A 129323-nucleotide genomic window follows, 5' to 3' on the forward strand; every position below is an offset into this window, starting at 1 on the left:
ACAGTTCCTTACTCTCAGGATGTAGCAATAGCTCTCTGAAAAACCTACAGTTGATCGAAAATGCTGCAAAGAGAGTACTGACGGGAGTTAGCAAGAGCGATCATATTTCTGCTATACTGGCTTCTCTTCATTGACTTCCTGTGAAATCTAGAATAGAATTTAAAAGCTCCCAGTTTGGGTTCAGAAGGCAGACACCCTCTCTCTTTTTAAGACCAGGCTTAAAACCTTTCTTTTTGACAGATCTTATAGACCCCGAGAGGGTCACTTGGAGTCTGCATGTATGGGGCACAACTGGTTTCTTCTTTTTTTTTTTTCTTCAACATCCCTTAGTTATATCCCTTGATATACTGTTATAGGCCAAGGCTGCTGGGGGACCTCTCTTGATGCACTGAGCCCTTCTCTCATTATCTATGTACACAACAAAAATATAAACACAACACTTTTGTTTTTGCTCTCATTTTTTTGAGATGAGCTCAAAGATTTCAAACTTTTTCCACATACACAATATCACCATTTCTCTCAAATATTGTTCACAAATCTGTCTAAATCTGTGATAGTGAGCACTTCTCCATCCCACCTCACAGGTGTGCCATATCAAGATGCTGATTAGACACCATGATTAGTGCACAGGTGTGCCTTAGACTGCCCACAGTAAAAGGCCACTCTGAAATGTGCAGTTTTAATCACACAGCACAATGCCACAGATGTGGCAAGATTTGAGGGAGTGTGCAGTTGGCATGCTGACAGCAGGACTGTCAACCAGAGCTGTTGCTCGTGTATTGAATGTTCATTTCTCGACCATAAGCCGTCTCCAAAGGCGTTTCAGAGAATTTGGCAGTACGTACATCCAACCAGCCTTACAACCACAGACCACGTGTAACCACACCAGCCCAGGACCTCCACGTCCAGCATGTTCACCTCCAAGATGGTCTGAGACCAGCCACTCGGACAGCTGCTGAAACAATCGGTTTGCATAACCAAAGAATTTCTGCACAAACTGTCAGAAACCGTCTCAAGGAAGCTCATCTGCATGCTCATTGTCCTCATCAGGGTCTCCACCTGACTCCAGTTCGTCATAGTAACCGACTTGACTTGAGTGGCGTCTGGCACATTGAAGAGGTGTTCTCTTCACGGATGAATCCTGGTTTACATTGTTCAGGGCAGATGGCAGACAGCGTGTGTGACGTCGTGTGGGTGAGCGGTTTTCTGATGTCAATGTTGTGGATGGAGTGGCCCATGGTGGCGGTGGTGTTATGGTATGGGCAGGCATCTGTTATGGATGAAGAACACAGGTGCATTTTATTGATGACAATTTGAATGCACAGAGATATCGTGACGAGGTCCTGAGGCCCATTGTTGTGCCATACACCCAAGAACATCACCTCATGTTGCAGCAGGATAATGCACGGCCCCATGTTGCAAGGATCTGTACACAATTCTTGGAAGCTGAAAACGTCCCAGTTCTTGCATGGCCAGCATACTCACCGGACATGTCACCCATTGAGCATGTTTGGGATGCTTTGGATCGGCGTATACGACAGCGTGTACCAGTTCCCGCCAATATCCAGCAACTTCACTCAGCCATTGAAGAGGAGTGGACCCCCCCCACCCCTCCAATAAAACAAAACTGCATCTTTCAGAGTGGCCTTTTATTGTGGACAGTCTAAGGCACACCTGTGCACTAATTATGGTGTCTAATCAGCATCTTGATATGGCACACCTGTGAGGTGGGATGGATTACCTCAGCAAAGGAGAAGTGCTCACTATCACAGATTTAGACAGATTTGTGAACAATATTTGAGAGAAATGGTGATATTGTGTATGTGGAAAAAGTTTTAGATCTTTGAGTTCATCTCATAAAAAATGGGAGCATAAACAAAAGTGTTGCGTTTATATTTTTGTATATTTTGAGTGTAAATAAATTCCTAGCTCAGCTGCTCCCTCTCTCTCTCTCTCTCTCTCTCTCTCTCTCTCAGTCTCCCTTCTCTCCCTCTCAGTCCCTCTCTCTCTACTGAGACTGTTGGTACTCAGTGTCTGCCTCATAAAGGTCAGGTTAGGTTACACACACCTGCAAGTGATACCACCTCATAGATATCTTGCTCCTCATGAATTATTACAGATCTTGCAAGTTGTAGTGAGCATGTGTATCGAGTCTGGCTGCTGGCAGGTAAAGCAGTCAGTAAGCAACAGAGTTAGGATGGACATCTCTGTTCTGCCCAACAACAACCACCCAGAGAAGTTCCTCCAGCTGGATGTTGGGATGTTGCCGGCCACATATGGCATGTTCCAAGTCGGCACACTCATGTCCAGCCAGCGACAATGGCAGAACAGGGTCTACTCACAGGTATGAATCACTCTTCTGTATTCTCATCTTACTTTGTGTTTCGGATCAAAATTAGCTCAGAAAGTTAAACCTATGAAAAAATGACTATCTTAAAGTATTACACAGGTTTACAGTTAAGAACATCAGCAAGCAAATTGTAGTCTGTATCTATAGTGGTTTGAGGAAAATAGGATGTTTAAACCAGGCTCAAGTACAAACTAAGATAAAACTGGAAGACATGACGTGTCAACTGAGTTCATGTATACACTGAACAATCCTGTGTAAACTGCAACTCAACAGAAACCCATACAGTCCTGGCCGAAATTATTGGCACCCCTGGAATTTTCCAGAAAATACACCATTTCTCCCAGAAATTGTTGCAATTACAAATGTTTTTGATATACATGTGTTTATCTCCTTGATGTGCATTGGAAAAGCCCCAAAAAGCAGAAGAAAAAAGCCAAAATTGACCTTATTTTACACAAAACTCAAAAAATGAGCCCCCATTTTGACACAGTATGGGTAGACTGAGTGTGCGACACAGATGGTGCTTGTTGTACTTACAGAACAGGACTTCCAGGGAGTGTTCCAAATGTGGCAGGAACACTGGGAGTGGTGTATTGCTGCACAAGAAGACTAGTTTAAAGATGATAGCAGTCACACTTTCGGTGCAGTTTTGGAACTTTTTGATCAGATTTCAGATATCTGTCTCCAGTATCTTCTCTCTGTTTTAGAAAGTGTTGAAGGCTAAAGCTGAATGTAGTGAGAATTCAAATCTTTCTCCACAGAAGGAGCAAAGGGGAAAGACTGAAGTGAGATCTCCACCGTCCCCAGAGGGCAGTCCTGTGATGTTTGTAGACAGATATCTGGAGAAGCACATCACTCCAGTCACTCTGAAGTCTAACATTAAAAGGAACCCACTGTATACAGACATAAAATCAATGGATGCTGTGAACAATGAAAAGTCCAAGCCTTCGTGGACTGTCAAGGAGTATGACACACAAACAATCCATGGCAACTTGGCAGATTATTTAAAGGTAATTTGTAGAGAAGAAAAGGTGCATGTTTAAGACCCTCGTTGGAAGTGTGAGAAAACAATGAGCCTCTTCCTGCTTTTCATCCAGTGTTGTCCTACTTGTGCAAGCACAAAAAAAGGCCCCAGAAGTTGTATAGTCTGCAAGGATGCTGTTTTGACTATCAGCTAAGGACAATAAGTAACTTGTGTCCTACTAACCTTGACTGTATAAAACTGTTTTGTATATTTTCCTATCTTCACTCAATCAACTCAGCTCATGCAGCTATATCACAGTATATCAAAATTGTCGTTCTAATGTATTTTTGTTGTTTGAGAGAGACAGTTCACTCAGCTGATTTACAAACAAACTGATATGATGCTGATTTACATGAAAATTCATGTAAAACTGAGGTTGAACCACAGAGATCCCATACAGCAATAGATTACCCTCTCAGAAAAAATATTGGAGACTGTGCGCAAACTACTACTACTACTACTAATAATAATAATAATAATAATAATACATTTATTTTGCTTAGCGCTTTTCAAAATACTCAGAGACACTTAACATAGTTATATTATAAAATCAGCAAACATTAAAACAGAGAAACATCTTGAAATAAGTCAGAAAACACATCATAAAATAATTTAGTTTTATATGTTACAGTTTTTCTCAATCATTTTGGTACATTTCTCGAATCAAATTTGGCATTTGCAAAACAGTAAGTGCATTTCTCAGAACAATTTGTACAAATAGCAAAACACCATGGATTACCTGCAAAGTCAGTCTCTTCCTCAAAATCCTAAGTTCATCTCTCAAAAGTAAATATCTGTGTCAATGAACATGTCAGTGCCATCAGAATGACTTGTCCTTGTGTCATTGTGTATGGATAAGATAGTCAAATTGTTTAGTCATGTTGTCATTATAACAGTGTATTCTGGAGGGATGTTCTGATGTAAACTATGACTAAAGTTTTGATGACAGTTATTGTAAATTGCAAGTTACACCTTAGTGTATGTGGGAGATTGATCGCAAGACTGGACAAGATTCACATTTACGCTTTTACTGTTTGTGCTGTAATTTGTTGACAGACCACATCATTGCAAAACAGAAAGGAAAACAGTGCTACACAGCACTAAGAAAAAACAAAAAAAACAAAAGTAGAAATGTGAACATAGGACAATGTCCTTAGGGAAAACTGTACATGCAGTGCCGTAGGAATTACACTGCAGTCTTCCTACACACTGTCTGTTGGGCCACAAATTCTCATCCACATCATGATGAGATGATGTGGATTACTATTGCAACAACACATCATCAGTAAGGTAAAACTAACCTGTCTCACAACGGTCTAGCACCCGATCATGTTCCCTATTAGTGGGTGAACAATCCAACGCTTGGTGAATTCTGCTTCACAATGATAGGAAGAGCCAACATCGAAGGATCAAAAAGTGTCTTGGAGCGACTTCAGAAACCCCTAACCCTTCACACATTTCCCTTCATTAGAGAAAGTCAAGATTCACCTGGGAGCAATTTACCAATTCAGGACAGATTTAGAAAAAAAGTCTAATGGAAGTGTATAGAAATATCCTTGACATATTGTGACAACTTGTTCAACCATTTTGCATGTAAAGACTTCTGCGATGAACTAATGTCTAAATGTTGTGGTGGGTGAGACTATTCAACAGAGACCCATTATAATACATTTTGATCAACATAACATAAGCCACTGATAATGTAGGAAACAGCGGAGAATTGTAATTATTTGCATGGATGTACCAAAGCATTTGCAACTTGTTCAAAGAAATGAAAAACTGCTTTTTTGATGAGCACAAGTGACACGATGATGTGAAGATTGAACAAGTAGTTTTGAGAATTTCAATTCTGATCTGAGAAATGTACCAAAGCGACTGAGAAGAACTATTGAAGCAGTTCTGGACAGGTGGGTCTTGATGAGTGATTTGAAAATGGTCATGGATGTGTTGGGGTAGGGAGTTCCAGAGTGTGGTGGGAAATATGGAGAAGGCTTTGTCACCCCAAGTTCAATGCTTGGTTCTGAGCAAGGAGAAGAGAAGGTTTGCACTGGAGACACGAAGGCTGCGAGAAGGAGTGTGATAGACAATATGTGTATATATACACTCACCGGCCACTTTATTTGGTACACTTGACCTGTTAACACTAGTAGCTAATCAGCCAATCACATGGCCATAACTCAGTGCATTTAGGCATGTAGGCATAGTCAAGACAACTTGCTGAACTTCAAACTAGGGATCAGAATGGGGAAGAAAGGTGGTTTAAGTGACCTTGAACGTGGCATGGTTGTTGGTGCCAGACTGTCTGAGTATTTCAGAAACCACTGATCTACTGGGATTTTCACACACAACCATCTCCAGGGTTTACAGAGAATGGTTCGAAAAAGAAAAAATATCCAATGAGCAGCAGTTGTGTGGAAGAAAATGCCTTGTTGATGTGAGAGGTCAGAGGAGAATGTGCAGACTGGTTGGAGATGACAGAAAGGCAACCATAACTCAAATGATCCCTCCTTGCAGTTTGGTGGGACCAGTTTTTACTTCTACCATGTCTTTTTTGTATCTCAAGCCACATGTTGACTGCACAGTTCACTTAGGATACCTATTCATACTCCCTGAACTCTGATCTTTATAGTTGGAATTCACTGAGCTCCTGAGAGCAACCCATTCTTTCACAAATGTTTGTAAATGCAGTCTGCATGCCCCGGTGCTTGATTTTATACACCTGTGCCCATGGAAGTGATTGGAACACCTGATTCTCATTATTTGGATGGGTGAGCGAATACTTTTGGCAATATAGTGTATATTTAGGTAGACACAGGACATTTAATTGTATGAGGGATCTTTGTTCCTCAGTCTATGTTCTAGCAATTATATGTCCTCATGCACTTCCAGATAATATGTGTCCACAAGTGAACAATTCAATTTTAGTCTAGATGGCTTTTCATATCAGGCAGCCTAGGTCTACCACTGGGAACAGAGAGGTTATAACACATGTCAGTGTATACACAGTATAACATGAAGAATTACATTTTGTGTTGTTTTTAATGTGGTGATGTTTCATTTTATTCTCCTTTTCTTTGGAGGAGGAAGAGAAGACTCCCAAAGATCTGGAATTTTGGACTGAAGATCTCTACACACCAGGATTTGACTCTTTACTGAAAAGGAAAGAAGCAGAACATAAAAGAAAAAGACTTAAAATTCTTTCCCTAGTAATTCTGTCTGTTTGCTCTATTCTGATTCTTATCATTGTGCCAGTTGTGGTTCTACAAAAGAAAGATTAACAAATGAGGACACTGCTGTTGTAAAGTTCATCTTAAAGAACCTACTTTCTTCTTAGGTGGTGACTGTACTCTTTATTTTGATAGAGAGTTGATAACTGGCCAGAGACAACAACATACAAGTATATTGGACAGTCACATAGGACTACTGAAGAAAGAACATTTAACACCACCAATCTGCTCCAACAGCAGAATTTATTCACGACTTAGCTAAATAATCGCCCCAATGTTATTATTAGGTGTCATTAATGTAAGTGTGAATAGTACTGGGAAATGAAGTGTGGCAGGTAAGTCATTTATCAGTGTGACAGCTGTGACTGAAACAAAAGATGGTAAGTAAGGCACTGGTTATGCCAGTAAGGTGAGCTTCAGGCCTACTGAAAAGGAGGCAGTACCAGAATTAGCCATTGTGCCATCTGCGTTTGCCAAATTGCAGGCTTTGTTGCAGAATATGATGTAGAAAATAACTCCGTCTAGTGGCACATTGTTGAATCTGTGACAAATCTGACTAACAGAAAGATATGTGTCTTGTTTGACCTGAAGACAAATATGAAAATAAAATTAAGTTTCAGAGATGCATTTGACCGTTTTTCTTCACGGTTTACAGAGCGAATCTAGCCAAGTTGGAGCTGTAGACAGTGCACTGATCTTTACTTTTCTATAACTACCAGCAGGACTGTGATCATCAAGCACTTAATTTCCTGATTCGGTAAATTTGCACCAATGTGCACCTTTCAATATAGATTATAAGTATAGTTCTCTGAACAGTAATAGTATAGTCAACACAGACAATGACAACATTTTTATAATTTTGCCTCTTAATACCATCGCAATGGATTTAAAAAGTCAAGATGTGACTGCATCTTCGGTGCTTTTAACCCAACCTTCTGCTTGCTTCTGTCTCGGTTTAACCAAAACATTTTCTCTCTCTTTTTTTTTTTTTGGTAATTGTACAAATTAACATAATTGTAAATATAAGTATTATTTTTAATACTTTGATGTAAATTCTGTAGTGTGGGGTGTGTAAACTTCACACCCTGTGGGAAATAAAATTTCTCCTGAGTCCTTCATACAGAATCAGTCTGAAGGCTGTTATGGGCAATCAAAGTCTGGACAGTCCTGTACCAAGAGGTTATGAACGTGCCTGTGCACGAAGAGAGGGCTGAGATAAATGCATTTCTGCACCATCTGTTTTTGACCAATAACATTGTAGCACATTTCATAAATACACTCTATTTACTGTAAATTTCATCCATTGCTGGGAAGATGTCAACAGATTAACATTTTAAGAATAGTCATGGTGTTAAGAACAGGTGATGTGAACCCAAGCAGCAGGTGAAACAGGCAGGCAGGTGAAATAATTATGAGTTTAATGAGTATAAAAAAAAACAGAAAACACTTCAAGTGGGAGGCACAGGAAAATAACAAGACAGGGGCAAACTAAGAGCGGCGGCCTGGGGCCGCGATAAGAACTAAACTAAACTAAAGAGGGAGAGGAAACTCACATAGTGTCCGGGGGGAAATCGGGAGACGAGGAGGGGAGCGGAGCTGAGGGAGTTGGTGGCAGAGATGTGGTGGGGACTGAGAAGCAGGCAGACCGGCAGTAGACGGAGGAGGGGTGCAGAGTGGGCGAGGGATTCCAGGGTGAAGAGGGAAGATGGAGCCAGCAAGTTAATCCAGAGAGAACTGAGTCCAAACAGTGATGTGCGTATGACGGGGTACAGCATTTAACAGGGTTGATGAGCAGGCAAGGTAATCCATGAATCCAGAGAGTGTTGGGGCCAGCATTTGAGTTGTGGCAGAGCAAGGCTTTTATCAGCCGCTGATTGCCAATTATGAGCAGCTGGGCTCGTCCACAGCTGTCTGTAATCAGCGGAGCCAGAGCACCGGAGAGGGAGAGGGCGTGACACATGGTCCTTGATATCAAGCTGCTTAGCATTGCAGAGTAAACAACTGTAACAGAAGTTGCTTGTCTTCTATCTCAAAACAAACACACTCAACATTACTCGCTTCCAGGCGCGAATTGAGTTTACAAAATGAACGGGCAAAAGTCAGACATAATGTCAGTCTCCTAGGGTTGTTCCCATCTTGACAGTACTTCCATTTAAGTGCCTACTAATTAGGGTAAAATATCTGGGTATAAAGTTGACAACAGGCTATTAGAAGATGATTACAATTAATATACACTGCCAGTCAAAAGTTTGGACACACTTTCTTATTCAAATGAATGAGAATAGATTGATAAAATGTTAAGACTAGACTTCTCAAATGGCAAATTTATCTTTGCGAGGGAAAATAAATGCTGTTAAAATGATATCTTCAAAAGTTAACTACACCTATATGGGGCTTCCAATTTACCTGTGTCCATGCTTAAACAGTATAATGAGGTATAAATGGGTCATTACCTCCCATTGTGCACTTACTCATGCTCTGTCTGAAAAGTCATCATAGTCCCATCTGAAAGGGTTTAACACTGAACACACAAAGCTCAACAAATGGAGCATTGCAGCTGAGAGCTCCCCATTCTGGTCTCTGCAGACATGAGTAATCAGTGGATCGCTGATGTGAATCAAATATCCTGATAACATCTAGGCTTACTGATGCATTTATAACAGCTTAAAAGTCTTTTCAGTCCTTTTTTTACTACAAGCATTATACCCTCTTTTACTAGACCCTTTTTATGCTGCTTTTTATATCGAAGGGTATTTATAATTCAGTTCAATTTATACATGAATTTCCCCTGTTTCTATTGCTTACTTGTAAAACCACCAGCTTCTGAATCAAGTCAATCTATCACACAGTCTCCTTCAAAATTAGATGTCATCCAAACATCACATTCCTAAACTCTGTGTTCCAATTACCTAGACTGTGTTTTGAAGGTGATCACTACTGTCCACATTGTCACTAGATTAACTTGTCTTTAATGGTATGAGTTGGTTGGCAAGCTGCTAAGGCATCTCATTTGCATGTGCAGAACTATACCATGATGGTGTCCCAAGTTGGTCATAGATGAAAAAATTAGGGGGTTGTCTTTCTCTTCTTGGTAATTTACATCCTAGTTTTCTATCACCATTACCAAGACCTGAATATGGGGATTCTGTAATCTCATCCTGAGCTCTTTCAACTACTGGTTGTTCATCTTGACTGTGATTACTATCCACCTGCAGCACATCTTCATCCTGCTGTGCTTATTTGTGAACCTTTCTTCAACTGGTGACCTGTTAACACTCAACACTGTCATGTCGTGGCCACTGTCCTCTTGCATGTCAGCAGACTTAATAGTCCTTTCCACCATAGGCACTTGAGGCTGTCCTACTGGTCTCTACTTGTACACACTTTCATCTTCATTTTCTTCCTCTGCAGCAGTTTTTACTCTGCCAAGGAATGGCGGAGTTGCGTGACGATCAGCGTATGTTTGTATGTGAATTTGTCTGTGTGCAACATTACTGAAAAACGGACCAACAGATTTGGATGGAAGGTCAGAAATGACACAAAGACCATCTGATTAGATTTTCACAGTGATGCGGTTTATAGTCTGGATCCACGGCTTTGTTAAAGATTTCCCATTGCAAGATATAGCTGTTGGCACGATGTTGCTGTAACCATTACGTGAACTCTGTCAGTTACCTGCTGATGATCACATGATTGCAATCCCACTACAAATTGACCATTATCAGTTGGAAATCATACAAGGAACAAATGATTAAACTGTGGAGGTGTTTCCAAGTCCCATCAATTCCTGGTGCCTGCTACATATTTAGGCCATGCAACGTAGCAAACCCCAGTCAGAAAATGGTGAAGCTACTGATGTTTCACAAAGCCTTTACGTTCAGCCGTCAGCCTTATTTTGAACACAAATTTACCTTTCTGCCCTTCACTCCTTTCTTCAGGAACACAGTAAGAGCTTGTCCCCATTCCAGTTAGGTGTTTATAAGTTTAGACCAGGGGTCGGCAACCTTCAACACTCAAAGAGCCATTTCGACCCGTTTCCCACAGAAAAGAAAACACCGGGAGCCGCAAAATCCTTTTGGCGTTTAAAATGAAGACAACACTGCATATATCACTTTTTTTTTTTTTTTTTACCTCTATGCCCTTGTTAATCAGTCATGATTAATTAATTACAAAGCCTCTGGTTAGATAGATTCATTTTTTAATTGTGTCCTACCACTAATATTTATCTTACTTGGTTAATGTCAGTTTTGCTCCTGGACCTCATATGTTACGTAATGTTAGCTGGAACTCAATATTTTGCGAATGTCTATTTAACTTGTAAAATCTATTTATCTTAAGCTAATAACTTTTCTCCGGTAAGTCGCTGCCCTATTTTCCAAGACGACACTCCTCTGACTCTCTGACCTGCTGCCTGGATGTGACATCGAGCCGTGTTCTTGCGAGTAACGTATATTACCCTATCATGAGTACTTTTGACTCAAAGACAAGACGTGTCTTTCTTGGAGTGGAGCTTTAATATACAGGCTTGCCATTCTTGAGTACAAAACGATGTGAAACTACAGGCGTTGCTTCTCCAGGAGTAAAATTTTAAAAAGGCATGAAACGTGTGGGAATCAGAAGCTCCGTGTTGTCCCTCTGCATCAGCTTTGCGCTCTCATGTCACAGACACAGCACATCCGGTGGAGTGACACGTCAAAGTAAGAGCGGTAATTTCAGAATAAAATTCTCTATATTAAAATGCATTGAAAGGCAGAACAATGTATTTTCCAAAGTTACAGGGAGCCACAACAGAGGGATAAAAGAGCCGCATGCGGCTCCGGAGCCGCGGGTTGCCGACCCCTGGTTTAGACCCATCCTTTGCTAGACAGCAACAGCGCGTAACCGTTTTCTTTCATCTTTATGTCAATTTTCTGTCTTTTCGGCAGCGTCTTCGTCATGTCAAGAAACCGCTTTTTCGATAAACACTTCCTGTGCCGCTGGAATGGTGAAAAAAAGCCTGTAACATTAAAAATACACCTTCAAAAAAAAAAAAGCATGGAGGGAACATTTACTTTAACACTTGCGAAACAAAAGCTTGCAAACAGCGATGAACTGATCAACAGACCTTTACAAGAGTAATTTACATGCAATTCGGTATTCGTACATCGCACGCACATCCATAACACATGCCTGTGCTCAGCGCAAGATAATTTTTTATTAAAGATTTCATCAGTCGGAAATAATGCATCAACTGAGCAGCCTTAGCGGAGTTCTGTGCTCTCCGAGTGCTTTTCTTGTTGAAACTCTAGGTGTCAGATTTTTGATAAGAAAATGATCACTAGGATACAAGACAGAGCTTCTTACTACTTACTATGTCATACGCGTCCTGCATTTCATGTTTCCATTCCTCCATGTTTGTTTGATGATCTGTTTTCACTGTCTCAGTGGTGAGACCAAACAAGAGATCAATGGGTAACCTTGGAGACTTTCCAAAAACAGGCAAAATTGGGAGAAACCTGTTTTTGTTGATCCTGTACAGTTCAATGCATAGATCAACTTGTTCAATGATTCTTTGCTGTTTGTCTGTTGTCAGTCAGCCTTTTTGCATTTAACACAATGTGTAATTAAAGCGCTAAACTTGCCCATTTCCTTGGAGCTGATAAGGTGTTGTTCATGATCCCAGTACAGTTCTGTTCAGCTGAGCCAATAACTGGTACTCAAATTTTCTTTTGCTTGCGGTCTTTCAGAATACCATTTTCATCAACATAATGTCACAGAACTAGGTGGGTAAACCCAAGCAGCAGGCAGACCGACAGGTGGGTGATTTATGAAAAGGTTTAATAATGCTGAACAGGGAATAATCAAACGGGAGGCACGGGAAATAACTGAACGGGGAAACTAAACTAAAGACGGCGGCCTAGGGCCGCGATGAAAGCTAAACTAAACTAAAGCTGGGGAGAGAGGTGACTCACAGAGTGTCCAGGGGTTCGGGAGACGAGGTGGCGGGCATGTGGCGAGGACTGAGGAGCAGACGCACCAGGAGCAGACGGAGGGGGGGTGCAGAGCGGACGAGGGATTCCGGGATGAGGAGGGGAAGACAGAGCAGGCAAGGTAATCCATAGAGTCTAGAGTGCCTATATAATGAAAGTGGCAACAACTGGGGATTTGAAGCCATTTTGTTTCCATTCACTCAATATGGGACGCGCAGCGCGAGGTGCCCATTCACGAAAACTATGGATTGTTTACTGATTTCAAGACATGTTTTGGACAAAATAATTTACTGGCTTGTTTTGTCTGGATGTCCAAGGTTGGATTATGGCCGTTTTGTGGAATATTTTCATCTGTGACTCATTTTGAGCCTTCAAAGGTGAGTTCTGCTGTTTACGTTATTTGCTGTTTGTTGGACAAATGTGTTTATATTACCCGCTGTGGTAATCACATCTGAAAGTGGTTTATACCGGCGGATTCATGAGAATCTAAGCTTTCCATGGGTGTATAATGTTTCTATCATCGAGCTTGCAGCTTCGGTCAATTTAGTAAAATACGTTTTCCCGTCCGACTGTACGGTGCTGCAGCTGTAAGCATATGGCTAACAGCATCCTCATGCTAACGGCGGCTAACAGCCCAGAAACAGGTGAACAACATGGAGCCTGTTCGGGTCATATGAGGCTGATAAGTGACTGCAGGTTGGACGGAAAACAGAAAATAGGAAACAGAAAACTGTCAGCTGTTTGTTGAATTGGAAATCATGTGAAAGAACAGGGAGGCTGTTGTCGAAGCTCAGATGGGCCGTGAAGTTTAACGGGTTACCCCGTTAAACTTCAGCTGCCCGTATTTCATGCATCTCCATGCATGAAAATGGTCAAAGTCAAAATAACCACAACTGCCTAAAATCACATCAAACTTTTCTATCTGTCATTCACCCATACATCATAACATGAAAGTACATACATGGGACTAACCTGGCACAAAAATCATGATGAAGTCGGTTTCCATCCCACTCTCTGGACTTTATTTTCCCACAGTTTCCTTCTTTCACTACTACTCCTGGGAAATCTAAACATGTGTAATCCCTTCTCCGATCGATTTGTGCACCCAAAGGCACAACAGCCCGTCATTTTTCAGGTATTTATGAAGCCAAAAAAGTCCTAGAATTACTCTCTGCGTTGTAAACAACGTTAACAGGCATAACCGGCGTTCATGAATAGGAAACAAAATGGCTCCTATAGATCACGTGACCAAAATTTTTTGGACCCGTCATGTCGCCACTCTCATTATATAGGCACTCTAATAGAGTCCAGGTCGCGACGTGCTCATGGCGGAATGCAACATGTAATGACCCAGCAATGGAGGAGTGGAGAGAGCCAGGCTTTATATGCTGCTGATTGAAGATCACGCTCAGCTGCACTCTTCCGCAGCCGCTTCTGATGAGTAAGAGAGCAGAGCAGAGCAGGAGAGGGAGGGGCCATGACACATGAAGTCTTTCCCATTCAAATAGGAATACTTTGCATCCTGGTGGCATTAAATTCATGTTCAATTGTTTTTGTGTCTCAAAATTTACACCGCATTACTGGACCAATGGCACTGTGATCTTGCTGTGCATGTCGGATCTCAGTAACAAAAAATGACTTATGTAGAGTATTTACAAGGCAGATACACGTGGACATTCATTCCATACTTTTCACTTCCATGCTTCACTTCATAGCAACAACAACGGAGCGCATGCGTGACCCAGCAACCTGGTCTCTACAGTGTTCACTGTAGTACAAAAAGATTCTGTGCCCATAACATCACCTGATTGTTGTGTGGTCAACACACTACAGTTTTGTGTCTCACCACTGGCTGCTGTACACTGGAGAGAGCTATCTTCTGGACAACCTTGTGGTGGTCTTGATTCTTGTGCCTTAACAGCTTCAGTTATCACTGTCACACAGTCTGATGCTAACTATTCAGTACACTGACACATCATCCATGCATTCTCTATACACCGCTTTAACCTCACTAGGGTCGCGGGGGGGGCTGGAGCCTATCCCAGTTGATTCGGGCGAAGGCAGGGAACACCCTGGACAGGTCGCCAGTCTGTCGCAGGGCTACATATACAGACAAACAACCACACTCACATTCACACCTACGGACAATTTTGAATAGCCAATTAACCTCAGCATAATTTTGGACTGTTGGAGGAAGCCGGAGTAAACCCATGCATGCACAGGGAGAACATGCAAACTCCATGCAGAAAGATCTCAGGCCCAAGCCGGGACTTGAACCGGGAACCTTCTTGCTGCAAGGCAAAAGTGCTAACCACTACCCCACTGTGCAGCCTACTGACACATCAACTCCTCAATATTTAGAGCCATTATTGATAGACTCTCAGCATCCACATTCTCTTTACCAGGCCAATATCGAATGGTAAAGTGGAAGTCTGCAAGCTCAGCTACGTGGATTATTATCAGTGAACACAGTAAAGGTAGATGCATACTACAGGTAATCTCTGAATTCCTCAGTGATCGCTCACTTTAAACCAAGAAATTTCAATTTCTCTGAGTGGAGATGGTAGTGTAGTGGTCCCCTGGCAGCTTCCAAACAGCTGGGAAGCCAGGGAATCTGGGTGATAGCGGGAAAACGTAGTCCTGAGTTCAAGCCTTCTGCCCTGGTTCACCATCAACTGCTTCATGTTTCTAATCTTTTTTCCCCACTCAGCGACATACCCACTAAGAAACCAATTCTGATTATTGGCAGATCCACAGTCAGAAATGTGAAATTAGTGGCACCAGTGACCATAGTCAAATGCCTCTGAGGGCCCAGAGTGAGCGACATCGAATCAAATTTAAAACTACCGGCTAAGGATAAACATAAATACAGTAAGATTATAATTCATGTCAGCAGTAATGTCACCCAGTTACTCCAAATTAGGGTGGAACTGGTGTGTAACTTTGCCAAAATCATGTCGGACTCAGTAGATTTCTCTGAACCCCTGCCTGATCTGACCAGTGACAATATGTTTAGCCACATGTCGTCGTTGTACTACTGGCTGTTGAGATGATGTCCGGCAAACGACATGGGCTTCATAAACAATTGGAGCTTTTTCTGGGGAAAACCTGGTCTGATTAGGAGAGACGGCATCCATCTCACAATGGATGGTGCAGCTCTCACCTACAGGATTATGGCGGATTTTATCAGTACTCCTAAAGCATGACAACCCAGAATTAAGACAAGGATGCAGAGTTACAGTATTACACACCTTTTTGCAGTGTTCTTAGAGCTGTCACCCTTGGAAGTTGTCACTCTTGCAATATAAAGAAAAAAATGGGCCTCATTGAATTTGAAAAGATATTTTCAAAATATATATTTTCCAGTGTTTCACATATGTCTGTTGCATTTTTCTGCAGTGTACTGCAGAAGATTATCCAAGATTAACCCTAACCTCCAAAAGCAGTGTGTAGTAACTGCAATTTTAAAAATGAAATTCCCTCAGTTTGTAAATCAGCTTTTATTCTCCCTTTATTAAAAGGGGGTGACCCAGTGATTGTAGCTGATTATACACCAATATCTAATCTGTCAGTGCGGGCCAAAGTTCTTGAGGCTCTTGTAAGTGAGCAAGTAAAGACATTCTTAAATTCCAATGCTGTTTCATCAAAATATCAATCAGGCTTCAGAAAAAAAACCATATAGCACCATCACAACTGCAATGAAGGTGGTAAATAACATTATTGTTGCACTTGACAAGAAACAGCATTGTGCATCACTTTTTATCTATCTATTGACCATGATATTTTAAAACTTAGACTCCTTCATTCGAGACTCTTGAAGCACGCAGTCACTTGGTTTGCAAACTATCGCAGTAACAGGACTCAGTGCATTAAATGTGATGATCTATATTCTGAAATTGTTACTGTACGCAAGGGGGTGCCGCAGGGTTCTGTATTAGGTCCCCTTTTATTCATTATTTATATCAATAATCTGGATCTAAATGTGTCACATGCTAATTTGCATTCTTATGCTGATGACACAGCTATTTACTGCTGTGGATCAACTCTTGTTCAGGTTACTGAATCCCTGCAGAAAGACTGTTGCTGTCCAGCACTCATCTGAAACTTGTTCTCAATGCAGACAAGACTACGTTAATGCTGTGCTCCAATTCTAGGAAATGGCCACAAATTACTTCCTCAGTGTCCACACTTGAGGGAGAAATAGAGATGGTTGACGTGCAAATACCTGGGTGTCTGGATTGATGACTCCCTCACTTTTAAGAAACTCAGCACCTTTTGCATGGAATATGTTGCAGAAAAATTGGGAATTAACTGAGTCAATTTCACTGAGTGCTTTTAAATCTAAACTGAGTTCTTGAGGCCGACTCCACAACATGCACTTGTTTTTTTGTTTAATAACGTGCTTGTAAATTAAATTTATTTCTTCGTGCTTTTATCAAGTTTTAACTGTGTAATTTTGTAACTGTGTTTTGCATTTGCTGCTGCCTATCTTGGTCAGGACTCCCTTGCAAATCTCAATCGGATTTCTCCTGGTTATATAAAGATTAATAAATAAATAATTCAACTTGTGTGCTTTCTGTGGCAAAAGCTGTTTTGGTAAAAAATAATCAGTCTAAAGAAAGCAAACTGAAAGCATAACTGCTGGAAACCTTCCCTTCAGTGCTTCTGTAGTTTCTGTTTGTAGGATGTCATTGCTAAAACTCGGGGTAAAAAAAAAAAAAAAAACTTTCCTGAAAATAATTTCAGTGATTTTATTGACTGACTCCAGCAGCTTAACTGCTCCCTATGTTGCAGTGATGTACAGAACATTTGAGCTTACAGTCTATCTGCTTATCCAACAGTTAATTGTATTGTTTAAAAATGAATTTTCTGCTTTTAAAATCTGTATTTTCAAGACAAATTATCATGATTTGTTGTCAATTGTAGTTTAAACATATTTTAACATTCTATCTTACTGATTTAGTAACAATATGAAGCAAAAAAGGACACTGCCAATGTAACTGATTTCATTTGATTTATTTATTGCAATATAGATGTACAAAGTACTGGTAATCATAAATGTTAAAATGTTAGAAAAAGCATATCTGTGACTTAACAGTACAGCATATCAAAACATTACTGCTTCAACCAGCTGGTTGATTCCATCCACATTCGTGTGAAAGCAGGAGAAAATTGGTTTAAACTGTTTGTTGTCAAGTCTTTTCTTCAAAGGCTTTGAAAAGACAGAAATACATAGACTCAAAGAACAAAAAGATTTGTTTCTAAAATCAAAAGGCAAAAAACTAATGAAAAAAAGATCAATATGCAAAGTAATTTATACCCAAAACCAAAATATTAAAGAAATAAAGCAGAGAAAATTCTGAACTAAAATAAATATCTTCCTCCATGCTAAAATCTGTTACTATTACATATGAATCCACTCCCTTACTTTATGCCATTAAGCTAAGACATTTATTTACAGGTTAGATTATGTTTGTAGTGGAGACCAAAGTCAACCACTGTGACATATTAGGACCAGTTTCTAATTTTTTTTTTTTAAACATGATTATCCATCATCATGGCTCGACACATGAGAGGTGGGGACTGGAGAAAGGGTGGGGTGGGGACTGGAGAAAGGGTGGGGTGGGGGGGCGGCTTTGGCAAAAAAAAGAAAGAAAAAGAAACATACAATGATTAGGAGTTGTCCAATGATACCTTGGTACAGATGACATTTGATTTGTTGAGTACAACACAGTACTATTGTCAGACAGACTTTAGTTAAAATCTATTTATCAAGACAAATGAAAAAACAACACACACAAATGCTATTATTTGGTTGTAAAAAGTTGACAGGAGGTTTTTTCTTGCTTGTTTCATTTAGTGTGACATTTTAAAGACAAAGAACCCCTGCAGGTCAGACTGATACATTTACATATGCGTGTGTGTATATATATATATGTGTGTGTGTGTGTGATTGTGTGTATACATATATTTATATATATGCATGCATGCATATATATATATAATTCCTTTAATATACAAATACAGAGTAACCCGTGTTCTGGTTTGTAATGTTGCCATCCAGTAACATCAAGGGACAGTGAATGCTTCACAGCAGAACAATGAACAAAGATTAAACATACATACCTTCATGTTGTTCCAGTACATAACAGTGCCCCCTAGTGTCAAATCTCCTTGTCACACTGATATTTTAAGCTGCATGTTACCCAAAACGCATACAAAGACCAATTTTGACAAAAAAAAGTAGATTCCTCTATATAGAATTGTAGTATATGATTGTAGTGTTTAGTATACGAAGTAACAATACAAATTACAATTTGGGGATTTTTTGGGGGTGCAAACTTGTGCTGTTACTTAATCTAGGACTGTTTGACTGTGCCTTCAGATTTAAAATGCTATATACACACACACACACACACACACACACACCTGTAAATATGTATGCATGTGTGTGTCTATATATATATAGACACACACATATATGTGTGTGTGTGTGTGTGTGTGTGTGTGTGTGTGTGTGTGTGTGTGTGTGTGTGTGTGTGTGTGTGTGTGTGTATACAAACAGACATATACACAAAAGTCACACTGATGAGTGATGCAGGTGGGACGCAGTTGTATGAATGCTAACAGCACAATGAAGTATGCATACGGTTCACTGCTCTATGGTGTGCTAATTGAAAAATGAGAATGGAAAACAAAGCAGAACATGAAGACTATGCATGCTAACTCCTTGCAATAGTGTTCATCATTAAAGAGTACATTCAACTAAGCATTGTGGCACATTCCTCTTCTGAATTTGCATACAGGGAAAGACAGAATACATGGATGTAACAAGGTAAATGTTAAAACTGCTTGTTTCTGGGGAAAAAGACAGAAAAGGAAGTACATTACAAAAAATACCCTGTTTTATTCCATTAGGTTTGTGGCAGTTTTCACATCACCAACCATAATCTCTAGCAGTCATAATAGACCTTCTTTTATTCTGAATTGCATTGTAGTTTGAAACCAAGTTGTTGAAAATAGAAAAAAGTAGAACATCAGCAATGACCTGTGCAGATATTTTATGACAAACTGCACTGTTAGCAACACATTATCCTGCTTACACAATGACTGGTCACATCATCTGTAATTCAAATGCAATCACTCATTTCTTCTGGGTGCTGCACTCATTTATGCAGGTACAACTTAAGCCATCCTTAAGGTACATTCAGACTGAACAAATATTTTACCTTCATGTTATCTAGAAAAGTTTGACTGCTGTAGTCGCGGTTTAGTCACCTTTGATGACTTTGCTGTAAGCTTTGCTCTTCAAAAAAAAGACTTACCACTAACTTTGGTTTCCTGACCTACTTCTACAAAGTCTCTCTTAAATTTCTGTGTCATTGTTTTAATAAGTTCAGATTTGGGGTAAGGGTGATTTTTCTCCATGTGTAGATGCAGCTTTGCCTTTGAAATTTTCACTGTACTGGGTAGTTTCGTTCACCAGGTGGCATTCAGTCTGAACATACCTTCAAAATCAATGTAACTTTAGACTTCAATAAGTAATGGTTATACTGTACTGTGACTTTGTAACAGCAGTAACCAGTTATAATATAGAATAGCAACCTCAGACCAATATTCTCTAAGGTCATGGTAGAACAAGGAACACTTGACCTATTTAGAACATGAGTATCTGATTGTGAGTTGGTCTATATATGGGTATTTCTGGAGTCAAGGTACGCTAAAAAAGGCTAAAAGTCAGTGATAGTAATAATTACAGTAAAGGAGAGGGATGTGCCTAAAGTGCTCCCGCTGAACTGAGGCGAGCAGATCCTCATATGATGGAGCAGTGGACTTCTATTATAAGTACATGCAACACAAGCTCATATGGATAGAGGTATATCTTCACTCAGCCTTGACACATTCTTCTGCCCGAAAATCTTCCAGTATGAAGCTTGCATGTTGTTCATCTCTCAGCCCATCTAGGCTTTGTGGGAATGGGAGACCAGCAGTCCTTCATACACCCACACAGCAAATAAGCAGCCAGCCAAGTCTGCCTGAGCGCATATGTCAAGTCTACAGCGGTGCCAACACTGGAAATGTGGAATTTATGTTACGATATTAACCACTTCACCAGCAGCACACAGACCTACAGCAAGCACTGTAACAGACTAAGGCAGGTGGACTACAGGAAGATAATGAAGATGCATATACAGCACAGAAGACAAGTGTGCTGAAACTTCCAACATATTAGTACTGGATCGCTATCTGCATTTACTCACAAACCATTCAGCCAGTATGGCTTATAAGAGAAAAGGAAAAGGATTCATGACAATCGTTAGTTCTAGTATTAAGGCAAGGTTTGAACTAGCTTGTTGGATAGAGGAGTTTCTTTACAGGGGAAGAAATCTACATGTGGACATAGAAACACAAAATGTTGTTGAAAGAAACTATTTAGTCGATCAGCAGCTACATGGGAGAGATAGTCTTTCCACCTGACGAGGTTAACGAAAAACTAGATTCACATCTTTTCTGACAGACAGTGAGATCTTAAATTTAAGACCATGTGCACTTTTTTCTAGGCACTGTGCCCAAAAGATAAATTGTGTCTTGTGTTGAGTAGTTGAGGCTACTATAAATAGACAACCTCTTTATAAAGGAAGACTCAAAAGTGAAGAAATAAAACAAAAACAAATCTGTCGCAACATAAACATGCTGATTAAGGTAAAATGGAGAGAGAGAATTAACTGAGAAAATGTTCATGCAATCGAGTGGACACCTTTGTTAAATTGTTGCAATCCACTCACATAAATACAGTGCTCCAAATAAGAAGGAATCACATTAAAAAACAAACAAAAAGAAAAACCAACAACTAACTATTATCCAGCAGTATAATAGGTCATATTGTCAATCTGGATAGAGATTACAAATATTTATTCTGATTCAACTGGAAGGCACATCCATAAGGCTTAAGAGGGTGTTGCAAAGCGTTCTGTATGGTCCTCTCCCAATATTTCAAGAAAACAACAGGGTGATTATTGCTGCAACAAACACAACAACTGGTCTAAAGAACTCAACAGGTAGGACATCAAGATATTTCATAACTTGAGAACAACACCATTAACATTGTGCACTACTGGTTTGGAGCCTGAGAAAAATTAACTTTAACAAAAGTGGCAGCTTTTTATGAGGAAATTAGAAGAACCTGGAGCTACATGAGAAAAAACACAGACATCTTGGAATAAAAAGAAAGAACGAAGCAGAGTGGGCAGCCATACAACCAGCTCCCACCCTAATCCTGACATTCTTTCATCACATGTAGCGCTTCAACATGTCTCAAACGATATCACTTCTTAATCATATTACCAGCATGGTTTCCATCAGTGGCTGTGTTTTCTACCGTCTTTGGAGTGTATGTGGTGCACCTTTAGGTTTGGACTGGAACTGGGATGTGTAGGTGGATGTGCCCCAGAGGCAAAAGTGGATGTAAGACTTAAAAACATTGGTTTTCTTTCTGGCGGTGTGAGTTTAAGAGTAGAAAGTGAGGACACTCTGGTGGTTGCCGCGCACCAGGAGTATGGGCGGCAGGTCCTTGGACAACGCCTCCAACCAGGCCATGTACAGAGCGCTGGACACTGCACCCTTCCTGGCTAATGGCAGGCTCCTGCACAGAGGAAGAGGATGCACAAAAAGAAAGCAGTTGTTACTAGGGCATGCTTATGTTAACATTTTTGATGTAACACCAGAGTTTCAGTGCTAAACACATACTGACACAGACAACATACTGTTGGGTCAGTACTTGGACAGTGACATGTTTTGTCTCTGTACACCACAATGGAGTTGAAATGAATTAATCAAGAAGTGACTGAAGTGTAGACTTTCAGCTGAAATTCAAGGGGTCTTGCAAAAATGTTACATTTACCATTTAGGAATTATAGCCATTGTTTTCACAGTCTTCTAAAACTGTGCTTGTACAGACTAGAAGGGAAATGAACAAATCAACATATCCTACTTAGAAATAGTTTTGAATACTTGGCTGCAGATCTTTGTAGTTAATGACTGTCTCAAGTCTAGAACTCTTAGACATCACCAAATTCAGAGTTTCCTCCTTTGAGATGCTCTGCTAAGATTTACAACAGGAACCTTCATCTGCTGCTTGTGGGTCTTTCCACTCTCGATTTTGTCTTAAGTGACTGAAAAGGAGCTGAAGTGGATTGCGGGCAGGTCATTTAGGAACATTTGACTTCTTCGTCTTAAGTAGTCCTTGGGTCACAGTGCGCTGAGGTTATTATCTATGTTCTTTCATAACAATTTTCTCAATAAGCATACTTCTTTGTAAAAATAAAAAAATAAATTAAAAAAATACCCTAACAATTAAGAGTTTAACATGCTTAATCTTTATGTGTCAACAGGTATAAACTGGCCTAGGCCAGAGTACACACCAGGGTGAACTTTGGATAAAGCCAGTTTATACCTGGGTATACTTTGGCTGGGAGATAATGTGTCCTGTTTGACTGGTTCCATCTGTCCTAGCAATCTTGTTCCAGAACTGGACAGGATTTTACAGATGCCTTCTAGAAAGATCCAATTTAATCTTTCTGTTGCTTAAAGTTACCACTGATTCGCATCTTGAGGTAAAGCCTCTGTATTTAAATTCATAAAAATGTCTACTGATTGTGGACTTGTGGATGATCCTCTTTCAAAGTATTCATGACCTAGATGTTGTGAAGGAGGTATTTTAACCAAAGAAACAATTCTAGAATCCATTTACTTGGCTGTCTCCCCTTGTCTTCCAGGCATTTTGGTGTTGCTCAGCTTCAACAATGTAGTTTTGCATTTTGTTTTTTGGTTCCTTCCCAACATTGCTGACCACTTGCTTACAGGGGATCCAAAGGCAACTCTGGATTGCTAGGTTCAAAGTTTAAAAGGTCTTCATCTTACAATGTGAAGCGCTGTGCGATGACGTATGCTGTGAACTGGTGCTATACAAATAAAATTGAATTTAATTCCTTTTAAGACAGGCCAATTCATTTAAAACCCGTCGTGGTAGCACACAGAAAAAAAATGACAAAAATTATGTCCCTGTCCAAAAAAGTATGGGCCAGTCTGTACGTCTTAAGTTACCGTTTAGCTTATCACTCAGTGATATCATGTCAGTGACATGTGCTTGAGAAGGCACTGCCTCAAAGTAAACCAATTTATCGGACTGTTTTCTTAATACCACTGGAATTCTGGTCATTACCACCTGCTCCTGCAATGTGCATGTGCATGTCCAGTTCTGCCTGCAACCTCAGACCTTCATGTCTGCAAAATGCAGCATTCCACTGAGTTGTGTGTTCCTCTGGTCCATAGGGAAAACATATTACTGTGCACTATTAATAAAAGGCATACTTTTATAGAACAACATAGCAAACTGACAACTACATTCATAAGAATTTGTTACTCTGAGACAGTATGCACACATTATATATATATATATATATGCGGAATGCTGTCAGCGCACACTAAAATAATGACAGACCACTTTATTCTCCTAGTGAGCAAATACAACAGTCAGCTTGCATTATATGGATGTATATTTTACTGTACTTAAACATCCAATCATCACAATGCCACCTACTTTCTTGTGGACTCAACTGTGCAAAGAAACACTGAACTCTAATACCTTTCATAGCATTTCTGCCAGACTGGAGAAACAGAGTGGTTTCTTGTTACCGTTATTATTGTGTTGTTGTGTTTGTTTGTTTAAGAATGTCTTTTTTGTTGAAGTGCTTCCATTCAAAGCGGAGCACTTTGTCCATCTTTTGTACTGTTTCTTATGTATTTCACAATAAAAATGCTCGAAAGGAATTAGACTGTTGCCTTGCAGTCTGTCATATAATTGTCACTAGACTGATTACATGACACAGACATTCTGGACATCATCCGTTCGATGAGATTACACAATTTACATTTGTACTGTAAATTAGTGTCTCTTCCCTGCAGGATAGGACAAGACATAAAATCAATGTGAGGCTGACTGCTTTGTGGAGCAGGAAGGGGAAAACATGGTTATTGCAGCAGGAGTAATGGTGAGAATTTCAGTATGGGCAAGATAAGAAAAAAAAAACAATGAGAAGTTTGAGAGAGTAGTCAGGAGGAGGCTGCCACTGAAAGCAAGGTAATCAACGGAGTTTATTAAATTACAAAGATGTGAATCTTGGTAATTCATGCGTATATCTAAATTGCCCCTTTCAGACATGCACTCTGGCTAACATGCCTGCGCCATGTCTGAATTTGTACCCTTGTCATGCTTACGTAAAGGATGTGTCAGCTTTCTTTCGAGGTTGGACAAGTAACATTTCTGTATCACTTTTATCATGGTACAAGTTTGAACCAAGCCATCACAAAAATGGATAGGCACACACAAGCAAAGGTACTATGAGTTGTGTGATGTAGTTAGGGAAAGGATCTTTCCACATTACTCCACTAGTCTGAATGACTAGAATGCTGTCACAAAGCCAGCAATGTTCCATGTCCCATGTTGCAATGGGCTTAGGATAAATCAAGTTTCTTCATCCCTTAGGCTGAATTTTCCACTTCCAGGAAAAAACAGCCTGCTTACACTGTTTCCATTTACTGTTACAGAAACTATTACACAAACGCTATGCTTCTGAGGACATTACTTGACATTAAGCATTCCTGTTCCCTTTACCCTAATATCAACCTAATTCTAACTTGAACAATAAATCAACTCAGCTGCTCTTTTAGTGTGTGGGGAAAATGGCAGGACCAGCCAATAAAGGTTCTCACTTTACCAAAATGTCCTCATTTTAAAGATCTAAAACTCAAACTGACACATGCATGCACACATGGTAACAGACAGACAGAAGCAACCTACATTACAATGAGGTTGGCCGTGCTTGAGTGCTCTTTCAGCAGCTCGTTGAGTCTGATCTGACGATTGGTCTGAAGAACAAAACAAACACAAACATGAGTTCAAACATTCTGGTATCAACAAAACAGATAATTATCACAAGCTGTAACACAGACTCAAAGCCACAGAGCATGCTTAACCTCAACTGTTTCCACTCTGTTAACAGACCGGTTAAAACCAGGCAGAAGGTTAGCAAACCATTCACTCTCTTGACATTTTCTTGTGTTGTAAAGGCTTTAAAACACTTAGTGATGTGGAACTTGTTGAAGACCAACTTAAATATATTAGACTTGTGAAATTAAAATACACAGAAGAATACAGTACACAGTGAACTAGAATAAATACAGTGTGTACAGACCTTGGCACGGTACAGCTCCAGCTCATTATCGGTGATTCTCCATGGTTCACTGTTCTTCAGCCTCTCAGCTGCCTCTTGTTCCATGTCGTCTTCTTTCAGGCGATATGGCTCAATCATCTCCTCAAAGGCTGCCACACTGCGTAACAACATCAACTTCATGATTAACCCACTTAGAAAGCCAGGAAACAACATCAAAACATTCTTTAAGTTTTCAGTTGTGTTCACTCAACTTCATGAAAATGTGAAAACTGTAACCAGAGATGTGATCAAGGAGAGACTTAAAAAGTATATTTCAACATGAACTTTGTTCCATATTTTTTGCCTTGGTTGCTATCAATTACTAGAGCAATATTAATAAAAGTTACCTGCCATAAAAAAGAAAACCACACAGACCAGATCAGATCTGTCTGGTCTAACAATTAAGGAAACAGACAAAGAAAGAGATTTATTAGACTAACTTAAGCTGATTTATTTGGAGGTCAAAGTCAAAGCAAGGATGGTAATAATCCCTCATTGTGAGAAACTAAATGTTCACACAATGTCGTATAGCAGGTGAAAGTTGAAGCAGGCAGTGTGCCTTCAAACTTTGAGAGAGAACATGAAGGAGAACAGAAAATTCTGACTCAACATATCTGCTGTAAATATTTACTGAATAAGTTTGACTAACTTCAAGAAATGTTTCTAATCTGTCAGATTGTTTGGTTTGGATTTCTTTTAACAAATGTCACTGTGTTTGCAGATCTCAGACATGAACTTTGTGAATACTATGGTATTATTGAAATCAGTGGTGGATACGTAGAACACAAATCAGTAGTGCAGTTTTCCACTCATCAGTCCAAAGCAAACTAAAATGCTCTCAAGCCTATTTGTCAGCGTGCCACCTTCTCCAGCCCATTTACTACTGATGTTACACAAAGAGACCACACGAGGGCAAAAATGATTCGCTCATTCACTAGTTCCACTCACCTGTGATCACTATATATTCATCTAAGCTGATGATAGAGGTGAAACATTGTGCTTCAATGATGATATATAAAGGCAGACGTCTTGCATGAACATCATCAATGCATTTCTATTTCAATTTATGCAAATTATTTTACCTTTTAAAGTGTTGAGCTACAACATCAAGATGCAGAATGTTATATTTAATTCTGAGACATATACAGATGTTTTTCAAAAATAAATGAGTTTCTGTGTAGTTCCACTGACTCACACATATTTCACTGACCAACTTGCAGATACCTGGGAGAAAGGGTGAGCGTGCCGGGCACAGCTTCACAACAGAGTGCACAGCGCTACCTCCAGGTTCAAGTCTGACCTGACATACATAATGTAAATATGTTTTAAATTTTACAGAGTGATAAAGGATGGTAATAGGAATTTAAACTGTGTTTGATTTACTTTTCACCTAATAACCATCTGAACATTTCTGTTTCTGGGCGTTTTGTTGCTCCTGTCACATGTTCCTAACTCTGGGCTACTGCAATATAAAGTCCTGCTCCTCTAAGTATTTAAAATAGTAAAAAGACTAAAGTAAATTAGCTCAACTTTCCCTCTTCTTAGATTATTGTAAAAATTTTCTCTTATCATACAGATATACCGTCTTCATTTAATATATATTTTCACCCACTTCTTTCTTTTTCTTTTTTGGTAACACAGGTCAATAACAGTGATTCGTCTTAAAATGATCAGCTTTTACTGGAGAAGTGACGTTTAGTGTTGTGTGTCCTATTGGAGCCCGAATGTCTGTAATAAGTTTTTGTAATATGAGAGGGATGATGGTCAAAATTGAAAACTGGATTGAGCTGATAGAAACCTTGCTTTTTCAGCTTTATTGAAGAGGACTTACTGCTCCTTTTTGGGCTTGGTGTTGATGTCTCCCAGCACAGTGATGTCCGAGAAATCTATCCTGAATTTACTCAGCAGAGTGGCCATTCTACAAAGAAACAACAAAGACAAAGAGCTTTGGGGTAAATACTGGAAACCAGCAGCACATATTTAAAAGTAAAAGAAACAGTGGACAGAGATAGTGGCACTGATTCATCCTGAATGCCAGGAGAAGCTGCCTTAAATAACTCTGTTTGAACATAGAGCTGGGAGGGTGGAAACAGGTAGAAGAGGGTTTACTGGGAGCATTCTGTGTCTCAGAGTCATTTCCTTCAGCCTCAACTTCAAAGAAGTGATACGGTTTATATCTCTTCTGCATGGGTGTGGCAAAATGATTCAATAGTAACTACGGCAGAACTTCAAAGCTAAAGCCCCCACATTATATTTGACCTACATATGCAAAATTTGACAGGCACAATATCATATAAAGACTTACAACAAAACCTAGTAGAGCCACATCAAGTCAGCCATTTTGAATTTACCGAGCCATTTTTGCACTTTTGTTACAATCTGCAGTCTGTATATTTTACAGGACTCCTCCGAGGGATTTAACCAGAGTGAATTCAATAATCTGCGCCACTGAACAACCTTAAGTTATTAAAATTGTGACTTTTCATTGACTGCCGTTGCTGTGGTGATGCAGTGAATTTCAATCTATATTACGTGTAATAAGCTTACACACACTGCAATCCTTCTGTAACTGGAAAAAATACTGTTGTGCAAATGCGTGCAACAGGCATTGCAGTCATTGACAGGAAAACACTGATGCATTAGAGATCCGTTGAAATGGACAATTTGTAGTTTTGCAGTAAACAGACACAAATGGGATTTCAAAGTGCACTGGCACTGATAAAAAGCTCCAGTGCTAGCACCATGCTAATTTTATCCAACAAAAGGAGGTAGGAGGCAGCTGTAGCAGACAATAACAGAAAGGCAGAGAGACTGGAGAAGAGACTATGTGTGTGTGTGTGTGTGTGTGTGTGTGTGTGTGTGTGTGTGTGTGTGTGTGTGTGTGTGTGTGTGTGTGTGTGTGTGTGTGTGTGTGTGTGTGTGTGTGTGTGGTAACAGAGCAGCAGAGCTAATTTTGTGCGGAAAAATGATTCTGTCATGAAGGTTCAGCCAGATAAAGACAACATTGGAAATGCTAAAACCTTAAAGGAACAGTTCAACATTTTATTTGCTTAACTTACCATAAACACAACCAGTGCCTCTAAAGCTCCTGGATTAACATAGTGCATTTTATTGGTCTAATGTCTACAGAAATGTAAAATTTAGGGAGTTTTATGGTATGTGGTATCATTACAGTGAGGTCGTCAATTTTGGCACCATTGTGTTTGTACTTTGCAGTAAGTAAAGCAAACATTGGGTGGATGGAAAAACTGTCCTTTAACAACACAATTCTAGCACAAGACACCACCTAAAGCCACAAATTGTTTAAATTTATGGTCATTCTTAGATTACACAAACAACACAACATTGCTAATTAGTGAGCTTCAAAGGTGTTGGTATCTTTCTGTTAGAGCTTTGTAAAAATATCGGTTTTGGTCTTTATGTTAAGTTAGGCTTGTTTAATAATTTATCTAAAAAAATAAACAAATTCTTAAAAAGAATAAAATGTCAATGAAAAAAAACAAGTCATTTCAAAAATATTTTTATAATACTCAGTCCACCCAACCCCACCCCATATCAGTCACTAATGAAGTTAAAAAAGATTGCTATCCTTAAAAAAAGAAGAAAAAAGCCATGATTTCCCTGTACCACCTGGTGCCAGAAGCTGATTTTGACTCATCACATCCTGACTACAGCTCTATATTTAATACACAGACAAAAGACCTATAAAAATCCCAGCTCAGAAGGAAAGCCATGTCTAAAATCACTGAGCTTTTCCTTCCATATTAACCTATCAGTTGATTTCTGGTGATGCTAAGAGGATTGTCAACTGAATGTGTATGTCCACTTTCCAGGCCTTTCTGCCAACACATTTACATTACAAACAAACAGAAATTATATTTGATGAGAAAAAAGCATCTCCCACAGTAAGAAGTACTTTAGCATTTCCGGTCTGACACTAACGGTTCTGATGAAGCCGTAACCCAGGAGGCACACAAGCACAGGGCAGATGAGGACTGCTGTAGTTTTAAACACTGTGGCCTTCTGTAAAGACACATCCTGGTGGTGTCTGCTCACTAACTATAATTCACCATAATGAGGACCAAAAAAATCATTGTGCTATACATCGATTTCCATTGTCCCAAGCAAATTTGAGAATGTCATAAGAGGGTTTTTAAAAACAAATCATGCAATCGCCTACATGACAATAGCAGCTACAATACAAAAAAAATTAAAGTCTCCACATCTTGTGATCTCCTCAGCACAAAACTTAACATGAGGACCTTTTCTTGTCAAATTGCCATTTCCAAGGCTAACAACAAACCTTCAAGCTCACTCAGAGTTATTACTTGTATTAAAGTTTCTCCATCTATGGTATAGATGGATCGATAGATAAATATAAAATGCTGTTACAATTTCAAATGTACAAATTTGACACATATTTTGACAGTGTGTGTTGTCTCAGTTGTACATTATTACCACATTAAAACTATGTGTTGTCTCAGCGGTACATTGTTTTGCAAACAGCTGTTTTCTAGCTTCATCCTACTCTCATTAAATGTCATATATACGGTACTACAATATAAAAAATATCATATACATTATAAATAAATATCATGCTCAATATTAAAAATAAATGACAGCAGACAGTGAGAATGTGCAGTACTTACGCTCGGCGATCATGATCAATCCTGTTGATTTTGCCTCCAATAAAGACACGGATCTTGCAGTCCTTCCACCTTTTCTTGTTGGTCAGCAGGTACGGGATCAGCAAGGTCAGTCCTAAATGGGGAGAAAATACATGGCTGCTCAACTTACACCTTCTGTGATGTAATCATTAAATATATGCTGCCTCTCAGGTGGTGGGCCCTCAAGTCAAGACCATAGAGCTTTGAAGGCGTTTTTTACTTGAGCAAATAAGATTCACCAGATTTAGTCCCCTCGATACAAGCTCCCTGACCAACCATTGGCAACCACTGCTGATGCAGGAACATAAACAGCAAATTTTGAAAGAACATTTCAAAAACATTGCAGTATTTAAAAGAAAAATTACACAAAAGGATCTGGATGACCTTAAAGCTCTTAAGAATCGTCTGTCATCAAACAGTGTATCAAATCAAGCTGACAAACATAAACTAGCAACGTCATACACCGATCAGGCATAACATTATGACCACCTGCCTAATATTATGTTAGTCTCTCTTTTGCTACCAAAACAGCCATGACCTGTTGAGGCATGGACTCTGCTAGACCCCTGAAGGTGTGCTGAGGTATCTGGCACCAAGATGTTAGCAGCAGATCCTTCAAGTCCTGTAAGTCGTGAGGTGGGGCCTCCATGGATCGGACTTGTTTGTCCAGCACATCCCACAGATGCTTGATTGGACTGAGATCTGAGGAATCTGGAGGCCAAGTCAACACCTCAAACTCACTGTGCTCCTCAAACCATTCCTGAACCCTTACTGCTTTGTGGCATGGTGCATTATTAAAGAAGTTTCACAAGTATTTTAAGTTGAATTCAGTACATTGTAGATGCTCCACTGGTAGCAGTTAGAGCTTCAAGTCTGCTTGGCTACATCTCAACAGACTTCATACACCTGAATTTGGGCCGTTTATTCCATTTCTCCAAGCAGATTTCACAGGTTTTGGCCAATTAGATGGGAAGTGTCTGTGAAGTGCCATCTACAGGTTTCTCCACATGTTTTTCAGTCCGGAGTTTGGCTGAGTGACTAAAGCATATTTAGAGATATCAACTTTATTATCTTAAAGTAAAATGTACAACTAAGTATGCAAAAGTTAAGGGGCCTGCATACTTTATTATATATACTTTAGTCAGTTTTTAGCAGCAGTTCACAACTAAGCCACAAGTGATAGTGTTACAGTCCAGACAAGGCTTTGCTTGCACCCAGGAGTGTCAGTGTGTCTACTGTAAAAAGTGAAGAGGCTCACATGGTGATTAAACTCCATATATGAAGTGACACTGGTCACAGTGCTATAAGTCATGAGTCATGTCTCTAGCAACATCTTTTTACACCCAACTGAGCTGACAGAGACCTTAAATCATTCTATCAAATATAGTATGAGTCATATTGTCTCTGTCAGGTCACATGATCAACACATAACAGAGATTTGTTCTTTTTACACATATGGATGTAACTACATTTTTAGTACCTGCATTTAATTCCTTCTGCCTCTACATTGCTCTGCTGACAACCAATAATTTATGACAAGCTGTAGAGGTGGTTCTTATCTTATTGTAAACACTTTTTGGTATACCAAATCTGTACTCTGTAACCTGACCACAAAAATCAAAGACAGTTCACAGTATAAACATTGACTAACCACCAATAAATTTGTTATCTTTTCATAGCAATTGAGGTGATGTCTGGTTCTCAGTCTGAAAAATATTTCTAAAACATTCAGATCTTACCATTAACAGGCATTATCTGTTTTTTTTGTTTTTTTTTGTTATTTGCTTTTTAGTGGTCCTCACAAAATTAAAATTAGTGCACTGCCATTCTATTATTCATCTACTGGTTATTAACCGTTTTTCTCAGACTCACCTCCATCATCAAACAGCCACCAGACATCCACCGTTCCTTTCCCCTGTTTTTTCTGGAACTGCTGGCTGGCTTCCAGCAGCCTCTGGTCAGACATATTCAGGGGTACTGTTGGGCTTTTCTTGTCTGTAGAAATGGTTAGAGACATGCACACACACACATACACACACACACACAGACGCACACACCAAATCAGCTGAACTGAACTGAGTAATGATGAGTTTTACTGCTTATAATTTTAACTTGTTACTTTATAAATGGAAGTGTGAGTTGTATTTTACAGTTACACTTTATAGCTGTGATACAGATGAGTTCTACTGTCTACATAGGAGAAACAATTTTAATTCTGAGGAGCAAACGAAGAGATAGAAGCTGTGACAGGCTGGAAACATGAAAACAGGAGAACAGTTTTCATCCTGAAAAGAAAGCTGCAGACATACTGTCAACTCCAGGGGGAGAAGAAGCAGCAAGTGAGAGACTAAAGACAGTCTGGAAGAAACTGAAATGTTGGCACACGTTCACAAACAGTAACTGCAGATTTGGATCAAGTAGAAGCACTATCAAATACAGTAGAGCTTCAGAGACTGGGCTTGAGCTAGAAGCTGGGCACTGTTATAGGGAGAGCAGGAGAAAGAGGAAAAAACAAAATGTTATTTCCAAAAGCCACATAGCTAGCTAGTCACAAACATGAGACAGATACAGAGAAATACAAGACAGTGACAGCTGAGTGCAGGACAGTATGTTAGCACAAGAAGAATTCAAAACATACTGTTAAAAATTAAGCGACAGAAAGAGTCAGCATTTGAAAAGGAAAAAAAGACTTAAGAAGAAACGAGCACACAACAGAGAACAAAAGGAGCCTAAGACAGAAAAACCAAGCAGAAAGAGAAAACAAAAGGTTAATGGCAACCAAAAGAAGATCTCCTGCCTTTTTTTAACAGGGGCTGAGTTGTAGCTTTGCCATCATCATCATCATCTGGAAATATGAAACAAAGGAGAAAAAAAAGTCACAGTTGAGGTGAACTGTTGATTTGATGTGACATCGACTTACAACTGAGGTTTCTTGGTGAAGAGGCAAGATGAAGTTAACTGTACACTTATAAAACATATCCAAAGAAGAGGAAAGTAGATAGCATGGTTTCAAGAGAACAGTAAGCTTCATGTTAACAGACTGCCACTGAGGGCCATGGAATAACAGGAACCGCTGCTAAAATTATTACACTGGCAGCAGTTTGAACAAGGAGCTCAGTTTTTCCCTCTGATTTCTGGAAATTTCCTTGGCATCACCTGAACAATAAAACCAGCTGCTGTAAGCCAGGACTGGCTAAATCAAACTGGCTTACACAGAACATTGGTAAACAATTTTCATGGACAAAAATTTGGTTATAAAAATGGCTGAGACTAGCAGGATGACCTAAACCACGGCATTTATGTTCACTTTGCTACCTCTTATACCCTCACTGAACTAATGTGTGTTGCCCTCTTAATTTGGGTAGAATATAATTACTACTAGTACTAATACTATTAATATTCTGAAAGGATCATAAAAACATATCTATCTCTATGTTACAATGTAGCTATTCATTGATATACTCTTTAATGACGTGTGTCCCAAATAAAGATACTTTAAAAGCACTGCGTATGATGGCTCAAATTGTAAACTTGCCACTTAAACATTGACTTAATAGCATCAGTGCAGTTACAAAGTCATTTACTACTTGCCATTTTGACGTTGTCCTTTTTAACAAACACTGCTTCAATTTTCTGTTACATTCACTCCTATGTTGCTTTCTCCTCTCGTGCTGCTGAGTTACTGTCAGTGATACTAAACAGTACCTACCAATGTTTAGGGAAGAACATTTAACAGGCTGTACATTATGTTTAAAACAGCAACGGGAAGTATTGAGTTGTGCCATCTTAATAATGAAAAGTGCAATAAAGCAGACTGAAATGAAATCAATCAGACAACCATTTCTGAAAAAAAAAGAAAAAGAAATTTGCGCTGTAGAAACATCCGCAAAACATATAAATTTCCAGAAAACATGCAATGGTAGAGAGGGTTTGAATATAAATATCAACACAAATCCCATACCAACCTTCATGAATCCACACTGCAGGATCCTGGCGGTCAGGCTGAAGTTGAGAATGTTTAGTACTACAGTTCCCACAATCTGGGAACAGTTTCTTTGTTTGCTTGCTTTAGTTATGTGCGTGGCACTTACACACTACACTGATGGTGACCTCTCACACATAAACATAAACACAAACACACAGTGTGGCCACAAGACATCTGTGGACTAACAATCTAGGCCCAGTGGGACAACTGAGGTCATGGGTCTCTGGGGCAACTTCCTGTCAGCGTATGTGTATGTAGGCATGATAAGGGAAGCCATAGGAGAGAACAGTGTTACACATATTTCCTGGATGCAAACATTTCCCTGTCATGACTTGAACTTTTGCTTGAACATCATGAACGCACACAGTGTAAATGATCATAGCAATGCTGAGTAATGCAAAAATAAAAATATGGCATGAATGTTTTCTAATGGCTTGACTTTGCAAAAATGCAGGGTTTCCCTTACATTTAGAGGGCTTAGGTGCTGCCTGGGTTCTGGGAGACGTCCTGCATAATGGTGCTTACAGTTAAAGGTCTTCATTTCACCAAATACTTTATTTGGTGAAATGACTGACATATCAGTAATCCGTGCAAAGATGAACATTTATACAGTTAGGTGGAACAAATGCTAAAATTCAGCAAGATATCAGAGTTTCCACAAGGCCCCAGTGTTACCCACTCTGTAAACAACATTTGGAAAACTGAAGTTTAGATCCACTTTATGGCCGATTGCTGAGACCTGATCACCTCTGTTGTCAAACACTTCATAGTGGTAACATTACTTCTTTTACACACACTGACAGAGAAAGAGTCACTCACTTTCCAAAACAAGAGCTCACTGGAAATAGGTTAGCCACATGGCCCCCTTCCTAAAGAGGGAGGCTCAGTCTCAAACACATAACCTAAAATAACCTAGAAGAACTTAGAGAACAGGCTAGTTTTTCTAGCTTGATTTGTTCTTCCTATGTATGAAAGTTTAAGTCACCCCATATAGTTGTATTAAATCTAAACCATGTTATTTGTTGAAAGTAAGACCTTTAACTGCAAGCATACAACTTGTGTTTGCATTTACCTACTGCCATGTTAGTACTCTCACTTGGGCATCACTTTAAACAACAACTTTCTTCTGTAGTTTACCTGGTAGACAAGATAAAGAGGGAATGCGAAAGTAAATACAGTGACTGTAGAGACAGTGATATTGGGGCTGGCTGACCTTTCTGTATAGCTGGACTGTTCTGGAGGCTGGTGGCCTTGGAGGATGGCTTGGATGAGTCAGCATCAGAATCTTTGCTGGTGTCTATTGACACGATCACATCCTTCATTCCTGACGTCTTCTCCTGGAAAGACAGCAACTCATCTAACAGAAAATGGAATGACAGGACAGAAGAAGAGGAGAAAATAAGGCATAAAAAGGTAAAACAATAGAATGAAAGTTGGAAATAATTACAAGAAATAAAGAAAATCAATCACAGCTACAAAGTTAGGCAGTCTTCACACAGACACACTAAAATGGGTTGGATTAAAGTGGTATTCAGATAAAACTAAACATTGGATTTCTGTGCCCCAACTGCCATAACCATGATCGTATCAACCGAAGATGCTCGCAAGTTGTAGTATGGGAAATGTAGGACAGATGATTTTTGGAGCTTGACCCATACTACCCATACTACCCATACTCGTGACTAAATAATATGATATTGCAAGGTCTGCAGTTTGTATTTTTGACAAGAGCTCAAAAGTCAAGCAATCAATCACTCTACAGGAAATTACCAAATAAAAAAAAAATTAAAATGCTTTTCTTCATCACATGTCTTTGGATTTCTGATTGGTAATCAGAACATCTAGGTGAAAACTTGATGCTGGGATGCAACTCTGAAGTTGAGTAAGTCTAGTAAAAACTTCTGTGGAACCATGTTGTGTGTCTATGCACCGATACCTTGTCCTTGAATATGTGACACATCCAGTCCTTCCTTTAGTCGCAGAATGACAGCACCAAACTGGAAGTCAAAGGCATCGCTGAAAGAAAATGACAAACAAAAGGGTCACATCAGCAGTGGACGTGTAAAGCACTTTGTGGTCAACTAATACAAGACTCAAGTCAGAAACACATGGAACATTTAAAAGAAAGATAAACACTGCTGAGAGATATTCACACAATAAATGTCAGGTTCAAGCATCTCTCTCGCTGCTACAGGTGGAAACTCAAAGTATGTACACTGCCAGAGTGGCACACTAGATTGAAAGTAATGGGCGCATTACTGAGCGTATTAACTGTGATTTTAATAATGTGGGGCTGAGCAATCTTTGACCTTCAGCTCTAAAACCATAATCCCCACATTCTACAATCAGGGAACCCATTCAGCTTAAGTGCCTTACACAGTCTCACATGACCGGTTTACGGTTCAGCAGGGAAACAGATTTCACATGGACTGCTGTCTTTTTATTTTTTTTTATAATTATTTTTATTGAACATTTTGTGGAAAGCAGAGCATTACAAAACGCACACAAAAAATGGTGGATATTAATTAATTTGAAGATTCCTTTGGCCAAGCCAAGGACAATAAGCCAGTTCGCAATCTTTGTGCCGAGGAGAAGTCCAAATAGTCCAAGAAAGGGTCCCAAGTCCTATAAAATGTATATGGCTTGTCCTTTAACAGAGTGGAAAAAGCTTCCATTGGTATAATGGCAATAACAGCTTGGAGCCACTGATGTTGGGAGGGTGCATTGTCCGAAATCCATTGCACCATTATACACTTCCGAGCGCAGTGTAGTAGAATGTGCAAGAGGTCTTTCTTTACGAATTGTACCGGCAATTCGTCCTCAGGGCCGAGAAGGCAAGTCCGAGCTCCCAAACTCAATTGACACTTAAATATAGTACAGAGCTTTGATGTCCAAAATTGCAGAATAGGTGGGCAATCCCACAGACAGTGGAAGAGGGTACCAACAACAGAATGACATTTGTTACATGTATCAGATATTGATGAATACATCTTGTGCCTCTTCTCGGGAGTTATGAAGAGCCTGTGCAGAATCTTAAATTGTCTCTCCCAGATGGAATTAGAAACAAGAGATTTAAAAGGATGGTTACATAGGTCATCCCAGGATTCGGCTGTAATAGGTCCTAAATCCGCTTCCCACTGCCTTTTAACTTTAACTGAATTGTCCCTATTATGTTCGGATAAGATGCTGTAAACTGATTTCGAAAAGGATTTAAGTTTTGTTGTTTTTAGAATCAAAGATTCCATAGGGGAGATGGACAGTTGCCCATCACATTCCTTTAATCTACTGAGTATAAAATGTTTCACCTGCATATACCTGAGAACATCTCCACTACCAATATCATATTTGTCTCTCACTTGCTGAAATGACATAATTGTATCTCCATCAACCAAGTCACCAACTGTTTCAATTCCCCTGCGAAACCACTCAACAAACCCTGCATTGAGGCCTGGGATAAAATCAGGATTTTGATGAATAGTGGTGAGTAATGACAGATGATTTTTTAACCTCCCAAGCTTCTAACCTTGTGCCAAATAATTAGCATGTTTTTTAGCAACAAATTGTCCTTTGTAAAAATTGAGGATTTCGAAGGGGAAATGTAAAGCAGGTTCCACAAAGAGATATCTTTTAGAGAAGCAGACTCAGCACCTAAATAGATTGATCTTTGATCCGATCTGTACCATTCCAAAAGAAATTTCAACTGAGCGGACCAAAGGTAGGGTGGTAGCGACGGAGCTGCGAGTCCACCCATACGTATTGGAAGGCAGAGGTAACTGTATCTTAATCTGGGTCTTTTTCTATTCCAAATAAATGAAATTACAGAACCGTTTAACTTTGATAAAATTCTTTTAGATAGAACAAGGGGCAACATGGCTCAGTGGGTAGAGTGGCCGTCTTGCAATCGGAGGGTTGCCGGTTCGATCCTCGGCCTGTCGTGCTCATGTCAAGGTGTCCCTGAACAAGATACCGTAAGACCTCTAATTGCTCCTGATGGGTCGTGGTTAGCTGCCTTGCATGGCAGCTTCCACGACCATTAGTTATGACCATTAGTGATCACTGCAGAGAGAGGTGATGCATATAAGATTTGGATCCAGTTAATAAATCCATCACTCAAACCAAATTTTTTGAGAGTAAAAAAGAGAACGGGCCATTCAAGCTGATCAAAGGCCTTCTCTGCATCAAGAGAAATAACCAAGGCATCAGAATTGAACGCGGAGGAGTGCTGGATGAGATTAAGTAGACGTCTTACATTGTGTGTAGAGTATCGTCCCTTAATGAAACCTGTTTGGTCATCATTAATAATACTTGGCAAGACCACTTCTAAGCGTGAGGCCAGTATGTTTGCAAGAATTTTCAAATCAATGTTTAAGACTGATATGGGTCTATAAGAGGAACACTCTTCTGGGGGTTTATCCTTCTTCAGAACCAATGAAATATTGGCCTCCATTAGGGAGGGAGGTAAAGCACCACTTGCAAATGAAGAATCAAACATTTCAGACAGAGGAGAAAGTAAGGTTTGGCTGAATTTCTTATAAAATTCCCCACTGAATCCATCCGGTCCTGGAGCCTTATTATTTGGTAACTGCTGAATTACCTTTAGAATTTCACTGCGAGTAATTAGTTTAGACAGTTCCTCTCTCTGAAATCCTGTAATTTGGGGCAAGTCAAGGTTCTGAAAAAAGGAAAACATATCTTGATAATAGGATGATTTGAGTTAAGAAGTATATAATTGCTTATAAAATGTCTTAAATGCATCATTAATCACTGTGTTATCGCAGCTAAGCACACCAGAGGAATCCTTAATGACAGAAATATTTCGAGATGATCCCTTATTTCTAAGAAGCTTGGCAAGGTAACGATTAGGTTTGTTTGCAAATTCTTATAGCCTCTGCTTCATAAAAAATACAGATTTCTCAGCCTTTTTTGTCAGTAACCCCTCTAAAGCGGTCTTAGTCACCTGAATATTGCCTCTTAACTGTGCAGAAGGAGAAATGTTGTATTTGATCTGTAATTCATGCAACTTTAATTCTAGTTTTCTTTGTTCCGTTTGAGTTCTCTTTTTGAGCCCAGCAGAATAAGATACAACCAGACCACGCCTGTAGGCTTTTAAAGTGTCCCAGAGTAACCCGGGGGATACATCCGGGGTCTTATTATCCTGTATAAAATGATTTAAATGGTCATTCAGGAACTTTTCAAACTTTGGATCATGGATAAGGAAATTATTAAATCTCCAATTGAAATTTCGGAAATTTGCATTTAAATCATGTAATTCAACAAAAACAGGTGCATGGTCTGATATAATTATGTCACCAATTCTACAATTAACAATGTTGCCCAGTGAAATCTTAGGGGTAAACACAAACTCAATCCTAGAACTTGTTTTATGTACTCCTGAAAAAAATGTAAATTTCTTATCTTTAGGGTGTAGTACCCACCAGGTATCAACCAATTCAAGCTCTGTACAGGTGTCCAAAAGAGCCCTGGCCGTTTTTGATATTGTAACCTGTCTTGCGGGAGATTTATCCATAGATGACGAAAAGAAGCAGCTACAGTCACCAGCTATGATCGAATTGTCACAAATCCAGTCAAAAAAGGAGGAAAAAGCAAGTGTGATAAAGTCAAGTGACTGAACAGGGGAAAATAGATATTTAAAAATGAAATGGGTTTACTATGCAATGTGCCCTTGAGTAATAAGTATCTACCAGATTTATCACTAACCGAGTGCATATTTATCAGAGGCAGATGTTTATGTATTAGAATGGACTGCTGTCTTAATACAAGTACATGAAGAGTGCGTGTGGCAGTGCCAGATTTTACTGTGCATCTGCAAGAAATACTTTGAGTCCCAGACTATCAGAATGAGTTTGAGCAAAGTGAAGATATCATGGCAATGATTGGCCATAGTCTCTGAGCCTGGGCCCCTGACAGTAACTGAGACTGAAGACTCCATGTTCACTAAATATGTGTTTGTTAATAATGAATGCACAAAGCCTATAAAAAATTTAAATAAGAGAGGTCTGAAGGGAACACATGCATTACTGTTTCACATAGACGCCCAAATTGTACTGTTTAAATGTGAAATACATTCTTGGCTATTTAAGGTACCACAAACTACCTGTTACCTCAGGGCCACTAAACAGGTTAATCTGGTCCTATGTCAGTGACATCACACACATGCTTTAGGAAAAAAATGTTTTAAGATCATTCAGAGTGATAAGCTGAGGCTTCCATAAATCATAAAAACATACTCCTAATGACTGTCTAACAATTCTGTATATCGATGAATTGTCCATTTCCATTTTTCAAACAAAAACTTTAAATGTCTTCTGGTTGAGCTTCTGGAATTTCTACCATAAGTCTGAGTATCTTTGGGTGTTGGTTAGTTATTCAGACACTGAAAGGCATCTCTCAGGTCAGCTCTGACATGGAGTTTTGGTAGTCATATTACAGAACAATGGATCTTAAGCTACGGGTACCAGGGATGACTAAAGGTTGGGGGAAGGGTGCTAAAACAATGCATTAGGAAATAAAATGCCTGTTGGCTCAACCCTGTTCTGAGTGACTTTTTGTCTCCATCAATCTGTGACAAACACAGACAGAAGAGACTGAGAGAGGCATGACGTTTTATCAGACTTATTGAACAAGCAAAACATAAACTTGCAATAATATGATGTTCTGTCTGCAGCCAACTCGCTGTCCCCTCCTTACCGCTAAACCAGTGTTGCTATGCTAATGTGAACAAATTGTTCAAACACTAAATGTGTTGAGTCTACAAGGAGCCATGCAGGAGGCTGGTGGTGGTGTTTGCAAAACCCTTTGTCACCCTAAAAAGAAGAGTCTCACTGCAAAATAGGTTTAGAGCCACTGTTACAGACTAAACAATTACCATTGGATATTGAAAACGATAAACATCAGTACATAATGAAAATGATCTTGAGCAATACCTCAACTTCAAATGTTGTATTCAGTGTTTTGGTCATTGTAATGGCAGCAGTTTTAATAGTACTCTTTCAAGACTATGAAAACTGAACTGACAACATACAGTATGAGTATGCATTACTATAAACGAGCTGGACCTCTACTTTACACTCCTACGCACAAATCTAGGTGTTATTATCAGAAAACAGTCTTCATTCAGAGTATCTGATGCCTTTGAGGTATTACTTGGCACAATGCCTTCTGTGCCTGTGCTGTATGTCATCTGCATGTTTGTACGTGTCTATGTTTCATCTTTAGCACCTTGATGTCTGTGAGGGAAATGTTGTTTATGTTCTTATGTTTGTAATTGTAATCTTAAAATTAAATAAAAATATTTATTTAAAAAAAGACAACAGTCTTCATAATGTTCTGGCCCAAATATTACACATCTCTGATTGTAAGAGGATATTTTGCTTTGTAACACCTGGCACTCAGACACTCAAACTTCCAGATGAAAAAACAGACAAACAATAAAAACAAACAAACAAACACTACATTCACCATGATTCTACGTGTAACTTGGCTGGGTTTGTAGAGTATCAGCAGATGTTACTGGGACAACCAGAAATGACTGAACCTGCTCTACTTACTGGATCATACTGATGTAAGTCTCCACGTTCATCATGTCGCCGTCCCTCCAGTCGTTCTTAAAGCCCATCACCAGGGTGTTTGGCTTGAGGCGACCGAGACCAGCAGCCTTGAGAGGAACAAGAATGAAAATCACAAATCAGTCACGTTAAAGGCTGCCCACTTTTGTAACAATCACTGGCACTGTCATTCTGGAACAGGAAATTAAGAATATAAACAGTGGGTGAGTGCAGCGATCAGCCTGATGCTTGCATTATGGGGCCAATTCCACTAACACATTATTCACTCTCAGGCAAGTGATCTCTTCCAGCCTCAACAGTTTAGATGAAAATGTTGGCAGCACTAGGTATGACTCATCTCTGTGAGCACTACTTCATTTTTTACTTGCCTGCTGCTTTTATTTCCCACCAGGAGCACACTGGGATATCAGAAAATGCTTCAGTGTACTACAACTCAAGATGGTAAACACCATTTTTAGGATAAGGATCATAGGACATTATTCCAAGCTATGGATGTCTGTATCTCTCTCGGTGTCTTTCTCTCTCACACATAAATCCATGCTTTAAAATCCATTTAAAGAAGCATCTCTTTTGTATTTTAACAGTCATCATGAAACTGACTGCACTCTTTCACAGTTTCGTTTCCTCCTTTATAATTGTTTTCTGACCAGTGCTGTTGGATATTTATGATTAAATCTGAACATTCTATGATTGCAGCCATACACTCATTATCATTTGTTTTAGAAGAATTATTTTGACAATTGTTTTAAGATGTAAGTCTTCAGTGAGCTTGGAGCAGAGAGTCAGAAGTTTTTGGTCTTTCAATGGGATTTTGATGACACATTCCTGTTAATGAATCTCAACACACATACAATTATTAGTTTTTGTACCGTTTACATTGAGCTTTTTTTCTACCTGGAGTAAGTACTGAGAGCCCTGTCTCAGGTCCTCAGCAAACACTGGTGTGTAAAAGCCCTTGGTGTCATTCTTCAGCAGCCAACGCTGATAGCGGGCCTGGTCCGTGGCAAGATCTTTGAAGTTTGGCCTTCTGTAGCCCTATAGGAAGACACACAAAAACAATTAGCTCCTCTGCCTTTCTGAAATTAAAGATCACATTAACAAATCTGTAAATAAAACCTGTAGTACAAAGCCCTACTCAAAATATCTTTTGTTTTTTGCTTTATCCTCTTTGTGCATTCATTGTCAGGACCTTTCTGCTCGCATTTGACTCCAAAGTCACACGTTTATGATCTCAGATTCAGATTCAGATTACTTTGTTGTCATCCAGGCAAATAACATCAGAGATGCTCTGCAGAACAACACGACGATGCAGGGCCAGTGATGAAAAACACACATAATAAAAAATACCTGAGGCAAAATGAAACAAGTTATAACTATTGGTACAATAGTGCAGTGAATGAAAATAAATAAGTGAAACCAGAGAATAAGTAAGAAGCTATTGCACATGTCCCAAGGTAATTGCACTTGTGAAAGGCAGTTGAAAGTGTCTATGTTGATATTTACAGTCCTCTGTCTAAAAGACGGATGGCGGTGGGAAAGAAACTATTTTTAAACCTAACAGTTCTACATCTCAGGCTGTGCTACCTCCTGTCTGAGGGTAGGAGAGGAAACAGTCCACAGGCAGGGTGAGTGGGGTCCTTGGTGATCCTCAATGCCCTTCACAGGCAACATTCTTCTGCCAAGTCCCTTACAGGTGCCATCTGAGGTTATTGACTAAACCAGCCTGCCCAGTATTTAGCATTCCAGAGACTATTATTGTTGTAAGCAAGGTAATCAACATCTATCTAATCTTTATTTGTCTGAACAAAAGAACTCAAAACTAGTATTGCTGTTGTTGTTGTTGAGAACATTGAGTGTAAACTCCCCAAAGAATGGTGTATGCCCAATGCATTTTCTTATTTTTTGGTGGCATCAACACAGTTATAGCTCTCCAAGCGCTCTACTAGCCAGATTGGCTCCATGCAAGTCCTTCCCATTCCCCAAAATTATAGAATGGCAGAAGTGCTATGAGCGATGCATTGCTACACAGGAAGAATAATTTGAAAAGGATAGTGACAAATTTTAATCTGGTGCAATTTTTCCTTTTAATAGCTGCAGTCTCTGTACTCTTTGACTGAACTCTCATAGGTGCAGGAGCACCTACTCGTACATTTGGCTCATGGGGTACAAGAACATCAAATGTTTTTCTGCTTCTCTACTTTGCATTCTGTTTTGTCCAGGCGTGAACTAACCGTGACGTCACCCATTGGTTTCAACGCCGAGAAAATGAAGCCCGGATTTTGCTACTTCCTGGTCTCCATTTTGGATTTTTTGGAGCCAGTGACGTAAAAAGCGTCATCAAACAGGCTGGACCGGAGAGCAACTAGGGGCAGGACCAGCCAATGGGTGGGCCAGACTGAGAGCTGAAGACTCTCTTATCCCACCCACATTTTACCGCAGAGGCTTCTGTTGCTGTCAATCATTCCAGACAAGCCTGTCTATCAAGTATAGCCACGCCCCCTGGCTCCGCCAACTTTAACGATTTATTTAAAATTCAGTATTGATTTATTTTAAGATCGGCCACCTGATCTCTCATTTTGACCAGGAAAACTAACGGAAAAAAAATCCTGAGCTGTAGAAAATCAGTCTATCAAATTTTATTTTTTCCGGTGATGAACTGGGGTCTATGGAGCAAAAGCTTTTTGGAGCCAACCCTAGCGGACGGCGTGATATTGCAAGTTTTTGACACTTCCGGGTGGGCTTCATTTTTGGAGCCAGATGCTACGTCCATCTTTATATACAGTCTATGGTTTTGTCCAAATTTTTCAGGAGCTTGCCATTTCAATTACTGCTCGTTCTTCTGCTCAGAGCCTTTCGTACACCCTCTGATGATAAAATTATGTCACAAGATCTCAAAACAAAGTGGGATTTTGGCAATAATTTAATTCATACCAACACACCTGATAATAACTTTGAATAATGTTGTCTGTGTGACATCACACACTCTGAATATAAGCCTCTTTAAAACGTGCAACATTTCATTGGATGCCGTCATCAATAGCATAATAGTTGTCCTGAGTTGAGAATTTCATGAATCTCTGAGGTAAATTAAAACCATTTATAGGCCTTTGACACATCTTTATGAAAACCATAAAAGGGAAACAAAACACCAACAACAGAGTAGACGCTCACCGTGCGAATATGGCCACAGATCATCAGTCCTACGTTCTTGGTGAAGCTATGGACCAGATCCAGAAGAGCAGGACGAGAATTGGGGTAACCAGTCATCACTAAACACTGGGGTCTACAGTGAGACACATTCAAGAGAAAATAAAAAAACATCAACATGTCAGTATCCTATTTCACTGTATAAATAATTTAATGGACATTATTTATTGCTGTGACAACATTACAAACCTCACAGTGGCCTGTATTCTTCTACACACACACACACGCACGCACACATGCGTGCACGCACACGCCCGCACACACACAGAGTAGCGCACATCAAAGCAAATATGTTAAGCACCATGGGATTTAATGGAAGCACTGAGAGGATAGAAGTAGGAGTTCAGAGGAACACAAGTCTTTCTGATAACACCATCAGATGTCTTTTAATCTCCTGCTTGGTTTGCTGCCTTGGGAACAGTCCAAAGGCACATTGTCAGTAATACATCCTCAAAAACATCAAACCAAGCCTTCGGTGAAAAACACATGTAACATAAGTGTGTGTGTGTGTGTGTGTGTGTGTGTGTGTGTGTGTGTGTGTGTGTGTGTGTGTGTGTGTGTGTGTGTGTGTGGGGGGGGGGGCATAGAAAAGTAAAGTAAATAACATTTGCTTTTTATGGTTAAATAACACAACCAGCATTAGGGACATTTAGGGTCAGTTGAAATACATCAGTAAGTATCATCTGACAATCAGTCACTGGTCTGCCAGTCATTTTTAAGGTGTATCCTACTCCTATTAATAGCCTGTGTGAATAAACCTTTAATGTTGTCTTTCTTTGAATTCCTGGTTGTCTTCCTGCATCTCTACACATTTACTACATTTTCCGTGTGCATGTGAAACCTGTACAAATTCTCCATGAAGTAACCACGCAGCTTTTGGCCACAAATAGGGCTGATTGATTCAATAATCAACCTATAGGGGAGTCATACTGTCGACACACGATCATACAACGTATCATGTTTTGCTGTACATACCTGTAATAACAATGAATGATTCTGAGCATGCTTGGATTGAAATTAACAATATAACTAAATGTAGTTAAATTAAGCTTTGAGGCTTTGGGCTTCTGAGATGTGTAACAGTGAAGCATTGCTTGGAGTATATGGTCTTAGTTACTAAGCAAACTGGTGTATTTATACAACATCAGTGTTTCTTGATGTGACTGAAATTTTCACTGTTTGAGAGCTGACTGAAATGTGCCCATAATATCAAGTAATGGAAGCTGCAAAGTACAGAGAACAGGTTTGGTCTTCAGCTTGCTTACTTTGAGCAGATATGGTCCGATCTACAATCAAAAAGGTTTAAACCATTTTATTCAATCAACAGTCAATACTTGCTTTTGATGCAGTGAGCAGCTGACTTGTTCTCTTATCCTGCAAGGGCTACATTATGCACCTGCTCTATAACCCCATCAGGGTTGTTGAGAAACACAAAACAGCTTCACCATAGTCATGCTAGCTGACCATGCTAACGACACTCGCTACACATGGCCACCAAGTCTGGTAGCACAAGCACTACTCACCTCACTAGCTAGGTCACTGTAGCCTGCCATAGCCGCTCGACCCAAAATTAATAGCGTTAGCCATCTCGCCTGACCAACCTAGCTAACACCAGACTGAATCTGAAATGGCAGAAAACAAATTGCCATCTGGAATGTGTCCCTGTGGCTACAAGATTTCAGGATTAGACATCCGTGAGGTGTGCATGACCACAACACGCCCAAGTAGCAACATCCACACTGGACTCATGTTAACACTGGACCTACTCCACCTCACTAATCCTTTTGAAGGTGTTTCGGAACAGCTTGTGTCGGACAAGAAAAAAAATAAGTCCCCTTTACCCCTCTGGTCAAGTCTTTCCAGCAGAGATATGTGGGGCTGAAGGAGAAAATGCCCATGCTGACAGCTCATGCTATAAGGGCAAAAAGCTTCCCCAGGCAAAACGCACCATCGAAAAGGTTTTGTCCAGTTTCCCTGAGTGCATAGAGGAGGTCACATGCTGGGAGAAAACCCTTTTCATCCTCCAGTCCAGTCCAGGGAGCAGCAGCGTTTCATTGCCTGCAGATAAAAGATAAAGGCCTCTACCCGCTTACTTGACGCACGTTCACGCAAGTTGTGTGTCATCCACCTGGACCACCGACTTTTAGAATCCACACGCCCTCCAGCTCCTCTAATAACAGTAACAGTCACACTGGGGATCACAGAATCCAAAGAGTCAGCAGCCCAGGAAAAACAATCCACTTAATGCTGCCTGGAGTGATCAACCAGCCCCATCTATACCCAAGCATTTGGACCACAAGAAGAAGCGGACCACTCATCATCCCCACAGGAGAAATTGTAGCCTTCCAGCTTTTGCTTCAAGCTCACTACATGGTTCAGTTCAAAAGCAGACCCAGAGAGATAAGTTCAGCCTCTTTGACTTGGCGTTCTGGGCCCAAGCTGGATCCCGCCAAGTGTATTCTATTGAAGAGACGACGAGTCAGTCAGGAGTGTCACAGTCTCACAAACACACATATTCCAATAATATTCCAATCAGTGCATCCAGACATGTTGCTGAGGGTGTAGAAGTGTGTGACATAAAGAAAAATTGTGTTGAAAAACACAATATCCTCACATCTGCATACACTGCCAGAGGCAATCATCTCATAGGCTGGCTGCAAAAGTGGGTAAATAAAAAAAGAGAAAAAAAAGGGGAAAACTGAATAGTTTAGTAAATGGAGAAAGTCCAAGAAATATGCACCTGCATAGGTATGTACGGCCCTTTAAGAAATTGTCAGCGGAGAGAAAAAGGCACAACAGTATTTGACAATAGGTTGCTTCTAGTCGTCAGTGGACATAGCTATATAAACAGGTATGGTATGAAACAGAACCTGGCAGTATCAGTTAAACAGCATTCCTTAATGTAACTGTTATAACAATAAACATACGATGCAAACTGCATCAGCCAAACCGACTCTCAGTAACAAGTCCCAGTTCACCTATAGAACCAACAGGAAGCACCTTGTAGGATACGTATAACAATAAATGGTACCTGGTCGGGCTTCCATATATACACACTTTCCATGCTTTCAATGTAGCGGGCGAGACCGGGTGGTACATACGTCCCCAGTGCTATTAACACAGCGGGGCCAGCTGATGCAGTCCTCAGTCCTCAGCTCCAGCTCCGGTCGGCGCATCAGGCTGGACTGGTGATTCCCGTCGGTAGGAGACCACAAACTCAGAGGCATCCGCAGGGGAGGAAAAGCTTTTCCAGGATCCATCTTCCATTGTAATCATTAGCCTTGCTGGGAATAGTAGTGATGGCTTCAGCCCCAGGTTGTACAGGCTGGACATGACTTCACGGTACTTGGAGCGCTGCTCGAGGACCTCAGGACTGTAGTCCTCAAAGACGTGGATGGGCTTCCCTTGGTACTGAAGTTTACCGCGCTGTTTGAGGGCCTCCCGGACGACCAGCTCCCACGTCTGAAAGCGGTGAAAGCGGATGATGACAGCCCGTGGTTTTGCTCAAGGAGGTAGTCTGGCTGTGAGCGCGTGGTGCGCTTGGTCCAGTTCGGGGGGAGACTGTAGGATCTGTCTGCCAAACACCTCCAAGAGTAGATCCGAAAAGAAGGCCGAGGGTCGGGGACCCTCAATGGACTATGGCAAGCCGATGATTTGAATATTTTTTCTACGACTTCTGCTTTCCAGATCTGAAGTCTTGGCTGCTAGCTTGGTGTTGTTATCGGCTAGTGCTGCGCACTGTTGCTCCAGCGAGCGTATCTTCTCCTCCAATGCAGTAATACTGGTCACCACTGAGGTGATATGTTGACCGTGGTCTGCAACTGTAGCCTCTGTTTGGGTCAGTTTTTCCTCCAGTGACGTGAAGGCCGCTTTAATATCTGCTGAAAGTGCAGCACGGTGCTCCTATAGCTGGCTACCAATGCTAGCTGCACATGAGCTGCTGCATGCAGCACGACTTTCATCCTTTTTAGCGTTGTCTTTTTTCTGTTGTTTGCTCGTTTTCGAGGCCATTTTAGCAAAGATTTCTCTTGCCTGTCGACCTGGAGTATTTTTAAGTTTTGGGGTGTTGAAAAGTTAAAGTTGTCTTTGAAAAGTAGGGGAGAGCGAGACTCGTGCTGCCACTACATTCCGGGTCTCTCCGGAACTCCCATATTCTGACATATCTGTCAGTGGCTTAAAAAGTTAATTTCACATCCTGGCACACACGTGTTCACACACACACGCTCATGGCTTGTCACGTCAACTAACAAGAACAGCACAGAGAGTGCAGTCCTCCACCAAGACAGGTTTGTGTTCTGCATGTGTACGTACCGAATCGCGTGACCTAAATACAGGGTGACCCAAAATTTTGGAAACAAATGAAAAGTCTATAATCCAAATAATATAATGCTATTTCAATAAATCAGTACCACAGATATATTCAGAAGAGTAACAGATTAGTGTAAAACAAACATATTTCGACATGTTCATGTTTGTTTCTTATACAAAGTTGTGAACATTTCCACCAAGTGGTTACACTGGTATATGAAGAGATATTAGTATCGCACATGTCTGCATCTTCAAACCATAAACAAGGAAGTGATTTCGGTGACGTATGTGCATTAGGTTTTCGCTGGGGACAACTATGATTGGTGGAACCCATGGAAGGTGGGCCAAAATTGCGGGAAAGTTGCGGTAATTGGACAAAATTGCAAGGCCGCACAAAATTTTGCGAATTCCTAGAGGGACTGGTCTAAACCAGGCGCAATCATTTTTTATAGGGGTGTTGTACATGTTCAATGAATCGTCAGTAAATCATACGTAAAAACTGAATTTTTTCTTTCATGGGCTATCTCTGTCTAATAATAAATAAATAGAAATATTCATTTCTACAATTCTACAATTTCATTTAGCAGACGCTTTTGTCCAAAGCGACGTACAACACAAGCAAGAATTCAGACATAAGGAAAAACCTGTAGTAAGTGCAAAAAGTGCTTCAAGTACGATTGGTCAAAGGTGTTGCAGAAGAATTGCCAAACCCCCCCCCCCCCCCTTTTTTAAATCTTTGTCAGCGCTAAATAAATGCTGACTTATTCTACCCCTAAGGTGGAGTCAGATTAAGTGCCAAGGTGTTCTCTAAACAATTGAGTCTTCAATTGTCTTTTAAAAGTACAAAGGGACTCAGCAGAATGCACAGAGTTTGGTAATTTGATCATTTGATGATCTGGAACATTTAAGTATGAGAAATATGCAAAAATAGAAGCCATCAGGATGGGGACAAATACTTTTTCACAGCACTGTAGCTACTTGTACATGTGTCAAAATTTCAGTTTATGGATAATTGTTTAGCATAAAAAGAAAAGATCTTATCAGTATGGTAATATACTGTATCTATGGTTAATTGTTTGTGTTCTTGGCCATAACTGAGACCATCTTCATTTCAGGGGTCACAAGATTGCTGGATTTCAGCTCTAATCGTAGTAACTACAGGCCTGTTCGTGTTCGGTACCTGAAGTTCTTGATGTGGTCCTCCACCCCACTGAGGTGGAGAGTGTGGGTCAGGGCCTGGTGGTAGGTCAAGGCCTGGGTTGATGAGCCCCAGTTCACATCTGGAAGGGAGGACGCATGCAGGCAAAAACACACAGTGGAGTTAGCGAGTGTGTTTATGGGTCAGATAGCAGGGTAAAAGGATGTCTGATCCATGTGGTGTTAGAGTCAGTGACAAGGCCTCCTATGTGTGTGTAGCTGCATGTCAAACTGAGTGTGCACACAGGTGTGCGTTCAGAGCTGTAAGATCAGACTTGTGTTTGAAGAGGTGCAACAATGTGTGTTGAGGAGGATGGAACAACAGCTCAGTATTATGTAGCAGATTGTTGATGAATTTGTAATGTTTAAAACATATTTCTTCATCTGATTACAATTGATCTCGTAGGTAAAGGACAGACCGACATTTTAAAAAAAAAATGCATAGACAGGTGCTAGTCCTGGAGACAGGGGAAACAGACTCCAAATTCCAGGACTGTCTGTTTAATTTGTCCTAGTGTATATGTTTTACATGTGTTCTCTATGTACAGTACCACATGTAGCAACTGAATAATAAGAATAAGATGGTCTCACTTCTTGAGTTCTTTCATGTGTGAGAGCTAACTAATGACAATCACTTGTGCCTGAAATTAATAATAATACTAAGCTAATTTCAGTGAGCCCATTTGGCTCTTTATGTTAAAGTTTTTGCTAATCTACATTTCCCATCTTTTGCTATACTTTACTGACATTTGGTTCTGAAAACTAAAATGGTACAAAGTTAGGATAACATTTTTGGGAAGTAGGTTGTCTTAATTGAGTAATGTTTGTTTAAAACATATTCAACATTCAGCTCATGATTCAAATATTTCAGAGCACATTCTCTGTCTATGATGTTGACATTTTAATTTATCTATAGCAGCTGCCTTTTCAAACTGTTTTTCCAACAAAATGTACTCGTTCACCTGTTATATAAGGAATTTACACTAATCAGACATTTATATGTGTGTATGTCACAATGAAACAAAATAACTGAAACAGAGAGGACTGAAAATCATCAGCATCACGCATTATATCAATATCATGCAGTGTCCTATGAAAGCCAGTGGGTACATTTTTAAAACTATTCTGAAGGAATAGGTGTCTAGTTCGTGCCAACATCTTAAATGTTTTAACACTGAAATCAGTGCTACAAACAAGAAATGTTGTCATGAACTTATTGCCCTCATTCTCATTGCCCAAAAGTGTGCTTGGTGACTGACCTGGCTTCTTGTAACTGACGTAGATATAAAGACCCAGAACGATGACGTTGGTAAGGAGGGCAGCTGCCCAGTTGATGACAAACATCACCACGCAGCACAGTACGGCTCCAGCAAGGGAGACCCACATGTTGTAGTATTTGAAGCTGGGGCGCCACCCTGTAGTACCAATGACAATGAATCTCGACATGGCAACAAAATGCAAGTGAATTTAGAATATGTATACAATGCACAGAGTGATAATCGCATAATGTATGTGTGGAATAGAGCTTGCGAAAATATTAATTTGGGTAAACTGAGTAAATACAGTTCCTATGTAAAATGCAGTAGAAGTTGTATTTGTCCGGAGATTACTTAAAGGGGAACTTCGGTTTTTATCAACCTGGGGTCTGTTTTCATATGTCTTTTCATACATGTGAGTGATGGAGAAATGAATTTTTGACATAGCTCCAGTATTTAGCCAGGCAGGCAGCTTCGCAGCTCAGCTAGCGAAAAGTACGCCCCCCCTTGCCCTCCCGCATCAAAGTCCGCCCCAACGTGCTTTTGTCCCCACACTGACCGGCTCAGATAGTCTCAACGAGTGTCCCACAACATACTAGAGATGAGAAGTGAACGAAAACCTCCACATTACTTGGCAATCGCTATTTGTTGTGGTCTCTATCCAAATCTCAGGACGCTAGAAAGCAAATCTTGTTCCGAAATCACACCAAAACCGGTGAGCTATGTCGAAAATTCATTTCTCCATCACTCACATGTATGAAAACACATACGAAAACAGACCCCAGGTTGAAAAAAACCGAAGTTCCCCTTTAACCGTAACCATATTACATCTAACCTGCAAGTTGAAAGACTAAATATCAGGAGACGCTGTGGTCATCCTCCCTGAAAGGAAACTTTTCCAATTATTTTTATCATAAACCTGGTCTTAAGACAGTAAATGCTGCTGTTAAATGGGTACGTTAAAGTTTGAGTTGGACATGTGCTTGGGTTAAAGAATGGGGGTTAGCAGCCTGTTAGACTGATTACCAGAAGGTTATACCAGCTATTAAGGACCATATTTATTTACTGGGTAGCACAGAAACTAGACTAGGGGGATTTTAGTGATGGGATACAATTGGAGTGTGCGGTTACACAATGACAGAGTCTATAACAAACCACAGGACATAAAGGGTACATTGTTCCTCTTAGCCCCTTGGAAAAAGGCTTTTATGTCCCAGAGAGCAGGGACAAAGTGGGCCTGAAGAGACCTGAACATTAATTTGGTTTACAGTTTGTGGTTCCAAAGGTATTAAAATCCATTGCTCCATTATATTGTCTGTATTACTGTTGGCCTCAAAATGAGCCATGTACCATTTAAGTCCATGTAATTATGACCTGCTGGAGGAATTTGAAGCAGACAGAGAATCTGTACCTGCAGTTCTGCAAGAGCTTTGGTATTGAGGGGAAAAAAGCACATTACTCAATATAAAAGATCAACTACATATTTCATTCAGCCATTCATCAGTTTACAAATGTGTCACTTCACCAAAATTCATTTCAAAAATGTTCTCACTTACCAATAGCTGCATCTATAAATGCAAATAGTCAAGGTGAACCTAAGCGACTCAATATATAATTAACTAAAACTCAAAGACTTAGCGTACATCTGTAATCATGTTGTGTTAACTGAAGCCTAAACAGTTCTGAGTGATAGTCTCAATTTTATCAGTTACCTGACATACTGAAACACTAACCTTATTTTTCACCAATATTTGTAAAGTATTAATTTATAGTCTATATGTATCATTTTTTAAGTCTTTATGAATCAAAGTCAAAACTCTATTGTACTGGATTGGGAGTAAAGCCAGGCATCTAAACAACCAAATAAACAAACCAAAACCCTGTAGATACGGATCCCACTGGACGTAACTGAATGCTGTTCCTAAATGGATCATTGAGAATAAACAAGGGAGAAACACTGTACATGGCATAGTATTTTTCTATTTTATATCACATTTCCTATGAAATATTCAGATATTTTTATGTAGGTTTACGTGAGCAGAAATTCAAAAATATAAAACTATGTTAGGAATTTCAATGTTGTGGAACAAACCAAAGAGACGATGTATTGCAGATGATGTACTGGAAACCTAGTGTTTTACTATCTTTTTAAAAATTCTTTCTCAAACAAATTGTTTTTTTAAGAAGACACACACACAAATCTTATTCTCTTGACTTTACTGCCCTTTGAGGTAACACGTTACCAGAGATTTATCACAGCCTAGCATCACACACACTAACTACAGTAAATAGCTAGTTCACCAACTCCTGGCTTGTAGATTTATTGCAACTGAAAAGCGCAAGCATGTTTCCAGTTGGCTAGATGATTTCTATAAGCAGTCATTGTATCACCAAGCTTTTGGTGTTATCAAGCCAAGACAGTTCAAACTTTGCTACTTTGCTAAATGAAACATGCCTCCCTCAACAATTGTGGCTATTGGTCTGATTGTTATTTTCTTTCTTTGTATCGTATTATTCGCTTGGGTAGTCTATTTCCAACTATTTCTAACCCTTGGCTTAGTTGTCTTTTTTTTACCTGCTTTCTCTTTTCTTGTTCATAGCCTCAGAACAAGAATTAAAATGTAGCCATTCAGCCAACAGTGGCATGCTGATTGATGTCCCTGGTAAACCATCATGTAAATTATCACCTGCTTGCTACTGCAGTACACCTAACCTCTGTTAGTTTTTCCACTGGCAGTCTTATTGGCCGGTCCTGTGAGCTGTCAAGTAGTTGGGCAGTAAGCTCTTTGAAGCACTTTATAGTTCAGGATATTTATGTGCGTCAAGTAATTCCTTTTGAAACACTGTCGTTTCCCATCATAATCACTGCTAAACACCATATAACTCGTGATTTTGCTATGTTGGCAGAAGAGTTGTCTGCTTTTTTTTTTTATAAGCCAAGTACCTGGTATGTCTTACTGCTTATTTCTTCATGTGCCCTGGTATTGATCTTACCTGGTGAGTTAGCCAATGAGGCGTGGAACACAGAGAAGTTGATCAAGGCATAGGACGCCAAGAAAAAGTTGGAGATGATGGGGGCAATTGTGTTCAGCTCAGCTGTAAGATGAAAACACCAAACAGTCAACTCAGAATGGGCTAGAACTTCCAGCAGTAACAAGATGTCCTCCAGTGTGTCCAGCTAGAGAAACTAAATGCTAAAAAATTTCTAATATGATTCGACTGAGTGACAGTACAAAGAGACACAGACTACTCTGGCTCCCCCTCAGATTAAATCCCAATGCCTCATGGTGATGCCATCAAGTGGTGTGGAAAGAATGTCATGGGGGCCACATTTAACCCATCAGACCATGCTCTTTTAAAACATAAAAATGGTTTGTTTTAAAGATCTGTGAAAATACTTTTCTGAAAGGTTTTCAGGAAAGACTGATGCCACTTTCTAGCTTTTAAGCTTAACAGGAATATCCACAAAATAAATGCTCCATTTAAACATACATGTTCATTTGTTCTTAATTTATTATAGAACCCTAGGTATACCAAGTTAAAATTATTAAGAGTAATTATATATGCACCAAATAGCACTTTCCTTATTTTGCAAATTGAGTTAGTGTTTTCAGGAATTTGGAAAATTATTGCGAAATTTCTGATCTGTTATCATAAAATGACAATGCTACTTTTAATTCACAACAAATCTTTTTACATAGTATATAGTCCAAGGAATACCACTGACTCCAGGTTTCTAAGCTTACAGCAAATAGGAAATGATAACTGTGATCACATTTAATAATAACGTCTAATTGTGAGTGTATGCAGACGTACCAATGAGGATGAAGGCCAAGGCGATACCAAAGGTCAGGATGTACCCTCGGAGTGGCTCATTGTTCTTGCCATAGCCTTTGGCAAACATTTGCAGTCCAGGGTAGATGTTGTCCTTACATAAAGCCTGTGGAAAAGAAAAACATGACATTTTTTGATAGTTTTTTAGTCGTTTAGTATCATAAGCTTAAAAATTCTAAAGTATAACTGTTTTTTCATTGGCTATTACTGTAATCCATTAGATACCTGGTCTTACCTGGAAAACTTTAGGTGCACTGACTAAAGAGGCCAGAGCTGAAGACAGAGTGGCAGAGAATATTCCAGCTGTGATGATGGGCCCAAAACCAGAAACGAGGCTCATTACCTGGATGGAATATTAAGTGCAAATTCAACTTTTTGACATTTGCATAAAAACAACAAAAAATGCGATTTTAACCTCTATATCACAAAAGTACTTAATGTTCATCTTCTGATAGAGCTGCTGCATACCTGGAAGTCATTATGAAGCCCATAGCGGCAGCCATCTTTTTCATTCTTGCAGGTAGAGAAGTCATAGCCAAATCTGCAGGCAGCATCAGTGCAGTTCATCGCGAACTGAGAACTGGCTGTGTCATTCATATTTCCACTAGCGTCTCTCACAATACAAGAGCCTAGTGGTAGAAAAATAATAGGCAAAAATTAAACTTTTCTGTTAAGGAATGTGATAAACTTGCAGAAGTGCACACAAATCTGAGGGATATCTCTACCTGTTGAAATAGCAACACCCAGGTAGACTATTCCTGTGATCAATATGGCTAGGAGAGTTCCTCGGGGAATGGCCAACTGTGGGTCCTGCAAAAAACAACCAGAAAAACAGATGTAAAACATAGAGAAAAAAGATCAAACAAGAAATATATTAGTATGCAAGCCTTTTAATCTTTGATAATAAAGATCATTTAGAAGATCTCTCCAATCATCTGTCTAGTACAGTGAGGATCATGAGCTCACTTACTGTTTTAGTGTTACTCGTTTCATGAATTGCAACAGTCATATTCACCACTAGATAACAATAGGTTTGCTTGGTTTGACAGCTACAGTCAAGAAGTTGATAAAGCCACTGAATCTCTTTTTCTAGAGAGATTTGTTCAAAATTACAAGTGACTTACAGCAAGATCTCCTGAAATGTTGGCTCCAGCTAGAATACCGGTGGCAGCAGGGAAGAATATGGCGAATACAGAGAAGAATGTCTCGCCTCGAAAGTCCGGACCCATGTTCTCCCACATGATTGAACCTGTCAGGAAAAAAAAGTGGCAAAATCAGTTGACAAAGTTTTCATTGCCAAAACACATAGAATTAACCTCAGCTCTCAGGGTCATGGAAAGAGAAAGTTGTTAATTCTGCCTTGAATTGAAATACGTATCAGTGTGCCTTCGACTTCAAACATAATCTAAGAGCATGAAAAAAAAATCCTCCATACAGCTACAAATACTGTTTATTACTAAACCCTTTGATGCACAGTGCGAGTCAGGAGATACCCTTTTTCCATTAGTTTTGGGTCACATTTGACCCATGCTGCGCTTCCAAGAGCAGAAGAAACCCAGAACAATCCTAGGTTCTCATTTCTAGCATTTGTTCTGATGTCTCACTAGGGGATATGCCTTCCTGTTTATAACCGCGAAAAAAACTGATTTCATGACGGCAATCTTGAATGGCTGGTGATCATGATACCTGCATCTTATAGAGCCACCTTGTAGTGACTGCTGTCAGAATTCCAACACCTCCCACATTCATTCAGGGTTGTCTCAGTTGCAACACACAATTATCCAATTATCCAATCACAACTTTCCACATGGCTCACGCAGTTTGACACCCAGCTCCAGGAAAACCCATTGGCGTAAGTCTTAAAGATGCCAGTGTGTGGGTCAGTGGAGCAGAAGAACGCCAACTTCACCTCGGCATCCGATCATGTGTAGAAATCCATGTTATTGTTGTTGCATCTGTGTCAGTTGCAGGAATGGACATGGATTGAGCATTTCCTTGTTGTAGTTTCCCAGGAGTTGCTGACACTACAATCCCGAGCTTCTACATTTCAGATTGTCTCAAGATGCTTTACAGAAAACAAATGGCCTGAAAACCCAGAGCAAGCCCTAAGGTGACAGTAGCAAGAAAAAATTCCCTGATTATTACTTTACATTATACTTGGCCCTAAACACTTTTTAAAAAACGCCATCTAGCCATGTAGTTGATTTGGATGGCATTGCTTTGACCTCCAATATTACTGTAAGGACCTCTAAGTTATTTGTGACCAAGATACGTCTTTTAAAAATGAAACATCCTTCTCCTCACAGACAAAGCCCTTATTGACAAACCTCCATCATATCTTAAAGCTTTTGTAATGCCATATTATCCAAAAAAACACTTTACTCTCAGAGTGCAGGCTTACTTGTGGTTCCCAAGGATTCAAAAAGTATAATGGGAAGCAGATCCTTCAGCTCTCAGGCTCCTCTATTGTGGATCAAGCTTAAAACTTTCCTCTTTGATAAAGCTTATAGTTAGGCCTGGCTCAGGTTCCCCTAATACATCCCTCTGTGTTGCAGCTATAGGCTACTAGGTGACTTCCCATGATGCATCGAGCATCTCTCTCTACTTCTTTCCTATACTCTCTTTACACTTACATGCCAAAAGTGCATGTCACTAACTGTGTCTCCTTTGTGTTTTGTTGTTCCTGCAGGTATCACTGGCTGTGGAGCCACATGTTTGTGATCTGCAGTTACTGGCCGCTGCAACCTTGCAAGTATTTATTGTTCTGCTACACGTTGTTTGTCTGTTCACTTCCTTTTTCTCTCACTCCATTACCCTCAACCCACTGGTCTGAACAGATGGCCACCTTCCCTGAGTATGGTTCTACCTGGAGGTTTCTTCCTGTTAAAAGTGACTTTTCGCTAGCTGAGCTGCTAAGCTGCCTGCCTGGCTAAATACTGGAGCTATGTCAAAAATTCATTTCTCTATCACTCACATGTATGAAATGACATATGAAAACAGACCCCAGGTTGAAAAAAAAAAACGAAGTTCCCCTTTAAGTACCTGAATGATATACAGTATTGGTATTACTATCTTAACAATACCCATCCGTTTTGCTAAGTGCTGCTCAGAGGGAATCATTAGGACTTGTGGGGCTTCTCTCTGTAATAGGAGTTATTTACCATACTATGTGAGGAGCCCAGACGACTTATGTTGTGAACTGGGCTACATAAATAATACTGAAATGAATTGGTCATACCGTCATAGCCCAGAAAGCCAGCAGATTCCTTTGATTTGACAGAAATGAAGGTTCCAATGAAGTAGTTGACAATGGCTGTAATGAGGACAAAAAGCAAGAAGATCTGGGCCTACAGAAAGCAAATTAACCAAAGCATTAGTCCTGCTGATCTTTTTAACCAGTGTTATAACAATTATGTAACAATCATGCTGTTTGTCAGTGAGTCTCAAAGTGTTTTCCTAAACTCTGTTGTGGGAATTTTCTTCAGCGGTTACACTGGAGCACGTTCAGTTTATGAGACATTGGACACTGTTCACACCTTTGCCTCCCATTCCATTCCTGCCACAGAGATGCCCAGGAGAAGGATGACCGTGATTGTTCCGATTATTCGAATATCATTGGTTTCATCTGTCATGATGGCATCAACACCCTGAGAGAAAAATGAGAGGTTTTTTAAATGAAACAAGAGCAATCTGCCAGTGTTAAATGCAAATAGTACAGCTCTTTCACAGGTATTGTCTCTACCAATGACTCCAAAAGAACCAATCCCAGCTGATCAATAACAGCTGTAATCAGTAACAGTCTAATGCAATATAAAGTGAGGAGAGACTTACATTAAGAAGCTCCACAACAGTTTCAGCAAAGCCCACCACATACATGGCGACAGCCACTGCATTGGCAAAGGCAAAGATCAGACCAATAGAACCTCCAAACTCTGGCCCCAGACTCCGAGAAATCAAGTAATATGCTCCACCTGGAAACAGAAGGTAATGGACAGCATGTCAGTAAAAGTAGACAGCTATGAAAACTTGGAGCAAACTGAATTGACAGAATGTTTATTATTATGATAACTGATGTCAGAATGCTTGTTATAGAACATACATGCATTTGGGAATAACACTCTTTTGATATGATCCAAACTGACAGTCCACCAAAACTAAACAAAAGACCCAGTGAGAGGTTTTCAGTGTCATGATCAGAGTCAGAACCTGTCCCCAGAGGCCGAGGAAGGTTTTCATTCAATTGAAAACCTTCCTCAGCCTGATTTGTTATTTGACTAAAAACGCCAGCAGAGGCTTCAATTATCACACTTAACACAATGGCAAATTATGCACTTTCTCAGCAGAATGTAATGTGTTTAAGAACATCACAGTCACACTAAATCATTAGCTGGAAACAGTCTCGTGGGCAGCCTGTCTACAATGTCAGGGTTGTTTTAGTTCTAGGGTTACATTTCACACTGCCAATCAGCTGTCTGAAACAGTATGTCTATCTGCACAAGCGCGATCAGGCCCCAGGGTCCAATCTGCAGTCATACACTTGCTTGTAACAAAGCGGCTTAGAATTACCAAGACGTCTGGCTGGAGAAATTAGCAGCATAAGAAAATATTTCATCTTTGTGTATAGTTTTGACTATGGTGCATTGCATTGTTCAAATCAAACATTATAGTTTTAAGTCATTCTGGGCAGACTAGTCACCAGGTGGTTAGAAGTCCGACCAATTTTCAGAAAAAATCCTTGTTGTGTGACTTGATTTCCTGTATGAAATTAACCTTCATATCTTCAACCTCCCCAGCAGCACAACAGCTGTACTTCATCCGTCACAGACCCCATTCTCACATAGTCAAACACAAGATGCCATTCACTGAGAACAGAGTCTTAAAATAACATCCTAGTGCTGCCCAGCATAACTCAAAAGCAGAACAGTCACGCAGCAATGTAACATGGGGAAATTGAGAAAAGTCCAACTTTACACAAATGTGATGTATAGTATGTATAGTGATGACAACAATTGGAAAATAAAAGCTGATCTTTAAAGTGAACAGTATTTAAATTTCTCTATAATGGAACTAACAAAAAGACTTTTGTTTCGCCTCCTCCTCTTGGGGCTTGTTGACATGGAAACTAACTCAGACACATTCAATTAAAACAGACGGGTCATTCCAGGTGAAATGACCAGATATTCCTTGGGGGTGTTGCCGCACCAATTTTAAATTTATTCTAAATTTACATGCCATTAGATAGTCACAAAAGTACTTTCTATGCAAAATTGTAGGCCTGTAGCTCAAATAGTTTCTGAGTTGTGGGGGTCTGAAATTTTCAGAATTTGGGCTATAAAAAGCCTCACCAGCATTTTTTGCATCTTTAAGTGGTTATTTCTCAGCATCTAGACATACCAGAGAGCTGTAAGTTAGTAAACAAGGCCTCTGCATGTAGCTAGTGCCCCACAAACATCCCCAGGTGATTCCCTACACTCTGCAGGCCGTGGGGGCTTGCTAAAAATGCTAAAAAATTAAGAGATACCTACTCACGCGTGGGGTTTGGAACCTTAAAAGTACTAGAAATACTGCACAGAAGTGTTCTAACACCCCTGGGTTCCATTCTACACAAACTTGTGTGATAACTTAGCAAACTGGAGCTTTCTAGGTACCCGAGTTTGGAAAATATGAGCTCCCAAAGTTGGACGAGATTTTTAATTGGCTATTTTTGGTGGCAAAAATCTCAGTGTGGGACAGGTACCAGAGACCCCAAATTTTTCTACAAGACAGTTCCATCTGTCTTCTATCACTGTACAAAAAAGCAGCAGGGTTATATTTGTAGTTACTGAGATATTCTTACTCATAATGGCATGGGTGATGTCAAAATCGTTTTTTGCTTTTCAGTACTTTAAATTGGGATACAAGTATTAGTAGTCATTCCATCGGTAGTATTATGCATGTTTTGTTCTTTTTGAAATGTTAGTTGTTAAAGGTGACTACCTTCAAAAAGTGTAATGACATGTTTTGTATACCTAAGTTATACCATTACACTTCTTGAAGGTAATCACCTTTAACAACTAACATTTCAAAACGAACAAAACATACATAATACTACCATTGGAATGACTACTAATACTTGTATCCCAATTTAAAGTACTGAAAAGCAAAAAACGACATTACCCACGCCATTTTGAGTAAGAATATCTCAGTAACTACAAATATAACCCTGCTGCTTTTCTGTACAGTGATAGAAGACAGATGGAACTGTCTTGTAGAAAAATTTGGGGTCTCTGGTACCTGTCCCACACTGAGATTTTTGCCACCAAAAATAGCCAATTAAAAATCTCGTCCAACTTTGGGAGCTCATATTTTCCCAAACTGAGGTACCTAGAAAGCTCCAGTTTGCTAAGTTATTACACAAGTTTGTGTAGAATGGAGCCCAATGGTATTTCCATTTTACATCCTCACCAGCACCTCAACACCTAGAACATTTTGCACTATGATCATGAGTGAGCGCCTAAATTAAATAGGTTTATGCCAATTTCCAATTCTGCCTCCATTTCTTGCCAGCGCTGTTTCAAATCAAATCACATGTTAGCTTTTTTGCCTTTCAGACATCCAACAGTCCTGATCAGCAGAAAAAATGTGCTCAGTTGTCAAAGAAATAAACATGTTAATATGTTAACACTGGCACTGTCACATTTTTTTCCACAATACATTTCATTGGAATTTTTTTCAAAAACAAAACGACAGCATGGTCCATGCTGGTACTAAAACAAATTCTATTGGCTAACTGTGCACTGTCATCTGAGCAAAATTTTTTTAAAGCAAAGTGATGAGTACCGAAATCCGGTATGAAACTGGCTCAGAGTCTAGAAGAATAAACACAGGAGGATCAAAAAGTTCCAACAGTATCAGGTCTGCTACTAGGACTGAAGACATTGTTAAGAATAGATTTCCCTTTTATTATTGCTACATAACCGCTTTGTTAAACATGCATGCATGCACGTACACACACATACACACACGTACACACACACACACAGAGTGCCAGAGAGAAGAAACTTTGCCTGTTGCAACAAGTCTTTTGCATGTAACTTGAATGGAAACTTGATCAATCAAAAAAGAAAAAAAAAAAACAATTGTAACTATCTTTACCCTTTAATTTTTCCTTTTAAAAAAATAAGTAAAAGCACTGATTACAGTACGATTAAAATCTTAACGATACTCATCACAATTAAACTATATGAGTGGTTCTCGAAGAGGAAGGCTGGAGTCTCTACGAATCAACCATTTTAAAAACTAAAAAATTTCTACCAGCTTACTCTTGGTCCATATCAAAGCAGAGAAGGAACGTAATGTCTAGAATATTACTACTGCTTCAATGTGATTCAATCTTCACTACACTAAGAAATATGACACTCGAGACACATCTATTTTGCCTGAACTTGTGACTGAAGACTGTGTAAACATCGGTGTCAGACCACTCACTTTGAGCTACCACTGCCTCTAATCACTTTGCAACAAAGTGTCGCAATCTGGTGACTTGTAGAATTTTTCTTCTCTCTGAAACAATCTCATTTCATACCAAACAGCAGGAAGAGACCGTTAGATGAGAGCTGGAGAATATGATGATTAAATTTAGTCACTGGTCACTGCTGATTTCTGATTTTTAGATATATTCTTTTGTGACCTCAGGCAGCACATTATTCATAATATATACCTCCTCTTACAAATCCATTGGTGGCGATGGCTGAGGTGGAGAGGCCGGTGATGGTCGTCACTACGGTGGCCATGGCGACGATCAAACAGGACAGAGCTGCAGAGCAAAGCACAGTCTGAATACCGCAAATGTCTTAAATGAAAAGAATGTGCAACACTGTTAACAGTTTTCTAGCAGACTTTCCAATCACTCTTTGAGCTCTGTGAAAAGTAACAGCATAGCCATGAAGACGAGCCCGTACACTCAAGTCTGCACATGTGTCACTTTGTGGTGATATTTCACATCAAAGTGGAGAATTTTTTACAAGTGTCAGAGTATTCAGGGTCAGAGAAGTACTGTGTTGTAAGTGAACTGAAAAAGTAAGTGACAGAGTGATGAACACCATGATGTCAGTAAACATGGGCTGTGTGCCACTCTGATAGGTCATTTTTTCTGGTCAGCGATATTTGTCAGATATCTGCAGTTTTTGCCACATCAAAGTAAAATATTGGATGGGACGGACTCCTGCCTGACTGCTTTGTTGCAATTTTATCTTGCCTCAGTTAAAGGGGAGTAGATCACAAAACAACGACACAGTTCCCAGAACAAAATGTTTTGGTTTCATGTGTCCAGATTTGGAGATATTTGTCTTCAAGACTCCTGCCAGTACTTCAGTACAATGTTTAAGTGAGTAAAATGCTTTTATATATCACCTTTCACAGATACCTAATCATAAAATGGTATACAGTAACAATAAAACTAAAATAAAAACAATAATTATAATAATAATCATAATTTACTGACAAAACAAGGAAGGACCAGCTTAAGTATGGTGCAGTAAAACAAACATCAACAAAAACAATACATAAAATAGAGCAGCTACAGGTCAACCAAAAGCCTGCCTGAATAAAAACGATGTAAGCTCATAAAACCTTCACAGGAGTCCACCGATCTCAGGTGCAGAGGAAAAGCCTTCCACAGCTCAGGTGCGAGAGCTTGGAAAGCATAATCACCACAGGTTTTGAACTTGGTTAGTGGGGCAACAAGTCATTTTTGTTGGCCTGACCTAAAAGCTCTGTTTGGAGTGTAAGGATGAAGGAGGTTTACAATAAACTGGGATGTTTGGCCATGCAAAGCCTCAGAAGTTAGCATAATTGTGTCAGTGAAGAGAGGATAGGAGTAGGGTGATGCAGGATCTCTGGTTAGCTCCAGTTGAAAGACGAGCAGCTGCATTCTGGACTGTCTAAGGGTGGTTTACAGAGGACTGGTGAGGATTTAAACAGGTATAAAGGGCATTACAGTAATCCAAAAAAGAGATAAAAAGCAGAAAATCATCTCCAGTTCCACCTTGGATATCATAGATTTTAATTTAGTTGTATTGCGCAGATGGAAAAAAACAGGAACGTGTTAGCTGGATAACATGGCTGTCTAGTGACAGAGACTGGTCATGAATCACACCTCGATTTCTAAGGCAAGGTTTGACACAATCTCTCAGTGGCTCAATATGCTGCTTAATGGATGCAAGTATAACAGCTTCTCCTTTTTAGAAGCAAAATGCTGAACTTGATTTTGCTGCACAGTGGAGCAGTGGTTAGCACTTTCGCCTTGCTGCAAGAAGATCCCCGGTTTAAATCCCAGGGTGGGCCTGGGATCTTTCTGCATGGAGTTTCCATGTTCTCCCTGTGCATGCGTGGGTTGTCTCCGGGCACTCTGGCTTCATCCCACAGTCCAAAAATATGCTGAGGTTAATTGGTTACTCTAAATTGCCCATAGGTGTGAATGTGAGTGTGATTGTTCATCTATATATGTAGCCCTGTGACAGACTGGCGACCTGTCCAGGGTGTCCCCTGCCCGAGTCAACTGGGATAGGCTCCAGCACCCCCTGCGACACTAGTGAGGATAAAGCGGTGTATAGACTGTACTTACATGCTCTCATGTTCTCTGCCTTTCATGCTGCTGGAATTGTGAATTTCTCTTTGGAAATTAATAAAGTACCTGTCTATCTATCTATCTTGAGAATGGATGGATGGATGGTGTTTTAATACTGGCATACCCTCAATCTGCCCCAACAGTCACATTAAGATGATAGGAAACAGTGGACAGGTGAGCCTACAAAATCAGTGACAAACTGGTGTGCCATTACATCTACTAAATAAAACACTGCCTGGCCAAAAAAAAAACAGTTAGCACCTGGATTTAACTAAGCAAATCAGTAAGAGCCTTCTGTTGGATAAGTATTGCAGTCATGAATACGCTTCAGCTGGCAACAACTTATTTAATCCTAGTTAATGCAGTGAGGAGCTTCTCTTTTCTTCAACAACCACGTCAGAACACATATCCTGTGGTCATGGAAAGAATTTTAATCTGTCTCAGAAGAGTCAAATTATTGTCCTGCATCAAGCAAAAAACACAACTGAGGAGATTTCTGAAACTACTGAAATTGGGTTAAGAAACGTCCAACACATTACTAAAACCTGGAACGATAATGGTGAACCATCATCTTCGAGGAACAAAAGTGGTCAGTCATGTGGTCTGATGAGTCCAGATTTACCCTATTCCAAAGTGATGGGCACATCAAGGAAAGAGGAGAGGCGAATGAAGTGATGCACTCATCATGCCTGGTGCCTACAAACCTGTTGGGGTTAGGGTAATGATCTGGGGTTGGTCAGGTTCAGCAACGTTATGTTCTTAAAGAATGACTACCTGAATATACTGAAAATGATCAGGTCTTTCCATCAATGGAGTTTTTCTTCCCTGATGACCTGGCATATTCCGAGATGACAATGCCAGGATTCATGAGGCTCACATTGTGAATGAATGGTTCAGAGAGCATGAGACATCATTTTCACACATGGATTGGCCTTCACAGAGTCCAGACCTCAGCTCCACTGAGAATCTTTGGGATGTGCTGGAGGAGACTTTGCGCATTTGTCCGACTCTCCCATCACGACATAACAACATAAGATCTTGGTGAAAAATGAATGCATCTCTGGACAGAAATAAATACTGTGACACTGCAGAAGCTTATCAAAACAATGCCACAGAGAATGAGTGCCACAGTCAAAGGTAAAGGCAGCTCAACAAATTATTAGAGTGTGCAACTTGTTTTTTGGCCGGGCAGTGTATTATGTCCAAAACTGCCTGTCATTGCTGTTTACTGTTCACTCCTCAGGATGGCCTTGTAGAAGAAAACCAAATGACATAACATTCTGAAAAGGAGCAAAGAGTCTTACATTATCTACTCTTCTCAGCAAAGAAGCAGTGTTCTAACACCTTTATCAATGGCTATTTTGCACACACAACTTCCCAAGTTCAAAACACAAATTCATAATTTCCTTTTAAAATCTAAAGTCTTCAACTTACCAATGCCAGCTTGGCCCACAATCCATGACATTCGGATGAAGAGCATCACACCCCAAATGTTCAACATACAGCGGACCTGCAGAGAGGAAATACTGTTAGTGTGGGTGCCTGGAAGAGGGGTTGCAGCTTTAAATGAACCAGTTAGGCTCCTAATGTCCTAGAGATGGATTCTGCTTGTCATACAGTTCAGATATCAAGCATTGTGAAACAAATTGATGCTTTATATTTTTCACTCTGTTGAAGATTCTTGTGGCAGGACAATAATACCTCCCATCTCCATGGGTACAGATCGTCACCTGGCCCTGATGGAGGATCCTCTTCCCCTTGTAGGGATCAGCTTAGGATCACATTTTAAGAAGATTATATTAAAAGAATATCCTACGCCACTTGATAAAGGCAGAAGAATCCAAGAGATGTAAGAGTTACTGTAAGGTTTATATTAGAGAGGAAGTAAGGTCTTCTAACATCAAAACAAAAGCAGGATGAAAACATCCAGACACATCTTGACAAGAAAATCCATCTTCTGCCTACTATCTCTCAGTTGGCTGAGTGCTTTCTTCCTCAGTGGTTTAATCCACCAGCAACCAACCAGATATCATCTGAGGTACCTGTAAGTCAGCATCCAAATGCATGTACAGTTCAACCAGTCAACCTCTCTCTAGCTTAGATCTATCGACAGACAGACAGACAACATATACCACTGTGAAATGACATGCTGTGAATTTGCATTATATAAATAAAATTGAATTGAATTGATAGATTATACATTGTAGTTTGGATAGTTTAGTTTGATATGACAAATACTTGATGGACTAATAGAGACTACGTTTTTATGATGATTTATGCCTATAAATATAAAATACGCCCATATTGAAAAAAAGCAGTTATATTTAGTAGGGCTGGACCCGAATATCCGAATATTCGTTCGCCACGGCGGTATCCGGATATTAATTTTGGTATCCGAATATAAAGGGAACAATCGATGGGGGCCATGTTCCAAGAAATCTTGGGCAAGAACCTCCTTCCCTCAGCCAGAGCACTTAAAACAAGTCATGGGCAAGATAATGATCCAAAGCAAATGGCAAAGGCAATAAAGGAGCGGCTTAAGAAGAAGCACATTAAGGTCATGAAGTGGCCAAGCCAGTCTCCAGACCTTAATCTTTGGAGGGAGCTGTAGCTTCACATTTTTAGGCAACAGTTTCAGAACATTAAGGATCAGGAGCGAATCTGCAAAGAAGAGTGGTTTAACATGTCCTCTGAGATGCATGTAAACCTGGGTGACTAACTGCAAGGACGATCAACAAAGACATCTGTGACTGTTAACAAGGGTTGCTCTAATAAGTACTATGTTTGGTTGGGGGACCATGTATTTATTATTCTCAAGTTGGGATCAGTAGGGAATTCATTTTTAACTATATGATATTGTATTTTCCTTTATTTTTTGATCATTTTTGTCTCTCATAAGTAAAATAAACCTACTTTTAAAATTATAGACTGTTTTTGTGTATGTGACCATGATCAAGAAGCATGCAGGAAATCAAATACTTATTTCCCTCACTGTAGAAGTCTTTTCCCCCTATTTTTCATCTATAATCGGAGAGCATTTGATCTGCTTGTTCAATATTGCAAATGCTGACTTACTGGCATGATGAGAAAAAACACAATTTCACACTTTGTCTTTTTATATTTCTGAGGTATTGTCATGCAAACAAAACCTCAGATTTCAATGTGAAAAAAATGTGCTGAAAGTGGGTTGAGGGGCAATTTTTTCCAAGTTGACAAATATGTGAACTTGGACAGTATTTGGTATACAAAAGTAAAATTTCACTTATTTCAAATATCCATAGATTATAATTTCTAAAAATAAGTTTGAAGCAACTTAGAGCTGGTACAACAGAAGGCTCTTTACGATTTAGCATTTAAAAACCTTTAGCGACTTCAAGTTACCATTTGGACATATGAACATGACAAAATATGTCGATGCATCTGTCAAATCAATTAACCCCAATTATGTGTCTAAGCTGCACCAAAAATGTATGTTAGAACTGGAAAACCATGAGAAAATGGAAAAATAGTAAAGTTACTGTACCCATATGCAAACTGCAAAATCATATCTAACATTTTAGTTTGAACTGAGCATGACTTTGTCTGATTGTTGTTTCTCGTGTTGTCTGATACTTCTGTATACTACCTAATGTCACAATGTCACACAAAATAGTGTTTAAGGGTGACTTGGCTTGAGGAATAAGAAATCTTTTGAGAAACAAAAAGTAAAGTAGCAGACATTTTATGACTGCAGAAGAAAGCCGGGATTTCAAAGTGACTCACCAGTACTCCCTTAATCCATCCGAACTTCACCACTCCTTTGGAATCGGCTGCTTCCTTAGCAGCAGCCTCCTCAGCCGGTGTCAGCTCATCACCATTGGCAAACCCATCCTCAAATGGCTCCTAAAGAAGGACAAAAAATAGAGTTAGATTTATATGTAGAACACAGAATGTGGCTACACATAAGGCTGCTCAGTGAAATATTTGAAAGACTCCTCTGTAAAAGCAATTTTTAACAATTCAACTAATAAAACGAATGCAAATGACAAAACACAGAGATCTGGCTCGGACTGTATGTTCATCTGGCATTCTGGGCTACATTTAATTAAAAACACAGTAGGATTATCTGAAAGTACATGAAGAGAGTAAATAATCATGGAATCATAACTACGTAATTATAATATCACCCTGTGGCTGACAGGTTTCATTTCTATTGACGTCACTTGCTCTGTAAAACAGACACACTTACAGAGGATGTCTGTCCTAGTGTTCCTACAGCATGTCAAACACAGGAAGCCTCCTTCCTGTGCACAGACAATGTTGTGATATCAGCGGCCTCCCTGCCAGGTCTGTCTGGGTATGAAGCGTACTCTCTTTCCTGCTTATATAGTGTTCATAATGACCTCATGATGAAGAACAAAAGACATCTGCAAACCAATCCTCGGCACTTAGTGTGATGCTTTCACAGCATGTCGTCCCTCTGCTGGTCAGGAGGACCGTACATAAAATAAAAATATCGTAACAGCTGTGATGGAGTTCAGGACTCAAGTCAAGGACGGCCACTGTGGGATAAAGGATTTACCTGTTCTTATAAATTGTGACAACAGAGTGTCAGTTATGGGTTAAAATAATGCACACAGTGTGACTTGGGTTTGGTCCTGATTGATCTTGCCACCATGTAAGAGATTCTTTATAATTATGAATAATTACTGAAGTTGCTGCTGTTGTAGCCTGGCTGTCCATCCCATCCATGCGGCTTTCTCTCCTCCATGATCTATCTACTCACTATCATTTTTAAAATTTCTTGACCATAGTAAACAACAACAGCAATTGCAACATATCACACTAAAAATTCAAGCCATGCCAAGGATTTGGATCACAGAGTTAGGCAGCCCTGCACTTTCTGTGAATTATCCATTTTAATGATGGTTCTCAACCCCTCCATACAAATATTCCATCAAAACAACTCCCCTGCCACTATTTTGAGAGTACACCTTTGCTGCATCCTTCACTTAGCACTGACCAACATGACTGTCACGGGTTAAAAAAATACAAATAAGCCTGAATGTTTTCCCCTACTATAGCAGAATATTGAGTGCAGCAAAGCCATTCTGTGCAACAGAGTGGTCTGACTATGCAAAACTACTGCTGTTGTGTCATGTGCATAAATAAGTGCAACTGTCTCTCTATAAGATTTAGTAATATGTTAACATTTACTGAAATTTCATGTTGCTTTGTGTTAACAGGTAAAGAATTGTTTTAGCCTATTTATTTGCTAAAAAGAAGCTAATAGAAGAAAATCTATGTAAAAGGCATCTCTTAAAACATTCTGGCCTTTATTTGGCAGGGGTCCCTAATATTCTCAGAATTATCTGCAACAAAAATTCTTAGGCCTCCCTTTTCTTGGGTCCTGCAACTAATGTCACAAAATCCTTCAGATTTCAAGTGAATGTGAGCATCAACATGTGACTTGTTCTGTGTATAAAGATTCTATAGATGTCTAGTTTACAAGTAGAACTTACATTCTTGCTTAAAAATGTATTTTTACACTGACATTTCCCTTTCAGATAGTTTACTCCGGATATGGATGACCTTGGGACAATGAATCTTCTGCTATTGTGCTATTTCACATCAGTGGAAAGGAAGTGTGGTGATTCATTCTGGCCTGCTGTGAAGGGCAAGCTCACTGACCAGATGTGTTGTGTGCGTGCCCTTTAGGTCCATGTCAACAGATAAGGATTGTAATGTGCTCATCCCCAGAGTGACCAACTCTGTTAAAATTTGCATTTTTAATTGGTGCCTTTTAAGAAAACTAAAATGTGGTTCCTTTCAACTCCAGCAGAGTTACTACATGAGTCAGACTTCCGTCCCACAATTTGAAGCCATTTTCCATATTACCTATTGTTCCTCTTGAGAAACAATAGATGAGTTGAAGGACTGGCATGCAGAGACCTTTAAAAGTACAGTAATTATATAATTTGGGGTGGGTACCACATTCTAGTTTTACATAGTTACAAGTCATTTCCATGTTAGAGCAGAAAAATGCACAAACTGTCAAAAAAAGTCAGCAAAAATTCATCTCTCACAAACCAGGTATGCCGTGTCTGTTTAGCAGCCTGTACTCAAAGTTAACTAAATTATATGAACATGGGTTAATGATAAAAAGTAAGTATTTGCAAGCGGTTTGTATAACTGCGGCTGCATTCATAAAGTCAGTCTGAAATTCAGAGCATCAACTAAACTGTCATTCATACTTTCTGTTTCAGAGAACAGAACAGCTGGATTTACTGATGTGCCAGCTGCAGACAAATTCTGTTTCATTTCATTTTTACAGTGTCTCTAACTGAATGTTGATGTTAGAGGCAGAGGAAGTAACTGAATTGCAAGGTTTTATCAACACAATGTACTGACATTTACTTAGATTTTGTTCACAGTGGAGCTTTTAATTCTGTCATAATGCTGAATAGTGTAACGAAACACACTGCATAATATTTATTTTGTGAGTATAGTTTAGAGGCTCTGATCATTCTCATCACAACAGCACTAGCAATTATAAGTTGATTTGCTCCAAAAATTGCTTTATACAATAATTATTATAACTTCAGTTATCACATATATATAGTGGTGATTAATTCAAAACAATGTCTTTGCAGAGTGTTCCTCCAGAAGGTTAATTTATACACAGATCAGGCATAACAGATCAAAGAAATCGTAAAAAATGGTAAAGTTATGAATCTGACCAGAGATTTCATGACAGCTTCTGGTACCATTTTCAATAATCATTCTCTACCAAAAAAGCACTAAGTTTTGACATTAGACATTTACAAGGCTCGGTTTAATGAGTCAGTATTTCAGTGAAATTCATCAATATATATATGTGGCTGTGAAAATGAGCTCTACCATAGCAAGGTTGGCTTACCAGTTGAAAAGGTAATTAAATCTGCTTCTGGCACAAATTTCTGAAACAGCTGGGCATGGGGACATTACATTCTTAGCTGTGAGTGATGTCAGGTCAAACTGCTAATGTAATTATGGAACACTGAAATCAAGGTCTGCTGCCCTAACTAGGGACACTGTCAGTCAAACAGCATCTGTTTGGTAGGTTTGAATAAGGGGGTCAGACTTGATGCCACCTCTGCTTGTTTGTCATAATGAAAAAAAAGAATGCGTTTATGAGTAAAAGGTCATAACTGTCCAACACTGCTACCCTTTGAAGTCATCACCAGAAATACTAGTCAAACTAAATATTAATATTTTATCACTGTACCTTGCTCACTATTTGTTGCATCTAAGATTCTTACACGACCACCTGCCACTAGCTGGGGCTGCAGCATTGACAGATGGCCGTCACCCTTTTTCATCGGATGCTGTAAATCAGCAAAGTTTACAATATCCAGGGAATAGCTTGAGACAGAGGGTATCTTTTAAAACCAGTGCAGCTTGGCAGTATTTGACATAGAATATGAAAATAAGGTTGGTTGTGTCAGAGTAAACTGACATATGACTTTAACTGGAGCATTATATAACCACATTCAGGGCAGGCACGCACGTGCTAAACTGCAAAGTATTTATTTTATGTTATCTACTTGTATTTAGTCATTTGTTATGATTTATAGGTCAATGTGCAACGCTCAAATGCATAGCACAAAGTGCTCCATATTTCTTTGGCATTTAAAATGTGATGTCATGACAGAAGAATGTGATTGTCTCAAATGATATAAAGACATGCAATATTTTTCAGACAAAGCAGAACCTTAATCGATTAAGTTGTGCTTAATTTTAACTGCTTACTGAGTGTTTTCTTACATGTAGGCTAGGTGATTAGAATAACTACTAGTTTGCTCTGATCGATTTGTCTTTACGACAATGATGTTGAGGTTTAAGACTGTGGAAGCACCGATTTTTCAACATAATGTTCTTAATCCGTAGGTAAATCAATGACAAAGAGCCATCGGAATCTTTCTGACAATTTTTACTAATTTTGTCCACTGAGTTATTTTGCAACAGAAGTACAACTTAAAGCTGGAAAGGCAGTGTTGCTTATCATGGTGTTTCCTTTGGGGAAAACTATTAAATAAGATCAAGACCAAATCTGGAAAATTTACTCCAAGATTCTGTCAAACACTAATGAGAAGTCCTAAAGAACAGTATGGTATTAAGCCATCTGCACCATTTTTGAATTATGTCTTTATGAAAAAAGAGCAATCAGTGCTTTTATTAAAAAGACAAATATTCTGTCTTAGGCAGCCAGTCCTTCAATTTATTAAAAAAAAAACCTGCTCACGGTACCCTATTTCACAAATCAGCAGGGAATCATTGAAGACAGGTTCTTTCCATCTTCTTACAGCAAGTGAAAAAGTCACAGATAATTAGGAAAAAATAAAAAATAAGCCAGCTGTTCAGACTAAGATGAAAATGTTTCTTTGCTTCTGTTACAGGGCCACATCTGAAGTGGGAACTACTGAGATCTTTTTTGTTTGTTTTTAAGTTGGAGTTCAACAATTTGGCACTGAGTTCACTTGCTAGCTCCTTGTGATGAACAAGTTTAAGCCTTCAGCTTTCAGTCAGTTCCACATTCTACTTGTACAACACCAGTCTAAGCAGACAAAAACTACACATTGAAACATCAATATAACAACTGTGACTGGTATGGATAAGAGCTGCTGCTGCACAGCACAGAGAACAGTGCAGACGACACAGGATGAGTGAGTGAGCATTATCTATGTGGCTGAAGCAACACAAAGGTTGGCTTTGCACAACAATGACAAAGCATCGAAAGCTTGTAACGATAGTGCAAACTGTACCATGATTTGCCACAAAGAGCATTATTATTGCCAGAAAAAAAATGATGCAGTTAGATTTCACAAAAGGTAACCTTGGACAACAACAGTCTTAAAGTCTAATAAGATTTGAACAAACCCTTTTAAGACCATCTACAAATCTTTTGAAATTTGACAAAATTACATGGCTACATTTCAAGGATGACACCGGCTTGATCTGCTAACAACATATAATAAAAAAATTCATCTTCTTTATACTGTCAGGACTAATGGAACAAAACAGATCAAAAAAGGTTACCATTTTTGTGCATTAGGCTGGAACTGCCCGTTTTCATCTGAACTACACACTATGGTCACTGAAGAGAGGATTGTACTGGGTTGCATAAGAAAGTAGCACTTCTGACTCAAAACCAAAATACTTCAAGGGGCAATTAAAAGCAAGGCATTTGAGACTTGTTTTATCATTTTATTTCCACCAGCCTGAAGACTTGTGAACTAAATATTTGGGGGTTAAGCCTCTTTGAGCACAGTAAGTGTTGCAGTTGCTATCGGTCATTAGCATTAGGCTTGGGCGTTATCCAAATTTTGATACCGTCAAACTTCCTTCACATTTTACCGGGGTATACGGTATTACCATGACTATTACTGTTACTGGCTTGTGCCTTCACGTTCGGAAATTGAATACTCGCAGCAGTGAGTGGGTGGTTGATTCGGAGATGCGTGCTTAGATTAGAGGCGTTTCCATCTCTCGCGATCACCTTTTGATTGCAGAATTTACAAATTGCTTCATCAGTATTTACCGCATCTCCTTTCTCGTTTGCCTGGAACCCGAAATACTCCCAAACTGCAGAAGTTGTGTTCTTTTTTGACACCAAGTCACTACGAGCGGGACCCGCTCTCTCTCTCTCTCTCTCACACACACACACACACACACACACACACACACACACACACACACACACACACACACACACACACACACACACACACACACACACACACACACACACACACACACACAGCTCTCTCTCCCACTCTCATAACAGAGCCACACACTCTCATAACACTTATCTCCTGTATAAGAGCATTGCATATTTTCATGACGGTATTGGAACCGATACGGCTGCTATTTTTAAACACCGGCGGTAATACCGCCCAAGCCTAATTAGCATAGCCTGTTAGTTTTTCAGCATTTATTAAGAATATCACAAAAGTTCAGTCTGCATGTACATTTTGTTAGATACAGGTATCAATTTACACTGCTGTGGTAAGCATCTTCTGAGCCTGGTTGATTCTGATGAACTCTCAAGCTGACAGTCCCCCACACGTCCTGCAGGACTTCATCAGTGACTGAGAGGACCTATCAGATGTCCACTGTCTGACATCTCACCATTGTTTGGAAAAACCTCCCACCAGTCAGTTCATTATTCTTTTGCTCCACTGAAACTCTCCCAGAGTTGTATTCCCTACTGCCCACTGAGGACTGTTGATGGAACCAAAATGGCCTGGCCTGACACTGCAGAGATTTTTGTTTTGGAATCGTGTCGAATTACTATTTGACTCTGGTGAGAGTGTGAAAGAGGTGATGAGTAAAGAACCAGCAAACAGTGAGGACCTCTGTTGCTCAGTAAGTTAACAGCATCTGTGAATGGACTTGCTGAGCAGTTCAGTATAGGGTGGATGGGGTATGTGTCTGGCATTTCAGTAGAAATAGGCCTGTCATAGGTTTATCAGTGTTCATTTACTGATGCTTCTGAAGAGACTTACCCTGTAATGACTAAAGAAAAGTGAGGTAGACTTTTCATTCCTATATACCTTCCTGACAGTATTTATGTGTGAAAAGTAATAGCCGTCGCTTGTTTAATAAGTGCCCCTTTCCCATAGACTCTGGTTTGAGGAGCCTGCCTAATAGGGATGGGTATCATGAACAGTCCTACACTCCTCTTACCAATACTGCTTATTGATCCAGTAATTTAACATTACTCTTATTGGTGCTTTTTGATTGTTTTTTTTCCTTCTATTTTTTAAAAGAATAATTAATAAACAAATCACAAACAGAATTGAGATTGCTTTATTTTCTTATATTTAATATGTATAAATTAACATTCTTAAGTAGTACACTGCAAGGACATTGTTTTGAACTAATCACTATTACATACAATGGTGTCACAAATGAAATTTAAAATAAATACAGTAATCATTTGTTTAATGTGTGTGAACAGTGTCATAGATGTTATTCAATAAATCAGTTAGATGGCTCGTCAGAACAAAACCCAAAACAGTCCCAACTAGGGCTGGGCGATAAATCGAATTAATTCGATAAATTCGCATTTTTAAAACCTGACGATTGGAAAATTTGCCAATTTGTAAAATCGAGGCGAGCTTAAATATATAACAATACAGATTCTTCTTCTGCCTTTTATGACTTGTGCACTGGCGTTTGCTTCCGCCTTTCCTCTCCTTCCACCAAAACGCTCACACCCCCATCACGGCGGACAGAACAGCAGACGAAGAGTTGGTCGTGAGAAAAGGGCCTCATGTTACATTGATTATATGGAAGTGGTTCGGCTTTGACAAGACTGACACAGAGTTAACTACAGTCATGCAGTGTTGCCAACTTAGCGACTTTCTCGCTAAATCTAGCGACTTTCCAAAGCGTCCTAGCGACTTTTTTTGTCAAAAGCGACTAGCGACAAATCTAGCGACTTTTTCTGCTGTTTTAGAGACTCTGACAGGAAAACTCGGATCATTCTGCAGTTACTGTCCTCAACAAGCAGCAGGTGCTGCTGTGAGCTTCTCCCCCTCCCAAAGCACAGGCTGTCAGTCCAGTAACCCCGCAGCAGTCCCAGTGTCTGATCACTCCACGGCCAGACGACAGATGAATCGTGCATGCGCAAAGTCCCTACAGATCCCATCCAGACTTACGGAGCCATATACACAAAAATGTTTCTTCACTGTCATGCTAAAATAAACCACAGCATTTAGCCTCTAGTTCAAAAACATATTTTGGGGGTTTTACACTCACTTTTTGGTCTCTTCCACAATGTTATTCCTCTCTCCTACAACATTGATTACAATTACATGCAAACTGGGAAATATGCAAATTAGGAGATGACGTCATTTAGCGACTTATAGCAACTTTTAGGACAGGCAATAGCTACTTTCCTTACTGAGGAGTTGGCAACACTGCAGTCATGTGCAAGGTTTGCAAAAGTGCTGTGAAAACAAAGAGTAGCAGCACAACTAAACTCTTTCAGCACCTCCGGCAGAGGCACCCTACAGAATGGGGAAAAGTGCTCACAGCTACGGGAGTGCAGCATGGCTAGCACTAGCCATAGCAAACAGACCGCAAAGAAACAACAAAAATCGATTAAAATCATAATCGTCCAAGATGACTAAAAAATAAATAAATAAATAAATCAAGATTTTATTTTTTGGCCATATCGCCAAGCCCTAGTCCCAACAGAGTCTTTTTTTCTTTTTTTTACTAGTTTTGAAATGTATCCAGCATTGTTTTCGCTATCTTTCTCAGCTCAGCTTGCTGTTCCACTAGGAGAGACTGACCTGCGGTGGTGTGTGCTTTGCGCTGTAATACTTTTGGGACTTTTAAATAGATTGTATACAGCAATACCTTGATCTTGTCGAAGCCTAATTTGTGGTCATTTATTTTTCAGGCTACCACTTTTGCAGCCAAAGTAACAGTAAACGATTGCATCACAATACTTTATCAAGCTTTGCTCCCATTAGAAATACAATAAATTGCCTTGAATCAGGACGTTGCCTGTCCCTTTGCTCTTTTGTATCTAATAACCATCAGTCAAGTAAGACATTTTCTAACCACGTAAAATGTTTTTCTTCAAAACAGCACAAATTTCATGGCATATAACCAATTGGTCTGCACAAATATACACTTTTTCACCTTGACAATGTGTTTCTCATTCACCCATTCACAGAGCTGACTGCCATCTGGAGCAACTTCAGTGCCTTGCCCAAGGACGCTTTGACATGTGGAAGGACTGGGGATTAAACTGCCAACTTTGGGATTAGTGGACAATCTGCTCTAGCGCCTGAGCCCCTGTCACACTTCAGTCTGAATCCTACATAGGTTTTTCCTCCTATCCACTGTTAATTTCCACCAAATGAACTTTGTGTTCTTGTTTATAGAAATGGGCCACCATGAATGGCGTAATTTTGCAGTTGAATGGAAATTAACCTGATTGTGGGCATATCTTCCCATATGGCTTGCATGTGTATACACAAACACAGATGTGGCAGCTTGTAAACATGTATATAATTTGCCAATTTTCCATGATGCTAACCACATCAGGGAGTGGGTTTTAGCTCCACCTTTATGAAACAAGCTCCTTTAGTAAAGTAGAGGGGGGGCACTGTCACAAACATGTCCAAAATGTCCAAATATCTTTGACAAAGTCATCAAACCATTTTCTCCTGAAGAGCATACACGTGTTAGCTCCACATACATGTAGTATGTTAACTGCTGTGCACAAACAAAATCATTCTTTATCAGTTCAACGTTACTAATTAAGAGCTGAGAATCTTGACTTAACTTAGCAGGTTATTGAAGTGAATGAGAGGTGGCACTCATCAAGACAAGGCTAAAGCTGGATTTATAGTCGAGGCAAAGGCTCGGTGGGAGTCCTTATGTAGGTTCTGTAGGATCCAATTTACAGCCAAGCATGAGATTTCACCCACTAATACCATACCCACAACAGTTAAAGAAGTATTCAGCTTAATTTTAACATTACTACAATGCATAGTGGCCTCCACTGTGTAATTATTTTGTGTTGACGGGGATTGAGGAGTATGGGAGGTTCAGTGGTGCCATGTCAGAAAGTGATGTCAATATTCACTTCTCATACCATGACTGAGAAGAAATGGGAATAGCGCATGTACGTTGTGAAGTGCTGAGCTTAGCAGTGTTCTGTGAGTGGAGAGTCGATCTGTTATGTAGTGCAGAGCTCTGCAGGCAACAGGAAATGTGAATATGAAGGTCATCGCTGTTGTGTTCCTTGAACAGAACAAAATCCCAGTCTCCTGAGAACACAGAGGGAATATCAGAAAACTTGACCTTCCTAATGAACTTCAGCTGCATTTCAGGGTTTTCAAAGACTTTTTTAAGGTTATCCAGATTTTTAGACAATGTATAACATTTGGATTTATATAAATTAACTGCACACAATTGAAATGGATAACGCTTTGCAAAAATTATTAAAAATCTTTCCAGTTCTTTTCATGTTTTTATTAGATGGTTGTATTATTATAAGCAAACAAACTGTGACATGAACGTAATTAGCAAATACTCATTATACAGACTGATGTGACAAATTGCTTGAAATTAATGGTCATAATTGGTCATCATTACATCAAAGGAAACATTTTAAAAGCTAGTGTTATTATTGGGCCAATAATTAGATGGAGCAACAACTGATTCACCAGCTCAATGCGGTCAGCTACCCATTAAAAAGGCTGGCAAAACTGTAACCAACCTAACTTAAAAACTGCTTTCACATTTTTCAAATCCAGATTTGTCTGTCCTTCTCAGTAAATGCCACAATTTCAGTGAGAGAGCTGTAAAATTAATTGGTTGGCATGTATCTAACATCAGGAGCTGGATGTCAGATGGCAAAGTATGCTTAGAAATGGCAACACAAAGGCTGAAAATGCAAGTTATACAAGATCTTCGCTTAAGTTAATTTAGTTTTTATTCATTTTTCAGCACTGGTCCAATTAGGACAGTAAGAGTGCTTTTCTATTGGCCGAGGGCCAACAGGCAACCATTATTATTCAAGCCTGACATGTCTGGTTCAGTCAATATAGCCAGTCTTTACACAGTGGAGTACATCTGATCTGTTGTCATGCGTTCCATTATAAGCAATGAGGCCATTCAAAGCTACACTGAAGGACTTGAAATGTGCATACTGACTAAACCAGCTTTTCAGTGGTATCTGTACTCCCATTAGCCTATGGTGTGGTGTTCACATTCAGGTTAGCAATAAAACCTTTTAAAACACTTCTCATATGTTCAGATTTTTGGCAGCATGATAGGTTGAATGATGTTAAAATTTTCCAACCAACATCTCACAAATGCTAATATATTTGCAAATGTGTTTGTGGTGTGTGCACAGGGCAGGAAGAAGCTCCTCACTCCTCCTACTAAACAGCTGTCCGACACCTTTTGATAAACAGTGCAATGGCATTTGATTAAGGATGTCTCCGGTGGTAGCTTGTAAATAAGTGATCTTCACTACTTTTTTATGAGTGCCGAACTAGCAGCTGTCAAAGAAATAAATATGCTAAATATGTCAACTCTGTCACTGCTACAACTTTTGACTTCTGGTCCATGTTGGTACTAAAAGAAATTCTATCTGCTAACTGTGCGTTATCATCGGAGTCAAAAAATTTTAAAGCAAAGGGATGAGTACCGAAATCCTTTATTAAACAGGCTCTGGCTCTAAAAAAATAAATACAGGAGGATCAAAAAGCTGCAACAGCATCCGTTCTGCTACTATTTCTGAAGAAAATAAGTTTCTAAGAACAACCAAGGAATGCATTACTTATTTTGAGAGATTGCTATATTTGAACTTAAGTTAGACATTTGAATCGATACAACATTCCTGCTGGAATATTTCTGCTTGCTTTACAGCGAATCTGTAAAGCTCTCACTTGTACCTCTGTTTTTGTACTCAGTTTAATTACTGTACATGTAATGGTCTCAGGAGGAGGGCAAGGTTGCTGTGCTATTTCTGACATCAGGCTCTGTGTGACGCACTTGGATGTGGGAATAAGAAGGAAGCCAGATCCTAGACATAAAGCACACGCATACACACACACACACTCTCTTTCCCACACGCACAAACTTTCTCTCTCTCTCTCTCTCCCACACACACACACAAACTCTTACACACACACACACAGGTTTACAAGTTGTTGCCCAACAGCTTGTGTGTGTTGTGTGTGTGTTACAACAGCTGTAAACCCATCAGCGATGGGGCTGTTGCTGAGACAAAAGGATTCCCTCTCCTGTGAAAGGCCACACCAGAAGCCCAGGGCGTGCTTCGCTTCCTGTTTGTATGTACAATCTGTGCAGTCAACATGGTAAAGTGGAGACAGAGTAGAAATACAGGGGGAGGGAGAGATTTGCTCAAAAAAAAAAAAAACAACAACACTCAAACAGAGGTTCCATTGTGCAAGAGCTAACCTCTCAACATCTCTTGTAAAGAACTCTGTAACAACTGTACCTCACTGATGGTCAACAACATGTATTCAGAGCAAACTGTTTCCACCTTGGTTTCCTTGTAGTTGAATATTTTAAGGGTATGAACTGATTTCATGATTAATTACTGGATTGAATCACTATTCTAAACAAGCAAGCCTCTGACAACTATAATTCTAAGACCAATAACCACCAACTTCGACCTATGAAGCCAAGTATCCTGAACAGACTCTGTTGTTGTGGACAGAGACGCCTCCAATCTCTGTGATTTTAGGAGTTCATGTATGTAACAGAAAGTGAAGATATAAGCCGTCATGTTTTTGCCGCTTTTCTGAAAATCAAGTACATACTTTGTACCAGTTGCCAGGCTGGGGCTCCATGATACAGAGGAAAAGATACAAGACTTTTAGTATCATTATCAAAATAAAAAATATATTATCAAAATCCTGTAAGTGGATACACAAGTAATCTGAAATTCTCTACAACTTCTTTTATCACTAAACAAAAGGAAGATTTCTCTAGATAATCAACACCATCTCAACACTTGACACACGAAAACAGCAGGAATCCGCTAAAGAACATGGTAAACATGAGCTTGCTTGGCACTGCAGGTATAGGCTCATTCAGACTACCACTGTACTAAGTAGTTACTGTTGTTGTTCACCTCCTCAATTTCTCCACTTAAACACTGCTGCTTAGGTCTGTTGTAAAAACAAGGTACACATTAAAACACATTGGTAACTTCCTGTCAGTTTCCATGGAGACTGGTGGCTGGGAGGGGTTAATATTGCTCAACAAAGCCACCCGAGATGACAACAGCAAAGCTATTGAGATGCTGTTAACAGCAGCTCTCATTGCCTAAACTCCAGGGACATTACACAAACTGTAAAACACAGACATGCAACATTTTTATTCAAGCCAAACAGCTAATGGTCTAAATCAAAAGAGACTGCATCCACATGTCTCAGTTTAAAATCAAAACAAAGCTATAGTAAACTAAATGACTTGTTTAGATCATCAATGACCTATAATTCCTACTGTTACGATAACTTGTCAGTCAATCAAGCAGAAAAATAAAGCATCTTATCAATATACTACAAAAAAACTACCAGCATAATAGGCTAAATATTTTTGGCTTAAAAATATTATGTATTCATACTTTAAGGGCCATTTCATGCTTGCCATGACCGTGTGCGCAGCCTGGTAAACGGCCATGCATGCGACTCTGTTCATCCTACAAAAGTGGGTGTTCCACAATCAGTATGTGTTCCACAGCCATCAGACATGGTCAGAGTTAGGCTTAAAGGGGAACTTCGGTTTTTTTCAACCTGCGGTCTGTTTCCATATGTAATTTCATACATGTGAGTGATGGAGAAATTAATTTTCGACATAGCTCCAGTATTTAGCCAGGCAGGCAGCTTAGCAGCTCGGCTAGCGAAAAGTATGGGGCAGCTGGCCCCCCCGCGTCAAAGTCCGCCCTAACGTGCTTTTGCCCCACACTGACCGGCTCAGATAGTCTCAATGAGTGTCCCACAACATACTAGAGATGAGAAGTGAACGAAAACCTCCACATTACTTGGCGATCGCTCTTTGTTGTGGTCTCTATCCAAATCTCAGGACGCTAGAACGCAAATCTCATTCTGAAATTGCGCGAGAGCTTGGGAAATCGCGCGAGAGCTCGCGCCAAAACCGGTGTTTTGGCGCGAGCTCTCGCACGATTTCGGAACGAGATTTGCGTTCTAGCGTCCTGAGATTTGGATACAGACCACAACAAAGACCGATCGCCAGGTAATGTGGAGGTTTTCGCTCACTTCTCATCTCTAGTATGTTGTGGGACACTCATTGAGACTATCTGAGCCGGTCAGTGTGGAGCAAAAGCACGTTAGGGCGGACTTTGACGCAGGGGGGCCAGCTGCCCCATACTTTTCGCTAGCCGAGCTGCTAAGCTGCCTGCCTGGCTAAATACTGGAGCCATGTCGAAAATTAATTTCTCCATCACTCACATGTATGAAATTACATATGGAAACAGACCCCAGATTGAAAAAAACCGAAGTTCCCCTTTAATGGTTGCAGAACACCCACTGTACTAACTGCACATCTTCGACAAATCAGGAATCTAGTTACTCTAAGAGTGACTTAGGCTACGCGTACAGTTAATAGCTAAATAAGGAGGCAGTCACAGATTATGCCAAAACAGCTGCTGGAAAACAATAACAAATAGTGCCTTCAGAGATGGGCATTAGTGGGCAAAAAGACAAGAAGTTACCAAAGCAAAGATGAATGGCATGTGTAGCTGAAGGACAAGAGGAGGCAAAGTATTCAGTCTCAATTAGTCAACTTCACAGAAAACAGAGGAGACCGTCATCATCTATGTAGTACATATTCAGTATTAATAATAAGTATTATTAAAATAACATAGTTATGAATGACATGTTTGTTGCTATTACATGTTGTTAAAATATAATGACAGACAGACAGACACTTTACTCATCCCCTTAGAGAAATTCAAGAGTTGAATTGGTTTGAAATATTGGCTAGTGGTCAGTCTTTATTACCAATAATCACTATCTGTACCCATTTAAATCATGTGGCCTACTAAAGATGTGCGAAATATAACACTGGTCCTACTGCAGCTGACCCCTGTTACAGCGTCACCGCCTGTCTTAGCTTTAAAGTCAGGAACTTATAAATAGTGTACACATGGATTATTTCAGTGTGTTCACAGCGCCCACGGAAAGAGACAGAGAGAGCTCTACTTTGAGCAGTTATATCGCTCAAATTGCAGAAATGGCTTTTTTTTTTACAATTTTTTTTTGTTTTGTCTACCGTGCCAAAAAATGAACCATGACACCAAAGCCAAGGTTCATATTAGACCATGAAATTGTTGTACTATCACACTCCACACAAATGAATATTAAATATAAATCAGAAATTATTATTCAAATAATCATTTAGACAATGGACAGGAGATTTACTAAAAACTGTGATTTTATGCTTTTCTGTTTTCCATTGCAAATGGAATATAGTTGGGTTTTCAAATATGTACAGCATAACATTAACAGATGTGACTTAAGATTATTTAGGCTTTCAGACATTAGGTTAATAATTTTGAAAATAAATCATAATTAGCTAGCAGTTTATACTACTTTGGTTTTGACCACCATCCTCTAATGATTGCTTGTGGACAGTTTAGGTTTAACAGTACAATTGTAATAAGTGACACAATAATTGTACTTGGGTGTGTGCCTGGGCAACAAAAGCACATCAAACAAATGGGTGTTATTTATCTTAAGAATTATAGCTGGGATGACATAAAAGCAATGATTACATCAGGTTTTCCTAAACTACTATTTTAACTGTTCGAAAAGTAAAGTGCACACATATTGTCATGCACTACATCAAAGTCTTTGTACATACAGCGGAGCTGCCACACTAGTGCAACAGTGAGGGTGACATCAATAATTAAGCACAGCGCGTTTCTGCTTGGCCGCTCTGGACTGAATAAATCTGCCCTGTCACCGTTTCCCTTGTGGCTCATCAATATGGACCTACAGCACACTGCTATTGTGGCTATTGTCTGATCAAGGGTCCAATATAACAGAAAACTGAGACTTTTCTGCATGTCTCAGCTGGTGATGTCCCATCCCATCATATCTGCTAATAGTGGAGTTCACCATCACTGCCCTTACCAGCTACCTGAAGTGTCCAGCCATTGTTCAGCTTCTTTACCTGCTATAAACAGTACACTCAATGACACATTGATTACTGTGAAAAACATCCATGACCAACAGTCAATTTTTATAGTGGAATTTCCGTTCCCCCTTTCGATCTGGGTTGTGTCATACAAGAGAGGAAGCCACTTCACTGTTCATTACATTATACAGTGGAAACATCAGGGTCAACCTGACCTTCAATCCACCACAAACCCCATGAATTTCAAAGCTATTTCCCAGCTAATGAGGCAAGCAGTGAAGCCTCTATGATTGTCAGTCAACCACAGCAGCTAATTAAATCCTATTGTCTATCATTTGATCGCACATATCTGCTAGCAGCAGTAATTTTGTGGTGATGACACAGACTTGCTTTCTGATACTGTACTAAATATCTGCCCCTAAGACTCAATATATTCTGACTGAGGGACACAAAGAGAGCCCTTTCTTAGCTACACAACCTTCAAAAAACATAAAACCAGCTTTTCATCACAAGCTACTTGATGACTGAATATGGGGACAGCTCCTCAGCTGCTTCACAGAACAGGGAAGGGAGATTGCTTTTCACTAAGTTTCATTAACTATATAACTAACTGGAGACAGTGATCTTAGACAAGGACATCCTGCTCATGTTGAGGGGCATGTTGGACAGCCTAGTCAACAAAGGATAGGAAACCAACAGTTTAATATTAAATCAATACCAAAAATCTGAAAATGTGACAGTACCAGCTTCTATGGCATCAAAGGTATAACAAATGCAGTAGGCACTGAAAATACAGGACAACAAACAAAATGAAGAATAGCAGAGGCAAGTGCAGGTCCAGCAACAGGACCACTGTGATGACATTTATTTGACTGAGCTATTAGTTTCAGTGTCAAATTTGGTAAGAACATTTGTGGAATTTCAATAGTATTCATGTGAGGCAGATTGACCAAGATGGTTAAGGCAGATGGCCACTCTCCCTGAATTTTGCTCTGCTGGAGGTTTCTTTCTGTTAAACCTGAGTTTTTCCTTACAACTATCACCAAGTGCTGCTCAAAGGGAGATTCACTGGGTTTCCCTCTGTAAGACAATAGTATAGTCTTGACCTTATTGTGTGAAATACCCTGAGATTACTTATGTTGTAAAATATATGATTAAAAGTGAATAAAAATCTTGTAACATCCCTTAGTCTGAATATTAGTACAAGTTTTCCAAATCAGCTTACTTCTTTCTTTGAAAATAACTCCAAAGCTTACACGTTAATCTGAACTGACCAGAAGCCTTGACCAGCTTTGGTTGGGTTTGGTCAGGTTTGGGGCATCTTGTTGCACAAAGCTTCAGGGTGCACGTAATTTCTAGGGCTGGACCCGAATATCCCGAATATCCGAATATCCGTTCGCTACGGCGGTATCCGGATATTAATTTTGGTATCCGAATATTCATTAGACTCAGTGGGCTCTGCTTTACCAGGCTTGCAGCTATATCCTTTGTAACCTTCAGCATACACTAACCCCAGAAGTTTTAGCATATAAAAAGAAAATTACATGCAGAAAATCTAAAAGTGTGTGAACAAGATGCTGTCCTGACAACTGGTCCTCTAAGCAGGCTTTCAGAGACATCTGGGTAAATAATATGAGTAAAACTCAGAAAGCATTTTCAGCTCTTCATACCTGAATGCAGTTTTTTTCCAAACAGGCTCACGACAGAACCAGCTTACACACTTGAGCTGGCTGAGTTTTGGGACTCTCTGTACAACAACAGCATACATAATTGATTGGGTGTTGTTTCACTTCCTGTGTATTGACAGTATAAATGGCCATAAAATGTTTAGTCTTAACATTGAATGCCTTTTTAGATTCTATGCTAGTCAGCATGTCCAGCACCACTTAGACCAATGGGTGCATTTCTGGTTTGACTTGATCAACTCAGCAAGGGCAATTGGATAAAACCTTCCATCGGATCACAAAAGCTCTAGATTTTGGGAAACAACTGAATAGAACTGGAAAATAGAAGAGCAGAAATGCCAAGGATATTGCTGTGGTTTAAAACGATTTTTTACACTGTAATTTCCCAGGTGTTGTAAAACCAATATAACTGTGAATATTTCATTATCATTATTTTTTAAATCACAAATAACAATATTAGTCTCCATTAGACTACTCAAAAAAAAACTTCAGAATCAAGATCAATGTCCTTTTACAAAAAAAAGAGCGTGTACAAAGCCACAGCCAAAAGGCTACAAGGACAATGCTCCACTGTTATTCATGCTCATATCTGTATTTGTTATCAGTAACAATAATTAGCTTATGTTGCTCCAAATTCCTAATTTTGATTCCATAAAGTCAAAAAAGACAGCCCCACAACACGCACTGAATTTCACAAATGTCTTTCAGTCAGAGCTGTTAAAGTACAAGCGTTGGAACAGCTTTCTATTCCAGAGTGAGAACTGAGAACAAATTCACTTGGAATTTGATGTATTAGCCAGGCTACTGCTGCCAACAGTTGCTTTAAAAGTTTATCAAAGTATAACCTTGACCATTTAAAGCTACTCCGTGTCAGATAAAAAAAAAGCAGTTCATTGGGCTGCACACAAATCACTCTTTAAAAATCAGAAATCAGGCCATGTGTGATCAACATTAAACTCATTTGTAAGACCTTTGATTAGTCACTGACATTGTAATCCTGGTGAGAGTTGAGTGGAAACTTTAGCACTGAGGACCAAAAGTAAGTAGGGTGTCCACATACTTTTGGTCCCAATTTGAAATTATTAGTTCTTTATTCACTCTTGTTTGAAGTCCTTTGGGAGACAAAATCTTGTAATTGGTGATGTGATGTGGCAAAAAGTCTGTGGACATGAATATAATTTCTCTTACTGGATATCCAAGCCCATATACTTTTGTTGATGTGTGATATAAGTGTGTTTTCCCCTGGCCTTATTAGTTCTAACAAAGCAAAATTTTAATGCTAAATAATTCAATGACATTTAGACTACAAAATGGTATTATTCTGACTTTGGGACAAAAGTTTGGAAAGACTTCCATTTCAAAATGACAATGCCCTCAAAGCCTGCTCTTTGAAAAAAAAAATCTGACTGTACAAGTGCTGACCCATCTAACAACTTTAAGATGAACTAGAGCACCAATTGTGAGCCAGATCTTATCACCCAAAGTCAGTGTTGGACTTCGCCAACGTTCTTAGTGGCCTAATGGAAGCAGTTAGGCTGTTCAGCTAATTGATGAAAACCTTTCTGAGATGAGTTACGGCTTTTAAGCAACACATAAATGCCAGTGGCATTGCAATCAGACATTTGCCTACTCCCGGTTAAGCAGAATATCAGTGAATGCAGTTAATCTCAATGAACATGAGAAAAACGGCCATTAAGTTTTCAAGACACTCAGCAAAACAGCACAGCAGCATGTGACACAAACGACTTTGAGCCATTCATGTATTGCGCATAATGTAAACATCAACCAAGCACCATACAAACAACACATTCCAACCAAGCTCCAGTCATTTTGATAAGACACTAACCTCCAACACTCAGCCATAGCTTCAGTCTTAAATTTATAAAAACAATTCAGTCCGGTGAGGCTGCCGTGACCTAGAGAGAGCACTCTAAGGAATGACATACCGTTGCTGAGTCGAGAATGTCAGTATCTAAGCACAACACCTAGAGTGATATGAGACGGTCTGTAGTTTCTGAGGAGCAACTGAGGATGGAAACGATTGATGTGATAGTCCTGTGAAACTAATGATCCTTGTTATTAACACGAAGATCAAAGTTAATTTCCTTACAATGAAAAATGATGCAATGGCATCTATATCAGTTCTTGCAGCCGCCTGGGGGGCTTACCTTGTCCAGCTCGTCATGCAGCTCCGACAGGGTGGGTCTGATGAGTTTCTCCCCCAGCGGCGCTGCTGTCTGCCGGTAGAAATCGATGTTGGGCACGGCATCGATGGTGTTGTGGCCAAAAGTCCTCAGGTAATAGGTGTTGGTGTGGGTGTCATAGTGATAGTGATGCTGGCCTCCTGTGGATGAATGCAAACTGGTCTCGCTCATCACCGTGTCCCCGTTCTGCAATCCTTCAGCCGGCGCTGCCTCTGGAGAGGCAGCGCTCCCTGCTCCGCTCGGATCGGCAAAGTTCACCACCCGAAACCGGCCTTTTGCTTCCTCGCTGCTGACCCCTGGATCAGTATCTGGACCCTCCGGAGCAGCGGCGGAAGCGTCGGAGCTCGGGGATTTATCATCGGTGGCGCCCGCAGCCTCAGCTACAAGGTCCACCTGGAAACGGCTCTGGCTGGGTGTCGGACCCGGCGGCCTCTGGCCCGCATCTGGGGCTAGAAAATCATTTTCGGTCGCGGCGTTCTCTGCCGTAGCGGAAGACGCGGAAGATGGTGCTGACATGGCACAAAAACACAAATGAACGTAGAACCCGTGTGTAAAAACTGTTTATGACCCACAAATCTAACTGGACAAAAGGTGTAATCTTGGGAGTCGCCCGATAATAACCGTCTTCTGATTTAAAGGGAAGAACACGCTGCTCCGCCTGGTCAGAGGAAGCGCAGGGCAGCCGCGCGGAGAGCGGCAGCAGTGGAGGGTAGCTCGTTAGCTTCCTCAGAACATGCGGCTACTGGCTGGAAACTTTATAGCACTTTCTTCCTTCTTCTACTACGACACAAAAGTCCCAAATTCTCCTTTTCCGTTATGTAGCACGGAACCACAGCACTAAAGGCCGTCCACCTGTGGTTGTTTCTGTTGTTCAGAGCAGGATGCTGTTGTCGACCTTGCCGCAGCTCCTCCTAGACTCCGACAGCTTCCCTCGCTACAATTATACACACTGCAGACGGCCTCGCTGAAGGGTGGGCTCCAGCTCGGGGGTGGGGTGTGGGGGAAGAGACTCTCGCGAGATGTCATGGATCGCGTTGCTTTTTTTTTCAAAGTTAAGGAAATGTCGCGAGACGACATCACAATACCACACAGAAGGCGTGACGTGTTCAGGAGGAAGAGACGGGGACCGAGAGGGGAGGGGTGACACTGCACCAGCGGGGCTTTATTTACCTTCTTCCAGATCTGGAGAGAAATAGTGCGCACACAAAGTACTGCACTTTACCTGATGTTCTATTTTTGACTTAATTTAACCTACTGTGAGTGTCTGCAATAAAAAATGAGTGCACATGCGGTCTCCACTTGCTCATATTACAACATGCAATTGCCAAAACGGCTACAAAATATTAGATTTTTTCATGGCTGTGACAGATCTCAATAAATTCTAGACCAGGGGTGTCAAACTCAGTTCCTGGAGGGCCACTATCCTGCATGTTTTAGATGTTTCCCTCTTCCAACACACCTGATTCAAATGATCAGCTTATCATCAAGCTCAGCAGAAGCCTGATAATGAGCCTGATCATTTCAATCAAGTGTGTTGGAAGAGGGAAACATCTAAAACATGCAGGATAGTGGCCCTCCAGGAACGGATCTTGACACCCCTGTTCTAGACACTGGAATTATAATGAAAGGTGTGAGTTGTATAGTGTTGCTGCTGTGATTATCAATAAACAATAACAGATCTGTAAACCCTTACTGTTGACTGAGAGCTGCAGGCACATCACAACTCTGCAAAGAGGCTCATGCTGCTCCTCAGACAGATGTCACAAGCAGGCCATGTTGTTGTTCTAACCTTATAATCTTGCATGATATATGCAATGTTAGATGGTAGAAGAATCATCCAGTGAATGCACAATACATTCACCATGTAACTGCTATGACTAAAGAATGCACATATGTGTACACATGTGCTTTAGCAAACTGTAGCAAATGCCACATCAACACATTACACTTTAGTTTGGTAGTTATCTCAACGTGGGTACAGGCACACATTGCAAGTAGCAGATTTAGTGAGCTGCAGCAAATACATAAACAGATAATCTCATGAAATGCCACATGTAAATGAAACGACCACAACAAGCACAATACCTACATTATGTCTTACACCTGTGTCTCCATGTCAGTTGTCTGTTGCCCTTATCAGACACAGGATATGTTACTCTGGTGCTTCATCAGTCTGTTAAAGTGATGGCATTCTGTCACTCAGGCACAGGTCACTTTTTTCAAACAGAAAAACTAACTTATTTATCTTATTTATCTATGATTTCCTAAATACTTATTATTCTGCCCATGTGTGATGATAAATTACTAACTTCCAAACAGTTAAAGGAACATATCCCAACAGCCTTAATTAAACTCAGGCAGAAATTTGTATAACTCTTGCTTTTGACATGCTCATATGGATTCTGTTTGATGGTCCAAGAATTTAATAAACTCAGAGGAAAGACTTTTATAAACAATATGAGACAACTCCCATTAGTTTTTTTCTCAAACCCCGATTACATTCATTATTTGTGAGTTTTATGGACATTTCCGATTGTAATGAATGTGAAATTGTGGATCAAAGTGAAAAAGGGAATGGATAACATGCATGAAAGGTATTTTGTGACTTTTGGTATGCAAACTATGGTTTATGGGGTCTGTGAGATGTTTTTGGATCGATTTTGTTGTGGAAATATAGAAAAGGCCTTGAATTATGTTGCTTGTTAATGCCTATCCATTAATGTCTCAGCATGCAGGTCAGACTAGGGACACAGAAATGTTACTTAGTTCAGTCTTAATCATAAGTAGGTCCTGGCATTTAACATTAGTTACCTGAATGTTTGGACACTTCATTGTGATAAGTTTAGCTCAGGAAGGAGTACCCAAACATATAACACAGTACATACAGGCATGTTGAATGAAGAAAAGGGGACCTTTAATAAAATTTACAATTGTTAGAAGCATAAAAGTTAGTAAGGAACAACTTCAACTGAAGTCAGCTGGAGAGTCCAAGTGAAAACAGGTAATGCCTGACATGATGAAGTCCAACAAAAATAGAGTAAAACAAGGTAACAGAAGTAAAACGGGGAATAAAGCAGGAGCACAGGAGGCATAGGCAAAGGCATACAAACAAAAACGGACGACCTGACAACTGAAAGACACAAATCTCACACACTTAGCCTTCATCAGTACACCTTGGGTCCATGTGGACCCTAGGGGGTATATAACTTGTCATATTTTTTTATTTGTGAGTTGGATTTTTCAGTTCCTTTAGATAACAGTCACCCACATATTTGCCATTAGATACACCAAAGCATAGTTGATGCCAACCAAGTTTGTGGCGTATATATAAAAAATAATTTGGGGTCCATGCAGATCCCAGCCAGACCCCAGCTGGACTGTGCTTCTTTTGTTTATGTATGTTTGTGTTATGTTGCTCTTGTGATGACTGCTTCAGTTGCATTGTGTTTCATTTCAATTCAGGAGTTCTTACACTAATATTGCAATAGTAATTTCATTGTTTCTTTCATATTTGTATCTAATATACAGAGTGTCCCCCAAAAAATGTACACACTTTAAATAATTGTAAACTAAGTGTTTATTATAATTCGTTTAATTTTCAACATGTAAAAGAATTTACAAACATCATTCTATTGTTTTGTCACTGCCTGTTCTCAAACTGATGTCCGTTCTGGTCCAGACACTGCCGACAACGTGAAGCGATGGAATAGCACACATCATGAAACACTTCCCTTGGTATTTGCGTGCATTCACGTTCAATGGTTGCTCTCAATTCAGTGACTGTTGCAGGTCTCATAGTGTAGGCTTTGTCTTTAAGGTATTCCCATAAAAAGAATTCTAGTGGTGTGAGGTCGGGTGAACATGGAGGGTATTCAGCTGCTAAAAGGTGTAAACTTTTTTTGGGACACCCTGGATATTGAGAGGATATGGACAGGTACAGAAATGTGAAAGAAATGAAATACTACTGGGGTCCAGCTGGACCCCAGGTGTACGGATTAATAGGTTTTACCACATATACTCTTCTTCTTTTCCTTTCGGCTTTTCCCTTCAGGGGTCGCCACAGCGAATCAATTGCCTCCATCTAACCCTGTCTTCTGCATCCTCTTCTCTCACACCAACTACCTTCATGTCCTCTTCAACCACATCCATAAACCTCCTCTTTGGTCTTCCTCTAGGCCTCCTGCTTGGCAGTGGGAAACTCAGCATCCTTCTACCAATATATTCACTCTCTCCCCTCTGGACATGTCCGAACCATCTCAGTCTGACCTCTCTGACTTTATCTCCAAAGACTCTAACATGTGCTGTCCCTCTGATGTACTCATTCCTGATCCTATCCATCCTGGTCACTCCCAAAGAGAACCTCAGCATCTTCAGTTCTGCTGCCTCCAGCTCTGCCTCCTGTCTTTTCCTCAGGGACACTGTCTCCAGACCAAACAATATGGCTGGTCTCACCACAGTTTTGTAAACCTTTCCTTTCATTCAGCTGAAACTCTTCTATCACACATCACACCTGACACTTTTCTCCAGCCGTTCCAGCCTGCCTGTACACGCTTCTTCACCTCTTTTCCACACTCTCCATTGCTCTGGACTGTTGACCCTAAGTACTTAAAATCCTCCACCTTCTTGATCTCTTCTCCCTGTAACCTCACTCTTCCACTCAGGTCCCTCTCATTCACACACAGATACTCCGTCTTGCTGCGGCTAACCTTCATTCCTCTCCTTTCCAGGGCAAACCTCCACGCCTCTAGCTTCTCCTCCACCTGTTCCCTGCTCTCACTACATATCACAATGTCATCTGCAAACATCATAGTCCATGGAGACTCCTGTCTAACCTCGTCTGTCATCCTGTCCATCACCATAGCAAACAAGAAGGGGCTCAGAGCTGATCCCTGATGTAGTCCCACCTCCACCTTGAACTCCTCTGTCACACCTACAGCACACCTTACCACTGTCTTACAGTCCTCATACATGTCCTGCACCACTCTAACATACTTCTCTGCCACTCCAGACTTCCTCATACAAAACCACAGTTCCTCTCTGGGCACCCTGTCATAAGCTTTCTCCAGATCTACAAAGACACAATGCAGCTCCTTCTGATGTTGTACCTGTACTTCTCTATCAACATCCTCAAAGCAAATATTGCATCTGTTGTATTCTTTCTTGGCATGAAACCATACTGCTGCTCACAGATGTTCACCTCTGCCCTTAGTCTTAGCTTCAACTACTCTTTCCCATAGCTTCATCGTCTGGTTCATCAGCTTTATTCCTCTGTAGTTGCCACAACTCTGCACATCTCCCTTGTTCTTAAAGATGGGCATCAGCACACTTCTCCTCCATTCCTCGGGCATCTTCTCACTATCTAAGATCCTGTTGAACAACCCAGTCAGAAACCCTACTTCTACCTCTCTGAGACACTTCCATACCATCCATCCATCCATTTTCTTCCGCTTATCCGGGGCCGGGTTGTGGAGGCAGCAGGCGAAGCAGGTCGTTCCAGACATCCCTCCCCCCAGCGAAGCCCTCCAGCTCTTCCTGGGGGATCCCGAGGTGTTCCCAGGCCAGACGGGATATATAATTCCTCCAGCGAGTTCTGGGTCTACCCCGGGGTCTCCTCCCAGGCGGACGTGCTCGGAAACCGCCAAAGGAGGTCTCCCTGGAGGCATCCCAATTAAATGGCCAAACCACCTCAACTGGCTCCTTTCGATGCGAAGGAGCAGTGGCTCTACTCCGAGCTCCCTCCGGATGTCTGAGCTCCTCACCCTATCTCTAAGGCTGAGTCCAGCCACCCTTCGGAGGAAGCTCATTTTGGCCGCTTGTATCCCCGATCTTGTTCTTTCGGTCACTGCCCAAAGCTCATGACCATAGGTGAGGGTTGGAACGTAGATGGACTGGTAAATCGAGAGCTTTGACTTACGGCTCAGCTCCCTCTTCACCACGACGGACCGGTACAACGCCCGCATTACTGCTGACGCCGCACCAATCGGCCTGTCAATCTCTCGCTCCATTTTCCCATCACTCATGAACAAGATCCTGAGATACTTAAACTCCTTCGCTTGGGGAAGCAACTCCCCCCCAACCCGGAGGGAGCAATCCACCGGTTTCCGGCAGAGAACCATGGCCTCGGACTTGGAGGTGCTGATTCGCATCCCTGCCGCTTCACACTGGGCTGCAAACCGCTCCAGTGCGTGCCGAAGGTCACGGTCTGAGGATGCCAATAAAACCACATCATCTGCAAAAAGCAGAGATGCAATCCTGAGGCTGCCAAATCGAAAAACCTCCCCACCACGACTGCGCCTTAAAATCCTTTCCATGAAAACCACAAACAGGATTGGAGACAAGGGGCAGCCCTGGCGGAGTCCAACACCCACCGGAAACGTGTCTGACTTAATGCCGAGTATGCGGACACAGCTCTCACTTTGGTCGTACAGGGACCGAACGGCTCGTAGCAACGAGCCCGGGACCCCATACTCCCGCAGTGCCCCCCACAAAGGCCCTCGAGGGACACGGTCATAGCCCTTCTCCAGATCCACAAAACACATGTAGACTGGTAGGTCATACTCCCATGACCCCCTCAGCAGCTCCGCAAGGGTAAAGAGCTGGTCCGCTGTTCCACGACCGGGACAGAATCCGCATTGCTCCTCCTGAATCCAAGGTTCGACTATCGGTCGGATCCTCCCTTCCAGCACCCTAGAGTAAACTTTCCCGGGGAGGCTGAGAAGTGTGATACCACGGTAGTTGGCACACACTCTCTGGTCCCGCTTTTTGAAAATAGGGACCACCACCCCGGTCTGCCACTCCACAGGCACTGTACCCGATGCCCACGCGACATTGTATAGACGTGTCAACCGGGACAGGCCCACAATGTCCAGAGCCTTCAGCATCTCAGGGCGAATCTCGTCCACACCAGGCGCCTTGCCACTACCTCAGCGACCTCTGCCACTGATATGGACGAAGATCCCCCCGAGTCTTCAGGCTCTGCCTCCTCCATAGAGGATGTGTTTACCGGGTTCAAGAGTTCCTCAAGTGCTCTTTCCATCGCTCGACGATATCCCCAGTACGGGTCAACAGTTCTCCACTCCGACTGTACACAGCCTGAGCGAAGCCCTGCCTCCCCTTCCTGAGGCGTTGAACGGTTTGCCAGAACTTCCCCGAGGCCGACCGAAGGTCCTTCTCCATGGCCTCCCCGAACTCCTCCCACACCCGAGTTTTAGCTTCCACAACCGCCACAGCTGCCGCCCTTTTGGCCAACCGGTACCTGTCAGCTGCTTCGGGAGACCCCCGAGTCAACCAGGCTCGAAAAGTCTCCTTTTTCAGCCTGACGGCCTCCCTCACCGCTGGTGTCCACCAGCGGGTCCTTGGATTGCCGCCACGACAGGCACCAGTGACCTTCAGACCACAGTTCCTAGCAGCTGCTTCTGCAATGGAGGTTTTGAACATGGACCACTCAGACTCCATGTCCCCAACCTCTCCCGGGATGCAGGAGAAACTCTTCCGGAGGTGGGAGTTAAAAACCCTACGGACAGGGTCCTCCACCAGACGTTCCCAGTTCACCCGCACTACATGTTTGGGTTTACCAGGTCTGTCAGGCAGTCTTCCCCGCCATCGGATCCAACTCACCACCAGGTGGTGATCAGTTGACAGCTCTGCACCTCTCTTCACCCGAGTGTCCAAAACATACGACTATAAAGTCGATCATCGACCTTTGGCCTAAGGTGCTCTGGTACCAAGTACACTTATGCTCGAGCATGGTGTTTGTTATGGCCAAACCATGACTAGCACAGAAGTCCAATAACAAAACACCACTCGGGTTCAGATCGGGCAGGCCGTTCCTTACAACAGAACAAATGAAAACTATATCTACAAGAAAGATTCGATTACAGTGAATTAATAGTCTTAAAGATGCGTTTTGAGTCTGAATTTAAAGAGAGGCAGACAGTCAATATTAAGGAGATCCAGATGGAGGGAGTTCCAGTGTCTGGGAGCAGAGCGGTTGAAAGCCCTGAATCCCATGGTGCTGAGGCGGGCAGAGGGTACTGTGAGGTGGATGAAGGAAGAGGATCTGAGAAAGTGGATGGAGGAGGTGATGTGAAGGAGATCAGATAGATAGGGAGGGGTGAGGTTGTGGATGGCCTTTAAGGTATACAGGAGGATTTTGAATTCAATTCTGGGTTTGACAGTGAGCCAGTGGAGTTGCTGTAGGACGGGGTTGATGTGATGAACTGAGGGGGTTTTGGAGATGCAGCTGAGTTCAAGACCGCTTGAAGCTTATGGAGGGATTTGTGCAAAGAAGAGCACAGTATAAAGAAGACAGGATAAAGTGAGGGGAACAAGGATTGTTGAATCAGCTCCAGAACCAGACAGTGTTGTACCTAGCGATACAGTTCAGCTTCAAAGACAGGAGTCCTTTCTAACACCCCTATTCGCAAAATGTGTTCCTAATTCAACTGAGGTCATTGAGAAAGTCAGGGAGATACTTCTCCTAAAAGATGAGGAACTGTATCGTCGCAGTAAGGTGGACGAACAATTGATTGTGCCCAAAAGCTTAAAGCTTGTGTCCGGAGTTTGAATCGCAGCGTCTCCCAAAACACTGTTGGTCCCACCCTCCCTCTGATTTCGCCCCTTTATTTGTGCACGCGCGCAGTACCTGACAGGAGTGCCCGGAGTGCTGCAGCATCTTGCCTGTTTTGCTGTTTTCCACTCCTCTACATTTAGTACATTTAGTAAATAATAAAGGAATTACGTTAGAATTCTGTATTGAGTCTAACTTGTCCTAATACCAAAATAACATGAATCTGCTGGGACGAACGAGTAAAGTTTCAATATGTGATTACACTCGTGTATCCCTCTCGATGACGTTGTTTATCAAACTTAGTGCATTTACGCGTGTATATGTGTTACATTGTTTATTTATTTCTATCTAGAGTTCAGAATTGCATGACTCCTCTGACGAAGAGTATGTCCCAGACGCCCCAACATCTTCCTCCAGAGGTCGGGCATCTAAACGAAGCCGTCAGGTGGGCTATGGAGGCCGTGGTCGGGGAGCGACGCGAGCACCCCGAACCAAAAAACGTCCTGCAGTCTCTTGGCCTGACAAGCCGTGGGATTGGTAACTTTTCTGGAAGTTGCTGATCTCTGATGCTCTCTCAGCTCCTCCACAAGCAAAACAAATGCACTCGCGGTTGCGTAGTGCATAGCTCGCCCACCTCTGCATGGGCTTGCTTGCTGTGCACGTAACCGTTGATTGACAGCATGACAAAGCTGAAGCTCGAACTTGATTGGTCGGCAGCGACCGGCGCTTTTTGGAATAACATGGGGGTCTATGAGAGGAAGGCGGAGCTCATGAATAAATTTTCATATCGCGTCATACTAACATTATATTATAGTATCGAACTAGACTAACACGTTTAAGCTTTGTTAAACAATGATACATAAATTGAAAACAAACGGAAACTCCGGACACGAGCTTTAAGGCCCATAGTTTTGCAGTTAGCTAATTCTGGATCTTGGGCAGGTCATTTAGGACAACTTAAAACCTTTTCCAGACTCGTTTTTATTGGCCACAGAAATTTACAGTTCAGTTTTGCAAATCATGTCCACAATGCCAGCAAACAGCACCACAAAAGAAAGGTGACAAGGCTCCACTTATTACCATGCCAGTTATAGACACCCTCTTTTCACGCATTGCCATGGATATTGAAGGCCCACTAGAGATGAATAGTGCAGGGCACAGATACATTTTAGTCATCTGTGACTGTCCTACAAGACATTCTGAAGCATTTCTCCTGAGAAAGGTCAAGGCCCGCCAGATTGCAAACTGCCTCATACAGATGTTCTCGAGAGTTGGGATTCCAAAGAAATCATCACTGATCAGGGTTCCTAGCCTAGCCACGCTAGACCCAGCTCTGAAGACGCAAGGGTCTAGGAACTCTTGACAGGGAGGGAGGCGGGCTAAAAGGTTGTCTTTCAAATCACTCTGCAGCAATTGGGTAGGTATACAACCAATCAGTGCAACGAAAAGGCTGACGTAGTTCCTAGAGCGCTGGAAATCAGAGGATGCGGTAGTTTGGTGAAGCCTTATTTATACAGTCAATGGGTGAAGCTCAAGTATATTACAGACATGTTAACAGAAAGATTATTCAGAGTCGGTGCTAATGGAGCTCAACGACTGTTGTCGTTTTTGTTGTCGACCCTGGCAGAGAATTAAATTCGTTGCCGTGGGTTGTCTAGCTCGGCTAGGCTAGTTGTTTCCGGTTGTTTCTGTCAGAATCGTCGCGCCTCTGTCGTCACTTAGTTAGCTTAGCTCACTTAGCTTCTGACTCTACACTTCATGGTGATTCGTCGGCCAGTTTTAGGAGCATCCAGCCTCGAGGCTTACCGAGGGTAACTAGACCCTTGCGTCTTCAGAGCTGGGTCTAGCGCGGCTAGGCTAAAGGGTTCCAGCTTCCTATCTACAAGTCTACAAACTGCTGGGGAAAAGAGGGGTCAAGACCAGTCCCTACCACCCGCAGACAGACAGCCTCGTTTAACGCTTCAACAAAACCCTGAAATCCATGCTGAGGAAGTTTGTGGAAGACTCAGGGGCTGACTGGGACCATTGGTTTCCATTTGCCATTTTTGCTTACAGAGAGGTGCCACTGCAGTAAGTTCAAATGATTAAGTTTAATAAACTTAATATTTTTGAGTTTTAGCCACTAAAATGCAATCCCTATTTGCTGGGCTTCCATCCAAGCACATAAAAATTTTAACTGAATTGTCATAAAATCAGCAACATAAGTGAGTAATTTATGTGGGTTTCCATCCCTTACTGTTACACGTATCAAGACCTGATTGTGAATAAGCAGTAGGGCACTAATTCTTCAGTCACTTGCACAAGAAGAGAGTGCAACAAGGAAGATGTAGTTTAAGAATCACATTCAAAACTCAAGTTTTCTTAAATTTTTGCAGTTTTCACTCAGCTGTTTGTATGCATATAAATGCCCATTGTCAAGTTAAAATCCAAGACTCACAGAACTTTAGTGCTTTTAGCAGTTTACAGTGAATACAACAATTTGGCGGCTCCTATGATTAGAGGCCTCAGGACATTTGCCTCCTCGGACTTGGGAACCTAGGTCTGTTGTCACTGAATACTTGGTGATTGCACTGACAACAGTCACTTAACAGAATCAGTCTTAATGTTTATTTTTGCACTAGATTTTCCTGTGGTAGTGCTGTAAAATCATGAAACTAGTACTCATACCATTTGAACACTCCACAGATTTCATCCATTACATGGCATGACAGAGGGAACAAACAGTATGTGTATATAATTCTTAAACATGATTGTTTGTGTACTGATATGCATCATTTTTTTGTGTAAGTAGTCATTGCTTCTGTTGCTGGAAGGACTGGAGATCAGGTATGCCATCAGCCATTCAAAGTGGGAACTCTTGCATAATGTTATTATTACAAACTTACAAACAGCTTGGAGCTTTTGATGGGTGTAGCCACATGAAAACAACTTCTGATAAAACTAAGTATGTACCGGTGGCTTCTCTTCTCTGCATTGTGTTGATTCAGCTGAAACACAGATCTTTTTTGGAAACAATCTCCATTTATTACAGCCCTTTATAGTCGATAAAAAAGACACAGAATCTTCCGTCACCCAGACTTGTACTCCTTTCTCTCAGAACATATAAACAAAAGGGCGCCGCATAAGGCGGGAAACATTCAATTCATATACAGTACAAGACAGAACACATACTTTCACAGTCAATAAAAAAGACAATCAAATTGTTCCGTCACACAGACAAATTAAATAATGCATAATCATATTAGAATGAGAAATTAATTTATAGGTAGAACTATATTACACATAATTTACAATAGCACAATCTCACTAACCTTTATCTCAGAACACATAAACAGAAGGGGAGAGGTAAAGTGAGACAAACATATTTATAGGACAGTGTTTGGCAGCTATAAGTGTATGTACAGGGAGTACAGGGGCCCTCCCAGCCAAGGTTCCACACAACAACTGAGAGGCAAACAAGAGTTTGTGTAATTATAATAATAAACTTATCAATAAAAGAACAATGAAATAAATGATACTATGTATTATACATTACTAATATCATGATACATATATATTTAACCCATAATCACTGCTACACGACTGACTCTGTTACAAGTACATAAGGGGAAACCTAGAAATCTTCGGATAAATCAACTAAACTAAACTAACAAAATGTAATAATCACAAAAGGGAGGAATAAAACTAAAGGGGCAGGCAAGCTCGGGAGAATCTGGGGCAGCAATGGGCTGGCAAAGGCTGGGGGACATACTGGTGCTGGCAGCAGGCACAGGCAGGCCGCAGAGAAAATTCAGGTGGGGAGTGTGTCGCCGACACGGGGTGGTCAGCAGCCCAGCTTAAGGAAGCCATCAGGTGACAGGTCAGAAGCTGATGGCAGATAAAGCAGGACTGGGCCGGTGAGTGTGTCGCCAATGCAAGACTGGCAGGTGGGAGTGACTCAGGGAAAGCCGACAGCTAACAGGTCGGGGGCCAGTGGCACTGAAGGGTGGCTGTGGGCAAGATCGGGATGTGATTCTGTTGTCGATACCAGACGGACAGGCAGCAGTGGCTTGAGGGAAGCAGGGTGGAGACAGGTCGAGGACCAGCAGGAAACTGGCTCTTTATGTGGGTCCCCCCACATAAAAAGCCAGGTTCTGCTCAGGGTTCTTCCCTGTTGAAAGGGTGCTTTTCTTGCCACTGCCGCCTTAGGGCTTGCTCTGGGGTTCAGGCATATGGGTTCTGTAAAGCGTCTTGAGACTATTTGACCTGTAATTGGGGCTATATAAATAAAATTGAATTGAATTGAATTAGTAAACAAAAAATGTGAAATAAGTCAAAAACATAATCTTCAAAATAGCCACCCTTTGCTTTGATTACTGTTTGACACATTCTTCATAAGGTAATCACCTGAAATGGTTTTCCAACAGTCTTGAAGGAGTTCCCAGAGATGTTGAGCACTTGTTGGTCCTTTTCCCTTCACTCTGTGGTCCACCTCATCCCAAAACATCTGGATTGGGTTTAGGTCAAGTGACTGTGGAGGTCAGGTCATCTGACACAGCACTCCATCACTCTCCTTCTACTCCTCCTTCTTCCTTCCACAGCCTGGAGAGTCTACTATTCGCAAACTGGGTGGGGTGGCATGTCACTGTTGGTTGTTGTGGTAGCCATGCTGGTTTAGTGTCCCTTCAATTTTGAATAAATTCCCAACAGTGTCACCAGTAAAGCACCCCCCACACCATTACACCTCCTCCTCCATGCTTCACGGTGGGAACCATGCATGCATTCACCTTTTCTGCATCGCACAAAGAAACTGTAGGTGGAATCAATGATATCAAATTTTGACTTATCAGACCAAAACACTGATTTCCATTGGTCTATTGTCCATTCCCTGTGTTTCCTTGCCCAAACAAATCTCTTCTGCTTGTTGTGTTTCCTTGATAGTAGTTTCTTTACAGCTATTTGACTATAAAGGCCTGATTGGCGCAGTCTCCTCTGTGTTGATGTAGAGATGTGCCTGCTACTAGAACTCTGTGTGGCATTTATCTGGGCTCTAATCTGAGGTGCTGTTAGTGTACGATTTCTGAGGGTAGTAACTCATTAGCAAGAGAGGTGACTCTTGGTCTTCCTTTTGTGAGCCATTTTTGTTATAGTGCTCGATGGTTTTTGCGACTACACTTGGCAATATAGTCAAAAATTTTGCAGTTTTGTGGACTGACTGATCTTCAGTTCTTAAAGTAATGATGTACTGTTATTTCTTTTTACTTAGCTGATTTGTTCTTGCCATAATATGGATTCTAGCTGTTGTCAATTAGGGCTATCAACCTTGTACCAACCTTACTTCTGCACAACACAGCCGATGGTCCCAAGAAGGCAAGAAATTCCACAAATTAATCTTGACAAAGCACACCTGTGAAGTGAAAACCATTTCAGGTGACTACTTCATGAGGGGTGTGTAAAGCAGTAATCAATGCAAAGGGTGGCTATTTTGAATAATCTAAAATATAAAACATGTTTTGACTTATTTCACACTTTGTGTTTACTACATCATTCCATATGTGTTCATACATAGTTTTGATGCCTTCAGTGAGAATCTACAATGTAAATAGTCATGAAAATAAAGAAAAACTACTAAATGAGAAAGTGTACGTAAACTTTTGACTGGTAGTGTACTTCCTGATGTTGAAGCACAGTTTTAGTACATTAAAATATGATTTATTTAGTTCATGAGTGTCTTTCACCTGCACCTATACACTTACTGTGAAAACTGATGGTTAATTTACCGTGTAATATATCCCATACCTTGCCAGAGTGGTCGTACTGTTGTGATTAATTGATGAATGGCTTGCAGGACCCCTAAGAGAGAAAAGTATTTGACAGATGGTTAGACATACTGATCAAACATCCTCAGATACAATAGAGTGACAATAGTGGTGTGAGATACTAAACTAAATAGGACACATTTAGAATTTTGCTCAAATGATATATGGGTAGAACATGAGAACACAGATATAGAGCTCTTATTTCTCCATGGCATCCTCCATTAGATCTAAAGTTTCCTGGCCTGTCCTGGCTGAATGCCTGTACTGGAGCAGTGTCATGCCGACAATCACACTGAGACAGACTCTTCAATATCTTCTCACAGCAGTGGGAAAGGTCAAACCTCCCAGAGAGCTTCCTCCGCTCATTAGCCAGGGCCTGCTAATCCAGTTAATGCTTCTCTCTACAGCAGGAGATTGCTATGACTCACTCAATCCTCTATAGCTGCATTAACACTGCAATCTGTTAGAGTGCATTCCTGTTTTGAACAATTACCCTGATTTTCACCTATATTTACAATCTCTTCCGTTTTACTTGACGTCCCATGCATCCAAAAATGTAGTTTCACAAGTTCTGCATCAAAAAGAGAACATATGTTGCCATCATCTCACTACTTTTTGGACTTAGTCAGCGCTGATGAACATTATTATCATCATCTTCTCACAGCTTATCATATCTTCAACATCAATTCAATTCAATTCAGTTCAATTCAATTTTCTTGATATAGCCCCAATTACAGGTCAAATAGTCTCAAGAAGCTTTACAGAACTCATATGCCTGAACCCCCAGAGCAAGCCCTAAGGCGCCAGTGGCAAGATAAACACCCTTTCAACAGGGAAGAATCCTTGAGCAGAACCCGACTCTTTATGTGGGGGGGACCCATCTGCCTGCTGGCCAGCGGGTTGAGAGAGACAGAAGAGATATAGAGGTAGAGGTAGAGGGGTAGAGAGGTAGAAGGGTAGAGGTGGAGGGGTAGAGGGGTGGAGAAGTGGAGGGATGGGAGAAGACAAGGGCGGGGAACAAGGAACAAATAACACACAGTTGGATGCATGTATGATAAGATGGATGACATGTACAAAGTACAAGCTAACACTGAAATCGATTCAAAACTTACTGTTATGATGTATGGCTCTGGCATTAAATATACTACATATATAGCTGGCAGTAAAATTCAAACAGTATGTAGATGAGCATATCAAGTATTGTGAGGATGATGCAGAGTAGATTGGTGGAAATGAGCAGCTGGAGGCAGTGGGCTGGAGGAAGGTCAGCAGCATCGCACAGCGGACGTGATGGACATCATCATCATCATCAGAGCTATATTTGCACTGTACATAAAGAAAAGTTGAGAATGGACTCAAATTAATGGAATACAAAGAGCAATTGTTACCCTGAAAGTCTCCAAGCAAGTAATCAAGTTATCTGTCTCTCTGAAATGTCATAACGAGATCAGTCTCATGAGTTTACAAATTAGAGTAAAAGTCAGAGGAACAGCAGTCATGGAAAAGTAATTACGGCCCATGGAAATAGTTTGGCTTTTGCTGACAAATAGGCAAAGTAATGGACTGAACAAAAATATCAACAGATGTAATAATTTTCTGTAGACATCTGGCCTTACATTACCAGGAACAATATTGACTTCAAATCAGAATTCAAATCAGCTACTCTTCAAGGACGACTGCCTTACTCATAAATAATGGAAGTCTTTTATATTGGTTGGAAGTCAAAATAGAATATGAGATATTTGAGGCATGAAATCAATGTAGTTCAGATTATTTAAGGATTTTTGTTTTTAGTTGTTATTTTTCAGGTCCAGCTTATCTGTCAGGGCTTCTCCCTCCACATCCTCTGGTCCTTCCTGACATCCATCTCCCCTTTCCCTCTCTCTCTCTTCCCCTCTTGCTCTCCCCTACTGCTGCCAAGTGGAGTGCAGCCTCACGGCTGCCTCCACTTGGTAATCAGCATTTTCTCCAGTGCCCGGGCAGCTGAATGCCATCCCACTGATTGCCACCTCCGCCATAAGAACCGATCAAACCTTCCACACCCTGCTAGATAGTAAACTCTGCTACCTGTTAGTTTCGTTTTCGCCTCTGTTAAATGCTTCGTGTCTCTGACTGCTCGAACGATAACCTTTTCTGTGCTTCCAAACACCCCGGTCCAGCTGCCCAGACTGCCTGCCGTTCCTCCTGGTTTCCCATGTCTCCCTACTCGGATTCCCTCACCTGGATAACCTGCCGCCTTCCCCCTGGACTCTGGTCTCCCCCACCGGATCTCCCTCTCCCGGACTGTCCACTGCCTCTCTCGGATTACGACTCCCTCTTCTCGGATTCCCCCCTGCCTGACTCCCTCCCCTCCTGAAACCCCACTGGATCCACCACACGCCCCGGCCCCGACGCGTGCTGGCCGCTGTTGGTCCCGGAGCTCCAAGCCACCAGTCCACGCTCCGCTGTCTCGGCGTCCACCTGCTCGCCGGTGCCACACTCCGATTCTCCCGGGCGGCCACCCACCGCTGATCCCCAGCACCGCTGCACCACCTTCCTCCCCTCCTTGGTTTCTCCCCCAACCTCCCCTCTGCTCCCTTCACATCCTCCCCAAGACCCCTCCACCATTAAAGCCTGTTTTCCGTTCAGTCTGTCTCACTGAGTGCTCTCTGCTCGGGTTCTATCCCAAATTCGTAACATTATTATTCTGGTTTTCACTTTTTTGATTTCAAAAATGTTTCCCTGGTGTTTGAATGCTTTACATAACTTTCGTCAATGATAAGTAAATAAATGAATGACCAGAGTGCCATCTTGAAACAGATGATCGCCACACAGGTATATGTCATTTACAATCAAACTGATTTTAGTGTTAAGCTTAAGATGCAAAATCATATTACTGCTCAAGCTAGTTTGTAAGAAACCACATCTTCAATAATGTGCAAACTTAAACGAACACAGTGCAATTTGTTACTTAAATATTTTGTTTTACACCATTTACATTTGGGGTGGCATGGTGATCCAGTGGTTAGCACTGTTGTCTCACAGCTCAAAGATCCTGCGTTCAAATCTTATAATCTTTCTGTGTGGAGTTTGCATGTTCTCTCTGTGCCTGTGTGGATAATCTCCAGCTTCTCTTGCTTCCTCTGACAGTCCAAAAACACACTGAGGTTAATTGGTGATTCTAAATTGTCACCATGACTTTGACCTCCTGGCAATCTGTCCAGAGTGTCCCCTGCCTTCATCCTAAGTCAGCTGGGATAGACTCCAGCCCCCCTGCGACTCCAATGAGGATTAAGTGGTGTATCGATGGATGGATGGATGGATGGATGGATGGACTGTTCAGATTGAGTGTTATGTCCCGTGAGCTAGGGGATGAGGGAAGTAACAAGTAGTAAGAATGAAGATATACAGAGGCAGTGAAAACTGGGTGCAACCTCAAAAGAGTGGAATTTATTTTGCTACAAAGAAGAAACAATAGCTCAACACAAAACAGGCATCACAAAGCCAACACTGGGCGCCCAACACGCAGCCCGTCAGAAAGTAGACCCTTGGTCTTAAACAGAACACGAGGAAACACCAGCTCCACACTCTGGCAGCTGATTTGGCTCACTGGCACCGATGATCAGGCTTTCCTCCCATTTAACCATCCCGACTGATGGTCAGGAGCCACAGGTGCACCTAGCCAGTCCCCATCTGTCCCGTTCTGCCCGGCCCCGTTATTCTGCCCCTGCCTCGTCTCCCGACCCCCGGACAAACGTGAGTCACCCCCTATTAGTTTAGTTTAGATTCCACCACGGCCGTCGAGCTGTCGCCCTTAGTTTAGTTTAGCCCCCGTTCTGTTTAGTTTCCGTGCCTCCCATGTGGAGCGTTTTGTGTTTATTATTAAATCCCTGTTAATTTATCCTGCCTGCCTGTTGTGCCTGCTTTTTTGGGTTCAAAACACTGCCTAGCCTTAACAGAATGGACCAGCCACACAAGAACCCCGCAGGCACACCGTTTTTGTTTTTTTTTTGAGTTGCCCCCCTCAGTCTCCGTGATACTTATGGCCTCCTCAGCAATCGCTGAGAGGCTGGCCAGGTATCTCGTCCCGATAGGGGCAGAGGTGCCCTCTGCAGCCATTGAGGCGTTCCAGGCCGCCTCCGCAGGCCTCAAGCCCCTCAGGGCTGTCTGGTCTGGCTGTCAGGATCCTGGGGCATGGGAAGCCACCATGGCAGTCCTCGAGGGGCTTGAGGCCGCCTGTTCGGCTGTGGAGGGGCTCGGTGCTCCCTCACCCTGTGGTTCCCCTGAATCTCTGTCAGCTCCTGTTTCTCCGCTAGCCGTGGAGCCACCCGCTAAAAAAACCTGGTCGCCGAAGGCACGGCTCCAGGAAGCCTCGTGGCTCCCTCCGGCTGAGGAGAGGCCCCGCGCCGCCTCACTCCCTCTGGCTGAGAAGAGGCCCAGGGCCGCCTTGCTCTCTTCTGTCCCTGTGGGGCCCATCGCCCCACCTTCTGTCCCTGTGGGGCCCATCGCCCTGTCTCCAGTCCTTGTGGGGGCCGTCGCCCCATCCCCTGCAGCTTTGAAGCAGCTTACATCCTCCTCTGCAGCTTTGAAGAGTCTTCTAGCCTCCCTTGCAGCTTTGAAGAGGCTTCCAGCCTCCCCTGCAGCTTTAGAGAAGCTTAACGCCTCCCTCGAGTCCTTGAAGAGGCGTGGCGCCTCGTCAGCAGCCTTGAGGAGGTGTAGAGCCTCTTTGGCAGAATTGAGGCAGAGTCACGCCCCCCACTGAGTCCACGAAGAGGCGTAACGCCTCCTTGGCAGCCTTGAGGGAGCATAGCTCCTCCTCGGCAGCCTTGAGGAGGCGTAGCGCCTCCCCCCGAGCCCTGAGGAGGCGTAGCGCCACCCCCCGAGCCCTGAGGAGGCTTAACGCCTCCCCTCGAGCCCTGAGGAGGCTTAGCGCCTTCCCTCCAGTCCTGAAAAAACTTAACACCACCCCAACACCAAGTGGCTCCCCTGCAGTGGCCATCCCAACACCATGTCGTCCCCCTGCAGTAATAGTCTCCCCAGTCCTGCTCCCTGAGGGGTCCCCAGTCGGGTATCCAGTCCTGCCCCCCGAGGGGTCCCCAGTCGTGTCCTCAGTCCTGCTCCCGGAGGGCAACCCCAGTCCCGGGTCCAGGTCTGTCCCCAGTCCTGCTCCCTGAGGGGTCCCCAGTCGGGTATCCAGTCCCGCTCCCCGAGGGGTCCCCGTTCCCGGTTCCAGTCGATCCCCGGCCCCGGCTCCAGCTCTGCCCCTGGAGGGCCCCCCGGCTCCAGCTCTGCCTCCGGAGGGCCCCTCGGCTCCAGCTCTGCCAGCTCTTCCCAGTCCGGCTCCCAGAGGGTCCCCGTCGGGCCAGCTGACGGTTCCCAGTCCGGCCTCCAGAGGGTCCCCGTCAGGCCAGCTGACAGTTCCCAGCCCGGCCTCCATAGAGTCCCCGTCAGGCCAGCCACCGGTTCCCTGTCCAGCCCCAACCTGCCCAGCTGCCGGGCCTTCCTCCAGAGTGTTTCCTCCAGTCCGTCCGGCCCCAGCTTGTCCCGTTCTTGGGCTGCCCCAGGAGCGGTCCCCCCAGCCTGATCCCTTCTGGTCCCAGAGACGCCCCAACCAGCCCTGTGTGTGCCAGGAGGCGCACATTGAGGTGGAGGTACTCTCATGGCCCCTCCCTCTCCTGTGCTACGCTCTGGACAATTAGGAATGGCTGCGGAGGAGCGCAGCTGGTCCACATCAGCGATCAGTGGCAGATAAAAGCCTGGCTCTGCCAACCATAGATATAAATAGAAACTAGATCCCTCGCCAGCCAATGAGCGATGCGTCAGTGCGCCGCCATCTTGGAACGGGAGCGAGCGGGATTAAACCAGCAATAAGCATGTTTATCACACACCGATTGACAACAAATCTCAAAATGCCACAGTCTTGTGCGGCCTGGGGCTGTACAATACAGCGCAACCCAAACACAAGGGCACAAGGAATCACATTCCACAAGTGAGTATGTCCTTTCCATTGAACTTTTCACAGATTTCACCAGAAAAGGATATATTGTTTTTGATGAGCAGTTAATGAAATCAATATTATATCTAGCTTTTTTTCATGCACATATGGAACACAAGTAAATTGAAGAATTTAGGCGTGGTTCCAACTTTGTGCCAGCTTTGAAAATTCTTTAGTAGTAAAGCACTGAAAATGAGAAAAGAGAAAAACCCTCAAAATTTTTATTAACTTAATATTAAACTTCAAGGTCTAGATTAAAATAGGATGCCGACATTTCTTGTATTTGACATAAAAATAGTAGAAGGAAATATATCAGAAATATCCATCCATTCTCTATACACCGCTTTATCCTCACTAGGGTCGCAGGGGGTGCTGGAGTCTATCCCAGCTGACTCGGGCAAAGGCAGAGGACACCCTGGACAGGTTGCTAGATATATATATATATATATATACATATATATATATATATGTATCCTCGGCTTCAGAGTTAAACATAACACTGAATTCGTCCACTTGCCAGTGTCACTTGAACTGCCCAACACGCACTCACCAAATCATTATACTATGCAGCAAGTTATTGTTTAGTGTGCGAAACTAATTGCGGACATGTAAACTTTTGAGGAAAGAGATTTCAGAGAGATTCAGTTCTTAATCACCCATTTGGTGCTGTAGCAAGTTTGTAGGACAGCTTGAAGATATGTGTGGTAAGGGGACTAAGTTGAAATAAATTACAATGTGTGTGTTCATAGTAATGAAGTAACATGTCACCCAATGCAAAAGTGGCTTGCTGGTGGAGCTCTATGATCAGAGTTTTGTATACCAACAATAGCTGCTTTTCAGAGATATTCATTGAGAAGCAGGATTCAAAAGACATAAGACCTTTATTACATAAATGACTGAAATGAAAAGGAATTGTTAACGATGTTAAAGGGCCTCTATGTTGTGAGGACTTGTCTCACTTGTAACCATAAAATCTATTCCCCTTCTGTTTCTCATCAAAACACACCAGCAATAAGGTTGCAACTGTATTTGTAATGCAAAGAAAAAGAAAAAGACAAATAGAAACGGCATGTGTGCTGTACAATGAATAATGCAAGATTCCTGTCACCCTTCTGTTACCTTTAAAAAGAATGAGTGACATGGGTTCTTGGTGAAAATGGGCATACATTCATTGGTATCCATTTCAACGGACTCTCAGCTGAATTACAATGCTGCTGCTGGTTTCTACAAAACTTTATGCTTATTTTTTGTTTCTTGTCTGTAGAGTGTTTATTGTAGTTTTTTTTAATACAATCAATCATTACTTATTTTAATTTCAAAACATACAGTTTAGCTTTCTGTGCTTGCGTTTTCTGAAAACCACTATTTCTGTATCCACGTTTCAAAAAATTTAATTAATCAATGAATTGCAGTGTCATTCTAAAAAAAAAAAAATTGATTAAAATCTGAACAAGAACATACGTGAGCCTTAAAATGAGTTTTTGAACATTCGCAAAAAAGATAGTTTATCAGCAATTTCTGTCAGTAAGCTCCCATGTTTCTAATCATATCACTCCACGCTTTTCCTCATTCAGCTCTCTAACTGATCCATCCTCTCACAGTTCACTGTAAGATGAGAAGAGTACTGCAGGTTTTGCCCTCACAGTTATTTTTGCTATGTAACTCAACAGGTCTGCAGATGGACCCCTGCAGTGTCATCTATACCGGTAAGAAGGTACTGACCTGGGTGACCTTCAGTGTCAGTCAGCAGAGATGTGTTAATCACTTACCCTGGGAATGTCAGTGTATTTCATGCAAAGTTAAAGCTGGTTATGTCTTTAAGAAGAAAAGACGGAAAGTGTCAATAAGCTTTGGTGTTGATTGATATTTTTGGTAGTAAGGGCAATTCAAGGAAAGGAAACCAATCAAAGGAAGGGAGCATACAGTGGGAAGGATGGCTGGACGTTTATTTAACATTGCTACAGATGTTAAACAGCGGCTGTACTGATATGACTGTACATTTTACACTGCCACATTCACACACATCACTAAATATATTAGGTATAATTTTAGAGTTATTTTGTAATGTAATACTGATGAAGTACTAAAACAGATGCTCCAAAGCCAGTACTAAGTAGTGAATGTGGCTTTGTGGTCATTTTAGATCATGATCTTTGTGATAGTTTTGTGTCTCGGTGTAGATACTTTGCAATTCTTTTTCATTATAGAATGTTTTTATGTTATCTCTTAGCATCTATTTGCTATTACTCTTTTTGAAAATCATTTCCATTGTTTTTGTAATCATTTTGTATATCCTTACTGTCATGTGTCTGTTTTTGTCTTGAAATGATGGTTTCTTTATAGTAGTTTTCTGTTTCTGCAGAAATATTTTCACTAAGGTCATAGCCAGTGTTCAAAAGTTATTTTAGAGGGTCTGTGATGAAATATTGAGATAGACAGAAGACAGTATTTGTTTCAGCTCTGTTGGTGAATGAATATGATATGTTATTCTCACTTCCCAGCTGAGTGCTGTCATGCCTGGATGCATTGGTGTGGTGCAGTTTATGTATCATCAGTGGTTTGTTTGTTTTGACCATATTAGTGGCCTTTCAGTTAACCGGGTACTATGACTTTCACTGAGGACGACTGCACTATACTCACCTCCAGCATCTGAACTGAGCTCATTATCCGCAAGGTAACTGTTAAACTGTGGTGAGACACAAGAGTGTTTGGAATTGTAGAAATAATACCCCAAAATAGATGAAAGAATGTTCTTACACCCATTCTGGGAGGGAAAATAAGTTGTAGAAGTATAGACAATCACTGAGACCTTGAAAACATCCTCTGATCAACCAATCCATCTTAATCTTAGGTTCTGCAGGAAAATTCAATCATCCAAGTCATGGGAATACTGGTAAAAAGCAACTGAACTTCTCTTTAAGGTTCTTCAAGACGTTTCAACTCTCATCCAAGAGGCTTCTTTAGTTCTAACTGACTGATAAGGACTTTCAAATGTTCGTATCTAATTCAGTTCTAGCAGACTTTATCACAGCCACAGAAGCAGTCATTTGAAATAACAATCTGTCAGAAGCAGAACAGGTCAGTTTGATGGTATTAGCAGCAGTCTCCATATGCTAAGACACCTCCCTCCAACCTCACATCCCAGGAAAGGAAGGCAGTAGCGTCACTTAGCAAAGATAAAAACATAACGATCACCCAGCCAGCAAAGGTAAAATAACATTACTCAGCAGCAGTACTACCTATTACCTACTACCTATAAGGCCCAGAGATGAGATTCTACAAACAGCCAGAAAAAGGTCATGGACTGCCTAGAATCGTTGAGAAAAAAACACTTTGACTATCCTTCTTACTATCAGCTTTATCCTGGAGAAGACACACCATGCATGTATGGTCTTTCAAAAATACACAAGGAAGGAGCACTATTGAGACCCAGTGTCACCTCTGTCACTTACAACAATGCAAAACAACTCCTACAAAACAGCTTTTTACGAGACAGAACCAACCATACCCCCAGCCAGATACATGCTCTGTCCTTGTTGTTATCCCAACTAGGCCTTCATAAAATTAACGAAAGGATCCGGAAAACATAGCACCACAACAAACAGAGATGAAAGGACGAACAGAAGGAACAACATTATCATTTCATATGGAGCTGGTGTGTTTCCAGCCACAATGTATCAGTGCACCTCAGACCTTGTTACACTCTGTGACAAATACTGGTTTACCTCAAGGATAAAACACTGAAACAGAAGTGGAGCAATGCTGTAAGCAGATCAAAGCAACAAGGAGCGCATGGACTTGTACATAGGAATTAAACAACAGCAGTTCATCTGTATCCGAATGATAAAGGACATTGCTTTGAGTAATTTTGGACAGAGAGAATGGATGGTGTGAGAGAAGAATGAAGCAGGGCATTTATGTCAAACTGGAACAGCCTTATCTTAGTAGAACAAGGGGCTACAACACCACTTATCAAGCACCTGTAACACAGACATGAGATCACTCCTCAGAAAATTTCACCATCAAGAACATTTTCAGTCACTCTTGATATACACCCCCAGTTAAAAGTTTTAGGACAGGTTCTAATTCATTTGAATGAGAAAGTGTCCTAAAACTTTTGACAGGGGGTGTAGATTCATAGCCTTTGTTGAGTAAACTGACTGCTGCATGACCATTATTATCGTTGTTGCTGTTGGACCAGCTAGTTTCACAACATTCACACCTGGAGGCAGGTGAATCCTGGCCGTTAATGGACCATCAGCCACATGAGCTGGAGGGACTTTATACATCTGAAACTCCTCATCAGTTTAGAAATGAAGAAGCCTCTTGGTTGAAGGTCAAACATCTCCAAGAAACTAAGAGAGAAATCCAATGTCTTTCTACTTAAGTTCCTAGGAACTGAGGATTAGTAAAAAGTAACTTTAAAGAAATTTGCTTCAGGAGTTTTTGTTTGCATGATTTAAAACTGTGTAGGGTGACCCAGTCTTCATTTGCCACTGGAAAGAGTTCCAGGAGGTGGCAGCAATGATAGAGAAGATTCTATTCAGGTTTGGCCCTTGCCCTTCCAGGAAATGGAAAGGAAATTTGAATCATCTCAATGTATGTTTCATACTTTGATGTGGTGCAGAAAATCAGAGAGGAAGGAGGGTCTTGAATTGGATTTCAATGGGGATGGTGTGCCCATGAAGACTGTGCAGAAGGCAATCACGAACAAGGAGATGGGTAGCTTACTGGAGTTTCTTGAGAAGCTTTGTGGGTGTGTCCACCAGGACGCTGCTTCTGTAGTCTAGCCCAAATATGATAAAACTAAGGATTTCTGCAGCTTGTCTTCCATGCTTTCACTCCGAAGACATTAAGAAATACACCAATTTTTTACTGCAAGGCTCTATGATCATGCTGAGAGAAACTCACACATTGTGTTAGCTGCCAGTAATGCAGTGAGTCTTAGGTGCAAATACACTATGAGAGGGTTACTATCACAAACAGCAGTCAAAAATATTTTTCCATCCACAATAAACAGATGCAAAATACAGCATATTGCAGTACTGTATACTTGCATGTGTAGTGGCAACATTAATTTGACAGAGATATTATTTAAATGTATTTCCATGAGGGCTGCAAAATTCTAAGAGAACGAAAATGTACTGTGTGCACACATAAACACTGACGGTGCAATCATTGGTCTTTATTTAACCATTAAGTTTACATATCAGCACGAGCTATTGAAAGTCACATCAAACGGACAAGGTAACCTGAACCATAAAAATCTGTTCATACTTTTGACATTTAAAAGAAAGAGCATAGTTGTGACTTGCACTGACATTAAAATGACACCTAATAGAATAAACAATCAAATGAAACAATGAAATATGAGAAAAAATTCAATATTTTAAATGATTCCTAGTTTCAGAGAGAAGTGGAGAAAACAGCTTCAAGGGTCACTCTGACCTCACAGAACAGTGTAAGACTATTAGCACATAGTTGACCTATGCAGGGAGGCAGCTCACATTCCCAACAAACAGCCAAGTTCAGATCCTTGAGTCATGGAACAAAGGAAACAACTGATGCAGTTCCAAAGGAGATGAAGAAAGCAGAACTAGAATTTAAACTTGTTTTGATCAAGGTGTGGATGATTTGATGAAAGCAGTGTGAGTTTGACTGGAAAAATGTTTAATGATAAAGCAAAGCCTCAGGTATCATTCTTCATTCGGATGTTGTAATTTGGATTTTCTACTAAACCCAGTTTGTTCATTTTATTGTTCATTGTTCATTCTTTAACCTCATCTCAGTTTGTTCATGTAAGTGTTTCACATCACAAAATTCTCACCTGTTCAATCGATAATAGGCATATTTGGTGCCACTAAATTGTATTTTTAAGCAACATGTTCTCATCCCTTTGTGGCAAGTTTCATTCACAACAAAATTGCTAAAAAAGTAAAAAGAATTTCATAAATACATTAATACTAAAGTAGAACTAAAGTAGCAGCTCAGTACATCAAAGCATTAAATATTAATTAGCTATTGCTGAGGGAATGATTTCACTTATTAGATGGTAAAATTGTCAATGTCATATGTCATGTGGAGTCTGCATGTTCTCTCTGTACCTGTGTGGGTTCTCACCAGGTGCTCTGGCTTCCTCCCACAGTCCAAAGACATGCTATCACGGAACTGCCATGATATGTCAAACAGAGTACATACGAATTTAACCCATTGCCACAAATTTGCATCATACCGCTTGCATTCAGACTGCAGCAGAGATAGCATATGCATTCCCCCACTGCCGATTCGTGCACATTCAATATGTACCTAGGAACCTTTTTCAAGCACTGGTTTCTCGTAGGACTGGTCGGAGTGGGACCCACATTATTATATATCTGTAATTTAATTATATATCTATTCTATGTGCTACAGACAAATTAATGATCTCCACTTAATTTAGTATCAGCTTGAAATCAAAAACACAAACATATATTTTTTAATAATTGTAAATAAAATAAATTCAGGTGTCAAGAGGTTAAGATTGCTTCATTTTTTTTATTTTTTACTTTTCTTTTATGAGTGATTCACATCATTCTTGAGTCAAGTGTTTTATCCTGTGGATAAGGCAGAATGAGTCCTGGAAGAAGTCTTGAACACTTGATGTGATTTTTGTTTCTGCCTGTGTAAAAAGTCTCACTAAAAGACATTGGTTGTTGTAATACTGTCACTTCACAAAATACTCCATGATAGCAGAGGGGTTAGAGTGAATACCAAATAGACAATCTTATTTTTTTCTACTAAAAAACAACAGAATAACTCACAGACGTAATAAACATTGGTGGAATTTAACCACAATAATTATTGCGCAACCTTAGCCAAATGGACTGGCTCTGCCACTGCTTGAAAACAGAGGCGAGCTTGTTCATCTTAATGGTAATGGGGTAAAGGCAACATTTCTGAGTCTCCCTGGACAAATAAAGCCAAACTATCTGCATGACGTGATACCTCTTCGAGGGTATGCTTTTATTATATTTTGGGTGAACTGAACCTTTAACTTTCAGCATGCTGTACTCACTGTTCTTGAAATAGCTAATAATAATTAGCTTCACATGAAACAGAGCAGAATGAGAGACAGGATTAAAAAGAAACTTTCACTTTTCAGCATATACTGTTCCGAAAAAGAGAACCAACAAAACAAACAACAAATGAGCACAAAGAGAGTCACTGCCACTATGACTGCATGCAGGCAGAGTGGAAAGTTTTCTCTGGATACACTTGGCTGGTTGTTGTGAGCTTACACACATGAGAGCACAACCAGCATTTATCCTTCCAGCTGGAGCATGGAGTGTTGAGATCAATGGCTGAACTTTAAATCACAGTAAACATTATGGATGTAAATATTGACAGTGCTCTATAGATGTGAAAATGTCAAGAAAGGCTGCTGTTCCAGCAGAGGTTAATGAGCATTCAGTGTTCAGTGTGTGTCTCAATTTCCTGAGACACACTGCTCTCAGACCAGTCTAACGGCCTTAGTTTGATAAAATGCAAAGACTCACTGACAAAAATGGAAAACACAAGGTACAAGAAGAGTCAAACATACAAAAAAGATTGTGTGAAAGTCTGAGATTGTTATGGCAGAAAGATCTTGGTAAAGAGATTAATGAGGAAACATGGCAAACTGTGATTTCAAATGTGGGGTGGGCTACGAGGGATGCAAGAAGTAAATTTATTCATTATAAAATCTTATTTTACACCACTGAAGTTGTTTAAAATGGGATTAATACAGGACAAAAAGTGTTGGAAATGCAACAAAGAAGAAGGTACATGTCTTCATGCTATATGGGACTGTCTGGAAGATGATACTGAAAAACCTGGAGTGGCTTAGATCATCTCTACCAGAATCACCTCAGCTATGTCAGTTAGGAGATAAATTTCTTATACCATCAAGCCTGTGTAAGGCAGAGCTTAGACTGATTTTAGCAGGCTGTATGGTTGGGGCCAGAATCATTTTACAGAACTGGAAGAGCCCATGTAAGCCAGAATTTGCAGAAAGGCTTAAGCTTATGATAGAGACAGTTGTCTTTGAGAATATGATCACCAGGGTAAACAATGTCCCAAGTAAATTTAGCCAAATGTGGCAGGCTTTTCTGGCTCACATTAGTGATGGGTAATGTCTGTGTAAAAGTGATATGTGACTGCTATCTTTTTTTGGTGGGGGTGGGGGGCTGGGAAAAGGGAAACATGCAAGAAACAAGGAGAAACAGAAGAAAAACAAGGTTACATCAGTTTGGCAGATAGTGGCTCAGCCCTGCATCTTATTATGAACTAAAACCTATGAATTAGCCTGGCTCACCATTATCCCCACAGCTATTCATCAGCCTGATCATTTGGTCACACAGGGCAGCTTCATAGTGTCACAACTGGCTCACAGGGCACAACAAAGGAAATGCATAAAAAGCTTGACTGAAACTTACCGTACTGAAATTTGCTAAAGAAGAGGAAAAAGTCACAGTGGGGTTTGATACTTAGAATCTGTAGTGTTTGAGAGTGTGGGGTGACGAGACAAACCGAGACAAAACACATGAGCATGCAAGGCTGGATGGAAGAGAAGAAAGATCTGTTCTCAACCCTGTGCTTTCCTAGAGACCAATAGGAAGTGACCAGACTGATTGCAACGGATGTGCTCACTAGCCCAGATATTGCAACGATGGGGTTTGCTGAGCCGCTGCCAACAGGGCCTCATTGGTCCACCTGAAATCAGCAGCTGAAATTCTAAACTCTAGAGAATATTCTGTCACATTCATGTTCCCCTGCTTAACAAGCCCTTAGCCACTTTGCACTGTGATTTGGGTGATCAAACACTTTTTATATTCAGGGAAATAAACTCAGCACAGGGGTAAGATGCTTACATTAGGCAACGCACAGAACTCAAAAACCTGATGCGGAATTAAAAGGGTAAACTTTATTGCACAGATGCAGAACGTGCTGTGAGAAATAGTTTCTTCAGGTTTTCTTCAGGTAAAAGAGGGCAGAGCAAGGGTGGGAAGGGCTTGGCGTCAACTGGCTGACACGCTAAATGTCAACCAGGTGAAGTCCCAATACGTAGCTCTGGCCATTCTGACCCAACCACAGTTCTGTGCACAGTTATGTTGAAAATGCCATGATGATCAAAGTTTAACGTGCATTATAATGACAAAATAGTTTGTCCCAGTGATATGCATACTACATGAAACACAACATACTTAATGAGTGCAACTGTACAGTGCTATGAAAACTATTTTGACAGAAATCTTCTATTTTTGTCTATTTCTCATGCTTGAAAGTTTCAAATTATCAATATTGACGTTTATTGAATATTAGACAGATAACCAACAAAACACAGGATGAGGTTTTAAATGATGATTCATGAAATATTTACAGAAAACCTATATCACCCCTGTGGAAAAGTATATTAAAGTATATTATATTATTATATTATATTTTATATTATATTTGTAAAATAATAACTTCTAATCTTTTCCTGACACCTTTGCAGTGCAGTTAGATGTAGTTTTTTATAACACACGTCAGCCAGTGATTTAAATGCCTCTCACTAAATTCCACTGAGCTTAGCCTCCTTAGTACTCAAATTCCTGTTCTCTTCTGCCTGCTGTGTAACAGTTCAAAATATTCTGGTGCCATCTGCTGTTTAATGGTAGTGTGACAACTGCAATGAAATGGCATTCGGACTGAGGAACTCTTACTTTACAGGTTAGCTACAAATAGAGCTCTTCACTTAATAAGAGACAGACTTTATTTTGATACCTCAACCTCAAAATGATCCTAAAAGATTGGGATATATTGAAAAACCAGATAGATTTGAGGTAAATAGATTCCAGGTAATACACTCAACAAAAATATAAACGCAACACTTTTGTTTTTGCTCCCATTTTTTATGAGATGAACTCAAAGATCTAAAACTTTTTCCACATACACAATATCACCATTTCTCTCAAATATTGTTCACAAATCTGTCTAAATCTGTGATAGTGAGCTCTTCTCCTTTTCCTGAGATAATCCATCCCACCTCACAGGTGTGCCATATCAAGATGCTGAAAGAAAATGAACTTTTAACTCCGTTACACCCCCCCACTGAATTTTATCGAACATGAGCACTAACTACACAGTATACATCATAAGAAACAGCACAAACCCACAAATTACCAGGGGTCAATAGCAACAAAACCAACAACAAATGTATCCCGTGAGGATGATGTGATATGAGAGCAGCGCTAATCCCTCAATCCAGCAACTGTCAACAGGGTGCCTTGTACACCCCACAAGACCCCAACACATAGTGTAGTGCAGGCCCATGACACAGTACAAAATGAAAACAGTTGAACAGTACACTATTACAAAAATATAGGCTGTCTGATTACAATATTAGTCAGTCAAAGCCTGAAACACAGATTTGCAAACTGCTTTAACATTGAACTTGTCCTGAACAACATCCTGCCAGGACATGGTTTGTATGAGTCTGTTCACCGGATTGACCTGGCGGCCAAATCTAGACCTGACTTCTGTCTGTGCATGAGAACGGTCACAGTGCATGTTTGAGATCTGGTCAGCAGTGTGTAGAACGTCTGAGGAATTGTCCGTGGGTGTCATAGTATTGAGGGCAGGGTCTGGCTGTCTCACACTCGCCAGGATGTCCACAGCAGTTACAGGAGCAGAGTCACAAGTCACAGACCGATGCGACATGTAGCTCTCAAGTGAGACTGAGCAGTTTTGGGGGTCAGAGGTCATGCTCTCCACGTAGTGCAGAACACGAGAAAGAGGTCTGTCCTCCGACTGCTTGTCACGGAGGTCCTTTTCAGTGTAGGCAGGCAAAGTGTCCTGTCCAGGTGGAATTAACTGAAGCAGATGCTCCAACACTTCAACAGCACGGGCTCTCGGACCAGCATCCCATTCAGTGTGTGACAGTAATACAGCAGACACATCTTTCCTTGCAACAGATTGAGTGTGCATTTGTAGCGGGCTGCGTGTTGACTGGGCATTGACACTCACTGAAAAGGGTTTCTTGTGATCACTGGATGACCGGAAGGCCTTCTGGACAGAAGAGTTTGACATGTCTCTGACCTCAGTGAGAAGACCTGCATAGGGTTCAGCAAGCAGCCTGTGGCCAACATTCTCCTTGACAAACGGCACACGGCTCAGGGCATCAGCTACAATGTCTTGCTGACCAGGGACGTACTTGATATCAAAGTCATAACTCGTCAATCTGGCTACCCAGCGTTGCTCACAACAGTCTAGCTTTGGTTTTGTCAGGATATGAGTCAACGGGTTATTATCAGTCCAGACTGTGAATCTGTGGCCTTTCAGCCAGTGACTGAACTTGTCACAAACAGACCATCTCAAGGCCAAAAACTCTAACCGGTGAGCTGGATAATTCTTTTGGGACTGAGACAATGACTTGCTGGCAAAAGCAATAGGTCTGGCTCGTGTCTCACCCTCTTGTACCTGAGAGAGCACAGCACCTATGCCATCCAGGGATGCATCAGTTGACAGCATGAAGGGGCGAGTGAAATCTGGACGCGCTAGGACAACGCTGTGCAGTGTTTCCCCTCCCATATAACCAGCGAGGCGGCCCGCCTCGTCGGTATAGGCCACCGCCTCACTAAAATTCTGCCGACATTGCCGCCTCACTGGTCCGCAGCAAAAAAAAAAAAAAAAAAAGTGCAGTGCAAAACCCGCCAGACCAACGGGACCGTCCACGGGGGTGCGCGCGGCTGCGACGGAGACGGTGGAGACGGCCCGATAGTATATATAATTCCTCCCCCCCCATCAACAACTTTCAGCTGAAAGTGACCCCACCACCTCACAGCCATTTCAACTCAGGGGAAACACTGCTGTGAATCAGTGAGGACTTCAGGTGTTCAAAAGCCAGTCTCTGCTCCACTGTCCAGTCAGAGGCACACAATTTCCTGCCTGGCTGTTTATTCTTATGGTGTTTGCCTTTCCTTCTTTCACCCTTCAGCAGATCAAAGAGCGGCTTAGCGATGGCAGAATACCTGGGCACAAAATGCTGATAGTAATTTACCATCCCCAAAAAGAACCTAATCTGCTTCTGAGATGGGGTCATGGCATCAGGCTCCATGAGGTCAAAGGTCATCATGTTTGTGATGCTCTCAACCTTACTGGGGTCTGTTGAAACACCATTCTCATCTATGATGTGGCCGAGAAACTTGACGGACCTCCTGAGGAAGAAACACTTTTTGGGGGCCAGCTTCAAGTTATGGTCACGCAGTCTCCCAAACACCATCACCAGCCGCTGCAAAGCAGTCTCCTCATCAGGTGCAAACACCAACAGATCATCCAAATAGCACAACAGACTCAGATAGTTCTGGTCTCCAAAAATGCTGGTCATCATGCGCATGAAGCTCCCGGGACTTTTGCAGAGGCCTTGCGGCCGACAGTTGTATTCATACAGGCCCGTGGGAGTGGTGAAGGCCGAGTACTTCCTGTCGTCCTCGTGGAGTGGCATATTGTAGAACCCGGACGTCAAATCCATAGTACTGAACAGACAGTTCCCTCCCAGTGCTGCCAAACAGTCTGCCTGGTGAAGAAGTGGATGGGCATCCTTCAGGGTTCTCTTGTTCAACCAGCGAAAGTCTGTGCAGATACGGCGATCTCCATTCTTTTTCCACACTAGCACCAAAGGTGATGCATATTCACTCATCGATTTTCTGATTATCTCCCTTTCCTCCATTTCACTCAGTACTTGGCACAACTTCTGGTACTGGCTGGGGGGCACTCGCCGGTACGGGAGCCTGAATGGTCTTTTGTCTGACAGGAGTATGCGGTGTACAAATCCCTTCGCCTCCCCACAGTCAAGATGATGGCGTGAAAAGACATCCTCATACTGCAAAACAAGGTCAGCCATTCTCCTCCTGTAGTCCTCAGAAACCTCACGACTCAATATCAACACAACTTAGCCCGACTGACCTGAGCCTGTCATTGGTTGAACTGGCATCAGCAGCAGGTGGCACAGCTGATTGAGTGCAGTTCACAAGGGGAACCTCTGAGTGCTCTGCACCATCCATGTCCTCAAGTGCTACGACGGGGTAGGCATCAGCCAGCTTTGCATTACGCCTCAATAACACAGGCTTACGTGATGTATTGATGAGTTTCAGTGGGACCCATCTGTCTCCCCACAACGTAGTCACAATCTTTGCGACCAAAACACCCCTGGGAGCTGAGCGGGACGATGTGGGTTCGGTCATGATGGTGCTACCCGGAGAAACAGCAGTATTTTTGGGCAGTTTCCCCCATGAGATATTCGCGCCCAGGTTCAAGGTTGGTAGCAGAGTTACACTGTACAGTACCAACCTTATCAGGAACATCTTCGCCTTTCCATGGGTTCAAACCAGTAGGGCTGGACCGGAATATCCAGAATATCTGAATATTCGTTTGCTACGGCGGTATCCGGATATTAATTTTGGTATCCGAATATCCCCCTGTCTGATGTCACCGGGCGGAACAAATCTGCGGTGTTACTGTATTCCCTCTGCCTTCGGCCTACATCGGCTCATCTCGGCTCATCCATTCGTGTTTGTTTCCACCACCCGAATGGCCGGGTGGCGGCCGACTCTGATGTCACACTTCACTTCGTTGCATAAACACAACACAAGACCTCCGTGGTTTGGGAATTCTTCAGTTTAACTGAAGACAAAACGAAGGCAAAATTTGGACACGGGAGACCAGATGAATGGATTCGAATATTCGGGCCATCTCCGCCACAAGCCCCGGCCCCCGTCGGACGTTACGGGGCAGAAAGAATATTCGGATATTCGTCTTTAATAGGGCCCGAATATCCGGAGGCCAGAAACCACAATTCAGGTCAGCCCTACAAACCAGACAGCATGGACAGGAACTGTTCAGCTTCTGGGTCTCCAGAAGGGCAGGGGCTGGACACCGTCTTCCAGTAGGACTCACATAGCTTGGATTGATGCAGCATGCGTTTTATGACGTTGGTTCCCAGTATCAATTCATCACCCTGTCCTGGAACAACAAGAGTGGGAACTAACATTTTGCAGCCGTACACTTCCATCTCCACATCATAAGCACATTCACGCTCAACACGAAGCCCGCCACATCCAACAAGAATCTCATTCACATTAATCAGTTTCTGGTCTGTTATCATTCCAGCCTCTCTCAGCTTCATTTCAGCTGTCTCACTGATGCTGCAGGCCATTGAACCACTGTCTAGCATTCCACCCATTTTCATTGTCCCACCCATGTCCACAGATGTGTAGAAGAGACTGTCACTGTTGCCGACTCTATGAACGTTTTGATAGACAACAACTTCAGAGTCATTACATGAGTCTCTCATTGATGTGTAAACACTCTCAGCATCTGACATGTCATCAGTTCGGGAGTTTGTGGTATGACCTGTACTGCCTCCCTCCAAATACAGGTCGGCTAATTTCCCCCTGACTGGGGTGGGGATGATTTATTTGCAGGGCAATTCAGTCTGGTGTGGCCAGGGGCAAGGCAGGCAAAACACAGTCTCTCAGACATGCAGTGTGAAGTAGTAGTGTGGCTGGAGTCATTGCAGACTTTACAACTTGTATCTCTGGTACGTCGTTCACGAGGAGCACGCTGGAATCTCCCACCTTGACCTGGATGAGAAGTGCTGCATTTTCTCCATCATCTCCTGAAACATGTCGACCATACAAGTGAGAAACCTTTCCTCTGACTGCTGGAGATTTTGAGCCACAACTGGTACAGAGGCTCAGCTTTGAGCATGCTGGTGACCACCCTGAAATGACACAGATGCTGGAGCGGAGCATGGTGAGTGATGCACATGATGTTGAGCTTGGAGAGAGGAGGGTGAGGGTAGTGGACTTGGAGTATGACACTGCTCATGCGCTGCTAGGTTGGACGACGTTGGGCTGGGCTGTTCAGTCGTGATGGAGGTGACTTGGCCCTTCAGCTGCAGTGCACCAGTGGTCCTGCCAGTTGCCCTCAACTCACTCTGATAGTCATCAGTCCTCAGCTGAACATCACGTGAAGTCCATTCGTGAATTGGCTTACACTTTAAGGTGAATGATAACTCTGGGTCAGGGCAGTGTTTCACAAATATGAGAGCTATTTCATCATTCATGTTCTCTGTCTGTTTCCCACGTCTACGCAGGCCCTCAAGAGCGAGGTCTGCTGCCTTATTCAGTCTTATCTAGTAATCAACAGGATTTTCTCCATGTTTGGGCAGAGTAGCGTAAAACTCAGCAAGAGGGAGACAAGAGGTAGCTTCACTGAAGTAGTGGAGAAGAACATTGTATATCAGTTCAGGTTTCTTTGTAACATCAAGAGTAGGATCATTAAGCAAGGCAATCCTAACAACATCTCTGGCCTTGCCCATTAGGTGGCTCATGATCTCTTCTGCTTGTTCACACACGGGTATGTCTTGTTTTCTAAGGTGAGTTTCAGTCATGTCAATCCAGCCCTGAACTGTGTATTTGTCATTGTTGTCACCTCTGTATGTCTGGAGTACCTTTTCAGGTTTAACATGGACTGTCACATGTGGGACGTCATGTCTGATCATCTCACATTGTGATTTCTGGGTGACAGTGGTGGTCTGGTTGTCACTATTCATGTTAACAACACCAGCTAACATTAGCTTAGAAACAATGGATTCGCATATTTGAGCACCTAACTGCCTAGGGAGGTGATGAATAGCATCAACATTACTACGGGGTGTGGAAGTAAGAGGACCCTCCCTCATTAGCTCACTAACAGGAGTACAACCTGGGCTCTGACCCTACCCTGTATCCGCACAACTCTGAGATGTGAGCTTTGAATGTCCCACAGCCCTACTGTCAACAATATCACTAAACCAAACACCCCTACCTTTAGGCAAAGTAGGGCTATTAGGCCAATCCATTGTTATTTTAGCAACTGTTTTTAACCAAACAAATGTACTTGCATTGTGTGCTTAATTAGAAAGAAAATGAACCAGAAAAACAGCTAAAGAGTCACACATATATCAATAAACAAAAGTCAGGTCACTAAAGGCTAAACCTAAATCCAAATCACGGTCTCTCGTAAATCTGACCACTCAAGGATCTTGAAACGTAGATCAAGATTGCTGCACAGCATCCACGGTGACGAGCATCAAGCTGATCTGAAGATCCAGATGTGTATGTGTGTTGTCAGGATCATAGAAGCAGCCCAGCTGAATTTTCTCCAATTTATTTTCTGCAGATGAAATGAAAACATATACACACGTGGACAAAATTGTTGGTACCCCTCAGTTAAAGAAGGAAAAACCCACAATTCTCACTGAAATCACTTGAAACTCACAAAAGTAACAATAAATAAAAATTTATTGAAAATTAAATAATCAAAAACAGCCATTACTTTTGAATTGTTGATTAACGTAATTATTTAAAAAAACTAACTAATGAAACAGGCCTGGACAAAAATGATGGTACCTCTATAAAAGATTGAAAACTATTTGACCAGAGTGACATGATTAACTCAGGTGTGTCATTTAATTGACATCACAGGTGTTTCCAAACTCATAATCAGTCAGTCTGCCTATTTAAAGGGAGACAAGTAGTCACCCTGCTGTTTGGTGAAAAGGTGTGTACCACACTGAACATGGACAACAGAAAGCGAAGGAGAGAATTGTCCCAGGACATCCGAAAAAAAATTATAGACAAACATCTTAAAGGTAAAGGCTATAAGACCATCTCTAAACAGCTTGAAGTTCCTGTGACAACAGTGGCTCATATTATTCAGAAGTTCAAGACCCACGGGACAGTAGCCAACCTCCCTGGACGTGGCCGCAAGAGGAAAATTGATGACAAATTGAAGAGACGGATCGTTGGAATTGTATCCAAAGAGCCCAGAGCAACCTCCAAAGAAATTAAAGGTGAACTCCAAGGCCAAGGTACATCAGTGTCAGATCGCACCATTCGTCGTTGTTTGAGCCAAAGTGGACTTCATGGGAGACGACCAAGGAGGACACCACTGCTGAAAAAAACTCATAAAAAAGCCAGACTGGAATTTGCAAAAATGCATGTTGACAAGCCACAAAGCTTCTGGGAGAATGTCCTTTGGACAGATGAGACCAAACTGGAGCTTTTTGGTAAGGCACATCAACTCTATGTTCATAGACTCAAAAACCAAGCACACGAAGAAAAGAACACTGTCCCTACGGTGAAACATGGAGGAGGCTCAGTAATGTTTTGGGGCTGCTTTGCTGCATCTGGCACAGGGTGTCTTGAAAGTGTGCAAGGTACGATGAAATCTGAAGACTATCAAGGCATTCTGGAGAGAAATGTGCTGCCTAGTGTCAGAAAGCTTGGTCTCAGTCGCAGGTCATGGGTCTTCCAACAGGACAACCATCCAAAACACACAGCCAAAAACACCCAAGAATGGCTGAGAGAAAAGCGTTGGACTATTCTAAAGTGGCCTTCTATGAGCCCAGATCTGAATCCCATTGAACATACCGTATGTGGAAGGAGCTGAAACATGCCATTTGGAGAAGACGCCCATCAAACCTGAGACAACTGGAGCTGTTTGCTCATGAGGAGTGGGCCAAAATACCTGTTGACAGCTGCAGAACGCTCATTGACAAATACAGAAATCGTTTAATTGCAGTGATTGCCTCAAAAGGTTGTGCAACAAAATATTAAGTTATGGGTACCATCATTTTTGTCCAGCCCTATTTCATTAGTTTGTTTTTTTAAATAATTATGTTAATCAACAATTCAAAAGTGATGGCTGATTTTGATTATTTAATTTTCAATAAATTTTTATTTATTGTTACTTTTGTGAGTTTCAAGTGATTTCAGTGAGAATTGTGGGTTTTTCCTTCTTTAACTGAGGGGTACCAACAATTTTGTCCACGTGTGTAATTCTTCTGCTAAATTTTCTTCCTCTGCACTCTGCTTCCACAGCAGGCAAACAACGACTGTGTGGGAAATACAGCAGAAGCTATGGAAGCCCCGGAGGGGCTACAGAAGCCCAGGAGGCACAAACAGAGCAAACAGTGCAAAAAGGCAATTCATATTTACAAAACTAGAAAAGCACTCAGAGAGCGCATACCTCCGCCATGCCGTCTGTCTGTCTGTGTGTGTGTGTGTGTGTGTGTGTGTGTGTGTGTGTGTGTGTGTGTGTGTGTGTGTGTGTGTGTGTGTGTGTGTGTGTGTGTGTGTGTGTGAGGACAATTGACAGGCGGCCGCCTGTCAATTGTCCTTCGACCTTCAAAAAATTCCTGGATCCAGACGGTGATTCGGATCACCTCCAAAATCTAATCGATTCTTACTCTTGCTCTTCCGGACATCCTGTAAAAATTGGGGAAAATCCGTCCATGACTTTTTGAGTTATGCTGTTAACAGACACACACACACACACACACACACACACACACACACACACACACACACACACACACACACACACACACACACACACACACACACAGACAGACAAACTCCGGTGATTACATAACCTCCTGGTGGAGGTAACAAACTCCGGTGATTACATAACCTCCTGGCGGAGGTAATCAATAAAAATAATGGCAAATAAAAACAACTTATTGAGATAAAATTCAAAAATATTCAACATAATGGCAATGAACAGGAAATGAAAATAATAATTAAAAAAATGAAATTTTTAACTCCGTTACACTAACATATGCTTGGATTGCTAAATATGATTTTACACATAAAGTTTTGAAAAACTGTTTCCCAGAGTAGCCCTGCGACAGACTGGCGACCTGTCCAGGGTGTCCCCTGCCTTCACCCGAATCAGCTGGGATAGGCTCCAGCATCTCCCGCGACCCTAATGAGGATAAAGCGGTGTATAGAGAATGGGATGGGATGTTTCCCAGAAGTTTACAGACATTCTGACTTGTTGCTTAGATAAAGTAAACGTGTAACTGTGGCTCCTAGTTATGTTTAGTTGTTAGGAGACGTTATTCACCAGTGAGACTCTAAATTTGTCAAATGCCTTCATCTACTGTATATAACTGTTCATAATGTTCAATAAAACCCAAAGATTAGAGAAAATTCCATCCATTCTCTATACACCGCTTTATCCTCACTAGGGTCGCGGGGGGTGTTGGAGCCTATCTCAGCTGACTTGGGCGAAGGCAGGTGACACCCAGGACAGGTTGTCGGTCTGTCGCAGGGCTACATATATAGACAGTCACACTCACATTCACACTTACGGGCAATTTTGAGGAATCAATTAACCTCAGCAGGGGCTGCACAGTGGAGTAGTGGGTAGCACTTTCGCCTTGCAGCAAGAAGATCACCGGTTCAAATCAGGGCCTGGGATCTTTCTGCATGGAGTTTGCATGTTCTCCCTGTGCATGCGTGGGTTTTCTCCGGGCACTCCGGCTTCCTCCCACAGTCCAAAAATATGCTGAGGTTAATTGATCACTCTAAATTGCCCGTAGGTGTGAATGTGAGTGTGATTGTTTGTCTGTATATGTAGCCCTGTGACGGACTGGTGACCTGTCCAGGGTGTCCCCTGCCTTCGCCCGAGTCAGATGGGATTGACTCCAGCACCCCCCACGACCCTAGTGAGGATAAAGCGGTGTATAAAGAATGAATGGATGGATGGATGACTTAACCTCAGCATATTTTTGGACTGTGGGAGGAAGCTGGAGTACCCGGAGAAAACCCACGCATGCACAGGGAGAACATGCAAACTCCATGCAGAAAGATTCCAGGCCCAGGCCGTAGAGAAAATTCCATTAGTGGAAAACAACATCGTACATCAGAACTTTTGCTCTTTCCTGTCCCATACTACATTGTTGCTCTGATTGATTGCAAACCCTTATACAACTGTTCGGTTTCTACTCCTTCCACCACTGGATATGAAGTTATTACTCCATCAAGAAGTAACGATCGCCGCACATTTGTTTGTCTGTCCGAGCACAACAT

General features: G+C 41.3%; 2 protein-coding genes across 3 annotated transcripts; one reads left to right on the forward strand and one right to left on the reverse strand.

Annotated features, from left to right (window-relative positions):
* Positions 1-1980: 1980 nt before the first annotated feature.
* On the forward strand, positions 1981-7213 carry minar2 (membrane integral NOTCH2 associated receptor 2). The gene is made up of 3 exons (XM_051938924.1): positions 1981-2344; positions 3118-3360; positions 6455-7213. Exons 1-3 carry the CDS (start codon positions 2141-2143, stop codon positions 6650-6652), a joined length of 645 nt encoding a protein of 214 aa, XP_051794884.1. The 5' UTR covers positions 1981-2140; the 3' UTR covers positions 6653-7213.
* Positions 7214-17571: 10358 nt separating this feature from the next.
* slc12a2 (solute carrier family 12 member 2) lies at positions 17572-90056 on the reverse strand. 2 transcript variants are annotated; one of them, XM_022213420.2, is made up of 27 exons: positions 89028-90056; positions 69251-69370; positions 66923-66998; positions 63581-63676; positions 59713-59852; positions 59418-59528; positions 59120-59228; positions 57006-57130; positions 56607-56691; positions 56350-56510; positions 56117-56224; positions 55864-55987; positions 55042-55143; positions 52051-52206; positions 50775-50874; positions 45251-45362; positions 42974-43114; positions 42062-42168; positions 36430-36509; positions 35707-35850; positions 33306-33353; positions 32381-32503; positions 30491-30602; positions 27673-27759; positions 25824-25959; positions 25430-25497; positions 17572-22213 (listed from the first exon to the last, which is right to left on the reverse strand). In XM_022213420.2, exons 1-27 carry the CDS (start codon positions 89577-89579, stop codon positions 22078-22080), a joined length of 3459 nt encoding a protein of 1152 aa, XP_022069112.1. In that variant the 5' UTR covers positions 89580-90056; the 3' UTR covers positions 17572-22077. The 2 variants fall into 2 exon arrangements, with proteins under 2 accessions (XP_022069112.1, XP_022069113.1); XM_022213421.2 differs by lacking the exon at positions 33306-33353.
* Positions 90057-129323: the final 39267 nt, after the last annotated feature.

This window comes from Acanthochromis polyacanthus, chromosome 18 (assembly GCF_021347895.1).
Source record: "Acanthochromis polyacanthus isolate Apoly-LR-REF ecotype Palm Island chromosome 18, KAUST_Apoly_ChrSc, whole genome shotgun sequence".
NCBI lineage: Eukaryota > Metazoa > Chordata > Actinopteri > Pomacentridae > Acanthochromis > Acanthochromis polyacanthus.

Excerpts from the sequence above, each read along its gene's own strand:
- minar2 (XM_051938924.1), top strand. The coding sequence starts at position 2,141 with ATGTGTATCGAGTCTGGCTGCTGGCAGGTAAAGCAGTCAGTAAGCAAC. Across the intron at positions 2,345-3,117 it reads AGAACAGGGTCTACTCACAG|CAAAGGGGAAAGACTGAAGT; the intron begins GTATGAATCACT and ends CCACAGAAGGAG. Across the intron at positions 3,361-6,454 it reads ACTTGGCAGATTATTTAAAG|GAGGAAGAGAAGACTCCCAA; the intron begins GTAATTTGTAGA and ends TTTTCTTTGGAG.
- slc12a2 (XM_022213420.2), bottom strand. The coding sequence starts at position 89,579 with ATGTCAGCACCATCTTCCGCGTCTTCCGCTACGGCAGAGAACGCCGCG. Across the intron at positions 56,511-56,606 it reads GGGTGTTGCTATTTCAACAG|GCTCTTGTATTGTGAGAGAC; the intron begins GTAGAGATATCC and ends TTCTACCACTAG. Across the intron at positions 55,144-55,863 it reads CTTGGCCTTCATCCTCATTG|CTGAGCTGAACACAATTGCC; the intron begins GTACGTCTGCAT and ends TTCATCTTACAG.